Source organism: Larus michahellis, chromosome 3 (genome assembly GCF_964199755.1).
Source record: "Larus michahellis chromosome 3, bLarMic1.1, whole genome shotgun sequence".
Taxonomy (NCBI): Eukaryota; Metazoa; Chordata; class Aves; order Charadriiformes; family Laridae; genus Larus; species Larus michahellis.
The window spans coordinates 80,412,225-80,556,403 of record NC_133898.1 but is presented as its reverse complement, the minus strand read 5'-3'; the positions used below and the strand labels follow the sequence as shown (position 1 = coordinate 80,556,403).

At 39.1% G+C, this 144,179-nt stretch overlaps 3 protein-coding genes across 8 annotated transcripts; all 3 read left to right on the top strand.

Annotated features, from left to right (window-relative positions):
* Window positions 1-19,011: 19,011 nt before the first annotated feature.
* GTF3C6 (general transcription factor IIIC subunit 6) lies at window positions 19,012-26,292 on the top strand. 6 transcript variants are annotated; one of them, XM_074580945.1, is made up of 6 exons: window positions 19,012-19,253; window positions 20,555-20,635; window positions 23,587-23,650; window positions 24,204-24,248; window positions 24,389-24,499; window positions 25,634-26,292. In XM_074580945.1, the coding sequence occupies exons 2-6, from the start codon at window positions 20,567-20,569 to the stop codon at window positions 25,927-25,929; spliced, it is 585 nt and encodes a 194-aa protein (XP_074437046.1). In that variant the 5' UTR covers window positions 19,012-19,253; window positions 20,555-20,566; the 3' UTR covers window positions 25,930-26,292. The 6 variants fall into 6 exon arrangements, with proteins under 6 accessions (XP_074437046.1, XP_074437042.1, XP_074437045.1 ...); XM_074580941.1 differs by having other exon boundaries at window positions 19,024-19,420; XM_074580944.1 differs by having other exon boundaries at window positions 19,162-19,253; window positions 24,386-24,499.
* A 2,533-nt stretch (window positions 26,293-28,825) lies between these two features.
* Window positions 28,826-42,982, top strand: RPF2 (ribosome production factor 2 homolog). The gene is made up of 10 exons (XM_074580939.1): window positions 28,826-29,016; window positions 30,239-30,371; window positions 31,214-31,251; window positions 32,367-32,406; window positions 33,877-33,958; window positions 34,053-34,129; window positions 35,837-35,936; window positions 40,336-40,438; window positions 41,421-41,565; window positions 41,920-42,982. The coding sequence occupies exons 1-10, from the start codon at window positions 28,994-28,996 to the stop codon at window positions 42,097-42,099; spliced, it is 921 nt and encodes a 306-aa protein (XP_074437040.1). The 5' UTR covers window positions 28,826-28,993; the 3' UTR covers window positions 42,100-42,982.
* Window positions 42,983-66,682: 23,700 nt separating this feature from the next.
* SLC16A10 (solute carrier family 16 member 10) lies at window positions 66,683-143,929 on the top strand. The gene is made up of 6 exons (XM_074580938.1): window positions 66,683-67,355; window positions 108,768-108,912; window positions 112,341-112,779; window positions 132,849-132,992; window positions 136,064-136,292; window positions 138,512-143,929. Exons 1-6 carry the CDS (start codon window positions 66,989-66,991, stop codon window positions 138,745-138,747), a joined length of 1,560 nt encoding a protein of 519 aa, XP_074437039.1. The 5' UTR covers window positions 66,683-66,988; the 3' UTR covers window positions 138,748-143,929.
* Window positions 143,930-144,179: the final 250 nt, after the last annotated feature.

The following is a 144,179-nucleotide window of genomic DNA, read 5'->3' as shown; positions in this document are numbered from 1 at the left end:
ACATTAAGCGAGTGCTGTGACTGACAGCCACTCATCTAGTAACTCATAGACTTCTACAGTTTTAAACGTAACCCAAGATACAAAAAGTGCAACTTTTTCTTCCTTTCCTCTTTCCCTGCTATCCACTGATTTTTATTTCGGTTGCTCTTAGAGTTGCAGAAACTTAGTTTAATTGCAATAAATAGGAGTCCGGGTACAACTATCAGATTATCTGCAACATGTAACCTAATACTGGCTGGCTTGCAATGATATTTAATTTTAATTTCTCTAGCACCATTTGAGGATTTATATACTTGGAAAACAAATCATTGATTTATGATATGCAAAGTATTTGACCTCAGAAAGCCTAAATTAGAAATCTGATTTTCAAAATATTCCTGCACTACCCCTTTTGCTTCATTAACTGTTACATGCAATTTAATGGACTCAAGCATCTCCTGTTATATGTATTTTGTGTAAATATGTAGTTGCTGGCGCATCAATTACTGTAATCTCATAAGCAGCAGCATGGGTTAGTTAAGATAATCTTTTTACTAGGGTAGTGAGAAAATTACTTGGAAAACCATGAGGTACACGTTGTGCCGGACAAACTGCACCCACAGGCATACACACATATCTGCTTTCTCATTTTCTGCACCCATTTGAGCAGAAAAAGGCTTGTTGAGCGGGCTGCTTGAGATGAGCTCTGTAGTGCTGCACCTTCTTTTGAAAGTCTCACTGGCCAAAAATGGGTCCTCTCTCAAAGGTGAGTTACGAAAGGGGCTGCCTCCTGTTTATAGCTTCTTCAATGGTTCACTCAAAGTAAAGCTTTCACTATGGATACAGTGTTTGACCTCTGTGATCTAGTTTATAATATTCTACTTAGACATTGACAGTTAAAAATTGCAAGCTACCTGAGCTGCTGGTAGCCTATTCATAAAAACGAGACACATCAGACTTCCAGAGACTCCAAAATAAATCCAGATTCCAGGAGCTGTGTGGAGAAAAGTATCCAAACATTGGGAAAATACTGCTGCTGTCAATTCACTGTTTCCTGCGCTCTTGAGAACAAGTATGTGGAGGCAGAAAACAACGTGATACTCCTTCCAAACCACTGTAATAGATTAAATAGATAGATTAAATAAATAATAATTTAAATAAGAAATAAATTTAAATATTATATTAATAATTTAAATAGATTAAATATTAGTTCATTCCACGGTCAGAATTTGCAGAAGACATCTATGTGTAAGCTTCATTAAGCAACCCCCCTTTCTCTCTTTTAAATAAATACACTACTGAATATTAAAACTGAAAAAAAAATTTAAGCAGGTACTTTGTAATAAAAGCCCTCTTTTAAATAGTTAATTTAGAGTCTTAAGTAGCTCAGAGTACTCTGAAATCATGCACTTGTTTAACTCACAGCTTACACCGCTATTGATGAAAGGAGAAGGGATGGGGCACTCAGTGGTCAACTGTATTGAATGTTTACTCTTGTAAATTCAGTCCCAGGGAACTCGATGGAATGACTTACGTGGGAGCATGTTCCACAATGCAATTGTAACTCGGTGCTACAGCCCTCAAGAACATCTTTTAAATTTCACATTGTCGTCAAAAATAATAGTGCAGTTTGAGTAAGAGGGTCCTTAGCAATCGTTATTCAGAAATGCGAGGAGACTTTAAAATGAACTTCCCTAAAAATAAACATAGCTTTTTGACTTTGAGAGTGAATAAACTGGTAGCATTATTGTTAAATCTGTTTGGCCACTTAAACGTCTATTGAGCCACCAGCACAAGTAAGTTACGGTTAGGCAGACTGCATAGCTGCCACACAGCTGCACATTATATCATCTTTTGGAGAACATTCTTTGTATTTGGTTATAATGTGATTTTGTTCTTATTTCACAATTAAAAGGAAATTATTGTGCAAATGGATCACTACAGGATCACTGCTTTATAACTGCAGATCTGTTGATACGAGCCTGTGCTCTAGAAAGGTGCAAATTTCTGGTTTGAGTTTGTAAAGTAGCCATAGAAGTGGAAGTTCTGACTCTACTGGTTCAATTTCCATCTGTTAAATTTCATTGTCTTACTTCATGGGCAAAAGTAAGGGTTTGGTACTTGTTGTACACTGTTAAAAATGCCGCATAAAAACAAAGCTATAAAGAGACAAGAGAAAACCACGGTAGGATTGAACAGTTGTTAGTTGCAGTTACAGGGCTCAATTCCATTCTCTCTTCTGTGTGCCATCCTCTCGTGGACAGGAGTTACACAGATGGAACAAGACAAGATGTTCCAAGTCCGTTTTTCTTGATCATAAACTGGGATCAATGTGGTGCCTCTTCATTACCTGCTTCTTCCAGAAGAGGCTCTGGCCTCTGTGCCTGTCAGAGCTCGTTCTTTACAACACGCCACCTGACAGCTCCATCAGCCACTTCCAGTCCCTAAATTTGGACTTGTTTCCTTGAAAGAGGAACTTACTGTGTGTCTGTCAGTTTCATTAGTCTCACCTTTAAGAGCACATAAGCTTAAAGGTTAGAAAATATTTAGCCAAATACAAGGTCAGATGTCCAATTACACAGTTAGAACCCAGGCTATAAAAAGGTAGATAAAACTAAACTACAAGATTCCTTCTTAGCTGCTCTGGCATGCTGCATGCAGAAGCCCTGACAGCCTGGGCAGCAGAAACATACGTTTTCCACATTATTTCAGGATGAAACATAAAAATAACCAGAGGGCCTAAGCCCTTGAGGGCTATTCTCTAATGGTAACCCCCTCCAAACTCAATGTCTTTCCTTTGTTAAAGATGTCTCTCTCCTGTATTTATTTTATTTCATGATGCTGTTCTACAGCAAAGACAGTGCTGCTGCATTACCTGAGAGGAGAGGGAACAATGTGGTTTTATTCAGTTATTAAAGCTTTTCCACTACTGTTACAATATCCTGCAGGGTACGTATCATGAGGAGTACTCATTGTATGTTCATTTAATTAGACTGAGATTTGTGTTCTTTATATGCTGCGTATTGCCTAAACCCACATCATTAGCTAGGGTATAGACAGGACGCTCTGTCCAAACCATCTCTCTCGTGGCCCAAATTTGCCAGTTTTAAGGATTCTTACAGACATGTATTTTACAGATACATTCAGATGGTACAGGTGTTGGGGTTTTTTTCTTATTTGAAGACCTAACATCCTATATTTTCTAATTCTCAAATTTTATTTAGATCGAAAACCTGATATAAACCAAAAAGTGTTGATAGACTTGCTGATTTAAAGAAAGACCTAATTTATTTGTTCCCCCAAACGGTTGTGAAATATACTACTATGGGAGGGAAACAACCAACCAACCAACCAACCAACCAAACCCAGAAAAGTAAGATAAAGAAAACGACTCATTCCCGTTACAGACGGTATATTTTACCTAGTGTGCTGTAGTGAAAGGCAGCGTATAGAAGAACAAGACAAAGCTACAAAGGCTTCAGAGTGTAATTGCTGAAGCTACAGGACCCACAACTGAAGGATACTGAGCGCGAGGCTCACGGGACGAGTGAAAACAGTAAAGCAAACAAACAGCCATCGTCGTATTTGTCTGTTCTCTTCTATGATTAATATTGATTTTAATGTTAGTATTTAATTTGTTCTGCTCGGCTTTCACTGTTTTTAGGCAGATAATCAACTGCAAATTCATAGTTTTTAATATTCTAGCTTTAAGCTTTGTGAAAAGTTTATTTGCAGCTGTACTCTGTTGTTAAGTGCCGTGACATGGAAAAGCCGAACAATTTATATTTCTGCCTTTCAACTCCTACATTTAGTGTGCTGCTACATAACAGGAAGATATGTTTTCTGATTACCTGCTCTCTTAACATTGTAATCTCTTAAATACTTCATTCCTGAAATATTTGAACTATGCAGACCACCCAGAAGGGCTGAGCGGGCAAGAAGTTACAAACCAGTGATTTTCTCTTCAACTCCCCACGTTACTATGTCAAACAGTAGGTAAGAAATGAAGCAGCTACTGGGAAAAGCTATCCTTTTTTATTTTTCATAAAGAAAATGCTACAGAGACAGACAGAAATCACATATTTAAACCAGCTTTCATAAAACTGTCCTAACTCTTTTTTAAAGAACTGTAATCCTAGTTATTCTTACTAGATTTGGACAACTGCCATCTCATTGAGCCACTTCACAGTTTCTTAGGGTAATAATGCTTGACTGTAGGATTTTAGTGCAAAAGCTGACCTATAGATTACATTTGTATCCTGATCTTCTAGATCTCAATTGAGCAAAGGCAGGAGAGCACTTCATCTTATATAACATAAATGTACTTCTTTATATGCTAGAGAAATATGCTAGTACTATTTTTAAGCAACCGTTGCTTGCCCAGTCCGGGAGTTTGCAAAATATGTCATTGTCTGAAATAAACACGCATATATCAATCTGTTCAGAAATCAGAAGGATGTAAGTGGAGGGTACTGCTTGGTATGAGTCTGTATGTATTTACGTGCACATCAGTCTGTTAAGAGAAAAGAGCTAACACAGGAATATATACCGAGCCAGTCGCAGTCACAGGAGGGCTAAGAATATGTCTCTTAAAAGAAAAGCATATTGATAAAACTCTTAGGTCGAGCACTAATTGAAAAAGAGTGGAAGCTCTGAGCAAGGTACGTCTCTGCTGGATTCCTTCTGTGTGCAGGACTCTGCATGCTGGCTTTTGCAGTATTGTATACAAATCCCTGGGCAATTCAAAAGATTTGGGAAAAAAGAGAATTAAATCACAAAAAATAGATGGTTACAGAAACAGATGCTCAGTCCATAGTGAATCTCTCAAAATATTCTACTTTTTCAGTTTATGTGATGGTGTCTCAAGAAATTAACATAATCTCTGTATTCCACATGTAATATGTATTTTTGATACAAAATAAATATACATGTGTATATATTTATATATAAATATGCAAATTATAAACAAACACACAAAATATACACAATTCTAGAATACCATTTTTGTAACAGTTCCTTGAGGTTTTTTTTTTATTTTGGACTCCTTAATTTTCAAGATTGTTCAAAACTCTGAAAGCACTTTAAATTATTTTGATCACTCTATCTGCAAATCTAACCAAATTGCCCTCTGGCAATAGAGCCCGTGCTCTGAGACAGTGTGATGTGAAGTTTCTGCTATTCCAGGAACCGTACGTCCCGTACAATTTCTTAATGGATTGCTATACTTCCACAGAAAGATATGTTTTTATGCATCCCAGGATGGAACAGGAGATTTGAAGTTAGGCCTTTTTGCAGATGCTGGCTCATTCCTTCCACCACCACAGGGACCCTGCAGGGACTCGAGGAACAGTTGCTTGTACGCTGATGGGAATATAAATATGATATGATTTTCCTTCTTAAAGAATATACCGAGTGCAGCCAGACTGCGGAACAACACAGTACGAAGCATAAGCACAAGTTGCCATACAATCCAAAAGAGACATGCCGGACTCTACTGTACTGATAAACATCCTGAAATACAATTAAATCTGACATCATCTGAAAACACCCAGGAAAACAGACAACTGTGTGTTTAAACTCTTTAGGGACCAAATGGGAATGAGACGTGACCTACAGGTCTTCATCTTGAAACTTGGATTTCTAGTGAGTTGGTAGGACCGCCTGCAGGAATGCAAGGCCTTACTCTTTCCACGATCTTATAAACCAGTTATACAGTATGGACATAAGGATATTCTACTTCACTTACAAGAAGCACTGGTGGTAGAATGTTAGAAAAGGCAGCAACATGCAGAGGCTGAAGGAAACGATCCTTCATTAGTAATTACCCTGACTCTCCAATATAATGAGGATTCTTTTGACAAGACAGTCTTAAGGATACATAAAAAACCCATACGTATCTTAAATTAGGTCAAGATCTGAACTACTCACCCTCTTCTGAGTAACCAAAATGACATTGATTAAAGTCACCAGCCTAAAGATGTAAAGGTTGAATCTTTTTTGAGGTTTTATTGCTGTCTCCAGCAGGGAGACAGCTCATCATGGTATCTCTTGTTTCAGTGCTGTACTAGGATTAGTTTTATAGTTTCTAAAATTCTTGAGAACACTTCCTGAAAAAAAAGGATGCAGTTGGGGAATTCCAGGGAAGCAGCAAAGCCAACTAAATGAATCATTTACTGCTGGTCACTGTGTGTATCTGCAGTACGGGAGGAAGAGCTGATTGGAACAGCACAGAAGAAGGCAAGAGAGAAAATTATTTGTTGCTTCTAGTCACAAATACAGGGCTGTTGCCTGCTAATTCTGAGCTGATTAGAGAAATGAAGTAAAAGAGATGCTGGCAGCGACCACTGTTCTTGCTAGCAATGCCAGAACTGGCCATTCTGTAGCTCTTGCCAAACACACAGTCCCTTGCCCAGACCAGTCCAAAGCTGGACTGGTATCAGCAGAATCTTTCCATCTGGATTCCTCCCAAAATGAAGATGACAGAAGGGTATTTGTAATGCTTGCAATGTTTTGCCTTGCCTTTTCTGGTTTCCAGAACAGCGATGGCTGAATGAGCTTAAAGAAACTGAGACGGTGCCAGTTACACATCATTATGTGTTTTAACACACTGAATATAAGGGAAAGTCCAAGGTGCTACCCTGTAGCTTCTACAGTGGGAAAAACTTTTCTGCTTCCAAGCGACTGGGCATGCTTTCATGCATGGTGGAAGTGTACTGTATTATAGAACTATTACTTAAAGACAAAAGTCTTGGAGTTTGACATAATACCTTTTAAAAAACTGTCCCCTTAAAAAATAAAGTATTTTGGTATCTTAAAATTGATACCGGACGGGGTTTTTTTGTCATAAGAACGTACGCATCTAAATGCCAACATAAACTTCTATTTGTTAAAACGGTAATCTCTTACTTCTTTGCAGGAGAACCCTGAGCCCACGATAGACAATAATGATGGACCTTATGGCTAAGATGTTCAAGTCTGACACTTGGAATGTCATGTTCAATCCTTTCGGGAGGATAAAGCAATAATATCGGATCAAAACACAGATATGACAGTTTAAACTTACTGGCATCTCCTCTCATCTCCTGTAATTCTGTTGCTCAATTACAGTGTGAAGGCCCTGGCAGATAAAGCAGTACTTAGTAGCAATCTTTTTTTTTTTAAAACTCGTGTAACACATGTTCAGATGAATGTACTTTAGCATTGGTCACCATTCAATGAAGGATATTTTATCCAGTATGAACTACTCAGAATGCAAGAACTGCAATAAAGTTACAAAATTAGTTACAAAAGAAGGTATTAGAAGCTCACCCACTGGTGACCTACTACAAATACAACACATGCCTGTAAGAACAGAAATAGGAAAAGAAAATCCTCAATTAATTATATGTAGAGGGTATAGTATATGTGTGTTGCTGCTGACTGTAAGAGATGATCTTGAGTGTAAACACCATGCCTTCAAAATCTCCAAGAGAGCAAATAAATAAAGCTAAAAAGGCCAAGGCCAACAGAAATCGATATCCTCCATTTTTATTATAGACCTGTATAGAGTGGCTCAAGTCCATCCGCCATTCAGAAAACCACAAGAGAAGGTATAAATTCATCTCTTCTCAGAGCAGATCTCTACAGCAAGAAAAAAATCAAATCAGCTGTTAAGTACTGCTGAGGCATTTTCAGGCAGCTAATAACTCCCTCCAGAGCTGCCTAGGTCCAATTTGGAATCTGCGCTGACAATGGCATTCCCCTCTTTCAATTGCTTGCTGGGAAAAAACAGCTATGCTTCCCTGCGGACCTAAGTAACGAGGGATGGTAGGTAAGGTCTTTAAGCCTTAAGGCTAAAAGTCCTTTGGTTTTTAAAAAGATTGTTCGTCTGCCTTTCGGGGCGGGGAGGGGAAATCTTTAAAATCACTCTTTTTAAAAAAGAATCTGCTCTGGTATAGTTTAGAAACCAAAAGTGCACATTCCTAAATATTGAAAATATCATGAGTTTACTGTAAACTAAATGAGGAAATTATCAGCATGGATTATTCTTTTTTTTAAATAAAGGCAAAAATCTCATTGACAGCAGCTATAGCAATATAAAGAAATTCTCTCAAGCTGCATCTCGTGACCTGCACTTCTGACTAGCTTATAAACAGACACGGTCACGTCTTTGCTCTCGTCGCGCTTTGAGCCAGCTGGACGTAAGACCAGCCTCTTTCCAGAAATCATGTGGCCACATTAGCACAGTTGTGAGCCCAAGCTAATATACCCTGCCTCGCAGCCAGACTTATTAAAACTCAGGCTCGGCAACACACGAATGGCAGCTACACAGCTGCTACGCTGGAGCCGGCTCCCAGCTGGCTGGTTCAGGGCACAGGCAGAGCGAACGTGTCACTCCCACACCCATCCATGCAGATACACCCTCAAACGACCCTAGGTGTTGTGTGCTGTCACAAAAGCTATTTTTAAGAGTTGGTTCCCCAAATAATTGCACTTTAATTACATAATGCAAACCGCACTGGCAGCGAAGCAACAAAACCTTACAGGATACGGTAGTGTGAGTTTGTGTCAACATGGCCACAGGTGTAGCACCTGTGCATGTCTATGAAACAACTTCAAAAAAATTAACAGACCCATTAACTTGCTTTATTTTCAATGTTTTCATTATTATTGAAAATACATACAAAAATTTACACCTTGTCCTGTAGCAGGAAATTGATACTCTATAGAATGCTTCTACATTGCCATCTAATATTTGTGACCATGTCATTTCCACTGTCGCATCTAAAGCATTACTCTCCTCTTAAAACAGCAATACATGTAAAACATTTAAAAAGATCCAGCTGTCATGGGAAAGCTTATCGCGCTGCAGTGGTTGCCTTGCTTTCCAAACACAGTATCTATTGAACTATGAGGTGAATCAGGAAGGTAAGAACTACTGAAAGAATGTGGTCAGCCATGACAATTTCCTCCTTTTTGCTTTTTGCTTGGCGTTTCTGAACAGTATTCCTCAAGCAGTGGAAACGGTAAGCGTGCTTTGCGTCCTAGATTTAGGTCCTTCTTCCCCATCTATTACCCTCCCTTCCTCTTGGAAACAGAGGCAAGCCACGCTGCCAGTGGGTGAGTGCACTGGCTCTGCATCAGATCAAGCCAACACAACTTCTCAAAATTACTTTTCCAGTAGCTCTAAAGGCTTTAAATTCATTCACAACAGTACTTTTCACAGTCTTCCTACACAGAATTACTAAAGAGCTCAATAACAGCATTTTTTGAGGTACTGATGCCTTCACAAGTAAAAGCAGTAATTGTAAGCATACCAAATGTCACGGTATGTTAACTGACAATAGGATCTTGATGGGGATTTCCAGCTCTCATTCTATCATCTGCTGTGACTTATTTACTGTGTTATATTTCTCTGCTTCTGTAAAAGAGACAGTCGAGTTAAATAGCTGGAATGAAAAATGAAGATATTGAACAGAATTTAGGGGTCACACAAGGGTTCATCCTTTGGGTCTCGCTAGCTCAGCATGCTGTCTGCAGCAGTGGCCACCTAGTGAGGAACACAAGTACATACGCTGTATTCCCCACTTGGCAGCTCAGTTGATGGCCTCAGCCTGATATGATTTGCCCATTTTATTCTTCCCAGTGGATCCCTCCTTCAAGTACTTGTCTACTCTCCCATTGAGTTCATGTAAATTTTTGGCCTTTACGAACTTTGGAAAGGGATCTACCTGTTTGTTTTGTCATTCTGTGTTGAGGAATGGCTATATGAGAACGGGCACGGCGCCATGCAGGATTGTCAGAAGTAAGCTATGCCTGCCTGCATGGGAAATTCCGAGTTACGCTGATAAGGAAGATGCTGAAGGTTGTGCTAACTTTGCTTAAGTCAGATAAACAACTTTGAGAAAGTAGACTGTGAGAGAACAGGAACAAACCCGGACCCAAGAAACCGCATGTAGGAGGAGTATGAATAATGTAATCTTTAGTGCACAGCCAATAGCTGTAAGACAAATAGGCATATCTAAGTGTAAGAGTATAAAAGTCTGATGATGCTGCAATAAAGCTGAAGCTTGCTTTATCACTCATATTGAGTCGACTGCTTGTTTCCCTCGCTCGTCACAATTCTGAATCAAACTTAAGAGCCCAAAACAGCCACACACTGAGCTAGTACCTTTGACGCCTAAGTCAACCCGTAATGAACACCTGGAAAAAAGCAGAACAGGCAGGACTAGCATGCAAAGGTATTTCACATTGGAAATCTCCGTAGTCGTTAGCAATCTTTGGCTCAGGAGTTTCTTAGCCAGAGAACGGTTGCAATTCACCTGCCATTTTACCATCCAGTCATTCATGGGCTAATCTTCACAGCAGGCTTTCATTTTTGCAGCCCTTGAAAACACAGTATTATCATACAACTTCAGTACTTCACTTTCCACCACTTTTTTAAAAACAAATGAGGAATATGTTTAACACTACAAATTCCCATGGAAATCCACGATTTGATCTCCCTTCATTTTGAAAGCAGACGGTTTTCTCCTACTCTTTGTTTCCCACCTTTTAACCATCAATCAGTCCGCAAGAACAACCTCTTATTCCTTGGCAGCTTAGTTTCTTTTAAGAGCCACAGTCTGCAGCACTCTGTAATCCAAACAGATCTCAATTTTGGTGCAAGAGCATCAACTGCAAGTACATTAATATCACTATTGCAGAATGGCTCTTCCATAAAAACAGTTTGAAGCGGATCGTGCACAACGGTGATCAAGAATCATGCCCAGAGTTAGCTTTTTTCCTGTAGGTTCCTTCACTAGTCACTCCAAGAAGCCTAAAATCTATGGCACCGACAATTTTAGTTTCATGACTCCAATCAAGATGACATTTACCTAGAATACTCAAGAGCACTTAGACAATCTTTTCTTTTTTATTTTCTGCTTTTACAGGGTCTGATTTTCCTTATCAGGAAGTGATTGTCACCACCTAGACAGTCCTAACAAGATGCATTCCTATTTAGAATTCATATAAGTTGTATATTACTTGTTTTTAAAGACATATTTTAACTATGATTTGACTTAACATCTTTTAGCACTGCAGAAGGCTGTTTTCATCTTCCCTACATAATTTATAGCTGGTGTTTTCCTGTTATGCTGTTTATCCTCCTTCCCTCAAATGCCTAACATGCACGGTATCGCACTATCCCAGTTTAAACTAGCTATTCTTATTCTCCTATTCTGGACTTGGAATTTTTGGCATTTAGGGAGCAACAGATTTTTAGTACTTATAGAGATGCACACACAGATAACTGAGTTAGTGCTTGCTTCTTGTTGGTTGTACAACTGGGCTAATTTGTTTGACTGCTCTTCACTATTTCCTGCCTCGCTTTTGTCAGTTCTATCCTGCTCTTTGAAGATAAAGAATGCATTTATTTCACCCACATATAGTACGAACAAACACTGGAAAAGGAACATTCTAACACCTTGTAGTAATATCACAGTAAGAAAAACAAATTCATACGGCATTTACCCTCAGGCTTCAGCAATATGATTCTTTTTATATTGGGTGAGAACACTTTCCGTAGGTCAGTGGGCATACCCACAAAAGCACTAAACTAACAGGAATTCCAAATTGCTGCCAAGTTACACCTCAATAAAAGCCTACTGAATTAAGACTCTGATGTTTCTGATGCAGACTGACTAATAAGTATTTTTTATTTCCTGCACTGCAAACCACTTTGGCTGTTCTTGAGGTGTGTAAAAAAATGCTTTTAACAGCACTTCACTAATAAGCAAAGCGGTGTTCATCTACAAGGAAAACAAAACACAATTCAATAAAAATATTTCACTTTAATAAAAAGTAAGCCCTGGGAGCATTGATCAAAATCAGTAAATAAATATGAAACAGAAATAACCTTCTGCTTTTACATAATTGTATGCAAAAAAAAAAAAAAAAAATTGCACGTACCTTTTATATCAGTTTGTTTTAAACATATTTTAAACAAATACAGACAGGCCAGCTGAGATTAAATACGAGCTTGGCCCAGAAAAATAATGAGTATTTCCAGTGACCTTTGAAGTCAAGGGCATTCAACTACTTTCAGCCCAACAGGAGAAAGAATGTTACATCTCAGTATCTCAAATAACTGATGCCAAATAATCTGAGGTCATATAAAAGATTCCAAAAGATTCATAAATTAACAGCTCAGTTCTATAGATAGGCATAGCCTTCTGATCCAGCTGGAGAACAAGTAACATAATTTACTCCCTACTTGTTACCACCTGTTTCAGAAGATTGCCACCTGCCGAGTTTTACTGGGAGGGATCCCAGTTTTAGGACTCCACGCAGGAGCTCCGAGCCTGCTGTGTGCAGGAGGCAGCGTTCATTACTTTTAACAGCTAAGCTCTTTGCCCCTGAGAAAAAGATAAAAAGATAAAATGAACCTCTTCAGGGACTCTTCATGGAGACCCATGGGATAAGGCCCTGGAGGGAAGACAGGGCCAAGGAAACCCGATCACCTCCTCCAAGCTCAAGAGCTGTCCATCCCAACGAGTAGGACATCAGGCAAAAATGCCAGGAGGCCTGTGCGGATGAACAAGGAGCTCCTAGACAAACTCAAACACAAAAAGGAAGCAAAAAGAAAGAAAGCGGAATCAAGGACAGCTAACCTGCGGGGAACACAGAGGTGTTGTCCAAGCATGCAGGGATGAGGTCAGGAAAGCCAAAGCCCAGCTGGAACTGAAGCCAGTGAGCAATATCAAAGACAACAAGAAGTGCTGTCTGTAAGTACATAAGTGACAAAAGAAAGGCTAGGGAGAATGTGAGCCCACTGCTGCATGGGGCAGTGGCCCTGCTGACAGAGGACATGGAAAAGGCTGAGGTACTTAATGTCTTCTTTGCCTCAGTCTTTATTAGCAAGACCGGCCTTTGGGAATCCCAGGCCCCAGAGACCAGGAGGAAAGTTTGGAGCAAGGAAGACGCACCTTTGGTGGAAGACGATCAGGTCAGGGAATATTTAAGCAAACTAAAGTAAATATGTAAGTCCATGTGCCCTGATGGGATGCACCTGATGGGTGACTACTGAGGGAGCTGTCTGATGTCATTGCAAGGCCACTCTTTGGTAATTTTTGATCCATCATGATGATTGGGATAGAATCATAGAATCATTCAGGTTGGAAAAGACCCTTGGGATCATCAAGTCCAACCATCAACCCCACTCTACGAAGTTCTCCCCTACACCATATCCCCCAACACCACATCTCAATGAGTCTTAAACACATTCAGGGATGGTGACTCCACCACCTCCCTGGGCAGCCTATTCCAATAGGCTAAAGATTGGAGGAAAGCAAATGTCATTCCCACCTTGAAAAGGAAATTACAAGGTGGTCAGCCTCACCTCAGTTCCTGGGAATTAGAGCAGCTAATCCTGGAAACCAGGCATGTGAAGGACAAGGCATCAGGAGTAGTCAGCATGGCTTCACCAAGGGGAAGTCATGTTTGACCAACCTGGTAACCTTCGACGATGAAATGACTGACTTGGAGGGCAGTGGATATTGCCTACCATGACTTAAGTAAGGCTTTAGACAAGCTGTTGAAGTATGGGCTGGACGAGCAGACAGCACGGTGGATTGAAATCTGGCTGAATGACTAGGCCCAGAGCATGGTGATCAGTGGCACAAAGTCTAGTTGGAAGCCAGTAACTAGCGGTGTACCCCAGTGGTCAATACTGGGTACAATCCTGTTTAACATCTCCCTTAATGACCTGGGCGACAGGGCAGTGTGTGCCCTCAACAAATTTGCTGATGACACAAAACTGGGAGGAGTGGCTGGTACACCAATGGTCATGCTGCCATCCAGGGGGACCTCGACAGGCTGGAGAAATGGCTTGACCGGAACCTCATGCAGTTCAACAAGAGGAATTGCAAAGTTCTGCATCTGGAGTGGAATAACCCCAGGCATGAATATATGAAGGGAGCACCCAGCTGGAAAGCAGCCTTGCAGAAAAGGACCTTGGGGTCCTGGTGGACAGCAAGCTGACAATGAGCCAGCAATTAGCCCTCACAGCAAAGAGGGCCAATGGTAGCCTGGGCTGCATTGGGAGGAGTGTTGTCAGCAGGTCAAAGGACATAATCCTTCCCATCTACTCAGCGCTGGAGAGGTTACACTTGGAGTGCTGCCTCCAGTTCTGAGCTCCCCAGTATAACAGATATATGGACGTGCTGGAGAGAATCCAGCGAAGGGCCACAAAGATGATTAAGGGACTGCAGCATCCGACATATGAAGAAAGGCTGAGAGCTGGAACTGTTCAGCCTAGAGAAGAGAAGGCTCAAAAGGGATCTTATCCATGTATAGAAATGCCTGGAGGGAGGGTGCAGAGAGGACAGAGCCAGGATCTTTTCAGTGACACCCAGTAACAGGACCAGAGGCAATAACAACAAACTGAAACACAGGAGGTTCCCTTGGAACATCAGGAAACACTTTTTCACTGTGAGGGTGACCGAGCACTGGCACAGGTTGCCCAGAGACCTTGCGGAGTCTCCATCCTTGGAGATATTCAAAAAGCATTTGGTCATGGTCCTGGGAAATCATCTGTAGCTGGCCCTACTTGAGCAGGGGGTTTGGACCAGGTGACCTCCAGAGGTCCCTTCGAACCTCAACCATTCTGTAATCTCACAGGCTATTACTTAGCTTTAAAAAAAATCAAATGTATGATTTAAGATGAGCCTTAGGAGTGATATCTTCCTGTTGTTCATCAGTGGCAGTAGCTGGAGACAGTAGCACGTTCAGCAGAAAGAGCTGGGCCCAGAAGAGGATCCTTTCCAATTCTGAGCACACCGGCTTTAGCTCAAAGCCACCTACTCCAGTAAGACAAAGAACAGTTCAGTGAAATCCACTCTCTCAGCCGCTGAATGGATATATAGCATGGGTTTTCGAAAAAGTTTTTAAGGGGCTACTTAGCGATCAAGTTAATAATTTCTGTCCAGAGGCAGAACTTGGGAGGCTGATATGCGTGGTTTCTCAGTTATTTTTTAAAAAGAATAGGAAAAGAATTTCTCCTAAGTTTCTCCTGATCTTAACTCCTCTCATCTGCTACCTCAGGCCAGGAAGCAGGAGAGAACACTCCCCTGCGCTTCCTCTCCCACACAGGACAGCATGCTCTTGGGGAATAACAGAGGTGGCGCAGTTTGCGCTGTACACACATATAAGGCAGGCATAAGAGGGTTCTCAGTAAGAAGCTCCCACTCTTGCCTGCCTCTTGTTTACCTGCAACTCCCCAGCCCTTCCCAGCTCAATTCCCCTTTCACGGCTAAGATGCAATGGGTGGTAGGATGCTCTCACATGCTGCTTCTCAACTTTCCCTGCTCCTACCATGACAGACCTGGCTCTGAGCATCTGTAGAAATGAAATGGAAGAGAACGGGGAAGCAGAAGCCAGGTAACAAGCACCTGGGCAGACTAACTGCCTTGTGTAACTGCTGGGCCTATGACACCTAGGCTGGCATGAAGCCTCCAGACCCCTGAGCACAAAACTCAGGGAACATCTAACCCCTTCTTTAATCTACTACTATGCAGGAATCTGATTCCAGCTGCTAAAAGTAAAGCAGAAGCCCAGCAAACTACAGTAGGATCACCTGTGCCCAAGTCTCCCTCCCAGCCTGCCTTCTCCCTCCTCTTACTGTGCTCTGACTATGCTCATTCCAAGACAACTGGAGTGAGACCATCTAGATTAAGAACTGGTGGAACAGAAAAGTCTTCACTCAACTTTTTGCTTCTCTCCCTCCTAATTACTGCATCTCACTCCATAGTCTTAGACTCGACATAGTAAACAGAATAAGCACTGTGGAAACAAAGCACGCCTTATTTTACTCTACTGTTCTCTGACTGTGTTTTGTCTAATCAGGTTGCTAGGATTTCCTTACATGATCTTTAAGGAGCTTTTTGAAAAGACAAAGGCATGGATGCAAAGGAATCCAGCAAGTCTTTTTTTGTGACACCTATGAGCTTGTTTGGCTTGCAAATTCCTAATTGAAGAGGCTCAGCAATGTAGCTGCATGGAAATGGAAATAATCTTCTGTAATACTATCGTCAAATTACCTTTGTCCTGGGGCTGATTTACCTTTTGTAGCCCTGGCTAGAGCCAGAAATACACGCTATTATCTTACAAGCTTTATTCTGCATCTCTCTGCACTTTACAGCACTGCATTATTATGTTATACATGGCAACATTTTACTGAGGAGTCTCTTCTGATATTCACAGGCAACCACCTTATGTCACATCATCAATTTTAGTTACACTTCCAATGTAAAATGAGCCTAGAAACTACAAAACCCTTCTCCTGAGGCAGTCAATTCAGCAAGCAGTACAGATACATAGACTATATATTTATAGTGTATGTATACATCCACACATATGATCTATTACATTTTTTTAAATACTAAATTCTGTGGTTTTTTCACCACGTAATACAAAAGGTTTTCCACCAGAGGCACTCACAGTCTAAACAGACAAAACTCAGTATCTTAAACAAAGACTCTATCTTACCCTGTGTTTTTACAAAACATTTAACCTTTTTCTTAGACAGAGTAGTGCCCGGGTCTCACAAAGAAAGTAAGTGTTCTTACTTACAAGGCAAGCAAATGGAGAAAGGGCAATTGCCTTCTGCAAAAGGATTGTGAAAGAATTCCAAGCATGAAGATAAAAATCAAAAGAAAATGGAAAAATGAGACAAAGTAGAAAGCCAGAATTTATTCATTATGTGTGTTTCAGTGAACTTTCTCTGATTTCCTGTAATGTGCCTTATCTGCAATAATGTTTATTTGCTAAAGTAGGCAATCCAAGTCTCTAATCTATGAGCTTCCACAACTAAAATTTGCAAACCTCAGGGCCCAAAATAAAATACGCATTAACATGCTTAAATTGCAAGTGAACCCACCGAAACTAGTGCGTACGTATTATGTACATAGATCTCAAACACGATCACTTGTTTTGAATTTACCATTTAGTTGTCACTGACTCAAATTGACCTAAGTGCCACCTAGGTATTTGCCTCTGGCAGCATCCACAAATAAATCTGTCCAAGCACTGACAGGTTTGTTAGATGAAGCCTCAGAAACCCACAACCTGCATCCTCAAAACATGTATTTCCATATTTATCTCATCAAGCAGTTCAATCTCCCTGGCAGACTCTGAGGACAGTCTCTTTTAAGAGATAAGTTGTCGAAATACTCTTGCCAGGATACAACAGACCAAGGCAAACCACTAATGCCCATGGCAAGTTTAGCCTGACAATGAGGTAGTCTCTTTTAAAATACATTTGGCACTAATGCACAAAAAATTTCCCATCATCCAACTGCATGCCTGGACTCATGATAACTACGAGTCTGAGATGACCCCGGATACTAAATGACATTTAGGGTGGTATAAAAGCAATCAAAAGTACTGGCTCCTTCATCAGCAGTCTATGATTTACACAGGCTGATCTGGCACACATTTATGTTCTTGTAAGGGCTTTCTGTAGTTTCAGTTAAGTCACTTAACCTCCTCCCATCTATAAAAAGAGAACGACCGTATTAATGTAACATTACAGAAGCACCACCAGTTCTGACAATTAATTTTTAAATATATATTCAGAATACAGAGTTTATTCTACTTTATTCAGGCAGAACCTTTTTAAAACAACAAAAATTTTATCGAAAGACAGGAAAACCTGATGCAAAAATGTAATTGCCAAATCCAGTGATTTAATAAATAGAAACCAGTAGTTAAGAACTACTAAGACTGAGTTTACTACACATGTACTCATATTACATAGTGTAAGATCAACTACCTAGTTACCAACATTTACATACAGCTTTAAAAGTTAAAATGTCATTAAAAACATCTACCAGAAATGTTGAACAAGCTATCTAGGCATAATTTTATTTACCTATCTCCTTCTAGTGGCAGAACATGAAATCAAATACTCAAAACTTATTCTTGTTATTTTCTAAAGCCCACACTGAGCAAATGATACAAACTATTATTTTATAATGTCTGATAGTTAACACTTGTAACATACCAAACATCTGTTCCACAGCTATTATCCTCTGCAGTCAAAATTCAAGTTTTTGCAATTTGCCTGACTAAAACGTAAGATGCCCCAGCATCTTTTGCTGTATTTAGAACCAATCCAAATTTATAGGCTGTTCTTACCACAACAGTGTGCAATATTCTAAAACAAGCTCTAAGAAAAGAATAATTAAAAACATGAAGCTTAACAGAAAATTACATGAAGCCTAATGCTGGTTTCCTAAAGAAACATCCTGTCAAACTTACTTTATATGTTTAAAATCAGTGATTTTTCCAGGAGAAAGAGACACACATTAGATCATACATATCTGGACATTATTAAACACTTGATATGGTGCTACGTTGACATTTGTGTTTATCTTATATAAGGCAGAGGTTAAGTAGAGGCTGGAAGAAAATCTACAGTGAACTCTCTTGGGATCGAGTTTTATTTAACGTTTTAATTAATGACTTCGACACAATGAGCAGAAAGACACTTCTGGTGCAAAATCAGAAACACAGTATACAGAAGGAAAACAAGGGAGAACATCACAAAAAAACAGTATTAGACTTAAGGACTATGGAGTGCAATGTCCTGCACTTATACAGAAATAAATTCACATGTTATCTCAGAAATCTTTATCAAATGGAAATCAGACAGAACCTGACAAGATAACCGGAAAGCATCAGGCCCAGGCCGTGAAAATAGCAAATACGATTTAACCATGCACAAAGCAAAACATTTCCCTTTCTTCCACTGAAGAAGGACTTGGCAAGATTTAATCTGCCATGGCGCATATTAAGGCTAGCACACAAGGAGGGAGGCGAGTGGCACAGGTGCAGAGAGGGGCTACCGGGACGGGGAGAGAAATGGGGACTCGGCCCAGCCGGGAGGATGCCGCCGGTTCAACCTGGAAAACGAGGACTAAGAACGGCGTCGGTGGAAAACCCTCCTCCCCCGGGGCTGACGCTCCTCCTCTCCCCCCGCTCTCGCCGCTGCCTGCCCGTCCCTCCTCCTCCTCCCTCAGCCTCGGGTCTTACCGCGGCGCCGGGCTCCTCCCTCAGCCGGGCTTCACCCTCTATCCCCGGGCCCAAGGAGCCGAGCCGCCCCGCCCTCCCCGCGGCAGCACCACACTCCACACCCGTCCCCACCACCTGGGGAGGACTCCTCACGTCCCACCGCTCCATAGCCACCCCCTATTGGTAGCAGCGCCGTTGCCGCAGCCGTTGGGGCCGTTTCCAACCGCCGCCTCAGGCGGGAGGTGGGACCACTCGCCCTCTAAGATGGCGGCGCCGGGCCCACGCGGTGCGCGCTGAGGCGAAAGGAAAAGAGGCGGGGGGAAGTGGGGCGTTCCCTGGCGACATGGCGGCAGCAGAGAGCAGGGAGGAGGGCGAGAGGCAAGATGAAGCAGAGGAAGACGAGGTGGAGGTTGGTGGGTGGCGGCATCGGGACGCGTTCGCCGGGCGTTCCCCTGATGTGGAGCGGCGTTAGGGGAAGAAGGGACGCGGCCTGGCCCGGCCGGCCCCCCTCGGGGCGTGTCCCGCCTGTGGGCTCGGCTCGGCCCGACCCGGCCCCCGCGGGTGCTGAGGGGGCCGGGACCGGCTGCCTGTGAGGGGCCCTGCGCCTTCCCTGCTGTGGGCCGCCAGGGCTCAGCACCGGCCCTGGAGCCGCAGTGAGGGAGAGGGTGGATTTTCTTCTCTCACCGTGTCTCTACGGGGCTCCTCTCCCGGGAGGAGGGCCGGCGGGGCAGGCCGGAGGCGGGAGGAGAGGCGGGCGGGGGGCTGCTGTGGCGGTCGCCGGGCTGGCGGCGGGCACGGGGCATGTCGGGTTGCTGTGTCCCGAAAGCCGCGTCGTTATGGCTGTTTCACTGACGGTTTTCTGGAAAACAACGTTGTCAGAAAGCAATCTTCCAGTTTCAGTCGCTTCCTACCCCCGTAACATCCGAAAGTACAAACTACCGCTCATCTAATACCGTGTGTATTCGTGGGTATCTAGTGGATGATGATTCTTGAAAACACTTTTTGTCCTTGAATAAAAGTTTTTTTGAGGTGGCTGGCTTTTGGTTTGGTTTTGCTTTTTCCTTACCCAAAACTGTAAGGAATTATGAACAGGAATTGATTGCAAGGCAAAGCGTTACAAAGAATTAAAACTTAATCTCTCGCTGTGGTGTCATATTTCGGTAGGTACTAAACTTTTAGAAAATGCATTTTGGAATATGGAATTGGTCATATTGTTATAATTAATAAGTCACTTACATGTGTCAATTTCACCCTTGAAAAATGAGCTCCCTGTCCAGCTAGGAAGAAAATCCCAGGAAACTGGGTGTGAAACAGATGTGTGAAGGAGTAGTGGGTTGCTGCATTCCGCTGGGTATTGCATTATCTGTCTGCCATTTTTTCCAGAAAAAATGCAGAATTAGTCAGATCTGGGGTCTGCTTATTCTGGGTCTTTGTGTGCTAGTTTGGTTTTTATGGGGTTGATTGTTGTGGGGTTTTTTGTTTTGTTTTCCTCGTGAATTCAAATATATCAATTACAGATGCACGGTATAACCTTATTTTGTAGGAGCAACTGGTCATGGTGGAACTATCAGGAATTATTGATTCAGACTTCTTAGAAAAATGTGAAAACAAATGCAAGATTTTGGTGAGTGATTACAGCACAATAGGAAAGGGGTAAGTCAGTACGCATGTGAATAAGGGACAGGCTGTTTCTAAATTCCTTGAAGCTGATAACATTTACATCAAATCTTTGATAGAGCACTGCGTGTACTGGCTTGGCTGTATTTGGCTGCAGGTTGTGAGCTTCTCTGTGTCAGAAATGGCATGTGGTCTTTGAATATAGTGTGTAACTATAAGGAAGTATTTTCAGAAGTATTTATAAGCTAGGGCCATTATCCCCTCTGATTTCAAGCTCTTTGTTCAGTTTTTAAAATGATGTATTTAACATATTTAAAAAAATACTGTTAAGCACATTTCTTCAAATAATTTGAGCACAGCTGACAGGTAAAACCAAAATCTTTCTGAATTGCACTGTATTTACTTTTTTTTTGCAGATACTGCCTGGCAAGTTCAAGTGTTATAAATGTAAAGGATAATTGGGTCTTAAGCGTTTGGTAAACAGTTTTGGATATTATTTCCTTCACTTAGGTTATTGTAAGAATCTAGCCTACCTGTCCTTTTCCTTTTATTTTGAGTTGTTTAATCACTTTGTATGGGACAAACTTTATTTGCCTTTCAAAATCTACTTCGACTATGTGAGCCGTATAGTTAGATAGCACAAGTACTATTGTTATGCAGAGACTTTGTGAAACTAGACCTTTATTAAAGACTGCAAAGATGGAAGAGAACTTCTCAGAGTATGCCACTGATCAGAATATATGTGAGGTGGCAAAGTCAATTCTGAAAATCTCAAATGTAGAAATACAATCAAAATTCATAACTTATCCATCACTCGTTCAATATGCTTTTGCAAGCAGATTTGCTTCCTGGATCTGACCTAAGTCGCTTGAAATGTATCACATAGCTGTTTCAGTACTGGTGGCTGAATGGCTACATACTCCTCAATAGCGTTAATCTGATTCTTCTAAATTTTGTCCTTTGAGATGATCTTGTAATGTTGCTAGAAAAACTTTTAAGTACTGTATCCTGCTCGTATCCAAATCTACCTGTGCTCACTCCACAGAGTAAGGATTCCTTGAGATTTTTCATAATGGACAACTGTAGTTAAAACTCCAATAAAAGATTCAGCTTTGTATTATTCTGTTTAGCAAGTTTTCTGTGATGCTGGTCACATAAGGGGAAGACAATCTCCGTTTTTGCATAGTCCAAAATCAAATGCAATCAGCTAAAGAAATAAAGTTTTGAATATTGAAAACGTTAATGCTGCTGCCTAGTAACACTTATTAATTTTCTGTAGAAAAAAAACCCAACCATAAATATGTTCTATACGTTACCTTAATGCTATTCATGTTCTCAACTTGCGCGACAGAAAGAGACGCACAGAGTTTGAATCTTGCTGATCTTAGATACTTCTGTTTGTTAAAAGTACAAGACAATAATTGCAGAAATTCCTGTCAACCTGTGCGATATTCTGTATTTTACACAATTTACTACATAGTGGTAAATCTTCAAAACTTTTACCATGTGCTTATCTTCATGTCCCAAATAACGTTGATGTTCATAATGTACTATTAGAAGACATTTTGCCTTAATTAGGCACCATCCCTGGTGGTATTTAAAAGACGGGTAGACATAGTGCTTAGAGATATGGTTTAGTGATGGTTTTTGTCAGAGTTAGGTCGATAGTTGGACTAGATGATCTGAAAGGTCCCTTCCAACCTAGGCAATTCTATGATGCTATGATTCTGTTCAGGCATTGCTTTTTATCAAAATATTGTTTCTAGTTGTATCTTATGTTAAGAATATCAGGATCCTGGCCTGTGTATTTGGAAAAGCTCTGCTACAGAGGAAGGGAATGAGCGGATAGAACTGCTGCCTTACTCTCCCACTCCTTGTTTAAAAAAATAAAATTACATATCAGCAATTTCCAACTCCTTAACAATGTAGGTGCCCAGTAATCAGAGCAGCTTCTGTGACCCTGCAGTTGCGCTTCTCGTGCTGGTGTGATGCTTTATGCCAGACTTCTTTCCCTTGTGTCTTTTCCAAAGAATTTGAATGTGCTCCTGCTTTACAGAACTGGTATTAGTTGGAGCTTAGAAAATAACATAATTTTTTCCTGCAAATATGTATATTTTTATTTGCTTATTTAAAACTGAGCTTAAATTAATTTATTAGAGGAAATAACAGCATTTTAAAGTTATTTTCTGTAATCTAAATAGACAGTTGGCTGCAGTTTGCTTTAAATTTCTTTTGTCCTTTTTAACATACTAGAATATTTCCTATACCAATTCCGCATTGTTGGTTTTGTTATTACTCGAACAGTATTATCTGCTTTATTATTTTTATTTAATAAAGTAATGTGTAAGATGATGGACTGAAAAATGGTCATTATGTTTTCATTATTTTTTTTTTACAATGCACTGATTCTACAGTAACATTGGCTAAACCCTTTGTAACAGTTGTTACCACTGCTTAACTAAGCCTACTACAAAAACAGAAAGAAAACTCCTTCTCCCCCCACCCCTAATGTTTAACATTGTAGAAGACCTTGGGGTCACTTGTAATGATTAAAACTAATAAATATTGATTTAATTGCATGTCTTGCCATTCTTTCAGGATTCTGCTACTTTCTGTAAAATAATGGCCTCTCCTATGCTCTCTTACCCGCTTCCATAAGTTTTAAAGATGTTTTAAAGATGTGCTTTTCTTCATATGAAGTTGATAGTTTGAGAAAACTTTACAGTCTGGAATCCATTCCTTCAGTACCAAAATAAACTTTTTATTTCACATTTACAGTGTTATGGAACACTTATTTTACTAATATCCCGTTATGTTCGTTTTTTACACTATTTATCTTTTCAAGGAATTGATGTAATCTGGATTCTGCTACATCTGTCTTCTCTAGTCTCACAGTAAGAGATTTGCCTGGACTAATGGAAACATGACATCTGTGCAATTTTGTCCCTCTTTTTGTAGGGAATAGAGACAGAGAGGCCCATTTTACAAGTGGACAGATACGTATTTGCAGGAGAATATGAAGGTAGGAAAAATGATGTGGATACAATCTCTCTTTTTTTCCTGTGACCCAAAGAACTTTCTTAATGTCAGTCAATCGCACTGTGAATAGAGAACATGGGCCTGTGAGGTGCTGAAGTTCTGAGCAGCACCAGTCTGAGTTCATTGCTAAATTAGCCATGCACCCATTACTTACTGGAGAGTATGCCTGGAAGCTGACTGTGGGCTGCACCAGCTGGTATTTCTGCAGGGAAAAATGTGGGACATAAAATGCCTTAAAGTAAGTGCTTGTTGTCTCCTGTATAAGCAGGACTGATATGTTGTGCAATCTGTAGTTCTCCCATTTGCCTTATGGTTACAACATTTGTCTGGAAGAAAATGATCTGGAGTCCTCTCTTGTAGTGACTTTCAATGACCGTGATACTCCTGTCTTCTTTCTGAGGTGGCAGTGTGGGTTACCAGCGCTGGGCATTTGCAAGGGGCTGGAAGTCAGAACATTCAGAGAGCTGTGCCAGTGGGTACAGTATGTAAGCTCTCTAAAATTAGTCTCTAAGACTTTGTCACTTTGTTTTCCATAGATACCTTGGGAACCTGTGTGGTTTTTGAAGAAAACACAGAGCATGGTAATCATTGTGATTTTATGTCCTCTTCATTGTGGCAGCCTGGGAGGTTAAAAATAATATTTATCTTGCTTCAGTTGATAGTGGAATTCACTATAATGATTGGGGTTTGGGTATTGTGTTTTCGCCTCTCTTCATAGTAGATGCAGAAGGCAACCAAAAAGTACAGCTGAAATACAAGTGCCATACAATGAAGAAGCTGAACATGACACGGACGCTTTTGACAGAGAAGAAGGAAGGAGAAGAGAATGTTGGTTAGTGCCTCTGCTCTTATGCACAGGGATGTGGATGGATTATGCTTAGGAGTGTCAGCCTTGATTAAGTGTTTGATTCAAGAGCATGCAGGACGTTAGAGGAGCTGGTGACATCACTGAACCATACACACTGAGCCAGCAATGTGCCCTTGTGGCCAAAAAGGCCAATGGCATCCTGGGGTACATCAAGAAGAGTGTGGCCAGCAGGTCGAGGGAGGTCATCCTCCCCCTCTGCTCTGCTTTGGTGAGGCCGCACCTGGAGTACTGTGTCCAGTTCTGGGCTCCCCCGTTCAAGAGGGACAGGGAACTGCTGGAGAGGGTGCAGCAAAGGGCTACCAAGATGATTAGGGGACTGGAACACCTCTCTTATGAAGAAAGGCTGAGGGATTCGGGTCTCTTCAGCCTGGAAAAAAGACGGCTGAGGCGGGATCTTATCAACACTTATAAATACTTAAAGGGTGGGTGTCAGGAGGATGGGGCCAGGCTCTTTTCAGTGGTACCCAGGGACAGGACAAGAGGTAACAGGCACAAACTTGAGCATAGGCAGTTCCACCTAAACATGAGGAGGAACTTCTTTACTTTGAGGGTGGCAGAGCACTGGAACAGGCTGCCCAGAGAGGTGGTGGAGTCTCCGTCTCTGGAGACATTCCAAACCCGCCTGGACGCGTTCCTGTGCAACCTGCTCTGGGTGACCCTGCTCTGGCAGGGGGGTTGGACTAGATGATCTCCAGAGGTCCCTTCCAACCCTATGATTCTATGAATGCCTCCAGCATCTGGATAAAAACCTGTAGCTATATGTCTTGGTTAAGTTGGTTTAGCCTATGCATATTGTTGTTAATTTATCAACAGTTAAGTTTCTCTTCGTTTTAAGCTGGTCTTTATTTATCAAATGCCTTTCTGTTATTCATAGTCTTACTTTTCAAGGAAAATGAATGATTTAAGGCCAATGGTGAGACTCACCACAAAAATTAGTGTTGGTCGAAGTTCTTGAAAGACATCTTGCTATCTGAAGTGATTCTTTTACTTAAGCGTTGGTCAGGCTCAGCCTTCATACCAGTCAACTTAAACTAAGAAAAAACTACTGTTAACTCTAAATTTTTTGTCACTAATATCAATTTTTCTTCTTTGCATCAGGTGGAGTGGAGTGGTTACAGATCAAGGACAGAGATTTTTCCTACAGCAGGCCTAATATGATTTGCAGCTTTCTGCGTGAAAAAGAAGATTCTGAAGAGTCAGCTCAGGCCCAAGACAAATTGACTGAAGAGTCAGAGGGAGAGGTGAGTGGCGGAGGAAATTCTGACATGAATTGTGATCTGGAGAAGCAGCACAGCTTGGAAATAGATGCCTCCCTCCCTCTGCCCGACAGCCCTGCTTCTGGGGCAGAGGATTCTCCATCTGGAAGTATTGCCTTAGACGATGCCCCTCCATGATATCAGCTCTGATCTTTTCAGGATTTCTTCATGGAGTTAATGGGCCAACTTTTGAATGCCAACTTTTGTATAGGCCATGACATGATTTCCAGTTTTTCTGAGCAACTAACAGTGGAAAAATGGGCATTGTGTTCTTGTGCATTGCTTTTATGTTTGGATTATAGTGGTGAGGGTTTAAGTGTTTTTTAAAAATGCTGATTGGAAATGTGTGTGTATCTACCTCAAAACTGAAGAAGAGGAAATGGTTACATAATTAAAAAACCCCTACCTTAGAAAAATGTTGATGTATTGTACATTGTGGGACATTTTGTAAAAAGGAAAAAAAAAAAATCGCTTAAAATAAAGTTCTGAATTTTTCAAGTATAGCTTCACCTTGTGTGCCATATTCAGCTGCATGCTGTGTCTGTTCTTGTACCGCAGTTATGGAAAGAAAAATTCAACGAAGTGTGGCTTTTGTTACTTGTTTGATTACTCATCAGATTGCTTTGTTTGGATTTTCTCTAGCGTCCTTTGTCCCCCTGATGGACCTTAGAAATCCTTCAGGTGGGAAGGGAGGTCTCTCGCCCAGCTTCCTAGTTAAAATAGGGTCAGCACTGAATTCAGGCCAAGTTGCTGAGGGCTTTGTCCAGTCAAGTCTTGAAAACCTCTGAAACTGAAGTCTAGGATTAATGAGGCATCTGTCACTCCTTCACCCTTTTTGTATATGAGATAATGTATGTTATACAACAGGAAGTCTCCCCCGCTCCCTGTAACTTCTCGGCTCTGATCTTCTCTGGCATTTTTCTGAAGGTTTTTATGCCTAAGATGCTGTAACCGTGCATCAGTGGTTCCCAAACTGATCCATGTGACTGTATTGCGGCCCCTGGCTAGTCTGTGCGTTGATATTTCATATTGCTACATCACTGATATTGTCACGTAGTGTTTCATATAAAAGTTGAGTATGTGGTGCATTCATGATGTTTTCTAAAGCGCAGCATTTTTTTAAACATAAAACATTTTCTTCCTGGCCTTTCTCCTCCTACCTTTCTCTGCCTCCCTCAGAATAGATTAACTGCAACAATGCTATGAGGATGGGAACACCTAATTAATTCCTGCATAATTATGTAATACTTTAATTAGTAATGATCAGAGGAGAAGTTCACCCCCACTGTTGTTCACAGCACAGGATCAGTAAAGATAAGTCATCAAAACAGCGCAAGAGCTTCAAACTATCAATTCTGCTATTCTGTTGTTCCACGTAGAAACAACTGGAATTGTGGGGGAAGGGGAGGAAGGTGAGGAAGAAGAGGGAACACCTTCTATATGCCTCTGGCTTGGGTACGGAGCTTTCAGGTGGTTGTGTCTGCGCCTCAGGTTTCAGGGAGGCTGCTTAGCCTTCCCTCTGGATTTAATGCAGTCGTGGAAGTTTTAAAGCCTTGTTCAAAGTTGATTTGTGTGGTGCTGAGAGACAGAGGGTAATTACAACTGGAATAACGATCTTGGGACTGTTATGAACGGGTATAATGTACACGCTGGTCTGCAGCGGGGAGCGCTGGCGCTGCTGGGCTGCGCTTGCTGGCAGCCGAAGCTCCTGCCGGAGCGGCTGGGCAGGCTGAGGGCAGAAAGCACTCGCTGTCCTCTCCCAGAACAGAGAGGCGCTTCCCTCAGTCTATTCTCCATCAGCATGTGAATGTACCAACTCTCTTATGTTTTCTTAACTAATTGCTAAATCTGTCACTGTGTATGTGTAATTTTATTTTTTTTAATTATGTGCAAGGTATATTCTAGCAGAACTGGCTTCTGGCCTTTTTCAGCCTTTTCTTTCAGTAGTTCACTGAAGCTGTTTCTTTGTTCTAGTTTATCTGGGTATCAGGTGGGGTTTTTTTACCATTTTATGTATATCATAAATGATAATCACCTTCATAATGTTTTTTAGATTTTGAATGTTATGTACAGTGCTGAAACTTTTGTTTCTACTATTATTAGCCCTAATTTTTGCAACCATCCTCACTCTTTAGCTGTCTTTTCCTCCATCCTCCCAGAAAGCAGGTGCTAGAGTCCACTGCTGCTGATAGCAAATTCTGCATCTTTATTGATTTCGCCCCCCAAAAAAAAGCCCAACAAGGTTATTTCAAGTACAGTTCAAAATTGGTGGTGGGAAGGGCGTGGAGTGAAAAGGGCCCTGGGTAAGTGCGACAGCCGGAGCTAGGATTACCACCGTAACCAGCCATGCCCCGTTGCTGTACATGGCTCACATCCCTGTGCCGGGACACCAGACCCCCTGCCCCCGACTGCTATTAAGCACGTTTTCTGTGTGTGACAGCTACTGGTGTACTCGGTGTTCAGCCTACTGATAAAATCAGCATTCGTTTTCACTGTCAGCACTTAAAAGAAAAAAAAGATTAAAAAAAACCTCGCAACTACTTCAGAAAAGATTCAGCGACAAAGCAGGCTTCCACCAGGCGCGATTTCGCTGGGTATTTTGCCTTTCTCGTACCTTTGGTTTTCAAGTGGCAATCAAACGGCGAACTTAAGGTATAATGCAACAACTTGAGCAAGTTTAACTCCCACCACCCAACCGCAGGTTTTTCAATGAAGAACAGATGGTGATGTTAGAAGTGATGTTACCGCATCAGGCATTGTAGGCAAAAATAACATCTTTGGTATTTGGTTTCTATTGCGTGTATGGCCGCGTTCTCCAGTCACAGCAGTTCCATCGGTCTTCCCGAATAAGTAAATTTTGGGGGAAACGGGGCTTAAAAAGGGCCCGCTTTAGCTGCACCACGTTAATGTGGTCCCCGATGCACCGGGGTAAGCGAAAAGCTCAGAAAGGAGCTGACCGGCCGTCGCTGCCGTTACGTTCGGTTGCGTAACTGCATCAGTATTTATCATTAGCGGTATTAACTAATTTCCAGCCGCTGCGTAGCGGGCACTCGTCACTGAGGCCCGGGAAAGCGGCGTGGAAAAACGCCCAACCAGCGCCTGCCTCCCTCCCTCCCCGCCCCACGCGGCGGATGTGACGTACCGGATGATGTTTGCCTGACGCTGGCAACGTGAGGCGCGCGCGTGAGGCGGCCGGGCAGCCATGGACGCGCTGGACCGGGTGGTGTGAGTGCGGCGGGGCCAAGGCGGGCGGCGGGGCCGGTCGGGGCTTCCCCGGGCGCCGGGGAGCGTGAGCTGGGCCCGGGGCGGCGGCGGTTTGGGGAGGGTTTCCGGCGGGAAGGCCGGCAGGGAGAAAAGGCCCACGGAAAACGGGCGGGAAGGAGGATGAAAGGGGCGCCGGCGGCGTTTTATTGCTGGCGAGAGCGCCCTTACGCAGTCGGTGACTTGAAAGGGACCGGCTGGCGCTGGATTTTGCGTGGTTCTGTTCGAGAAAACCGTCTTCGGCTGTGGTTGGAAGTACCTGTGCGGGGCTGTTGTTTGTTTGTTGGTTTGTTTGTTTGTTTGTTAAAAAAGAAAATAAATACAGTGCTTCACGGAGAAGGCATTAAAAGCTTTATGTTCATCTAGTGGAGAAATATTGTTCTCCTCAGTGGTGCCTGGTGACAGGACAAGGGGCAACGGGCGCAAGCTGGAACACGGGAAATTCCGTCTCGACATGAAGAAAAACTTCTTTCCTTTGAGGGTGGCAGAGCACTGGCACAGGCTGCCCAGAGAGGTGGTGGAGTCTCCGTCTCTGGAGACATTCCAAACCCGCCTGGATGCGTTCCTGTGCAACCTGCTCTGGGTGACCCTGCTCTGGCAGGGGGGTTGGACTAGATGATCTCCAGGGGTCCCTTCCAACCTTTACTATTCTGGGATTCTTGAGCTGTGTGCTTATTAATTTATATAAGCTCCATGCCCCTGTAAGGCTGGTGTGTTTCACCTAAATAATGCAGGGTGCTGCTCTCTGGTTGGTGCCAACAGATGCACCGTACTCGAGCTTTCCTTTCAGATGCTATTGATGGAACTTTGTTTTCCTTCTCATATGCAAGTCTCCGACTTGGGGAAGGAGCTGGTGTGAGGGAAGCTTTCAGCCTGTCAGTAGTCTGTGGGAATTCTGGTGTGGCTTAAGCTCTAAATTAGCAGAAACTGAAAAGCCCAAGAGTGTAAAATCACCTTTGCTAGTGTGTGGGGGGACAGAGAGGAAGAGGAGTGGCAGTAAAACACATTCATCCAAGACTGGGCTTTTGGCATTGACTGCAATTCTGCAGGTTGGGATTAGTTTGAGTAACTGAGAAATGTTACTTGAACGCAACTTGTTCCAATTCTTGTTTTGTTTAAACTGTTTTCTGCGGTGTAGGGTGTTGTTACCAATTTTAAGTTTTTAACTGTTATTTTATTGTTACAGAAAGCCTAAAACTAAGAGAGCAAAAAGATTTCTTGAGAAGAGAGAACCCAAACTTAAAGAAAATACGAAAAATGCTATGCTCATAAAAGGAGGAAATGCAAACTTAACGGTGACTGAAGTGCTTAAAGACATTGTAAGTTGTTGGATGTAGTATGCAACCTTTAATTATATAACCTTTTGAGCCATGCCAAGAGTACCTTTCTTTCTCTTTTTCTTACAATTTGCATATTCTCTGCTGCAAAAGCAATGTTTTCATACTCCCCATTCCTTGACCGGAATTCCAAAGGTGTCATTATTTACCCATTGATGGAGATTATTCTCTTCCAATTTCTTCTTTGCCAGAAGTTTTAAGCTCATTCTCTTAATGAACTTTTTTTTTTCCCATGGTTGTCCAGTAGGTAAGGTGAAGTGTTTCAAGTCCATTTGAAAACAAGAGAATTAGGTACTGGATCACACAGCTGAAGTCATATCCCAGAATCCTTTAAACTGCTTATGTGTGTTGATATGGAGCTTTCAGCCTCTCCCAAGACTTAAACTTAACAATCTCGTATCCTAACTCCATACCTGAAAATATTACAGCTGTTCCTGCACTCTTTCCTTTCCTTGCTTTGTTGTTTTCTTGCCGTCTTATGCCGATGATAATCAGCTTGTTGTTCACTCCCTGTTTTTCCTCATGCCACTAAAAGCAGAGCAATTCCGTTACATGGCTTTGATTTCAGCTGTTTCTCAGTTACTTTGATATTTATCAGTGCCTAGAAATAAGTACTTCTGCAATTAATTTTGAACCAAGGTTAGTACTACTAACTTGAAGGGCATTATTGTGAGCAGACCTTTTGAAGGGACTTCTTTTCTAGGTTGACGTGCACAAACAATTACTGTATTTCATGTGATCATGTAAGTGGTTGGGTTCTAGAAAACAGTGCTGTGTACTTAAATGTGTTAGGGATAACACGTGTTTAACTCTGTCTTTTGCAGTATGCTGTGAAGAAGCCTTTTGCTGTACTGTATAAAAAGTAAGTGGTCTCGCTTTGATATCTTTTAAGGCTTCTGACAAGACAGTGTTTGGTAACAAAGTCTTATGAGGAGTGGCTGAGGGAGCTGGGGTTGTTTAGCCTGGAGAAGAGGAGGATGAGGGGAGACCTTATCGCCCTCTATGACTACCTGAAAGGAGGATGTAGAGTGGTGGGGATCGGTCTCTTTGCCAAAGGAACAGGCGACAGGACAAGAGGAAACGGCCTCAAGTTGCACCAGGGGAGGTTTAGACTGGATATTAGGAAAAGTTTTTACACTGAAAGGGTTATTAAGCATTGGAACAGGCTGCCCAGGGAAGTGGTTGAGTCAAAGATGGGTAGACATAGTGCTTAGAGATGTGATTTAGTGATGTTTTTTTGTCAGAGTTAGGTTGATGGTTGGACTAGATGATCTGAAATGTCCCTTCCAACCTAGGCAATTCTGATTCTGTGATTTTAAAGCATGACTAGAGATGCTGTCTGGCATGGGGGCTCAAACAATGGACAGGGTTGCAGGAGGTGTCTGAGATTCATCATAAATTTCAGTAGACTGGAAAAAAGCTACATGTGATCGATGTCGGTGTGAGCCCAGTTCTGTGCTGAGTGTTAAGGAGCGGGATTCAGCAGGCTTGAACAGTCGGCTTCTCTGACTGATCTGTGCAAACAGCTAGTGAGGTTCTGTGTCCGCTGGGTAGGCTGGAGTTCTTCTATCCAAATTCCTACAAATTTGAGTTACAGATAATGACGATAGGTACGTCTTGCTCAAAGTGGGAACCCAGTATCCTGTATGGATGTAGTGCAGAGACATTAATTGTAATAGCTACCTTTAACGTTGGATGAACAAGCAAAGGCAGTCATTTATGAAGTGTCACTGGTGGTGGTGTCTGGAAGTCAGGCCCCAGGAGACGGGAAACATGGAGGAAAGTACTTAAAATGGCAACGGTGGCACTAAGGAACTCCTGGCAGTATTGACGTGGCTTATGGTTTGAACTAAAACTGAACCTCTAATGCTGGAGTTTACAGTAGAATGCAGAATCTGAATGTTACCAGAGAACTAATTAGAAGTGCTTGTCTGGGCCTGTCTCTTTTTTAATCTTTTTTTTTTTCCTTCCCCTCAGGAAAAATATTACCAGGCCTTTTGAGGATCAAACATCATTGGTAAGTATAAACCACGTCTTCTCTTATGACGTTTTACAGCCTTGAAGTCATGAAGAACTTTATTGGAGAGTAATTTTCTATTACTCTGTGAGGAACTAGATGAGAAACAAAGTTTATAGGGAGTTTGGGTAAGTTGAAGGTAGGACTATGTCTAGACTTATGGTGTCAGTAGGCATTTTTTCCCTCTGGCTGCAAGACGGAATTGTCATGTTTTGAGGACTTTGTCTTTACCGTAAATGCATGTTTCTGTAAACTGACAGGTGAATTTAGGAGTCTCTACCACTGTTATAAGTCACAGTGATATGAAAGGAAAAATAAAGCATTTTATTTTGGTTTTCTAAAAGTCAGTTCTTTAAAGTGCCATAGCTTATGAACAACTTGTTTTCAATTTGGTGAATTCATAGGTTAAAATAATTAAATGGGGGGGCGGGTCATAGCTTTCTGGGACTCTTCCTTGTGTCTGAATAGAGGAAGAAAAGCCCAGCAGGGTACCACGTGCAAACATGCGCATCAGCTGTGCAGGCGTGAGATCGTTGCTGAGAGTTCTGTTCCAACATTGACTCAAGAACCATCAGAAAATTGCGCAATTTCAGTTAAATGTGGATTAAGGATCCTTTATTAAAAAGTGAAGGCAGCCAGTAGCAAGTGCTAGAGGAGTTGCTGTTTAGACAGTTGAGGTAAAGCATTTTTAATGTGTTAGGAACAAAAAAATCATTGTGTTTGCAGCATAAATACACCGATGTAGAATGTTACTTAGTCTGCATTAATACTGATGCTGAGGAGTTGTGTTCTGTGCCTCTCTTCTGTTCTTGGCACGAAGCGCAGTGACACAGCCAGCCCTAAAATACCTTGAATGGAATGGAAAACTTACTGTAGGCAGCGAGGAAAGATTTGTGACATTATTTGCTGAAACTAAACCTCTTGCAATCCCATAGCCGCATGACTTAATTTCACAGTCATATAGGAACGAGCTGATCGTCAGCTGACCACTGGTTTAAACTTCTGATAATTTCTGGGAAAACAAGGCACCTAAAATCATTCTGATATTTTAAAAGGGGGTCCTACATGGAATTTTAATTCTTGTAACCTCAAAACAATGGGGCTGGGTCATTGAGAACAGTGTCAACGAATAATCGGAGACTAGAAAGGTATGGAAGGAGAAGTAGTTGAACAAATAATGAGGAATAATGAAAATGGCAAGAGAAAATGGCAAGAAAAAATTGCCTGGCATGATCTTTAACACTGCATTGGGAAATAAAAAAAAGAAATGAATTATTATTTGAACCTTGAATCCAGCTGTCAATTTTAGCTTACATAGACCTGGACGTGCTCAAAACTATTCTGGTAAGTGCAGTTGCTCTTCTCATTAAGCATCTCCTAAACTCACGTGTTTGTGACATATACCTTTGCCAAATATTTTAAACACAACAAACTGGAACTCATGAGTTTTATTCTTTTCCTTGATTGTAGGAATTTTTTTCCAAGAAATCAGATTGTTCTTTGTTCCTATTTGGCTCTCATAACAAGAAGCGGCCTAACAACCTGATAATAGGTAGTATGTCTCATTTGGGTTTTTATTTGGATGAAACATATAGTTTTCAATTAATATTTAAATAGCTGGATTTTCTTTTTTGTCATTGTCACAGGCCGCATGTTTGACTATCATGTCCTAGACATGATTGAGCTAGGCGTTGAGAAATTTGTATCCCTAAAAGATGTGAAGGTAAGGAATTGCTGCTTCAGTATTTCAGTGACATCTACTGGTGGGTTTTTTTTGGTGCATTGGCTTTTTGTGTGCTTTGAAGTAAGGGCAGGAGTTGTTTGAAAAAGTGTTTAATGTGGTAAATGAGGATTGCTAATTTGTGTACCCCAGAATGTTATTTTCATGCTCTGCTTTTTATTTGCTTTTGGTTGTTTTGAGCAAACTTGCAACTTTCTTTGCAAATTCTTTTTTCAGTCTTGGTTTATTCCTAATATTTTCATTTTTAGAGTTACAAATTCCTTAGTTTCTGCTCATGGGAGGTTCCTATATAAACTGGCATAGGCTTTTGAAACTGAAATCCCTTTTCCCAAATTATAACCAAAGAGGGTCGCTTTGCGGACTGAGATGATTCTGAAACTTTCTTTAGCTTTCAGTAGCACATAAATGCCAGTTTTCAGGGAACTATACTTAATTCAGACAGGGAGCTAACATCTTGATTATTTAAACCTGGAGAAAATTCACCTTTTATGGCCCATTTTGGCAAGGCTAAAACATATTTCATATGTTTGTACTTTTGTATCAAGCAATTCGTACACTGAAAAAATAATGAATTTTTATGGTCCCCATTTTCATCACTGTGTAAATTGTCAGGAAAGTCTAGAAGGATAGAGAATCACAGAATGGTTTGGATTGGAGGGGACCTTAAAGATCATCTAGTTTCACCCCCTAATATTTTCCTAGTATCTAGTCTAAATCTCCCGTCTTTCAAGTTTAAAACCATTACCCCTCATGTTATCGCTACACTCCCTGATCGAGAGTCCCTCCCCAGCTTTCCTGTAGGCCCCCTTTAGGTACTGGAAGGCTGCTATAAGGTCTCCCTGGAGCCTTCTCTTCTCCAGGCTGAACAACCCCAACTCTCTCAGCCTGTCCTCATAGCAGAGGTGCTCCAGCCCACTCATCATCTTTGTGGCCCTCCTCTGGACTTGCTCCAACAGGTCAATGTCCTTCTTGTGCTGAGGGCTCCAGAGCTGGATGCAGTACTCCAGGTGGGGTTTCATGAGAGCGGAATAGAGGGGCAAAATCATCACCCTTGACTTGCTGGCCACACTTCCTTTGATGCAGCCCAGCATGCAGTTGGCTTTCTGGGCTGCAGACGCACATTGTCGGCTCATGTGGAGGTTCTCATCCACCAACACCCCCAAGTCCTTCTCCTCAGGGCTGTTCCAAATCCATTCTCTACCCAGCCTGTATCTGTGCTTGGGATTGCCCCGACCCAGATACAGGACCCTGCACTTGGCCTGGTTGAACTTCATGAGGTTTGCATGGCCCCACTTCTCAAGCCTGTCCAGGTCCCTCTAGATGGCATCCCTTCCCTCCAGCATGTTCACCACGCCACACAGCTTGGTGTCATCAGCAGACTTGCTGAGGGTGCACTCAATCCCGCTGTGTGCCTGCATTGAATAAACTACCTTTTATAAAGGTGTGTCTTTATAACACTCTTTATAGCAGGGAAACTGTAGTCAAGTATTGTATTTGGCCAAAAAACAAAGTCCTTCCATACGCATACAGTGGTGTTCATTGAAAGAAAGTGTCTATACTGTCCATATTGATCACAGGTCACAAGAATTTTTTCATTCAGTGTTGAATGGGTAACCACCTATTAAGTCCATAATACGTTCCCTGACACGGTCTGAATTTTTGTTCTCTTTTTGAATTCTTATTCCACAGAATAGTAAATGTCCTGAAGGAACAAAACCTATGCTGATATTTGCTGGTGACATGTTTGATGTAAATGAAGAATACAGAAGACTGAAGAGCCTTCTTATTGGTCAGTATTTTGATTATTTGAGCAGTAGGATTGCATAAATCTGTAGTAATACGATCTGTTGGGAAATGCGGGTTTGTCAATAAGTGTTTGCCTATGTTCAGCACAGAAAGAAAATGAGCACAGGCACTTGTAAATTTCATGTCACATGAAATTAAGGAATCATCATGACTTTTGGGGGGGGGGGAAAGACTAGCCTAAAAGACTATGAAGTTGAAATTTTGCGTTCACTAAAATTCATTATTTTGATTGTGGGAAAATTCTGACACTTTTTGAAAAGTCTTTACCTTGTAATTGTACTGCATCATCACTTTTATAATCAAATAATATTTTTGAAGTATCTAATTTGAAATCAGTGGATTAAGTTCAGAAAGTGGGATATTTTTGCTTAGAAAAAAGTTGAATCAGTATAATTGAGCTTGTGTTTTTATAATGAAAGCATTTTCTGTTGGAAATTTGACCAGTTCTAACAAAAGCGCCATTGATTAGAGTATTTGGAAAGAACATGTGCAGTAAAAATGAGCTGTAGATAATAGCCATGTCGTAACCTCAAGACAGGCTTGGAGCTTAGTAAACACACTGGCATAAAGTTTCTTACTATCTCAGGGTTGGAAGCTCTGGAAGATAAAGCACGTTGTAGTTTATTTTTTTTCTAGGGAATTACAAAAAAATGATTATACTTTTCTTAGGGTAGCTTTTTGGGATATAGAAGTCATATGGTATCGTGTCTCTTGACACTTAAAAAACGTGTATAGAACTAGATCCAGTAAGTAGGGTGGTGGTGTTTTTCTTTTTAGTAGGTTTCCTAAAAGTAGATCACTTTTCTTTTTTTCTTAAGCTCTGGTAAAATACTGAAACCAGCCCAGTAAGACCAGTCTTGTTCTTTCATTTCCATTCTTGGATTCATAATCTTACAGCTTTGCAAGATCTTCCTTTCATATAAAATAAATGTTGGTTGGGCTCTTTTTTCTAGGCACTGATAAATGATTGCTCTTTAGAAACGCACCTTAGAAATGAGGTGAGATTTTTCCTCGTAGTCTTATAATTCCTTAAAGCGAGATGCTTTATCTGGAATGAGACTGAAAAGGGGGCATGGGAGGAGAAAATTTGCATCCTCTCACTACAGCTGACTGGTTCTTGGGGATAGATGAAAGGCTAGTAACTGTGCCTATAAACGTTTGAAGGTGGGTGAATATTGAATACAAAGATAAGTGAGTTTTCATACCTCCTGTCTGCGTCACTGTTAATGAATATTTACACTGCGGGAAGAAGGTGCATTATTTTCTGAAGTGTATCGTGCTCAGGCATCTGCACGTTGTTGGTGATTGGCATCCAGATGTGCTCGTGCACCTCATGATCAAACAGCTTGATACCTTAAATGGAAGACATGCATCATTAGATAGTTGCCAAATAACTACCTAGTCTTTCCTGCCCTCTTTCTTTTGATGTTCATCTGTCCTTTCTCCTCTCTTATGTATTTGCCTTTAATGACTCTGCAGTCAAATGTACTCAAATTGACACCCAATCTTTCTTCTTGAATATAGTCCAAGAACTCCAGGTCTTAATGTTCTGATGGCTTCTATGAAATACCTAGATGCAAAACAATAGACAAAGGGGAAGGTTAAGGAGTGTAAAGGCTTGAAGGTATCACTAGCAAATTAAAATCATTGTGGTAATAGTTTGAGCTGCTTCAAAATTGCCCTTAACTGATAGGCAAGAGCTGATTCTTTCTGTTCCTGCAAAAGATAGTGCTTTTAAGCCACCACTCTATTGCTAAGAAAGATAGAAAAATGTCTTTATAACAACAAGAGCAAATATTTTGTTACTGTAGCAGTATTGTTGGGATCCCAGGGGGAATGTTAGATCGCTAACAGCTTCTTGTTGCCAAAGCAGTGTGATGCCAGCGATGCTGGTGAACAACCAACCCTCATTTGCCTTTGTGGTATCAAAAGGGTTTGTGCATGTTTGGAATATCATCTTACAGAAGTGTCTTAGTAAAATTAAAGGCAGGGGTGAGTTATTGTCTTCATGGTAACCAAACCCTGTAGCCTGCTTAAATTGTGAAGTGCAAGAAGTTATTTAGGAGAAATAAATGGCAGCTGCGTTTTTCTTCAGAGACCTGGAAGGCAAAGACATGCCATTCTCTTTTGGTTTGCGTTGCATACTGACGTGGTAGTGTAGGAATTGATTTATGATGTAAGTTCTTGGAATGCAGTTCATGAAATTCTAATAACTTCTTATGCTTGTATTTATAAAATGTTTCATCTCTTACAACACTCCCTGCTTGCTAGTTCTGTTATTGCACACCCGTTTCATCTTAAAAAATGGCTAGGTGCTACATGACTTGCTTATACGCTTTCTAAAATGTTGCTTTCCAGGAGACCTCCACAGTTTTAGATTGACCGTCAGCTTGTTCTTCATATTGCCTTCCTCACACAGATTTTTTTTGGAGAGTCTCAAAGATTTGTGGGTTCCTTCTGTGTGAGAAAGGGGATGGCTTGGAAGTGCCTGCGATGCAGTTTAAACTCTTCTAATGCTAACCAGAGCTACATAGGTTACAGTGTTACCAGCTTTTGGATATGAATTGATGCAAAAAGAAGTGCGTAGGCTCATGTTCCAAAATAATTTGGGAATTTAATCTGGAAATGGAAAGATCCTGTGAAGCTCTCTGCAGGAAAAAGTAAATCAGAAGTTCTCGAAATGTGTTGAGCACAAGGGGAGAAAGAACTAGAAATGGAAAGAAAGGAGAAGGCAAGTCTCTAGTCCAAGCAAAGCAAAAGTTGTAAATTAAGAGTACATTAAAAAAACTTTCAAGGTATACTGAAGCATAAGGCTTCTGCAGCTGTTCAGCATTGCCAGGAAACAGAAATTCCTGACCACCTGCGTTTGTTTGGAAGAGACCATCCTGTGGGTAAAAAGATGTATGATGCCACAGGAAAATACGAAAGGGAGATGTCGCCAATAAAACCACTGTAAACGTAAGCTTGTGTACCCACAGAGAACTAGTGGAAGAGAAAATATATGCCAGAAACAAAATATTTTATTTGCAACTTTTCCTCTAACTACAAGCTCAACCCGCAAGAGGAGGAGAGAGAATATTTAATTGACCAAGGACACTTTCTGGCTACGCTCCAGTTGGTATCTGCCAGCAAGACTTTGTTTTGGATGTCACTCCGGTGCTGATACTCTTGAAAAAGGTAGTGCAGGAAAAGACAACTAGCTGAGGGATCTGAAAATGGGACAGAACAGAAAAGACTGATGTGTTTTGCATGTGTTAGCAGTTCTCCTATGTTTCAGTGTTGCCCTGTCATGTTTATTAGCACACCTTGTTCCCTCCGTCAAGGTCACATTCTTTCTCCACCCTCTGCATATGTTGGACAGATTGCTCTGCTTACTGCAAGCTCTCTGATTGCACAGTATTTTTTTTCATAGCCTGATATAGGAACCTCGTTAGGGATGGCTCATTTTGTATTTAACCTGTATTTCAGTGTTCTCTTTGCAAACTAAGCAAGTGTTTAAGTGTCTTATTTTTGTAGTTATGCATTGCTTATTAAATAGAGAAAACATTAATTGTAATGACGAGTACTGGTTTACCTAAAGGACAGCAGTGGTTTGTTGTGGGGGAAGTGTGAAAGAAAAATATATTTAAATTTCTTCCCCAAGTCAGTGAGAGAAAATGTAGGTAAGAGTAGACGAGATACAGTTTCATTCCATTTTGTATGGGTTTCGATCCTTCTTTGCATTCATCCAAATCTGGCTCTGATTAAGAATCTTAAGTACCAGTTTGCGGAATGATGTCTTTAAACAGATATCAGAAGTAATGGCTTCTCTGTATTGATCTATGTTTAGCTGAGCATGAACTGGCCTAAACACAGAATAATATACATTTCATTTTTCTGACTATAGAGATGAATATCTATAAGAACAGGCAATGCAATTATCTCAAATAGCTTAATAAAACGAAATTACTGCTCTGAAAATACATTTGCTCTTCTCCAGGCACTTATTTTTAGGTAGTGTCTGTATTGCTACCATATTATCTCTGGGAAGTCACTGTGTTCCTGTCAGGATTTCTACACACATTTGGTTTCACCAGTGCAGGAGCTAACACGTGTCATGTTAAGTTTGACTCCCATGTTTTTGCAGGGCCACAGTTTTAGGTAGCGGCTATTTAATGAGATTCCCATAAACTTATGGATTTGGCTTTTCTAGAGCAATCCCATGTATAGCCTTGCTTAGTTAGATGCAATAAAAATATCTGTATGGGCAAGGAGTTCACTTCAGTGATGTGATGCCGGTCCATTATGAAATAAACCAATTTGTTATAGTCATCTGTTGGTTTGATTTATTTTTTTTTTCAGACAGGAAACTTGGCTTTTATTCTTTTTAAATATCATTTCAGATTTCTTCAGAGGTCCTAGTGTGCCCAGTATTCGTCTGGCTGGTTTAGAGTACGTTCTGCATTTCACGGCTCTAGATGGGAAAATTTACATGCGAAGCTATAAGTGAGTATGTGTTTTATCTATTTGTTTGCTTTTTGGTACACTTATCAACTTTTCCCCAAATGTAGCCTGTAGTTGCATAATTGAACTGGCTTGAGCAATAGTTTGCTCTGTTTAAAAACACGTAACACGTAGAGGCATTCCAGCATAACACAGAGTAACTTGTACAGCAGAAGGAAAACACATAAGTCCTAAACCTGCTTCTCCTCTCTTTGTTGAGCTCCCCCTTCTAGCGAGGAGGATTGCTCCTTCATATGCTTGGATTAATAAGGTGGCGCGAATTAACTTGGTGAATTCCAAGTACTGTCTTAGACTTCATAGATTTAGTCTGTTCTCACGCTGATTTCTAGGACTCTCTTCACTTAGGTATTTGTCAGAGCATGACAGGTGGAAGCTGCAGCCAGTGCTACACAAGGGAAAACAGGAAAAGGCAGGACGAGACAATCTTTCTTGCTGCATTGGTGTTCACCCTCACAGTTCACGGCCTTGCCTTAGCAGGCTGTGAGCGTTCATAGCTTGTGTTCCACGCAGTTTTGATTTCTCTTATAACAAAATCATTTTTATCAGTCTTGTTCTTCAAAACAAACAAACAAAAAACTTTCTCGGGTAGTGCCGAAAGTATTTTGCTGTAAACGGTAGTAAATATTTTTCACGTCTATTAATACCCAGGGCACTATTTTGAATCTGAGGAGTGATATGGCTTTCAGGGTACTAGGACTGAGTTTTAACTGATAATGCTAGTCTCATTAAAAAAAAAAAAGTGACCTTAGCCAGGTTATATTTTGGGTGTGTTCAAATTGTGATGGAAGAGATTTAGTATATTGTAAATTGTTATTGGCAGACATCTTTCTCAATAATAAAGTTAGCAGTAGCAATTGTTTCTAATAGTTTTCCAAACTACAGGATTGAGCCTGCCGTTTAGGAAGACGGATAGATCTTTATCATAGAGGACAATGTTGTTATTTTGGGCGCTTTTCCCTTCCAGGGTGCTTTTGAAGAAATCTGGCTGTAAAATACCAAGAATTGAACTGGAAGAGATGGGACCTTCATTAGATCTGGTTATGAGGAGAACACATTTAGCTTCAGATGACCTTTATAAGCTGTCTTTAAAACAACCAAAAGCCCTGAAGGTACGTACCTTGGAAAGTGTATTACTTCCAAATCTATCTGTGAAGAAGAGCAAAAGCTGAAGTATTAATTATTGTATATTCAACCAAAGTTTACTTTTATATAGGCCAACTGATATTCCTGTGGCCACAGCACTTTTGTGGTGATCAGCTGGCACACAAACTCTCCTCTGGTAGTGTATAAGAACAGAACGAATCTTAAGCTCTAAGCAATGTATGTGACCTTGCTTTTGGGCACTTGATTTGGTAGTTTAATTACTGGTGAAACGTGGTGATGGCAAGACCAGATACCTGGCTTCTTACCAGAGCTCATGCCGCTCTCTACTCAGAAATACTAATGTTTTTCTTCCCTTACAGCCGAAGAAGAAAAAGAATATCTCCCATGATGTGTTTGGTACAACGTATGGTCGAATCCACATGCAGAAGCAAGATCTCAGTAAACTGCAGACACGGAAAATGAAAGGGTTAAAAAAGAGGCCAGCAGAGAAGTCAGCTGAAGATGGTGGGGCTAGTCCCAAAAAGTCAAAATCAGGTTGATAGTCTGGAACAGCTTTGCAAACTCTTTGTACCTGCAAATTTAGTATATATATTGTAATATAAATATGTCAGACATAAAAGATTCAGCTGATGTTAGCTTTAGTTTTATATATAAAAAAAATCTTTTTAATGATTTGTCATTTTAAAGGAAACATGGGGGTATTGAGCTTTAACATGGAACTCGGTTATTTAAAATAAAAAATGGGATATAACTTTCTTAGTTTTCTGAAGCTGAGTATTTGTTCTCTTGGTGTTGGGAAACATATGCTAGTCAAGCAGGTGACTCGTTTCCCGAACAGTTTTATGGCTCCTATGTTGGGAACCCTTGATCAGTCAGCTCATCTTATAAATTCTATGCAGGACCAGAGTAGTGTATATGCATAATATACACAATGCAACTACTCTGTTAATTTATTGTTTATGTATTCCAGTTTTTGCACAGCTGCAGTACTCAATAAACTCTAAACCATTTTCTAAAGTGTGAACTCAACAATATGTGCCTGATGCCAGACTATGGTTTTAACTGTTGCACCAAGCCCTGCTTCGTTACACTTGCAGAATCCGGAGTGATTAAGGTGCTTTTACTGTATCCATCACCGTGGTAGCAAAGTACCTGATGTTTGCTTTAGGCATAAATGAAACCTTTACAGTTTGAATTTCAATCTTTGATGCTTGATTTGTGCCCAGAATGGAAGTATGTGAAGCAACCATGGAAGGTACCAGTCTTCTTACCCTGCTTTCCTCCTAAGTTTGTGCTCGTGAGTTAGTCAAGATTCAGTTAAAGACTTGGGTAAAGGGGATGAGAGTTTAAGAGCTTAGTGAGACTTTGGTGTGGTGGTCTATATTTTGGAACATATTTTAAAAAAACTTGCTTTTTTTTTTTTTATTCTGCTTGTCTCTTTGGAAGCTATTACTCTGCTCTTTAGCGTAATTGTGATAAAAGCATCCACACTATCAGGAACCCAGCAAGCTTGCTCATTCTAGTTATGTTTTTAGTACTTTATCTTTTCGTGATAGTTTTCTCAGTGTAATCAGCTGAGGTGTCACATTAGAAATAGGTGGTTTGTTATTTTTCCTTGTCTTCTGCGTCCCGGATGGAAGCAGTTGGGCAGCTTTGCTCTTCTTATGCAAGAGCTGAGCCCTAACTGCGCAAATGCCGCATGTAATGTTCTTCTTGTGCTGGTTTAATAAGACTTGCAGTGTGAAAATGAAAGGGCTTTAAAAGTTTGGGATATATTTGGGGGCACAAACATATCTATCTTCAATATATTACCTAAATATTATTTTTGTGTGTGTCGTTAACACAAAATAAATAGCATAGCTCTCTCTAAATCCTTTTCTCGGATCTATAACCATGTGTTTGAGAAACTGATAATTCCAAAAACTACTTCAGATTTGTATGTGCCGCCATGTCTTTCTGAAGTGCAAATCACTACGCTTGGTCATAGCTGTAGAAGAATTGTACTAACGAGCATGCTGTCTTTTACAAACTTAGTTGTAAAAGTAATCATAAAAGCCTATTCGTAAAAGACAGTGTGCCCTTAGTTGTAAAAGATGTAAATTGTGTTTTCCTAATTTGGAAGCTGATTTTTGTGCTTAATTTGGTGTTTAAAAAGTGAATTTCATAGCCGTAACGAAGACCATCTAACATCCTGTTAGTGTAAAAAGTGAGAGTTATTCAGCAGCAGCCCTCAGCGATGAGCTGTTGCATCCCGGCATTGGTTTTGTTTAATGCTGCTGCTGGTTTGATCCTTGTGTGAAGAGGAAGCTTGGACTGGTGAGGGCTACTGCACCTGCTGGCAACTGAGTCGTTAGCCCCTGTGGTTACTGCCCGGCTTCTGAGAGATGCAAAGTCCTCCACCGCAGGAAGTGGGTCAATGGGGAGAGCCCCCAGGTGCATTTATTCACCCTTTGCAGGGTCTTTCGCCTCTGCTGACTAAAGGTGGAACCTGAAGTGCCTGATGTCCCACACCTGTGGCTGTTTGTGTCCTTTTATTCTTAGATTTGGTACTGGTGAAATACAGTCATATGGTAGACAAAATGCATTACATATGTGGGGCAAGGAGAAATTCACCTGGATATAGCGTAAGGATATTTAGTCTATACTTTTTCATACTAATAATTTTTGAGGTGTGTTGTTAGTAAGGATTAAAGGTTGCTCCTTTTCTAATAAATACTTTGTACTACTCAGAGTGGTGCTGTTTTGGTGCAAACTCCGAGTGAGAAGCGGAAACGCTCCCGTTTTGTTCTCATTTGAGAAACAAACCACTCTGATCTCTGTATGATGAGATAGGACAAAGCCAAATTAGTAACTGAGTTCACCACATTTCTTTTGGGGAAGTTTCAACCTTGCTGTGAAACAATGGTTAAGCCACAAGGCTGGTGGTTAATGTGATTTCAGACCTGTGGCAGGTGCAACTGCTCCTCTGCGTGGTAGCCAATTGCTACATCTTGAGTATCTGATGTAACTCAAGGTGAATGGAGATAGGAGGGCTAAATATAACCTTTCTAGTGGCATGTTCTTATTTCCCAGAGTCTTTTTAAAGCGTGAGGAAATTTGTCAGGTGCTGTGGTGTAGCTGTGTGCATGGGGAACAGAACCGGCGGTGCTCAAAGGGGCCTGCCTTGCCCCAGTTGAGAGGGGCTCGCCTCTCCTCAATTGCCCCTTGCTTCCAGAGTTCACCGGGCTCTGAAAACACATAAGGTGGCCCCAGGGTCTGCCTGGCACAGGCAAGGCGTAACTGGCATGTTTGCTCCTTTCCTTTGGCTTTCATCTTCTTGCCTTCCAACGCACTGGAGATAGCTTTATTTACGGGTTGAGCACAGTAATAAATTCCGTTTCGAGAAAATCCCTGTGGGCACGGCGCGGCTCCCAAGGCTGTACCTGTGCGGTAAAACAGAGGCGGGGTTGCAAATGAGCAGTCAAGCCCAGGCTGTCTTCAGCCTAGCAGGGAGGGTACGATTTTTGCCTTCTGTGGACCCTCGGCTTGCATGCTGATGTTGGCCAGCTGTGCTGCTGGCATTTGCATTGCTACTGTTAATTAGGCTGCCATCATTATAGATAACTAATTATATACGTAGAATTTGTAGTCTGCCTGCACTAGAAGTTTACTTGGCTCTTTTTATGTGTGGTGTAATTTAAAAAAGTAGAAAGAAGGATAGATACTGTTGAGCAGTGCAATGTGCTAGGCTCTTGGGATTCCCACATTTTGGGGAATCAGCGTGTATAATCACAGCCTTAGCTCTGTGCTAGTGTAATGAGACAGACCGAGCACCGAGGGCAACTGAGTGGCGTGTGTGTGTTTGAAAAGAGCATACGAACTCCTTTCTGTTTCCTGGATTTTGTGGGTTTGAGTTTATCTTCATGGTTCCTTAGCAACCTTATTTGTTTTCACTAAGTGTTTTCTGGGTTTGACTGTGAGGGTTTCCCTCCCCCGCTGGTGTGGTTGCAGCTGGGGAGGGCTGAAGAGAGCGTGAAGGGAGGACAGTAAAACATGGCAGACGTACCAGAGTACCGCACTGACTGCTGCATCCCCCAGCCAGGGGAAAAAAGGCTGACCCTTGCTTATTCCATAGGCTATCAAATATAAGGGGTGTAAGGAGACTAGAGCAGAACTGTTGGAGACATTTTCATTATTAAAGGGAGGGAAGTGGAAAATGTTAGCTGTGCATAATATATATAACCTAGCCATACATAATACATATTAACATCTGTATTACACGTGGTGCAGATAGTTCTCCCCTGTCTCCAGTGCAATTTATCTCCTCCTCTTGGACTTTGCTAAAGTGCCTCTAAGCACTGCTGACACATCCCAGATACAATCCAAAGACGTAGCTGAGAAACAGGTCTGTTGTATCAGAAGTCAGGCTTCCTAAAAATATACAAGAGAAAGAGACACAAGGCTCCTGAATGTGAAGCCTGTGTAGGACTGCCGTTCTAATTGGAACAATGTTCAAAGTGTACTATATAGCTAACACTGTACAGGAAAAATAGCTTTGCTCTCATGCATTTATGCAGAGGATAGTGAGGAGGAGCTGGCAGAGACGTTTTGGGAGGACATAGGGTTTCTGAGGCATCTACCTGAGAAGGCTGGGAATTTATTATCTCAGGTACCATGATAGGGTGGAGGGATCTAAGTGCCATATGGGCTAAGAGGTGAAGATGGGCATTGGGAGAGAAAAAAATTATAGATACTCTGGGATTAAGCCCTATTCTAAATAACACAGGAATCAACTACTTGGAGCAATCGGTGAATGCAATAGATGTATGCTGATTGAGAAAGTTCTAAGGCATTTGTTCCTTTTTCTTTCTTATTTTCTTTGACATTTAGTCATATTCTGTCTACTTGATAATTTCCCCCCTGCCCCCATTTCTCTAAGATAAGCACAAAGTAGTTCGGGGGAAATAAAGTTTTGAACAGAACTTGACAGAAAGCAGGGTTGCTTAATGACTTCCCCCAAATTCTCATCATGTTCCCTCTTTCCCTGTTGATAGTCCCATGATCTTTTCTGTGATGCAACACGACACCTATAAAATCAGGATTTCTCACTCTTGCCATGATACCATGGAAAGTACGCTCATGTGGCCGTGACTGTCTTCTGCTTTGATTGCTGCAATTTTCTCCTTTTGACTTCCTTCATTCTCACATCATCCAGACCAAACCAGACACAGATGCAGTGACCTGTTTCCTACTGTTTGTCCAGATCATCTCTCTCTGCTGGCAAGAAGTCGGTTCTTGTCCATTATTGCCCATGGTGATTGTTAAATTAATCTCTTCTTTCTGCTCTACTAGTGGTCTTAATATTGGTCTCCTACCTCTTTCTCAGTTATCTTCTGTACCCTGCACTGACCATTATTTGCTTAATTCCCCGTTCAGTTGATCACTGTAACAAGGCACTTACTGAGAGTGTCTGGACAAACTTAAAAGATGAATTTAAAATCTATCTTTATCTCCCTCTTTCCTAACATTAACGTGTACTCCATGGAGAAGGCAGTGCTCAGCATGCATGCAGTGAAGGGGCCTTCACTTAGGACTGAGCCTTGTGTGATCAATTCTAAGGCTGCTTTAGGAGCTGATGTTATTTCTCCCCTTTTTAAATCTGCAAAATGAAACCATGAGTGCTGCTGCTGGCCTCTAAGCAGGAGAATTACTGACGCTGCTTTATGCTTGGGAATTATTGCTGCAACAGTGACTATCTACATTAGCCATAGATAGGCACGCTGAGACCCGATATCAGCTGTTGCCAAAAGATAGTTTAAAAGCCTCTTCCCTCCCTGCCTGTTTTTCAGATAAAGACGTATTCCTTATACAAAGTCAGGGTTTCTCTTTTCCTTATCCAAGAATGCCCACAAGTAGTTACGCCTTTTCAGTTTTTATTGCAAGTTGCTAAGGTTTTCTCCAGTGGAAATTGAGCTCCTTGGCTCAGAAGTTGCTCTCTCCTCTGGGGGAAAGTGAGGAAGGGAACACAGAAGTGGGGAGGAAGAAAAGATTCAGGCGAAATATCTCCTCTCTCTCCTGTTGTGTCATGCTCTTGCATGTGACAGAAATTAGTCCCAATGGAACAAAGAAATGTAAGGTATTTAGCAGTATAAATTCACACCAAACATCTCTAAACAAAGCTGAACTCTCCTGGTTCTCACGAGCAAAAAGCTATTTGGCACGTGTCACTGCCAGAAGACGGGCAGTCACATCTGCTGTATCCAGAAGTTTGTATTGGGATAGTTTACTACAAAAAGTGCCATGCAGATCTTGCATTCATCTCCCATCACAGCCATTTACTTTTTTAAATTGAAAACAGATTATTATGAAGAATTAATGAGACCCCTGAAGTACACATGCAGCGTGCCAATAAACAGTAATAAGCTTTTAATTCATAAGAGGTGATAGATTTCAGCTCCTGTTGGCTTACTTTACACATGGGAATAATTCCTTGCTTATTAGGGTTATTTGAATGAAATATTAGGCAGGCTTTATTTTTTATGTCATGAAAAGAAGTCTATAGGCGCTTTTTTTTCCCCTTCTTTCTTCTCTTTTCGTCTCTGAACATACTCGAGATACCTAGGGGCTTCTAGGATGTTGTAGCGCAGAAAGGCAAACAGCTGTTCAACTCAAATGCACTCTGTAGTTGATGAGTGAGGGGTTTCTGTTTGTGTCCCAGCTGCTCATCTCCTCAGGACTGAGCAGAAAGGCTCACTTGAAGATTCAAAGGCCTGGTAACTGCTGAGCATTTCCTTCTCGCTTTCCTTCCAGAGAGAGAGGGATACCCACCCTTCCTGCCATTAGCCTCCTCCAGTTTCTCAAAGGCAGTAGGTCATGCATAATAGTATTTCTTAAAAAAAAAAAACAAAAAACAACACAAACCCAACACTTTATAGATAACACCATGTGGGCAGTTCAGCAGCAATGCTGACATAAGGAGTTATGAAGGCGCAGCTGTTTGTGGGACTGGCAATCAGATTAGGGAATTAAACTGGCTTTAAAAGGTAGGTGGTGGTGGGAGAAAAAGGGGGGGCCCTTTGTTTTGAAGCTAGATCAGTTTCCCGATCTGGCTCACTGCACAGCTGGGTGATGCACTGCAGCACTGTGGAGGGAGCAAAAGGCTAGGAGCGGGATGGGAGATGTGAAGGAACTCCTGCCGCTTGTGTTGTTGCTTACAGTAGTATCTGTAAGGCAGTGCCCGCGTTTGAGAATTACTATGGTTCTGAGTCTGTTCTTAAAGAAACCACTGGGTTTTGAGACCTACATTTTCCAGTAAGCTTCATCACAATTTCCCCTGTGAAGATCACTTTTAACACCATTTTACAGATGTGACAGTGAAGGTTAACTGACTTTTTGAAAAGGGATTTGCCTTAGGAAAAAAGGTGAAATGTGAAAGTTGCAAGTTTCCTGTCTGTGTGGTCCCTGTTGGCGGCTTTCATGTACCTTCCTGTGGCCGGAGTCTGTGCTGCCCGTGCTGTGGTGGAGCTGGTGCAGCTGTCGACAGCACTTCACCAGAAAGAAGTTGACCTAAGTGGAATCACTCACAATTTGTGATTTTCTTTGCAAGAAAACCCCTCAGAAATGTCGAAGTTTATCAACAAAGATCAACACCACCCAGCCCTGATCAGCAGTAAGAGAGACACTAGTTCATCTGTGCGCCCTTTAGTAAAACATGAAGAAACCTGTTCAGATTGGTTTTAAGGCAACCTTCAAAATAATATTAAGGAAACTTCTCCTTTCCATCAGGAGTAACCTTCTGACAAAACTCCTTACATGGCTTCTGGTTTAGCTGGAAGGATTTTCTCCACTATGAAGATTTTTCAATGTACTCCTTTTCCCTCTGATGCTATGGAGCTATGGCAATGAACAAGACTTTTTGAGCTGCGTTAAACGCTTTTGTTTAATGAACTTGACTAAAAGATGAAGTTGTGCTTGTTCTAGTCTGAGCATGATCTGAAATACTGCATGGTGGTATGTTATGTTTGGAAAGCTATCACTGCATCTCAACGCAAGCATATAATCTTTTGAAGACAGATTTAATTATTTTCTTCAGTTATGAAAAATATTTTAAATTTCATTTATATTCCATTAGACCTTTATTGCTGTTTTCAGAAGGTAATAGCTGATTAGGTTCTCAGTTGCTTTTCTTTCAATTCCTGGAAGGAAATCTATTCTGTGGCTTACATGGTAAAGTGACTGAAGAGTTTAAGTGCATATAGACAAAGCTGTCCCTGTTAAGGAAAAAGTAAAGTTAAAGAAATATTATGAAAAAGTGAACGGTGAAATGCATTTTCAGCACATGGGCTGCATAAGACACGATAAATCTACCCTAAAGATGGTCTCATGCATGAGAATCTGTCAAGGGTAAATCTTGTTCCTTTAGAGGCTCATGCTTGTGGCAGGAGATTTATGCTACCTGACTGGTATGCCTGGAGGCAAAGATGTATTAAATGCTAGCAGAGAAGAAGGAAAAAACTTGTCGAAATCTGTGGTTTATTAAAATGGTGCCAGCATTTGGTCAGAGCCAGCTACACTAGCCTTGTAATGGATTCTGGGAGCTGAGTTTACAGGAAAGTTTTGTTGTTCTATTAAAAAATAGAACAGGATGAACTTTTCAACCTAGTAGGTAAAGAGCTAGTTTCCATGGGCCTAACTCTGTCAGCAAAACAAATGAGTCTTAAGAAAGAACAGGCAAACTATTAAGACATGGCATTAGCAGAGGTGTTTTCCCACAGCAAAAGCCAGATGACTGAAATCAGAAACTTTCTGGTCTTCTAAGTCCCCTCTCGGACATTGAATTAGACATCTGACTTGCAAAATAGGAAAAGTAGAGATAAGAACTTATATGATACTTATTCATATCTGCAGAAATAATTTTGAAACCTGTATGAAAAGTGGTTTTTGCAGGGGACAAAGCATCATCACCTATAAAATGAAAGTTGGAGCAAGATCTCTCTGACCTTTTCCCGTATGTCACACAGATAAATCTGTCCCCTCCACACACACACATAGCTGCACGGGACTCCATAAGTCCATTGCAGTATAAGGTGACATATCATTCCTACCTAGGAAGCATGAGTTGTGTTCCATTTGCAAAAGGTCTGAGGCCCTGTTGAGACTTATTTTAGAAAAAAAACAACAAACCAACCAACCACAACTTCCCAACTTTATATTTACTTGACACAGTCTGCTTTATAGCAGACTTGTTGGAGAGATTTGTCTTAAATATTATTCTGTTCTTCTCCAAATCACAGTCCAACCTTCAAGAAGAACAAGTTTTGAATGCTTACGGTTATTTATTTATTGTAGGACAGTAATACCCAGGTTCCTCCGAGAAGGATCCCAGAACCCTGTTGTGCTAGCCATAGGGAAAAACACAGTGTGAAGAAAAAGTCCTCCCCAAGATATTGAAGTGGTACATGGCTCTTCAGAGACTGAACATGGCTTTCCTGTATTGCTGTAGCTTCTCCTTAAAAAAAACAAAAACCAAAGTGCCTTAAGATCTTATCCTCTGAGGGCTCCTCTTTACTTGCGCTCACACATTGCAGAAGAGTATTAAACGTAGTATGCCCTGGAGAACCCTGTTTCTTATTGCTGCTGAGTAAAATTCAAGGGAAACCCTTAATGAGAACAAGCATTCCTGTTTCTTTGTTTGGAGAATCATTATTCCTCTTTTGTATTTTGTGCTTGCCAAGAAGTACTTGTGTGATTAAAGTGGTTTGTTGTTTTAGATCGATAGTTCGGGTGTGGGGTATGAGAATCGCTGGATCCAACTTCCATGGTCCAAAAAATCTAAGTGACCTCACTGCCACTCTGGCTTCCTGCTAAGGGAGAGATCTTAGTAGGATCACTAAGGATTAGCAGTTGTATGAATAAAGATATCTATGAGATGAATGCTTGTAAGTGACATGAACCTTCCCTTTCCAGACAAAACACACTGGTGTTTCATAGTCAGTCTGTGATGAGGAACAAGCTGTTAGGAAAATGGAATTTCTGGGAATTGTAACATTTGCAAACCTTGTGTTCTTCCAAATCAGAATTAAAAGCCAAAGCTTCCTGTTGAATGAAAGCTCTGGGCATAGGAGAAAATTGATTTGTGACCATGGAAACATTTCATACATTTATATTCAGTATAATGCGCTGATAATGCAAACATTGATGCTAATGTTTTGTAAGTTGAAAAAAAAAAGAAATTCAGTTAAGTGGAATCACAGCGCTTTACTTTGACATTTTTATTTCTACCCATTTCAGATTTCCACCCATGTCACAAGACCAAAGGAAAAACCACACTCAATTCACATCAAGAGTTCTTTTCATCTGAGGGAATATGATTTAGAGAGTGACTTTTCAAAGGTGAGACTCAATCCTTATGTGCTGGATGGGTTATCCCTGCGATTTCCCCACATATGAGAAAATAAACTGTGGTGTCTGTGGCAGCAGAGAACTCCATTTGTGCTTCGCCCTGGAAGTTTAAAATGAGTATGTATCCTGTTCCAGGTGCTTTGGAAAAGATCACAAGAACAGGGAGAAGATCAACAGAGCTTTATTTCAATACCTCTCCCATTGTTCCCAAGTATAAGGACACCTGCAGCATATAAAGATCTTGAGCTGGAGATAATCTCCAGTTTGTTGTATTTTGTTTTTACTGCATCTTTCTTTTATGGCTTTTCCTATTGGTTTATTAAGTGTATAATTTTGGCATCTGAAACACTTTGCACTGATTAGTTCCATAATTGAGTTTTGTTGAATAGTAATTATTGGGTTAAACTTGAGGCCCGATCATGTTCTTGGATCTCCCCTAGGCCTTTTATTTGAGAGTTAGCAGATAAACACTTCCCTTCACCTGTCTCATGCCAGTCATGATTTTACAGGCCTCAGTTTCCTCACTGATTTCTTTCCCAAGCTGAAGAGTCCTGATCAACTTAAAAGCTTTTCACACAGAAGCCGTATCATATTGCTAATTTGTCCTTTTTGTACTTTTTCTAGTTCTATTATATTCTTTCTGAGAACAGACCTGTATGCAGTATCGAAGTTATTGTTGCATGACTAATTCTGACATGTGCAACATTTTCTTTTTTATTTTCTCTTCTTAATAATGATTAATGTTCTATGCGCTTGTTAGACATTAGTGTTTAGGGAGCTATTGCTGCCAGAGAAGGAGCCAAAATAAGTCCAAGATCTCCCCTCTCTAATGAACTTTCTAATGATAGTAACATACTAGAGACCATTCTTTTATGTACCTAGAGAAGGGTTTTTTCACATTTATGTTTCTCACTATCAAATTTAACCTCCTATTTTGCTTCCCAGTTACTGACTATATTCAGAATCTTTCACAGCTTGCAGTTTGATAACATGACATGAAGAAGTTTAATGATGATGTTGGATGTAAGTTGGTGTTGTAAAGATGAGTGTCACCTGCAAAGATATCCAGAAGACTCTTCTGCAGGTGCCATTTTAATGCCACTCAAATTAAATTCAGGGTTGGTATGTAGAAATGATTAACAAACCTGACATCAACTTAAAAAAAAGTTGTGTTCTGAGCTAACCAGAGCTATTTGGGAATGACCTTGAGATTATATTAGAGAATGAAAAAGTCACTCTGATACTCACAGTCAAAAAAAGCAAATCAAACGTTAAGAATTAGAATGTGAGGAGGAAAAATAAATAGAGTACAAATGTTTGCCGTTGTATTAATTCGGTGTGCCCATACCCTGACTGCTGTGTGCAGTTCAGCTATCCATGTCCTCCACCTTAAAAAGAGCTATAACAAAACAAGATTTAGAGATTTGGATAGACATAAGGAAATCTGGGCAATTGCCAACCATATGACATTTAACAAAAGCAAGTACTGGATTCTCCACCTGGGATGGGGTAATCCTGGTTATATGTACAAACTGGGGGACGAGAGGCTGGAGAGCAGCCCCACAGAAAGAGATCTGGGGGTTGAGTTGATGGTAAGTTGGATATAAATCAGCAGTGTGCCCTGGCAGTCAAATGGGCCAGCTGTGTTCTGGGCTCCACCAAGCACAGCATTGCTAGCCCGTCAAGGGAGGCGATTGTCCCACTCTACACTGCGCTGTTGTGGCCCCACTGCGAGTACTGTGTGCAGTTTTGGGCGCCTCAACACAAGAAGGACATCACACCACTAGAGTGTGTCCAGAGGAGGGCAACCAAGATGGTGGAAGGTGTTGAGGGCAAGACTTAGAAGGAGCAGCTGCGGTCACTTGATTTGTTCAGCTTGGAGGAGGCTGGGGGGTCACCTCATGGCAGTCTACAGCTTCCTCAAGGCAGGCAGTGGAGGGGGGGGATGCTGATCTCCTCTCTCTGTTGATCGGCAATAGGACACGAGGAAATGGAGTGGAGCTGTGTCAGGAGAAGTTCAGACTGAACATTAGGAAAAGGTTCTTCACTGAGAGGGTGGTGGTTCACTGGAACAGGCTCCCCCAGGAAGCGGTCATGGCACCAAGCCTGTCGGAGTTCACGGAGTGTCTGGATGAAGGCCTTAGTCATATGGCTTAGTGTTACATAGTCCTGTGAGGAGCAGGGAGTTGGACTCAATGATCCTTATGGGTCCCTTCCAACTTGAGATCTTCTGTGATTCTGTGATTCTATGATTCTGTGATTCTATGATTCTATGATTCTACTTCAGAGGAGGGCAAGGGTGATTGAAAGATATGGAATGGCTTCTATAGGAAGAATGACTGAATCAGCTTGTCTGCCTGGGAAAGACATAACTGAAAGGGGACATAGCAAAGACATATGAATTAATGGATGATATGGACATGGTTAATAGAATAAGATTATTCTTGTATGGGAAGAGACAGTTAATTTGTGACTATCCAATAAAGCTTACAGGAAATAGCTGGCGCATAAAAGGATGCGCTTTTTTCACACATGCAGTTAAACTATGGAACTCCTGCCAGAAAATACTGAGTGACAGAACAAGTCCATTTATGATAATCACTAAGGTCAGGGAATACTAAGAGGAAGCTTAACGTCTTTACAAACCATCTGTGCAGTAGGATGGTCTATACCTTCCTCAAGCTCATGGATGACACTGAATTGGAGGGCAGGATGGATCACTCCTCCAGCTCAGCAAGTTCCTTCTGAATGGCCAACAAAAACATCATGGAGTTCAATAAAGGCAAATACAAAATGCTGCATCTGGGATGTCATAACCCCATGCACCTACACAGGCTGGGTATACACAGGATAAAAACCAGCTTTGCAGAAAGGTGCTGGTGAGCAACCAGATGAATAGGCATCTGCAGTTTCTCTTGAAGCAACGAGAGGTAGAGTTGTTCTGACCAGGCAGAGCAGGAGAAGGCAAACAGCTGGGGCAGACGTGAGGGCCTGCACTGAAGACTGGGGGCAAGAGGTGTGCCTTACAGGCAGGGGCTTCTTGGGGTAGGAAGGTTGGGGATGAGAAGGAGCGTGAGTAGGGGAAAAGGAGAAAGTCTTGGGAGGAAAAAGAATTTAGGGAAGGATGAGAAAGAATATGGAAAATAGCGGGGATTCTGGATTGAAATGATGAGGAGAAATGGTTTGACTCTGAGAGTTGGGGCGGGTTGTGAAACGAGTTTGGAGGCAGAAGGACTTAGGAGGTAAAAAGTCACAGCTGGGAAAACATAGACAAGAGGGGAGAGTCAGGGGATGAGCATGCTGTGCTACGCAGACTTTTGGGTGAGAATGGGCAGGGATTACTGTGGTGCCTCTGCTGCCTCTAACCAGCTCTGACCTGGAAACAGAAATTTGCAGAGACCTGGCCTTCCTCTTCCAGCAGCACAGGGTTTGCCTCCCCTACATCCACTTTTTGTCACTCAAAAGTATAAATTTCAAGTTTAATTTCCAAACAAGAAGATAACAATAATTGTGCTGGCTATCTATTTTTAAATCAACATCTCAGCAAATCATAATAATGACATGGATACCCCAAACCCATCTCCTCCTCCACTGTTTTTCTCCTCCTTTTCCAGTGTGAGACGGGGAAGGAGGCACAGGCTTCTGTCACAGTGTGCAGCCTCAGCTGATGGTTACAATCTCCTGCTCCCACGTTGCACTGTCTCCTTTGCTCAAATCCATTTCCAAATTTAGCCACATAGATGAAGAAATAAATTGTGGACAAAGACCATTCCCACCTTGGCCAGCAGATGGCAATTAACTACTCTCGAAGAGATCCTTAGGTGCTCTTTAAAATGTACAGAAACGGGAGTTTGCAGTAGATGAGTCTCTGTAATATTACATTGAGTGCAAAAAATCTGGAATTTGAAGTTCTGGAAATTGACTTCACCTTTTTTTTCATCTATTAACAGATCAGATATCGGAGCTTCTCAGTCTGTGAAATAAGTACTGTTATACATTAAGGAGAAAAGTACTTAATGTTGTTCTGAGTTACTCTCTCAGCAGTTAACTCTCTGTTATGCTGCCATAACATGCAGTACAGGAACTTTTGGTCCCTTTTTAGAAGTATTGTAAAATCTATGTCGTTTCTGGGATGCTTCCTGTCACATCTAAAGGTCCTGACATGGAGAGTTGAAATTAAAGAAAAATTTAATATATGTGTCTGTTTCCTATTGCTGTTACAGATCTAGGGGAAATGAGCTATTTAATTTCAGAAGGAGACAGAGCAGAGCAGGCAGGTACAGATAATATATGTAATAAATGACAAACTTCTGGAAGAGGTTAGCAGAGAAGGCTGCTGCAGGAAAATTATGTAAACTCGGGTTAGGTTCTTTGCTGAATAAGGAGAATGTTTCAGGGATGATGTAAAAAGCCAGCAAGGAAGCAATTCAAAGCTATGGTTAGTGGACAAATATACTGACATTTTCCTTTTCCTTGCCTGAATTTCTTTCATTTTCACAGTGAAATTGCTCTGTAGAGCTAACTACAATGTGGTATTTAGGGAATGCTGTGAGTTTTCACAGCTCAGGAGAGTAATTCCCAATGTGTGGAGGTGGAAGAGTTAAGAAGGAGGTTCAAACTGGCATTACAGTTTGGTTCCTGGCTATCATGCTGACTGGGCCAGAAAGGAGTACAGAAGTCCTGAGTAAGTGTGGGGGAAAACATTTCTTAAATCATTCTCTCGTGACCTTTTTACCTTGAGAAGCATAAATATGATATGAAGCAAGTTTTATCTAGCTTTGCGTGGCTCAAAGTTTAGTTGCCCTGACGGGAGACTGAGGGCTGAAGGGAGCAAAGAAGGAAAATCAGTGGTAAGAAGAACTCGGGATCCTGCCAAAAAGGCTGGTTTACTTTTAAACACTCAATATTTCAGACTGACTGAAACACTATGTTTTACTTTCCAGTCATACTGATGTGATCAAACTATAATGAGAGAAGGAACTCCTAAACTGAGAGCGTGATTAACAGTTTTTAACTCCAGGTCCTTCCACAAACTATTGCAGACAGACCAGAAACGTGCGGTGCCCGCACTTGGCATTTCTATCGTTAGTGGCCAGTGCTTTGTGAAACCCTGAGTTACAAGCCCTCTCATTATCAAAAAAGAAAGTTCTTCCTTGAGTAAGAGGGAGTCTGTACCACCAGAAACAAGCCAGTCAAAGCGGAAGTCTGGAGGGGCTGTCTGGCCTCGGGCTTCAAAGGAAGCCCAGGATTTGCTGGTGGTGAATAGTTTAAGCAGACCGCAGGGACTATGTTCAAAAGTTAGTTTAAAAACAAACAAACCTGTAACTCTTACATGTTCATGGGTAAGAAATTCCTGTACTAAGCTTGTGCTCCTTGCTTTAACACCAAAGTTTCTGAAAACTGTCGTTAGGAAACTGTGTTATTAGGAAACAGCATGGTAGACTCAGAAGGAATTTATCCAAGTAATCAGGAGGGTTGGTTTGGGGGTAAGAGACAGAAGAGACTCATGCTGGTGAGAATGGGGTTAAACATGGGATCAGCACCTGGCAATTTGCTTGAGAAATCCAGACTTAGGAACATTCGGTCTATCTGCGTCAGCGAGTCTTTGAAACGCAGGAGATTGAGGTTGGACACAATCACAACAAATCAATGTCTAACCAGAGAACAGAAATCAACCCACCAGTGACACTTAGTGCTTCCAGTTAATATCTCACATATATATTTCTCCCCAAAATGAGCTTGACATCCCATCTTTATAAGAAGCACACATCTTTGCTAGAAAAAATCAGAAGTCTAGCGCCTTCACATTGCTCCTGCATATCAGGAAAAGCAAAATGAGAAAAAACGGCACTCAAATCCACTTGTAGGTTACCCTGAAGTACCAGTGCTACTGTGAAAGCTGAAGTCAAACACAAGGTTGTGATTTTATGTTTGTGTCTGCAATTCCTGGCTACGATCAGATTCATTGCACAACCAGAAAACTGCTTTTTCCAACTGATAGCCTTGCAGAGTCATACTGGAAACAGAAAATAGTGTGTACTTTGGCTGAGATATTACCAGCCATAAAGATCTGGCAACTGCAGCTTGCTTAACAATTTTGCTAATTATATTTAAATTGGAGTGAATCAACTCTCCTAACACTGAATAAAGAACAACTTTATTTTTCCCAAGGAGAAAATCAGATAGGAGACTGGATGTACTCAGGTGAGCAGGTTTTTAACAAGTGTTTCCACACTAAGATTTAACACAACTTTAACTATACCCATTTGTTAGGCTGGTGCGAGCTATTACACTCGCGGTCTGAAGTTAAAGCTCTGTAGTTACTCGCCAATAATTCATGTGTGAACAGAAGTTAAAGCTCTGCAGTTATTCCACAACAATTCATATGCGAACAGTCTTATATCAGAATAATTTTTTTTCTTCTTGTTCAACTTTTTCCACATGCTCATGATATATTAAGCTAATTAATGAAAAAAATAAATCCTCTTCTATATATGGATATGCATCAGTATATGTAAGAAAGGGACAGTTGTCCTTTAGCTTCTGCTTTTCTACTGACTGGTGGCAGCACATCAGGTATCCTGCAGAAGTACTATTAGCGAAATGCCTTAACATCAAAGGAACTACAGAATTACAATGTCTGGGAACAAAGTGGGTCATAAAAGGTCAGAAAACATTCTTTCTGTAAAAACAAGGGGCCCGGGTTTTTTTTAAGATCACCTCTTTATGTCAACAGTGACTTTCTTAGCGAGAATACTAGGCATGTTTGGATAGCGATAGGTAAATCTGAGATGACTTAATGATTAATAATACTATTCCCCATAGCAAATTTACCCCAAATAGAAGAATTGTACATCGTTTAGTACACAGTTTTCATGCCCAGTCAGTAGCATTTTAGGTCTTGATAATTGTAAAATCCTATTAGTACGCAGTAGTATCCTGCAGTAAATTCCAGCAAAGTGAATTTTGGAACCATGATACTGCTGCTTGTGTATTGTTATAAATCAGATTCCTAAGTGTTTAGGAATCATTCATGTGGTTTAAGTGGCTTGGCTTTATATCATCTTATTTCTTATTTGGCCTAATTTGAGCACATGATCTTCTGTGAGAGGAGAGAAGACTCACTTTTTTCTTTAAATTGTTTGTAACTAAAATATGAGACACAGAGAGCCACCTAAACAGTTAAGACATTTTATATACTGAATAATTCTGCCTGAAAACTGATAGTGCATCTGTTGTGTCACATCTCTGTGATCACATGCTGCTGTAATGCAGAATCTTTTCATAATCTTTCTTTTAAGTAATTGGGAGGATCATTATGATGATAAAGCAAATTGATTATTAATGTTACCCATTTTAGGGAATGCAATCTAGGTTTCCCAGAGGGGAATCTTAGTCTATTTGCATCCTTTGAGTTACCAAAAATGCTATTACAGAAGCAGTGCAAACAGCACTTGTGAGCTACTGAATCTGGATGATCTACATCTGGCTTTCAAGTAAATGAATGACCAGCTATTTGGTAACCGGGTAGTCTTTGTAAGTGAGGCTAGCCAGGGGTAGCATGTTGGCTTTCTCAACCTAAGCAATATGGGAGGCAATAATAGTTAAATTTAGGATTCCTTTATGAAGGAATTCACTTATGTGAATATATGCTATACTATATATCCTTTTTTTCTGTATTAATTTATTTTACTTCTATATCTAAAGTAAGGGTTATCCCTTTAATCTGGTAGGGATGGATTTTTATCAGAATATAAATATAAAATGCTCGGACTATGTGTGTGCTTACTTTTGAACAAGTGTTATATTTTTACTTAGACACTAAGCAAATACATATTTAGAGGAAGGCCATTGATACAGGATTTATTTAACTTAAAAAAAAAAAGTCACTGTCAATTCAAGGATTAAGTTAGTTCTGCTTTGGAAAGAGAGGAGATATTTGATGGTACTAACAAGAATTGTTATGTTTATTTCACAGAATACAGTCATTGCAAACTCAATGAGGCATTTCCATATACCTTTTTTTGAAATCTGTTTTACCAATATTACTAAATATGGGATGAATTGTGGGTTAAATAATCGATCAATTGGAGAAAATTGAACCAGAAAGGCTATGTAAATTTTGTTCTGACCTGACCTGCAACAGACTGGATTTTTTGCTGTGGGATACCAAACTTTAAATTCAGGATTTCAGATAATAGTTGAGAAATAGATCCAGACCTAGCACAATCATTTAAAAAAAAAAAAAAAAAGAAAAAAGATTTCCTTTCTGTTACTCTTTCATACATTAAAGCAGCTCTTTGCGAGTAGAAAAGTAGAATGAAATGAAGTTCTTCTGTGCCAGCTGCAAGGTAATATGCTATATGAAGTGATTTATTGTATATTTAATATGTCCTATATAGTTTAAGTATTTAAATGCAAATATGTACAACCTGAAAATATTCCTTGATATATTTGGTATCCTTATACTACTCTTAAAATGTCAGCTTTTTTAATGTTTGTATTTCTTTACACAAATTGGTTCAATTTGCAAAGGCAGGTAGACTTTCTACATGGAAGACTTTGTTAGCAGTTTTTGTATGCCTTAATATTTGAACTGACTCACTCAGATACAGTTTTGCTTATCTAGTAAGTAAAATGCTGACAGTGTTGTAAATCATATCTTGAAATGGGGCCACTAACACCTGCTCACCCTTGCTATAGCCTTTAATACAGAAGCACTTTCAAAGTGACAAAAAGCAAATTATGATAAAAAAGTTAATTTAACTTGAATAGAAATTAGAATTCTTAAAAAGCAAGATTAGTGTCACTTCTATTCCTCGTGCTTTGTTATTTAGGTAGTGTTGGCAGAGGTAGTAGCTCTTTGCTTTCTGCATTTTTTGCAACCTGAAAAGTCAATTGAGTAGCAACTGAATAGACAACCAAAATCTGCTCCTAGACAACAACTGTATTGGGTTTATTTGATAAAACATTTGCTTCTCTGATGCTCCAAACTTTTGTTGAAAACAAAATTGAGTTCTAGAGATTGCAAATATGGTCTGGAAGATACTAAATCTATGTAAACAAAGGAAGGAACTTTGAGGTGCTTAGATCCTATGATAATGGATGCAATATGAAATACTTGACCTGGATAGTGGTATCAAACCAAGCCTGAAGACAGCCTAAAACAATGGCTTGAAGCAGTTCCTGCTCATTTGAAAGAGATGTTAACTTTGAAGCTGAATGAGAATGCTGCCAACAGTGTTAGTTATTTCACTGCCAAGAAAGAGGTGAATGATCATGCTAGGACAATGTATTCATGCTTCCTCATTTAGCAATGGGATCAAAACAAATTCCATGTTTGGGGTCTGAATAAAAATTATCTTAAGATGTTCTTCAACTTAATATCTGAGGGTGGGATTAATTTCAGCAAATTTTAGGTGCCTAGAGTTCTCACATCTACATCTAAGATAGTCTTCTGGGCTCCTTTAATATCACTTATCTCATCATAAATGTTACTGTTCAAAGTAATTTATCCCCTGGGATTCCCTATTCCTTCCTACCAATGCTATGTAGGTGACCAGCTCTGATCACGTGTCCACAGCAGAGACAGTGACAAGGTACGCTAGAGGAATCCTTCACTGAAAGACTGCAATTAAAAACTTAGCTTTGTGCAACTGGAGATTTGCAGGGGGCAGAGGGCTTTTACAGTTAATGACTATCACTTTCTTTCACTTGCCTACCTTTAATAATAGCAGATATATGTTAACTACGTCCCAGATAACAGCCTGTCAAGTCTCATCTACACTTCATTGAAGAAAAAAAAACAACTGAATTTAATTTGCAAGGGAGCCGGACCTGAGCCATAACCCATGCTCTAAGTGAACCTAAAAGAGGAAAATGTTAAGAGAAGTCTGGAACTGTTGTTTTAAATAAACATAGGAGTGGGAATCAGACCTGTTGCTTACCCTCAGCTTCACTAGTTAGACATTTAGGCTACACTGTTTCCCTCTCATTCTGCTCACTTTGTCGCTTTTGAAAGGACAAAAATGAAAATTCTCTAGCTATTTGTGAAGTAGGAGGGAACCAATATCTTGACAACTAATATTTTAGGAAACTTTTACTGTAGGTATTACTAGATGCTAAACCTAAGGTTAGACACTCCCAAAGTTCCCCACAGTAAACAAGTAAAATCTGTACTTTTTATCTTTGAAAATGTGACTCACTTGCTTCAGCAGTGAGATGCAGTCCTGTACTTCATACAACTCAGCTGGAGCCTGGTCTGAAACATCAGTAGAACATCCTGTCTGGCTGAGAGATGCATAAACACTGCTTACTGAATGGGATTTAATCTAATGTTGATCTTCACGCAGTTGGTGATACCATATGTTTTTGTGTTTTAATGGTTATCCTGTTTATCTCATCTTTCTGACTTAAGGCCAAATCCTTCTGTTGAATAGGTGCATTATTAATCCTAGCTGAAAATTAAACAAAAAAAAGGCTTAATCATTAGGAGCATGCATTAGTCTAAGTGGTCACATAATTTTGTGTTAGCCTTATGTCCTGACTGTATAGTGCCTAGCTTTCTTGGGTTTGCATCTATTGTACCGCCTGTTGCAAACTTATGACAAAGTTAGATACTTTACTAAAGAACTTTTTTTTTTTTTCTGGACAATGTAGGCATACCCTTTTTCATTGATTCCAGTACAAATTCTAATCAGATCAACAGAAAAAGGAAGAATTAAACTCTCTGAACATCTGCTCTTCAAGCTTGGCATCCTATCCACCTCATCTCTGCAGAATACTACATATTTTGAAATGGTCTACAAATAAAATGATTTATGGAAAAAGCTATCTTGGTGTGTCACTAACAGCATACTTCAACTATATAGGTAAACTTTTTTAAAGTAGTTGGCAATGAAAACATTCCTTATGGTCAAAGAAAATGCTGCATGCAGGGGCTACTGAAGTATTTGTCTATTTTCAATAGCTTGTGAGAAAGCCAGTGAATATTTAATAGGGAGCTGGTCAGAATTTCAGATAGGGTTGCAGAAGATGCCATTTCCTGGTCTGTGGCTTTTGAAAGCCCACAAATGTCAGGGCAAATTCCTCCTTTAGCACTGGCATTTTATATATTTTATATATAGGCATAACATAAGTACCACCATAGCAGATGTCTGTCGCAAGCATTATGTCTTTTGTATGCAAAATTGCTGTTCGTTTGTTTTATCATCTGTAGGGTATTAAATAAAACATGTAAAATAGGTAAATTACTATAAACAGGAACAAATCTTAGACAAAACCAAGGTGTTTCTCACATCACGTTTCTCAGCTTATCCATTCCCTGTTGATTTTTTCACTTTCCTCTCTGTTCTGGTGTTGATTTTTTTTTTTTTCCCTTGGTCATAACAACAATTTAGCTGAAATAGATACAGTTACCTGTATACAAGTCTGTAATCTCTTTATTTTCACTATTTTTATGGCAATTCTCTCATGTCTGTCTTCCTTCTTTTTCACTTTATTTTTTAACTATTTTTCTTGTGATCATCCAGGGCTCAAATAACAGAGCCACAAGGGTGGCTTTCCTTTTACATATCTTTCCAGGTTTAGTATTTTTTTATTGCAAATAGTTTTTTTTTAATTCTGCGATAGCAAGAATTTAAACGCCAGTGCTTTTATTGTGAATTATTTGGGTTACAAAAACTTCAGAAATCAAACTGAAGTTAAACCTGCCCGTATTCTGTTTGCAAAGTACGCTTTCTATGGAAGGTGGGGACTGAAAATTATCTGACTATGAAGAGTGAGCCTTTACTGTTCTTGCTCTTGGAAACTACCAGGAAAATAGCTGAGATCTCAAGAGACCTCTCTTGAAAGGGAAGAGACTTAGTTCTTGATAGAAGCAGAGTGTACCAAAGAGCAAGGAGGTACAAAGTTTCCTCAGATAGCTACTTAAGGCCTGTAAAGGAAGGCCCCTTGTGCCCTAATTTTTTGATAATATAAACCATTCTTTTTTTTTTTTTTTTAGTTTAGATAAATAGCAATAGGACAGTAAGGTACAGAATATTGAAGAAACATGCAGAATGGTTATAGCCATCAAATTTATAAAAATTGTATGTACTGAAGAATCAGATTTTGTGACTCTTCATTCCCAACAATGTGAGGAGAAAGGGAAAATAGTTGTTTCATTCTAATCAGGGGATAAGAAACACTTAACAACTGGAAAATAGAATCTATTTTAAAAAATGCCCAGAAGTAGAAGTTGCACACAATATGTTCACAATGTTTTTTTTCTAAAAAAACACATCCTTCATCTTAAAAAGCAGGGGGAGTCATTACAGCGTTTATGGGAAATAGGGAAATTAAACTGCGGTACCTAAATATTATATTGAAAAACATGCGGAGAAGGAATTAGTCTTGTGCTTAACTGAACACTGACCAAAACAGAAAAAAATATATGGTTCTTCCCTAAAGCTGATTTGACTATCTATCATAGAGTTCATAGCTCCCCATTCAGGAAGGTAGTTGAAGTAATCTGGGGAGTCTAACTGTTACAAACATATTTAAGTGCTTGCAGAACTGGGCCCATTCTGGTCAGTCATATTAAGATCCAATCTTGGATTTTGCCCTTGTTTATTCCTATGCAACCGAAAGTTTAATTAAGTTAATCATTGCTGGCAAAGGTAATGAAGATTGAATCTGGTTCCAAAAAAGGTTTGCTCTGTCACAACTGTTAAAAAATGTTATACTGTGGTGGGTGAAGCTTGATTTATTGTAAGAAATCTCAATAGATTTAGACAACAGCCTCTGGACAAAGACTTGCTGGAGAATGTGAAGTGTTAACTTTTGCGTGTTAAATTGCTTACTAAATATTCTGAGCATATTTAAGCTTATGATAGGCTTGGGATTTTTCATAAGCACTAAAACTTGTTCCTTGGGGGGAACAGATGTGTTTTTCAATGGTCGGCCAAAAGTTCTTGCTTTGACGATTATTATGTATTTCGTACAGCTATATTGTGTTTTGCTGTGGGCTTTTATTTTTTCCATATTCTACTGCTGTTGTATGCATATGTGCAGTATTTCTGTGTTTAACTTAGATGGGCATGGGTAACAATGGAGTATGCAGCAAGATTAGTGCATCTATAAAATGCACTTCATTATTATCATAAATGTATCTGTAAACTTTTTTAAAAAATTAATGTATTTTAAAACAAATTAGAGGACACTAAACATGCAAAATTAAAAATCCGAAGGTCAATTAATTCTAAAAGCCAGGCTGACACCCATTCAATGCGCATTATTACACAGGCTTTCATTACGTCATTATATGGTTTCCTTTCTTTAGCTACTACTTTTCATGTGGAGAATGACTGAGTCATTTGTGCTGGACAAGGCCTGGTCTTAAGAATCTGTGCTTTACTTTGGACTAAGTTTTGTTTTCCCATGTGGGCACTGGTAGGTAGGAGGGAGAAGGTGATTCAGGGTCAAAAAAGGAGGAAGAGGCTTTAACAGGCAGGCAAGGGAATGGGATGGCGCAACTGACACAGTAGTAGCAGCCTGGGTTCTGCGGGAAGGAATGGGGATAGCTTACTAATGCAAGAGCCCTTCAGGTCTCATGGGGAAGGACGCAGTATCCAGATTTCATCTGCTGATTTTCTTTCAAAGAAGCTCTTCTTCCTCATCAGGCCCAAACTGCTTAAAACATAAGTAGCTGCCAAACACAGGAACAGATGTGCAGTTGAGAGTTTGGAAGCAAGATCACCAGTCAGAAAGCTTGTCATTTAACACTCCTGACCTCAGTTTTCCCTATCCTCGCACTTTGCTGGCACTGGGGAGGAAAGGTCAAGAGTTGATGCCTCTGTGCAAGTGGGAAACATTTTATGAGGTGTGCAAGTGCAGTATTTTGTCTTCGTTAAAAAAAAAAAATAAAAAAATAAGACAACCGGGGAGAAACGGCTTCACCACGCTCACCCCTGGCAAAGCTCTAAGGGTGGCCCGAGGGGAGGTGGAGAGCTGTCCCGGAGAGCAGCTCCCTGAGGACGGCGGATGCCCCGAGGGCCCTGGAGCGGGGTGGCTCCGTACCGGCCCTGGCAGCCCAGACCCCGGGACCTCCCCTAGGGAGGGACAGTGGGCGATGAAGAGCTCCCGGAGGCCAGCGAGCGCCGGGCAGGGCCGTGCAACGGCCGTGAGGGGAGAGCAACGGCTGTCAACGGGCACAGGCGGGGCTGGGGGGGAGAGGAGGCCCGGAGCCGCGCCCCTCCCTTACCGTTTTGGGGTGTTTTTTCTTCACTTGGTGGTTGTTAGCGAACCGCTGGGGAGGGAGATTCAAGCCTTCTCCCTCCGTCCGCGGGCAGCCGCAGCAGGACACCGCCGGGTATGACTGCCCGGCCTCACGGGGAACCGCCGCGGCCCGGGAGCGGGGCCAGGGGGCTTGTTTACCGCTCTCCACCGTGCGCAGCGCGCGCTACCTGTGTGAGGAGACGCTCGCCTTCCCGCCCAGCGCGAGCGGCGGCCGTTAACTGTTGACTTCCAGCTGCGCGACGACAACCCCAACCCCCGGCCGTTCCCCTCCCCGGGGGGGTGGCGGCGGCGCGCGGGGCCGCGGCACGAGCGCTTATCATCGCCGCCGCTGACACGCCACCGCCCCGCCTCCACGGCTGAAGAGGCGGAGAAGGGGGGGGGGGGGGGAGCAGAGGAGCGTGGCTTCGCTCACCAGCTCCCCCCCCCCCCCGCCTTCCTCCCCTCAGCCAATCGGCGCGGAGGAAAGCCCTCGTGCCGCTGACGCCCCCACGGGAGCCCCCCTTTTAAAATAACGCGGCGGCGGCGGGTCACCCCTCGGCGCGCGGCGCGGTGGAAAGAGTGAAGGGGGGGGCAGGCGGGCGCGAGCGAGCGGCGGGGCGGCCTCGCGCGCGCAGACCGACAGACCGACCGACCGACCGACAGACCGACCGACCGACCGAGCGCGGCAGGATGCCTGCTGCTCCCCCGGTGAGGGGCTGAGGTGGGCGGGGGCCGAGAGGTCGCCGTGAGGAGGAGGAAGAAGGCAGGAGCGGCTCCGTGACGCGGCTGAGGATGGCGCCGGTGAGCGAGCAGCCGGCGCCGCAGGGCGCGGGGGACCCCCCCCACGCCACCGCCCCTCTGCCCGGCCCGCCGGTGGCGGAGCCGCGGCGGGAGAACGGCGGCGAGTGGTGCCCCGGCAGCGGTAGCCCGGCCGCGCCGAGCGGCGAGAGCGGGGCCCAGCCCCGGGAGGCGCCGGAGGCCCCCGGGAGTGCGGTGGCCGAGCCCCCCGAGGGCGGTTGGGGCTGGGTGGTGATGCTGGCCGCCATGTGGTGCAACGGCGCCGTCTTCGGCATCCAGAACTCGTGCGGGGTCCTCTTCGTCTCCATGCTCCAGCTCTTCGGCGGCGGGGAGGACGACAAGCAGCTGACGTTCAAAACAGGTGAGGGGTGGCGAGGGAAAGGGGGTCGCGGGTGGCTTGCAGCCCCGTCCTGCCTCGGGCCTTCCCCACCCGGCTGTCAGTGTCCGAGACCCCCCTTCGGGGCGCGGGGGAGGGCCGGGCCGGAGCCTCCCGCGCCGAGAACACGTGGGGCTGGGCTGAGGGACTGGGAAACTGTCCTTTCATTGAGGCGAAGAGACTTCTCTCTTCCCAGCGGGGGTCTGCGCTCGCAGCCGTGCCCCTGAGGCAGGGCTTGGGGTAGTAAGCTCCCGGGACATCGCGGGAGAAGCAGGTGTACTCTGACGCCTTCCACAGCAGTGTTTTTAGGCATCTGTCATCGTGCATTGTGGGGAAAAATGCATACTCCCTGTCACAGAAAGTTTTATTCCCCTGCCCTCGTTAGCCTAATGATTAGTCTAAATGATTAATTAACAGTGGGGTATAGTGGCTTTCAAAATATGTCAAGAATGGGCATAACAGTTCCCAAAACCAGCATTTTGATGTGCAGATTTACTGTCACAACCAATATCCCAAAACTCATCAGTAAAGTTAATGATGTTTACTAAACTGTAAAGACACAACAGTACTATCACAATCAAATCTTCACCCTGCCATTACTAATCTAAATCATTCTAGGCACACCAATATTAATGAATTCAAAGGTGAGCATATATTCTATTTTATTTATGTAAGTTCTCTTTGAAAAGTGTCTTGTGCTTTGACACAGTTGAGGAAGTGCAGTAATAACAATTTGTAATAACAATTTTTAATAACAGTAATGAATTAATAATTATAATAATTATAGTAAATAACAGTAAAGTTGGTTTATTTAAAATGTAGCTTACACATTAAAATGAAATATTAAAAAAACAAACATTGTCTTTTATGTTTTTTTTCCTCACGAAAAAGAGGTGTTCTAGCTACATAGCCCTGCAGAGGTGTAGGCATTCTAGGAAACTTTCTTAGTACAGAGTTGTGTTACAGACCTTTAAAAGAATTTCAACATTTATGTTTTCCTTAACATAGGGATAAGTGGGCCTAAAGTTGAGATGTAGGAGACAAGCTACTTTTCCTCCCCTCACTTAATAACAATATTTTTGTCTGAAGTAGAAACACCAGGGCAGGTGTTCAGACTGAAGAAAGAATGCTGGAAAGCTGTGGTGGAACATTAAGTGATGTGCTCTCGAGTGTTTGAACTGTTTGTGGTGGTGTACAATGTGTATTGCTCGGTGTTCTTGAGCTAGAAAGATGGGAAGCTATGTATGTCTACACATCAAGTGTGTCAGTGCCTGTTTCACAAAAGGGAAATGCACATCCAGAAGTAGGTGCCGAGGCTCCTTAGCCTGTGTGGGAGAAGAATGAGGTTGTTCAGAGGAGGTGCTGTGCACATTCGCATACTGATCTGGGAGCTGCTGGCTAGTCAGAAATGCAGAAACGCAAGCGTGGTTGATACTTTGTTCCTGGTACAGAGGTGTAATCGCTTTTTCAGGGATCTGGTTCTCTAGTAATGATATCTCAAAATAGTCTTTTTGTACTTAAAAAAAAAATATATATATAAATTGACTTTTAGGTAATAGTGCAGTAGTCAAAATAATCAACAAGAGGAGGATTGAAATTATTATCTCTTTCCTTCCAGAACAGCAATTGCACCACTGGTGTTTAAGCGAGGTGAGATTGCGGGTGTGCTCCACCCATGTTTTTGAAAGTTTGCCCAACTGCAGAAAGGAGTGGGGGAAAAAATGGAACCTGGCTTTAGAGCCTAGTTGTTTTGCATCCTGCTTAGAAGAGCAGGAAAAGTTCTGAGTCCTGGATGTGGATAGCACCTCCTGCATCACTTTTTTCTTTTTTCTTTTTCTTTTTTTTTAAAAAAAGAGCTACAGCTGCGTTTTGTTTTGCTGTCAGATGTGCTCTGGTTTGGATAATGCAGAAGGCACTCGTTTTACTTTTTTAAATCCACATGGGTTTAAGTTGGAGGAAATAGCATGAGACAGCTGCATTGACTTAGATGACTTGTGTGGATGTAAGGAGGAGGACTGCAAATACAAAAGTGCCTCCTGTAAATAGCAGAACGGCAGATAAAAAGGTGTCCTTGCTTTTAATACCTGAAAGTACCCTAATGAGTCTGGGCACCATAAGGGCTAAGCGGCAGCTGTCAAACAGGACTTTTTTTCTTAATGTTGAACTTCATCGCCTAGAAACTATTTCTGTGCTATTTTTTTATCTTGTTGAAGATAGGACCAAGAGTGAACTGAACTAAACAAATTTTGATACAATATTGCCATGAAGAGGAGCTACGATTAGAAATGGCAAATTGCACTTAGCATAGCTCTTATTGAATGCTGATGGATTAGCTGGCATGCCGTAGAAAGAAAAAGAATGACTAATGTGATAAAGTCAGTATGTTTTCAGCATTAGAGAAAACCCTAGCCTGGTCATTCCCATGGTATTGATTATAGTACTTAATCTAGGTAGTCTCTTGTGGTCAAACTGGTAGCACGTCAAAACTGACAATGGAAACTGAGTTTGAGTCATGTTTAGTGAATTTCAAAACTGGGATTTGTAATGAAAGTTTTCTTCCTGTGTGGTTTCGCCTTGGAACACAAAGTTAAATATTCTAGTCCTTCTGAAAAAATTATTTCTTTAAAATCTGAAATGTTGATTTTTGAGGCATGAATATTCTGGATAATCTCTCCTGGGACCCCAGGTGTCTGTGGAGTCTTGTAGTTGATCTGGAGTACCACAGAATTCAACAACTTTTAGTTACAAGATTATTTAGCTGTTGCCAGACACGTGTCTGTTGACAGAGGTTTTTGTGTGCCTGCTCTTTTGGGACCAGCCAGAAGTTGTCTCTTGCTTGGTGTTTTCCTCAAAAAGAGGAATTAAGTAGAGTATAGCATGTGCTATTTTTGTTATCTCTTAAAAACATTTTGTAATCTCTTAATAATGGATGCCTATGTAAGGCAAAATGTGAGGGAATTAAGTAATCATAGTATATGCTATTTTTGTTAGTAAATGGATGGGTATTTATCAGTATGAAAAGCAAAATGGGAGGAGGCAGAAGGGAGTCAAGAAGTGACTCTGTCTTGCAGATAAGGAGTGGAAGGAACCAAAAATACAGGCAAACTAGCAAGGCTGCCTCTGAAATGCAGCTTCAGCTCTGGATAAATAAGATGAATAACTATAATTAACATTCTTGGAGGATTTAGGAGCGTTAATGGAAAAACTTGTGCTGTGGGTTATAGAGGGTTCACAAATTTCTTCAAGGGGCATCTAATAATTCATATTTTGATGAAAAATCTTGAACAAAACTAGTATACAATATTTTGGTATTCATATTGGTAAAAAGCTTGTTTCTTTGCTTACGTGGAGCACTATATAAGCATTTCCGTTGTTTCTTTGTGTAGCTGTTGGTTTTTTTTTGTTGTTCAAAAGCTAATTGATGCACAACTACAGAAGAGGAAAAGCCCACAACTTAAGTATAAAACTTCTAGAAAGATGTGCCTGAAGTCTCAGGAAACTACCCTGTTCATTGTTTATAGCTCATTGTGTTTGAGGAACAAGTTGAGTGGAAAAAACACAATGGCAATGAAATATGGGAGGCTCTCAGTCCTTGAAAACAGGGCAGACCTTGTAGGCCTCTAGGGTTCAAAGGCAAGTGTAGTTTGATTGTCCTTGAAGGGAAAGGATTGGGCCCCGGGGCCAGTCCGGGTTCTGGCAGGAGGAGTGCTAGGTTCCTCTCCCTATTGGCATGGGCACAGAGGGAAGTGGAGCACTGAGCCAGCCCCTGTGTTATCTTGGTTAGAGATCTGATGTGTGAGCCCCATTCAGTTCTGTGTTGTGCTCTTGTGATGGATGCCTCTACTGTATAGGTTTTTGTGTGTGTATGTACACATACTTGTTTTCAAAAGGTGAATAAATACTAAGATATTAGTGTCAACAGAGGAAAAAAACCCCTGTGTTTTATTTTAAAAAGGTAGGTAAAAATACTAGTTCTACTAGCTCAATTACTCCTGTTTCTATGATTTCCAATGCTGGTTCTGTAACACCACTGGATTATTCTCTGTATGTTTGTTCATCATCACTTGTACAAATAGCCCTGCACAGTGAGTATATATTGTTATTACTGTCTGCATCCTCGTGTTTGTTTGGTGTTAGGAAGTGTTAATAGAAGACAGTGCATCAGCTGGCCTGAACTGGTTATCCGTGTGCTTGTATGTATCTACCTTGGTTTTACTTTGTAAGGTGCAGCCATTGGTGATGTATCTGGATATCAGAATGATTGGTAATTCATTGAGCTGGCTTAACACCATCAGCATCACTGGGACTCTCTGGGCTGGATTGCTGTGAGTCCGATAGGGCAGGGAAGAGAATTCTGCCTTTGCTGTCATATCCAGGTCATAGCTCAGATACTGTGAAAATGATGTTGGATGACTAGGGATCTACAATTGCTGAAAACAAGAGAACCACTACCCTATATGGTAACTTAATTTTGCTGAGCAGGGCTGGCTTTTTAATTTAACAGGACAGTTTGAAGTTGAAGGCTTTCCTTTACACTGTCCTTGAGTCTTTTGCTATCTTCCTGAGCTTTGCTTCAGAGATAAAACCACCATCAGCAGTTTTGTTATCATTCAAGACCTTGTTCTCTAACTGTCCTTCAGAACCACACTTTCATCTCTAATTCTATGTGATGTGGTTTCCAGTAAATTGTGAAGTTTGGCAAGCTGGAACTATGTCTCATGGCTTATGAGAGAGCAGTTGACTACTTTTTTTTGTTTTCCTCTCTCTTTTTTTAAGAAGAAATAAATCAAATTTGAAATATAGAAGTTATCAGAGCACACAACTGTACTTTGTGTGAGGTACACAGTAGCGTGCTTTCTTGTAACAGTTTTGTCGGTAAGGATTACATTGCAATGAATGATATAGTTCCATGAAAACTTGGACCAATGGATATTGGTGCTGCTGTAGTCGGCCTTCCTTGCCATGTTTGTGTGGCCATTGAAACCAGTGCAGGAAACCAGCAACAGGAGCAGATTGGCTGAAAACTAACCTGATGTAAAAGTAACGATTCATTTTATTTGGCTGCAGCCATATTTTGTGTTTAGACCTGTCTTTGTGAATATAAATATGTATGTAAATGAAGACTCTGGAGTAGTTGAAATTATGACTGGGTCAAACTGGAAAGTTGTTAGTTTCTTTAGTGTGCTGTCTCTCTTTAGGACAGAATAGTTAATAGCACTACTGTTTATGCATACCCACATGCACATATATCTTTATGCACCCAGCTCTGGAGCATTTCTCTTGTACTCTTGATAACTAGTTTGCAGATGATTAGCCTTGTGCTAGGTTGTTGTCTTGTGTTCTTTGTCTCGTTGGAATTCACATTGGTTAGATGTCTTCCTGTTCCAACTGCAGATTAACTTGCAACAAGTTGCTTAATTAGGGAGAATAATCTTCTTAATGTGTCTGAAAGCGAGTTACCAGTTTATTTTTGTGGGCTTCTTTAGAGGCAGTACTTTAATTTCACAGGGATGAAACAACCTTATAAAAATCTAAAGATGGCTGGCTATTGCCACCACTCTGCCTCAAATGCACGTATCTTGAGTTATGTGCTTTTGTGTGCTGCCTTTCAGACAAGACCAAATCCTCTAAAAATCTCCTTCAACCAAACCCAGCTAAAACCAGTTTTGCTGTACTTCATTCAAGAGGTAAGAAGTTGAATGAAAGCAAAATGTTACTGAATGTCCTACAGAGTAATTTGCTCATAGTGATGTGCTCTTGAGTAAATCATCAGTAAAGATGACATTCTCTTAAAGCTGTTACATTGTTACAACACTTAAAAGCTAAATGTAGTTTAGTGCCTGCCTGTAGCTATACTAATCTAGTTACATGCATCAAAGTAATGAGACTTCTTTAACATGATGCTAAAATAGTTTAAAATGTCTTTTAAAAAATTGAAAGTGTTAAAATGAAACTTTATTTTGGCTTATTTTTTATTCATAAGAGAAATGGCTTGTTTGATGGTTCTTAAGATAGTGTTAAAATTGACTGTTTTCCAGTCTCATTCTTAAATGACAATTTCTAAAGGGTGTCTGTAAAATCTTTGTATTGAGTGCTCTCATTTCCAATCCAAGTAAGCAGCACTGTCATGTGGTTAGACTGTTCTGCAGATGGACGTAGGCTCAAACTTAGTTTGATTTCCAAGTAGCAGAAGAAGTGCTTTTGCCATTCGTTTTGAAGATACTTTATCTAGATAGATTCCTGCTTGCAGAAAAAGTGGTCTGGGACTGGGGTGTGTGTGTACTCTCATGCATTTGTCTCCTTATGGCTTTTTCTTGGATAAATCTTTGCAGTCTTAACAGTTTTGTTCCATGTGGAACACTTCATATTCTCAGTTAATACTATTTCTTTGTCATTGTTTCTGCTTCTATAACCTTCTGTAATATGGAGAAGAAAGGTACTGTGTGTCATATTCCAAATGACACACTGCTGGTTTATGGCATGACATGATGTACTATGATGACATTCTACTATCTAGTTTGCATTATTTACATAACAATGTTTTTCTTGATGATTTTTATTAGTACCTGCATTCAGTGGAATTTAGTTGACTTCACAGTTTTCCAGTGTGCATTGCTCCTTACTTTTCCACTTTGTTTTGTTTCATTGGTCCTTGTAGTCTTCAATGTCGTCTTATTAATCCATTTTGGCTACCATTCCTTGAGGTTCCTCAAATCCCTTCCTGATTTTTGAGTTAGCCTAAATAACTGCTGTCTAAAGAGGAAGTTAGCAAAATGTATATATCTATTAATAGACCATCTTCTTAGACTTAGCAAGATATATTGGTGCTTAGTGCTGTTTGCCTATCCATAAAGATGATTTCATCTTTTAACTTAGTCTGCTTAACCGACAGAAGCTCAAAGTTTCCTGATAATATTGTGTCTCTCTTCTCATTATTTGATTTCTTTAGCCTCTTGAGAGGAGTGTTGTTAAGGGCCAACTGGAAGTTCAAATGTTATTGGTTTCTTCCTTTTATTCAGTTACTAGTTTTGCATGAAGAAATGTAGTAGACTGTTCTCAAACTATTATAGCATAATTTGTCTATTTATTCTTTTAGCCAGTTTGAGTTAATTCACTAATTACAGATAATAACAAAATGGCTAAGACTGTAGCCCCTCTGCTTGGAACAACTACAGCAGAGTTGTTCTAGAGCTCTACTAGAGCAGGCTGCTGAGGACCTTGCCCAGTTGGGTTTTGACCATCTCCAAGGATGGAGACTTTGCAGCCTCTGTGGGTGACCAGTGCCAGCGTTTGACCACCCTTACAATAAAAAAGATTTTTTTCTTGCATTAAATGGAATTTCCTGTATTTCACTTTGCGCCCATTGCTTCTTGTCCTTTCACTGAATACCACTGAGAAGTTTGGCTCAGCCCTTTTTTTTTTTTTTAAACTTCATCTCCTTGGGTACTTATGCACACTTACAAGATTTCCGCCCCCCCCCAGCCTTTTCTTCTTGAGCCTAACCAATGCCACTGCTTTCAGCCTCTCATCATAGTCAGATGGTCCAATGCCTTGATCGTCTTTGCAGCCCTTTGCTGGATTCACAGTAATAAGGAGACTACCTGCTCCTCCTTCACCATAGTTGAGGGTTCTGACTCTTGAAGCTTCAGGGTCTTGGAGAAGATCAAGTGAATCTGTTTCTTGCCATCTCCAATGCCATGCAGTGTGCTGCCCTCCTCCTACATTTCCTTCACTTGGTAGCACACACACTCTACCAGCACACACCTCCTGCAAGCAAGTAGTTTGGCTCCTACTGCCTCAGTGATGCATCTTCTCTCAGGAGCACTGTCTGGGTTGGAACCTATGGTGTGACAGGGACAGTTGCTCCACTGGGGTGGAGCTGGGGTCTGTGCCCTCTGGCACCACCACTGCTGAGCAAGTGTTTGCTCTTCTGATAAGAGCTGCTGGCCCTCTTTAATATGCTCTGCTGTTGGCTAGCTACTGTGCAAACTGCTGTTTCTGGCCATCTTGTCTGTGCTGTTGGAGCTGTGCTCTAGGCCATCCCCTTTCATAATGAAGAGTTCAACAGTCATGAAATTTAGTGTTTTCTAAATTTTTTATAGATATTATTCACTATTTGAAGAGCCACGTGCAGATAATCTTAACTGAGGAACTGAGTGTCAGTTCAAGTTTAGCTATAGAATTGTTATACTTTTGGAAACTAGTCTAATCTGTATTTAAATTTCTCATTTCTAGATTTATGGATTAATTTACTAATACTTATAAAACACTTGGAAATTGATATAAGTATTTGATCAGTCACATGAAAGCATCTTTAATTTGCTAAATATTAAGAAAATTTTGTAATTGGAACTCTTGATATTTTTTAGCCTTTTAAACAAAATATGTGTGTAAAACCAAAAAACCAACCAAACAAAAAACAACAAAGCAAACAATTCTTCAGTTTAGTTTTCAGAAATACCTATATAAATCTTAGTCTGTTTTTTTTTAAGACAATTTTTTTCCAAATGTTTATGTAATGTAACACCAACATAAGGAAGAGAAAGGTTTGTTGGTCTGAATTGTGACTAAAAACTTTTAATAGAATCCTACACCTCAAAGATCGTGCTTTGAAATGAGAGGAACATTCATAAAATTCTAAGTTACATTGCTATGTGTTGCTAAGGAAAACAAGGATTTTCAATAAACATTGATCTATAATGCTTAGCAATTAATTGCCCAATTTGAAATTGATTCTGCTCCATGAACTACAAGGAAGGAGATGTACTGATGACTTGCATCCAAGCTAATGTAGCACTGATAATATAACTGCTTTATTTTACAATACTTATTATGGCAGAAGGAATAATATAGGTTCTTTCATATATCTTCACAATTTTTTTAATCTTTTGCTTTGTGAACACACACAGTTAATGCAGCCTTAGTCTACTGCAGTTTAAACTTCAGCCAATATGTGCAGAAAGTATAATTCTATGAGAAAACATTCCCTTGTGATCTTACATTATCTGTTTTACTTCCAGAAATCTAATTTATTACAATAATAGCAGCTCTGTTTTATATCCTGCCGTTAATTTTCATGGGAACTGGATAGGAATGACTTTTTCTAATAGCTAAGTTAGAGTAGCAGCCCTTTAGCAAGGATGGGACCAATTTAAAAAACATCAGTGTTAGTTCCCACACACAGGAAGGGATTACTGGGATGTTGAGCCTAGCCTCGTGCTGTTATCAGCAGCATGTCTATAATCCCATGGAACATGATCTCCCTTAGGTGGTGGGGTTGTATTTGGACTGCAAGTTGTAAAGCAACTTTCTTGTTGCCTCTTTGCTCGAATAAACAGAAGTAGTGAATTCTTTGGCTGTCTTCTGCAGTGTGCTTTGTTCGGTAGAGCTGTACTTTATGTATATGTTCAAAGTACACCAGAATATTTTTTTCTCTTGCATTTTTTTAAGAACATATATGTGGGGAATAATAAGTGATTTAAAACGTGCTAGCTATTAATTTAATTCCCTTAATCTCTAACCTTGTCCTCGTGCAAATGACTTGTGAAATGGGCAATAAGTATTGTCTTCTGGCTCACAGTCTAGGTTTTAGCCATTTTTTCGAGATGCTTCAATAATAAAGTTCCAAATAGAAAATGCATTAGGTAGGTACCCCCAAAATCTTTCTAGTTCATTGTAAAAAAAGTATGTTGATACTGTAGTTGGCAGATTTCTTAAAATACGTAATAATTTTAACTCTATTTTATCAATGCTGTAACTCTGAGCAAAGATAAAACACTATGGTAGAATGTCCTAAATAAATTGTCATCTTCAAGCTTTCTGCTTCTGCAGTCTAGAAGGAATGAACAGTCCTTTGTTTTGGAATAAAACACAGCTATGATAGTTGCCAGTTCAGCAATAGTGTTCTTGTGTAGAAGGTCAGAAAGCTGCTCTTTTGCAAAAGAAAAAAAAATACCTTTACAACACCGAAAAGGGATTGCTCTAATTAGAGAAGTCCTAGTTTGGGCTCTTAGTGTATTGCATTGAATGCTTTAAGAACCAAAGAATTAAAAAAGAAAAGAGAATGTTAGTATTCATTAAAAAGTGACCCTTAGTGAATGTTGAGATGGGCCATATCTTTGGAGACTTTTGTCTGTGCTGTCTCTGATATTGGCGCTCCAGAGCCCCCTGTTGTCCTTGAACTGACCGTTATGACTCTGTCCTGTTTATTTTCTATATCCAGACATGTACTATACAGATGTCACTCCTCTTAAGGAGTGGCTTAATTTCCCCTAGACTAGAGTCTGGGTGGCAGCTAAGCAGTACACAGAAGCAATAGCTGAAGAACAAGGACATTGGTGTAAAACAGAAACCAATTTGGTTTGCCCAAGGAGGCCTATATCTCCTGTCGAAAGAATCAGAAGTACTGGGTGTTCTTGGGCCACACAGCCAGGGCTTACTTGGACAGTAAACCGATTCTGTGTTATAATTAAACATGCTGAAGAACATGCTGGAATTGGAATAATCTCAATGGGTTACGTAGGTGAGAGTGAAAGCCTACTTATTGTCAGTTTGCACCACGTTTAGTGCATACTATAGTAGTTTGAGTGGTTTGAACTGGTTGATATCAGCTGCTATATAATGCTGCTTACTTTTTTTTGAGAGAAAAGAAGGTGTGGTAATGGCCTTTTACCTAAAGATACTATTAACCTCAAAGCAAGTGGGATCGAAACTGAGAACCTGAACTATGGTGCATATTTTGGACCTGTGTCAGTGGATGTGTTATGGTTCAGAGTGACAGCCTTCTCAGAAAGTCAATGTAGTATTGCTAGATAATATTTTTTCAAATCTTGTGTACAATTTATATGATGACGTTTGGGTTCTCCTTCAATTCATTTGTGAAAATACTGCTTGTGGCCCCTTGAGTTCATTGTTTTAAGTTGTCATGTGTGTGACAAAACTAAAAGTATGTACTTTAAAGAAAGCCTTTATGGCTTTGTCATAGAAAAGTGAATTTGAAATTGCCCTTTGTTCCTCTATACCTTCGAGTCGTTTCCTAACTTTGAAATATTTATGTAGCTTAGGCTCTTCAAAACCCAACATTGCATTCCAAACTTGAAAGAAATTAGAACTCTCAGTTTATGATTTCTGACACTGCTAGGTGCAGGCAGTGATCTAGAAAATTAAATCAACAGTAGGAAGTTTTCTGGAAGCTTAAATAAAATGTGCAAGCTTGGGATGTATTTTCTAATCCTATCAGAGTAACCCCATTTTTTACAAATTGAAGCATGCAGCATTAACAGCTTTTTACACCTCTGTACATATCAAAGTCTTTTGTTCTTAATGCAGCAGTTTAATGAACATTTAGTTTCATGCAGTGAAATCACTGACCCCTGAAGGTGTCTGTGGGGGAATGGGGACAGAACTGGGTAGCTTAGTGGGAAGGCTGAAGTAGAACTGCACAAAATCGGTATGGACAACGTTACTCTCCGTACGCACAGTCAGAAGTTTGGTCAGCTCTGGTGTTCTAGGTTTTTATTGGTTTTTTTTTTCCTAATATTAGGCAAAGAAAATAGTATGTTGTGTGCAATTCATGCTACTTAAGAGTTGTACAACTGATTTGCCTATGTAAGTATTTTCAAGAAACATGACAAAATGCTTTTGTAAGCTCCTAATTTCAAATAGTGTTAATCCTGAAATGAACACTCTTCAGTGCATTTGTTTTTCAGACAGTATTAATCTCTTGTACATGTGTTATAATACATTTAATTTACTATTAATGTATGTTATATGATACAACTTCAGACTCTACATCAAGGTCTATGACAAAACAACTGTATACTGTACTTTTTTAACTGAACATGTGTTATTTCAGCAATTGGTCAAAATATTTTAAAATAATTTATCTGTGTTTACTAAGGATAATTGTGTTGGGAAAATACAGGTAGGGACAGGCATATACCCTGCAAACCACTCTGATGCTTGTTCTTTGGGATACAGTCATAGCTGCCTCTGAGCAACTGAGATTTCTTTCCTGTTTTGTGAGGTATCCCACCTACCAGTCTTCTAGGTGTGTATTTTCCTGATCAGGGTAGATAAGTGTGATGCTATAAACAGTAAATTTAAAAGCTAGATGAAAAATTGTATTGTGTCTTTAAGGCTGCCCATAAAAGCCCATAAACCCTCCAACTAGAGGAGGGGAAGAGGTTGCCCTGTAACAACCACAGTATCTTGTATACACCTTATCTGTTTCCTAACAAGCTATAGACCTCACTGCCTACTCCTTTTTTAGCAAAGGCAGTGCATCTGCTCTGTAATGCAGGGTCCTCCATTAGTTTATAAGCTCTACCTTTTCTTAACTTCAAATTTCCTGGTAGAAGAATCATAAGAGCCGTAAACTGTTTTTTTTCCACAGGCTCCCCGCGCTGTTGTCACCAGAACTAGCCCGTGTCTCTGTGCACAGCTCAGAGCTTGGGAGTGTGATCAATTAATTTTAATGTAGTCTTTCCACTAAGTGTGAAGCTGTGTAATTAATAAAATTCCTCGTTTTCTTGAATAAGTGCCTGTAGTGGCCAACCTTTTAGTGAAGTGTTGAGTGTAGCTTTGTATAATATAAAGACATTGAGGAATGGGATTAAGGGTTTGTGATCAGAGGAGCGTGTGGATGTTTGGTGGGAACCTAAGAGGAGGTTAGAGAATGGCTTAGCAGCATTTACACAAAGGCAGTTAAAATTAGGGGAATTTAGGACTAGTGCAAATGCAGCGGAAGGAGAGAAGGAGCATCCACGAGTTGTTAGGGCTGGTGAAGAAGAGATCAGAGGTAAAATCAATCTGCTCATTTTAAAGGTAGGACATGTCTTGTTAAGCCACCCTCTGAGAATGCTGCATCCACCCAGATCTATTTGCTTGATTATGTGAGCTCTGGTCTTCCAAATTGACTTGTACTGCTTCTGATTACAGTTATACTTTGCTGTTGGCATTGTCATTTTTTAATCTTTACTTTAGCTACTTTCTCCATTTTTTGTGAAGTAATTTCATAATTGTGACGCCTTTTTCTACAAGCAATTGGTTTAGCTTAGACAGGCACAAGTCCTTTGAAATTCTCTAAGTAATGAATTTCAGTTTAGTAAGACAAGGATATCACAAATATTTTGTGAAGGAAAACAGTACCATAGGATTTTAGAGCTAGTCTGTTCATATGCTTGTCTCCAATTTAAGGAATATCAGTTTGGAAGTATTATAGCTGCATTTTGCCCTCAGTAGTTATTTCTGGCATGTGCTAAAATCATAAATAGGTAAACTATATATAGTAGTTCCCCTCCTTGCCTTTCTTTTTCCTGTTTTTATCTGGGTCACTATGGGACTGTTGAAGTAAATGTGATGGTTGGAGGGGTTTGTGTTCTGAAAGGAATGATATATACTCAGGTGCAATGCAGCCTTCCTAAATGGCACCAGTGACAATCATTCAGTGATGTTTGGCATCACACTGGACCAATAGTGTGCATTTTGCTTTTATTGGTGTTTTTTAGAGTCATAGAATCGTAGAATGTGTTGGGTTGGAAGGGTCCTTTAAAGGTCACCTAGTCCAACCCCCCTGCAGTAAGCAGGGGCATCTTCAACTAGATCAGGTTGCTCAGAGCCTCATCAAGCCTGGCCATGAATGTCTCCAGGAATGGGGCCTCCACCACCTCTCTGGGCAGCCTGTTCCAGTGTCAAAAAGTGTTTTCATTTGCCTTTCTTTGCTTGTCTGTTTTGCTGTACTGGAGTGTTGGGTGACATGGGTGCTTTCAGCCAGTGATGCAAAATATACAAGAGTGATGTCACATCAGGAGAGAACTGGAAAGGTATAGGATTTAACTTGTAGATTAGAGTGGATAGAGATACAGTCCATAGTTTCAGTGGAATCTGGAGAGTTACTCAGCTGGCCAGATGCAGGCTTCAACTTCAGGGTGGGCTGAAACTGCAGTTTAACCTGGCTGTGCTGACTAGATCTCCACTGACTCTAGTAGCAGCTTTGACTGCTCACACTGACATCTACACTTGGGTGCTTTAATGTGGAAGTTGAATGCAACTCCAGGTGTCTTGTATTGACCCTGGGTGTTTCGTTTTTCTTTTTTGTAGGCACAACAAAAAATAGTAATACACTTGCGAGTACATGCTACATCTGTGCTGTCCTTGCTCTGACTAACAGTATCCATGCTCCGCCCTGCACACCAGTGCCTGCTAGTTAGAGATCACATTTACAAACGCAAATCTTTAGTGGTTTTATTGTCAAAGTTATCTTCCCTTTTAAAGGTTTATGAGAGCCTGATAAAGATCAGTACAGAAAACAATGCCCCATAGAAGTGTTTGATGCTCTGGTGCTTTATGTAGTTACTAATTTAGCTGTATTTGCTGAACTGTCTTCATGTGATGTTCTATGAGCTTCAATTTCTATTTGCTCTAGAACTTAGTTCATGTGCACATGGAAAACAGGCTGATGCCAAGTTTGTGGCTAATGCTTTTGTATGATTCTGTTCCTCAGAAGGAAAGGCAAATTCATCCTGTTGTGGAATGCTTAAATTAATTTATATAGCTCTCAACAGTTAGACTGTAATGTAGGTGCTGCATTATTTTCACCTATTTCCAAATATGAGGCAACTTCTCCAGGCATGATTGTGGCCAGTGGTTTGTTGATGTACAAAGTTAAGCTACATGGAAGAGGAAAAAATAATCAATGTGAATACATCAAGAAAGATGTAGTAGTTTACCAGTCAACATTGGTAGGCTTCTAAAGAGTGTTCTCAGAGGCATGATATAGTGATTGATTTTTTTTTTTAATTTTTGGGGGGTTTTGGTTTGTTTTTTTTTTTTGCCTCTCTGTTTCCAGTTTTGATCTTGGCAGGATTACAGTGCCCCTGGCATATACAGAGGCCAGACAGTGCCAATCAGTTATGTCCTGCCTCTGGGAGACGGAATTCATGCTGAGCCCCACATTTGGTAGGAGCTGGAAACTGAAAATTGCTTTCTCTCTGAAGCAGTGTGTTGCTTCTCTGAAAGTTGTCATGGCAGGATGTAATGCTTTGCCAAAGTATCCGGGAGATGCCAGTTGGTACCTGCCAGTCAGCTATTTTTTTTTTTTTTAATTTTAAAGTGTTGGCTGGGCTAATGTGCTATTTGAGACTTTTGATCATGTGTTAATTATATCTCATGAAGATGACCAACTACTTGTAGAAAAAGTTTGGAGGCTTTTTTAGGAGGAAACTGTCTAATTGGCTGATTAGGATTTAGCTGGATATAGGCAAATATAAGTAGAAGCATCTGGTAATGTTTTCTTATTCTAAGGAGAACACTTAAAACATTGTAGCAAATATAACTTGAAAGTATTTAGCTATAATATGGAACTTGTAGATACTTTTGGGTTATGCTGGTATTACAGGTTAGATAAAACAACAACTGAAAAAACAAATCTGAAAGCCTAGACATTATATATGCCGATCTCTTGATGTAAAAAGTCCTGATTATGTTCACACTGGCACTCACTTTTACATACTCTGAATATACTATATTAATATGTTTGTATTTTATTTTTATCAATTATTTAACTTGAGCATTCTACTTTTTTTGTTCTGTAATGCTTTCAGTTTCTCTGAAAATAGACCAGTTGCTATGAAAATAGGCTGTTGGAATAGCATGCTGCCTGGTTTTGGCTTAAACAGGTGTAGGCAACCAGTGGCATTCCCGAAGTTCTGCATGCAAATCAAGGGCTGCTTCTTTTTTTAACACTTATTTTCTGTGTATGGGCAGCATTTGGAAAGGTCAGTGCTGTCCTATTAGAAAATGGCTTGAGAAGCATTTAATTTTTTTTTCTGAAACTGTTCCTCCTTCCCCTTAAGTAAGAATGTTGTCTAGACAATTCATCTCAAGATTTTGTTTTGTTGTTGTTGATCTTCAGCAGCAAGCTGTAAGGTCTCTGACTTCCTATATGTATCAGCTCTCAATACTTTACTGATGCAAACTGCCAATATGAAGTACTGGTTTCTACGGTTTCTGTAGCTGAGTTGTTTGCAACTGTTTGCTTTTCCGAGCTCTCAAACAAGAGAAGAAATGCAGGAAAATGGAATTACTCTTTTGTTGTTTTACTAGTTTTGCTATTATTACATTTACTTGTACATTCCTCATATTAAATGAGGTAGAATGGTCTCCATTTTCAATTGGAAAGAGGGAAAGGTAAAAGTAATACTTAATCCAATTAATGTATTTTCCTGCTCTGATTCATTGTGATGACTTTGAGCATCTGGTAGTAACTAAGCATGAGCTGCTTAAAGTCACAGAAACCCAATCCCTATTATTTCTGCTCATTGAAGGGAATAAATGAATTACTGGACACTAATCTTTGGATAATTGCTTGCTGAGCAGGAGATTTTAGCTCTTAAAGAAATTAGTTTTGTAAGTTTATAGAACTGTCAGAACTAGTGAACTATTTAAAAAGGTTAACCATAACTGAACAGAAGCTGAATTTCCAGGTTTTTATTCATAACTATTGCAGTCGAACCTTGCAGTATATGTAGTATGTGGAGATAGATATTGTCTTTCCCCTTAATGAGTTTTAGTATAATTTATCAACCAAAGTTTAAACTGAAGACTAAAATTTGTGTCAATGTTTCTGGCAGTACAGAGACAAGTACAGGAACAAGATTAAATATGTATTGCTGTTTTGAATGACCAAACCATTTTGGGTTTGGAGTAACTCTTATTTTGGGTTGTTTTTCTAATTTGGACATAGCGGAAGGCATATGCTTTTTAGCTTTAGACAGTCTACCCTGTGACGCTATGTCATGCCTGATTCTCCTTTATTTGACATAATTTCGGCAGGTTAGCTTTCAAAATCCTTTTTGTTCTTGATAACTGTGTGGACTTGTGATTTATGTCTTTAGGGTATTTGTACTTGGAAGTCATGCTCCTTGTCACTGGTGGTCATCACTCCTTTGCCTTTGGAGAGCAGCCTGAAAGAGGGTGTTAGGAGTCATTATTCATACTCCTACTCAGTAGCCTTAGGCCACCCTTACTGCTTTGACCTCATTGGAGTCTTTTACTTTGTGTAGGAGCAGACTTCCTCCCACACACACATCTGGAAACATTCAGAGCCCCAAAATAATTAGATAGGCAAGCCTCAAATCCACCTAAGAATTGTATTCTGGTAGAGTAAATGCCTGTTAATTTATTTTAAACGTCTTATAATTGCAGGACAACTAAGGGGTAATTTAAATTGTTCCTGAGTCTTTCTGACCTGATAGGTACTTTCTGTCTCTGTAGATCGTTGGTATGTGTTTTTTGAGGCTATATCTGTATTTGCCTCTGTCAAATTTCTATTCTGCACCTGGTCTTTGCAAATTACAGGATATATTTCTTCTGATTCTTTTACATTGTATATTACGATGTTTATTACATTACATTTTTTTATCAAAATTCCACAGGGATTCTGGCAAAGGGATAACAATAGCCTGGTTAACTCAGAAGAAATACTCTGATTGAAAGTAGTTGTTCCTTGCAGTACGATTCTGCCTGTCAATGAGAACTGGACTTCTTTCCTGTAGACAGTCTTTTCATTGTGGAATCTCTGCTTGAAACTTCCTCAATTTAAAGTAGGCTTTATTTAATCTCCTTCCATTTATTTTAATTACTGTCAAAATATCAGGATATAGCAGACTTGCCATATAAGGACACCATTATTCATATTCTGTAAGGACAAAGTGATTTCAGTAAGTTATGCTTGACTTCTATTTAGAGTTGTCACAGAATTTCATGTTAATACTGCCGTAAATTTGTCTTCAGAATGCCATTTTAAATAATAGTGGGGAAAAAACATTGAATCTTCAGACCGCCTGGTTAAATTTTGTTTGTGCATCAAGAGGTCAAATGCTTCTGTACCCTTAAGAACTAAGGTGATATCCTGCACAATCTTAAATACATTCTAGTTAGAGATATACCATTAGTTTTGGAGGTAGGTATGGCTATGCTTTTGAAACCACTTTTCCTTAGACCTAGCCATGGTCAGAGAGCCTCAGTTAAGTGGTTTTGTTCTACAGCACACTAAGAAAGAGGAGGTGTGTATATGTGTATTTTCCTCTCCAGGGATGTATTATAGCAAGCACTTGTACTACCTACCCCGGGAGGAAAGAGTGCTAAAAGCTCCACATAACTCCCAAACGCTATTGGGAATACTCACAGTGAGCAGGGGGAGCAGGAGGAGAGTGGGCAGGGAGGTTTCAGGGCGCTGCCAACAGTCAACATTCAGACACCCATGGGTTGGTAACAGTACCGACTACATGTATGTAGTGTCACAGATACTTGCTGCAAATACATAATGTTTTGTTCTTAACACACAAACAGAAAACAGCATTTCCTTTTGCACACAGGAACTTCTGTTTCTGAACGCACGCACATAAAAATTTTTAGGAAAGTATAAAAGCAGAATCAAACACAGCCTGCTGTTTTCAGATTTTTCTGCCATGACACAGCTCCAGCGTTTGGATTGTAAAACCTGTATACAGTGGAAATATGTTAATGAAGGGGAAAAGGTCAGTAGTATTATATGTGTTTGTCATTACAGATCTGAATTTTTATATTAATATTTATTAGAGTAATAAAAATTAAATTTATTCAAAACTTATTTGAATAGGCTGATATAAAATGCAGTGGTATGTGATTTCAGATTTATGGGTCTTCTGTACCATGCATATGCAGTTGTTGTGCAAACCAGAAAATGGCTTATTCTTGGCATTTTTCAGTAGTTGGGGGTGTTGCACTGTGCATAGCTTATCATAAGCAGTGCAAATGGAGCATGTTACTTTTTTCCCAATGTTGTCCTTGAGTTTGTAAGTACTTTAGTGTTTGCTTTCCTGGGACTACTGCTAATAGAAACCTACTTGATTTGATATTTTCTAATGTCTTTTTATTGCTATTTTGAAGTTAATTAGAATTGCTTTATACCTTTCTTCAACACTTGAAATTTTGCTCTAAACCCAGATAGCTCAACTTCTGAATTTTACAAAAAAGTTAGTGTATGCAAAAGAATCTATACGTATATATATAGAATTTAAGCATTAGGCATGTTTTAGTTTAATAAAAAGAAATGCTTATGTGGTAGACTAGAGCATTTGTTCAGCACCATAGTGTAAATGTAGATGTAGGTCTTGAAACTGCAAATGTTGATACAAACCAACTACTTAAATTATCAGATTGCACAACAGTTTCCAAATGAGACTGTAAACATGACGTGCAGTATAAATGACCATTATTCCTGCTGATGCTTGGCTTCACTTTCCAAGTTCTTTTTCAAGCTAGTAAGGTAAAGTTTTATGGGGTCCATATACTCCTTGAACAGTTTATTTTGATTCATCTTTACCATGATTCTCTTAACTTTCCAGTGATGTAGCTGATGGATGTTTTGTCTTGACTGTTAACAGGTTCTACATTTTTTCTGCGTGACTTTAGGGATAAGGAAATCTATTAAATTTAAAAATCAAAACTTCTTATACATTCTTATTAACTTCTTATAGCTGTTAATGTTACTAATAAACCAATGCTAATTCTGTTAACTGTTTTGGATTACTACGTGAGACAGAAGTTGGATTCCTTAGAACATCCATTCACGTGCTCTCAGGCTTCCAAGTCCCTAGGTGTTAAAATGCTTGACACAGTTTGTTCTCATCCAGACTTGAACTTTTGAATGCAAACTGAGAACATGGCATCATAAGCAGCAGTGGTAGCTTTTATTTTGTACACAAATGGTTGCATACATGCCTGACCATGTGATTTACTGCTTTTTTTTAATGGGATTTGAATTGTTGTGACTAATGAGTGGTTAAATTGTGTCAGTGTGCTCAGTGGCATGACTATGGTTGAGAAAACAAACAATCTTTTTGTTAAACCTGATCATAAAGCTTTTTGAACAATTGTGTTCAACTTTTTGTCTTTTTAAAGCAGGATCTTCAGTGGCATGATAACCCTTCCAAAGGGAATCAGGAGCTGCTGACAGAAATACGTAAACTGTGTAATTTTCTGGCAGAAATTTGATAATTAAAATTGATGTTTTATTTACAGTTATCATTTTGAGCCACTGGGAACAAACCTCTAGGGTAAACTAATAAATGTTTCACTTAACAATAACCATATTTTTTGGTTGTATCTTCTTATTTGTATTTGGTAGCTATGGAGAAGAGAATCTCATTGCATAAAAACATTCCAAAACCTCAATTTATAATGCTGTGCTTGCATGGACCCTCCTATTAATTCCAAGAAAGATCTATGACCTTTCTTTAAAAGTGTCCTGGCAGTAGATTTTGGAGGAAATAGCTCTGCTTGCAAAACTCTTCTAGCTGTGGTATCTGTATTCATAGCATCATAGAATAATTAAGGCTGGATAGGATCTCTGGAGACCCTCTCGTTCAATCCCCTTTTTCAGAGCAAGTTCAGACAGATCAAATTACTCAGGTCTAGTCGAGTTTGGATAGAGTCTACTATTGCTCTGGGTAATGCATTCCAATGTTTGACCACCCTCATGGTGAAAAATCCCATGCTCCATCTTGTCTTCAGCTTCTTGTGCTATAGCTGTGCACCTTTGAGCAGTGTGATTTTGTTTTCTCTGTCTTTTAGGTAGTTTTACACAGCAATAAGACCTGCACTGCTCCTGCCCCCAACCCTTTTCTTAAGGATGAACAAACCCAGTTCTCCCAGTCTTTCCTTCTATATTCAGTGTCCCAGCCCTCAATCATCTTGGTGGCCTTCTCCTGCACTTGCTCCAATATGTCAGTGTCTGTGTCCTGTTCTGGGGAGCAGAAAACAGTGCAGCTCCCAATACAGCCTTATGAAAGTGGAATGCTAATATCCCTCGGCCTGCTGGCAACGCTCCTATGAATGCAACCTGGAACACAGTTTTTGTTGCTGGAGGGCACACTGATTCAGTTTTAGCTTGTGTCCATGAAGTCCCCCATGTCCCGTTCTGCAAATCTACTTTTTAAGCAATCGACCTGCAGCCTGTACTGGTTCCTATTGTTTTTCATCGCAGGTACAGAACTTTACATCTGCCTTTGAATTCCTTCTTGTTCTTGTTCACCCATTTCTCAGCATGTTGAGCTACCTACACATAGCAGCCCTGTCCTTCAGCATCTCAGTCACTCCCTCCAATGTGGTATTGTCCAGACTTGGTGCATGTGAAGTCTGCTTAATGAAAGATACTTTATGTATTATTGCATGACTGTGTATCAAACAGAATTACATAAAAAGAATTGGTCATGCTTCAAATTGATCTAAGCTAGTGTTCTGTATCCAATACTAGTAATTGATGCTTTAAAAGTAGTCCTTTCTGCTATATACCTTCTTCCCTTTGGCCAGTCAGTGATTTTTGGACTTTGAGAGACAGAGAAGCCCACCCTATATCAATTGCTTTTTTCAAAGTCAGTTAATACCTGTGGACTTCATAATGCTGACTTGTAGAGGGTGCACAGTTGAATTTATTTTCTTAACGTAATTCCCACTTGTGTTCTAAAGGTTCTTTCTGATAACTTTGAGAGTCCCACCCCACTTTTGTTTTATGAGAAATCAAAAAAACCCACCAGCCTTTCCCTCTTATCATCCATATATATTCTCTCTAAAAACAAACAAAACACACACAAAAAAACCCCCCCAATCCCAAACCAAACCCACCCTCAAAAAACCAACCAAACAAAACCCTGAGTTCAGCTCTAAGAGCAGTTTTGTCACTTCAGCCCTTCTCCCTTTTCCAGGTTAATATTACCAAAGAACGAGGGCACTCAACATAGATTCTTTCTGGATGTTGCTGGTAATTGCTCCTGTATGTTAGTCTGACCCCTTCTTGTTTCTTTTAGGCAGTTTATTCAAACCTCCGAGGGCTTTTTCCTCTTGTCCAATGGAAACTTTGTTTTTCTAAGAATCTTTTGTTATGGATGAACCTTTTGTTGAAAGCTGTAAGAAGTTCTAGGCAATTAACATTAGACTTATTTAGAATGGCATGTTTACTTTAGCATTATCCAGATAATTCTCAATAAGCGATTTTATCTAAACACTGTTTTTTTAAAACCTTTTTATTCAAAAGATGTTTAATCACATGATTCATGATTGCTTGATGAATGATAAGTATTTAAAGCTGCTTTTAGGTATGCAAAAGGTCATGATATTCAGCTACTTTGAAGAAGAGGCCTTGTATCAGAGGAGGTGACTGCTTCATTATGGTGAAGAAATACTTCACTTTTTAGTGCTTTCTAGAATAAAATTTAGATGCGGTGCGGGGGGGGAAGAACCCTGGAAAAAAAAGAAAAAAGAAAAAAAACCTTGTAAAAGAGTAAGATAACGCTCGCTTTTTCTTTTAAGCTTTATTCTAGTTCCTTAAAATGCAGAAAACATACTTAAAAATACTATTTCTCAAATTTACTGAAGTGCCTTTGTTCATCTAGAGGATTAGTTTTTAAAACAATTCCTAGTTGTATCTCTGGTGTGCAGAAATGCTGTGGTTTTTTTCTCAAACAAGAATAAAAAGTTTTTTCCTATCCCCCTCTTTTTTTTTTTTTTGAAATAATGCTTTTATCGTATCTGTCTATATTAAAACTATGAAAAAGTAAGTGTTCTTCATGAAGCTCTTACCAGCCTGCAGCTAGAAGGACATTTAGTTCTGATTTTCAGGAAACATTTTATTTATGGTCACCAATATTGAAGCATTATAGCATCATCTGTTTGCTTTGGCAGGATTGTGTGAAGATATTCTTTGTCTGGGGGTGAAGGGTAAGGGAGAAAGATACTCTCATGTTGTCTTCCTTGCAGGATTTTTAAGAGCAGGAATGACCCTGTTTGACAGTAGCCATCTTGAGTATGAGAAACTTGACTGAATTTGACTTCTGTCTTTCAAGGGGCTGTCACTAGCTGCATTTACCAAAGGGAGATAAATGCTCATAAACGTTGCTGGTTTGAGTCTTTATTTTCAAGCTTCTGTAACTTCCCATATGAAGTCTGTAATATTATTAAGAGTAAACTGGTTGTAGAACTACCAGAATCCTTTGTTTTCATTAGTGGATATGTTAGTAAGGGTTTTTTTAAATTGAGTCACATCAGAGCTCCTGAAAGTAAAAGCATTGCCTCAAGCTAAGCATGGTTTTGGCAGGAGCTATGCAAACTTCTTTGTGTAGTTTTTGCCAAAGAACCTCATTCTTGACCTGAAATATCCCTGCTGTTTCCAGCTGTGAGCTTCATGAACAAACACTATGAATTTTGACAAGCTGATCATTATTCACGCAGAATAATTTATTAGATCAAATTCTTGTCCTAATTAGTTTCCCTTTGTTTTTTTAACAAGCTTTACTTTGTTTTTGTTTTCACTTGTTTTCTAACAAGTCTTACTTTTTGCCAGTTTCATTGGGTTGAGTAGGTAATTTTAAGAAATGACTGAAGGATGCAAGTGACATGTGATGTTACATTGTCCAGCTTAAAAGGAAAGCACCACATGTAAGATACTGTCTAGGAAAATACTACCGATGCATGGGGCCACAACAACCCCATGTATCGCTACAGGCTTGGGGAAGTGTGGCTGGAGAGCTGCCTGGCAGAAAAGGATCTGGGGGTTCTAATTGACAAGCGGCTGAACATGAGCCAGCAGTGTGCCCAGGTGGCCAAGAAAGCCAATGGCATCCTGGCTTGTATTAGAAATAGTGAGACCAGCAGAAGCAGGGAGGTGATTGTCCCCCTGTACTCAACACTGGTGAGGCCACACCTTGAGTATTGTGTCCAGCTCTGGGCACCTCAATAGGAGAGAGATAGAGGTGCTGGAGCTAGTGCAGAGGAGGGCAACGAAGCTGGTGAAGGGCCTGGAGAATAAATCTTACGAGGAGCGATTGAAGGAGCTGGGACTGTTTAGTTTGAGGAAGAGGAGGAGGCTGAGAGGAGACCTCATCACTCTCTACAACTACTTGAAAGGACGTTGTAGAGAGGCTGGTGCTGGTCTCTTCCCCCAGGTAATAAGTGATAGAACAAGAGGGAATGGGTTCAAGCCGCAGCAGGGTAGGTTTAGACTGGACATTAGGAAAAAATTCTTCACAGAAAGAGTGGTCAGACACTGGAATAGGCTGCCCAGGGAGGTGGTGGAGTCACCATCCCTGAATGTGTTTGAGACTCGTTTAGATGTGGTGTTAAGGGATATGGTGTAGGGGAGAACTTTGTAGAGTGGAGTTGATGGTTGGACTTGATGATCCCAAGGGTCTTTTCCAACCTAAATGGTTCTATGATTCTAAAATGCAGCATGATTGTATTAGTATATGGAATTGTCTGAATTGGTCTTTAAATTATGAGGTTCATAAGCTAGGAATACCCAGGGAGGGAATTAATTGAATTGGAGCTATAGAAGAATGCTGAATTGGGAGTGTTTTGACATTTAAACTTCTGTATATTTTTTTTCCCCAATAAATTAGTGTTACCTGCTGTTTAGGAAAGCAGGAATTTCACCTGCAACCAAATCTTCCCCCCAGTCAAATAGTGGGAGATGTTGACTCAGACATAAAATGGTCCGCACTAAGGCAGTATGATTCCTTAATGTCTGGATTATATTTAGATGGATGTTGTAGTCTGTTCCCTTGGTTGCTATAGTTTCATTTTTTTCCCCTCTTACCCGTCCCATTTGTCCCCCTCTATTTGCATGATGAATAATGTTGTACCAAAGCTCATTGTGAGGGACATGATTTTTAATTAAAAAAACCCCAACCCAAAAACCCACACCAAAAACCAACCAAACAGCCCCCCAATGCACACACTTCTATTCACTCATGAGCATTGAGACATACGTATCCAAGTAGTCTGTCAAGTAACCAGACCGCACAGATGAGTGTGTCAAAGTGGCCTTGCTAGAAATCCTCCCAATGAAATGAGGGATGACAGATTCCTGCTATCATATCCTCACATCTTCTGGGTTCTTCTTAGGTCAGAAGCTGTGTGCTGAAATTGGATGTGACTTTTGTGCCTTGTAGGAGCTGACAGTGATGAGGATCTCTTCATCCTGTTCCACCTCTGAGTCATTAGGATTTGCTCAGTCTTTTGTCTCCCTATTTTAGCTGTCTTACAACTTAAGTTCTGTTATTTATCTTCCCACCACTATCTCTTAACGACTGAAGTCTATAGTTTGCCCCTTGTTTTAGTGTAAATCTAGTCCTTGTTTTACTGACTTGGGTATTTTGAGAAGCTGGTGTGTATTTGTACTGTGATCTTTGATCTGCTTATCTAGGTGTCATCAACACATGCTGTTCTTAAGGCCTTTCTTCTGCTCTGCCATTTTCTGGTGTTTCCACACCCAGTCATTCCCATTCATTGCCCAATCATAACAGTCTTAATGTTTCTTTTACAGTGTCTCTATGCTTGTACAGAAAATGAACACCTGTCTCTATTTCATGCTTGCAGTTCCTAATCTGTTAACTACCTCTTAAACCACCAAAATATGTTTATTAGACCTATTGTCTGAATTGCTGAGAATACCCATTCTTTGTTTATTAACAAAACTTTTGCTTATATGGGGCTCTAGCTTGTTTGTTACAATCTTTTTTTGTTCCTGTCCTGTCATCCAAGAAATCTTTCTAGACTTCCTTCTTCCCCTTTTCTTGCTTTTCTACCTTGCTGGTGCCAGAGGAAACACAGGACTGTTGTCACACCAGCCTTAGCTGTTGGAGTTTATCAATCAGCTTAATCCTTCTCTTGTTCTTGGTATTCCAGGCTCCGGTCTTGTTCATACATGCAGACTTCCCCATCCCCAAATCCTGTCAATCTGCTCAATACTTTGCAGTTTGTCTGTGCCTTAGGCTCCTGATCTGTTTCCTCTTGTGGTTTGAGTATGCATTCCTTGCACAGTAAACCTTCTATTGTTTGCCTCAAAGAAAATCTGAAGAGCCAGCTACCTTCTGGATGTACAGTCCTAGAGGACTGGTGGGGAGGTCTGAACTGCCAAGGGCTCCTCACATTACTACTTATTTCTTCCTCCTTTGGCACCTAGTGCTTTTCATTAAATAAAGCACAAGCAACAGAGTTTTCTGCATTCCAGTCTACAGGGTGAATTGAAAGCAAGCAGGCCTTGTTGATTCATTCTTTGGGCTGGCTAGGAGATGCTGACTGTAAAAACAGATTTTCTTTGAAGCACTTCAGCTAAAATAAAACTTGAAGTATGTTTTCATTCTTAATAATTTCAGAATAATTGAAAAATAGATTCTTTTGCTGTCCACACTCCCAATAGTTAATTAATTGTGTACTCTGTTGGGTTGAAATTTTTATTTTCAGTCTTACTTGAATGTTCTTCCAAACTGTATTCATGGGCAGGCATACTATTAATTCATGTTTTTTGATTTTGCTTTTTGATTGCACCTGCTGATATCTTTTTTTGAGATAATTGTTTCACTAACTTTTATGTAATGCTGGATGTTATGCCATCAAGATTAAGTTATGTGTACCAAATTCCCATTTCTGATTAGGGATCAGTGCGTGGAAGTTTGTTATTTTTTCCATGAAGATTATTTGGACTTTGCTATCCTTTGGATGCTTTGGCTGGTGTATCTTAGAACAGCTGCTGCGTTCCCTAACTTGTATTCCAATTGCTGCAAGGAGTGTTCTGTCCTAGCAACTCCTTTTACATTGTGAGAGTCCTTGGCAGGAAGCACAGAACTTCCCAGAGGTTTACTTCATGGTAGAGTAATACCAGTGAGTACTCCCTTTATCAGTATGAAAGCTACTTGTGAATTTAACTGACAGGGAGACCTCTGGGGGGAAAGGCATTATTTCAGTGCATCTGAGGTGCCCTCTTCTCCACCCAATATGATTTGGCACTTCTGGTGCCATGTAAGTTAGCTCTGTAGTAGCTGGAAGTGCTACAGTAGCTCTTCAGGAGGATAAGCTTGTTTCTGAAGGGGCACTATACATGAAAACTCCTTTGTTAAGATGGTAGAATTAAAACTGAACTTTCAAAGTTGGAACTGTCTTGTCTAGAGAGCTTTACTAAGCTTTACCGTGTCACTGGGTTGTTTTTTTTTTTTTTTTTTTGCATTGGCTGTTTCATCAGACCTGGTGGAAGAAAGAACTAATTGTTCTAGTACAGCAAGTGCAACTTCTTGAAAATCCAAGCTTGGACCAGAAGTGAAGGACTAGTGTATTTTAAATAGGACTGTAGCTTTTTTCTTTTCGTTCTGAGTGTTTGGGAAAATATCAGGCCAGACCCAACAGCACAAGACAAATGAAGATGTTGCAGCTTTGTCCCTGGACTAGCCAGTAGTGGGACTGAAAATGCATTTCTGGTAGGCACACTCACACAGAGTGCTTGCATATAGCACATATACACATGTATACATGGCTGGCTACACAGGTGAACTGACACATACAAATAACACTCACATGAACACAGCACTAGTGGCCTCATCTTGCTCACCTCTAGCTGAACAGAATGGAGGTCTACTAGTGAGAATATATGTGTGTATAATACGTATCTGTATCTATCTATAATTATATGTATACATATTTGCAATGTGAATCCTTCCAGGTGCGGGGCTCAGACACACAGATACGCACGCAGATGGAGAGTCCCTTGCCCAGGAAAAGGTTAGAAAGGAATTTAGCAAGAAGACAGGACAGGCTGTGCTATAATGTGACTGTTTTCTGTGAAGTGTGGATGTGTATTATATGCATGTTGCTATTATTATTAATTCTAATATCACTATTATTCACACATCTACTTTATGTAATAACATTTTTGTGAAGTTTAATGTTATTTTTAGTTTTTCCTCTTTCTTGCCATTAAAATTAAAAACAGGGAATAATAGTTCACTTATTAATTTGGAGTTAAAATCTGCCTGTGAAGATGGCAAACTGTTGGTATAATTCCTTAAATGATCTAGTGGAGTTACTGTTCTGAGAATAGCGTTAAAGTAAACATGGTTGTAGAAATGCTAGTAGCTAAGCTACTAGGTGCTTAGATTGCAAGCTGATAAAACAAAAACCCCCCACATTTAAAACGCTCAGACTCTGCTAAGAGTCTAGAGCACAATGTAAATGGATCAAGATTGATCCTTTAGCAGAAAAACTTGAGTGCTTTTCTTTTTTAATAGCAACTGCTATACTATTCTATAATGTGCTATTACACAATATAACTGGAAAAAAAAAATCTCTGTACTGATTACATACCACTGACACAACAAAAATGGCTGAGTCACTGTCAGAAAGAGTGTTTCAGATTTGTGCAGTTTAAGCCGGACTATTGTGATCGCTAGGCAGTGGTGGATTTAGCCTTCTCTTCCACAAATATAAAGATTCTCTAGTAAACGATTAAGGAGTAAGGCATTGAAACTCCCTAAGGTCTTCCAACCCTCATCAGATATTTGACGGAGCTGACTGATTCCAGCAGTTTTCTTGACTAAATTTTACAGTTTCTCTTAAAAGAAAAAAAAAGGACTTTTATACCTTAAGGAAGTAATAAACAATGTTTTAATCCAGGATTTCAGAGAAAAAAAAAAAATACCAGACAACATGTGCCTGTGTCTGTTTGCTCATGGTGGGTACAAAGAGTCTTTTTAATACAGCCACCCAGAAGCTTGAAGAGCTAAAGGCATTGGTGAAAAATAGGGGAGGAAATGAACCCGCAGTATGATTGGCTCAGAGTTTTTTGCTGTTGTACCTACTTATTTTATAAATAAGAGCTTTGGACTTCTGATATTTCTCAGAATACAGCAAAATATTCAGGAAAGCCATTGGTTTTGTTTTTAAGACAGTGGGGTCTTCATTGAGCAAAACTATTCTTTCTTTAAAAGAATCTTCAGAAAGGTGTATCTGCTAACTGAACTCTGGGTTTTTTGGGAGCAGGTATCATAGTTTTGGTAAAGGATCACTAATAGGTGGATCCAAAGTAAAATAATTAATGTAGTAGGAATATTATTAGAATAGAAAGATGTGTTTCTTGAGTTAAACAACAAATTTATGACAGATATCGTAGTTTATATTATGCTTATATGCTTTTTACTTTCTATATATGATATATATGCTCTACTACTCTGTTATTTTTTGGCTAGATTTTACCCATATAAAACTTAAACCTTAAAAAAATGTTTTCTGTAGAAGTATACTCAGTATTTTGAGAACTTGATTATGTCTTAAGCATTTATGTCTAGTAAAAAATCCTGCTGGTATTATGGATAAATAAAGATGTGTAACTTCTTGCTTTTGATTTTTTGCAAACTGGATATTAGACTAGATGGGACAGATGTGAACTCCAAATCTGCTAAGTACTTCAGCAAGCTGTAGTTCACATGTCCTTTATCTGTCAGACTGATTTACCTCAGTTGCGTGTGTGAAATATTATATATACAGCAAGTCACATTTGTGAGGGCTTCAGCTGGGTATCTAAGATAAAATTACTTTGTGTGTGCAAAGTAGCAATTTGTTTGCATTTTGTAGATCTGTGGCAACCTGGGTATTTGGATTGCTGGAAGTCAGATACATAACTGCCTGAGTAGCTGGGCACTAAATTAATGAGAAATAGTTTGTCTCTGATATTGGCAGACTTGAAAATTTTGGATGGAGATGAGGCAGAACAAGGTCAAGAGTTACAGTGGCTGGTTCACTTGGTTACAGGAGTTAGAGAGTGCACAAGCTCAGTCACGTGTGCATGTAACTGATATAAAGGGCACATGCTGACATAGAGAATTACCCCTCATATATGCTGCTGCTTGTATTTGCTCTTATCAAGCTTTTCGTGCAAATGATTCCCACTTCCTACTAATCCGTTGGAAGGGACAATGCTTTAAGGCATATGTTTGCCCTGTAAACACAGTACCCCTGTTATTTTACCAAGCTTTCACTATTTGAAGGGAAGAGAATGGGAGATACAGGTGAAAGAAAACGTGATACATGTAAATGGCCTTTTTTCCTCAGCCTGTGAAAAAAAACACTTAGTTTTTAGTGTCACTTAAAAATAGTCCGGTTTTGGACTTGTGTTTCTATTTGGCAGTGTATTTGTGATGGGACTGATAAATTTACATGTAAATCTTGGGGGGGGGGGGGGAGCACAAGCTTTCTTTATGAAAGATAGGCAAGCTGAACTTATTTATCACCTCACTTTACCTTAAGATTGCTTCTTTTAAAGTCAAATGTAGCTTTCCACATAACTTATAGCACAAAATAATGTTACAATTAGAAAGACAGAATATTGCTGTATAGTTCAATTTTTGTACTTGTACACTAAATGCAGGCACATGTCTCTGATCACTTGTCTGTGTTTTGGATTGAAATGTCTGTTTTTTGGATTGAAATGTTTCAAAATAGACACTTTTGTTTCTATATAAATGCAGATTCTTCCCCTCTGAAGCAGATGTTAGTTCAACTATCAGATCTTACCTTGAAAAACACTTACCTGTTACAGTATCTAAATGATTTATCCTAAAATCACTTGTTCTTCTGATTTATTTGCTCTGTGTAATAGTATATTGGGTTTGGGTAGTGTACGTTTTTCTTTATGGTAAATAGTCTGTCCCTTGCTGAAAATGGGGAATTTTTTGCCTATAAAGCCCTAAATGTGACACACTTTATTATTTTGGGGTGAATAGTGGGGAGCGATGGTTTACAACATCAGGAAATCTTTTAGGTAACAGTTTGAGTCTTGAAGATATGGATTTAAGACCTAAATTAAGTTTGATTATTCTGTAGGGACCTACAGAACATAAGGGTGACTTATGTTGATGTAATCAGAGAATAAATGCTGTTATAATCTGTCCTGAGGATGTTCACCAAGTTACTGAGATGTGATGGGGTCTGTTAACCAATTCTGATAGGTTCAGAAGGATCTTTGCATGTGAAAAGTTAAGGTTAGTTTGTGAGCTGCTTGATAGCAAACTACTCTCCTGAACTTCAAATAGTGTACCAAACTTACTTGTGAAGTCAGATTTCTTTACCTCGTCTGTTTTTATCTTCATCATGGTCTCACAAGGAGTTCTGATGCTGTAGGAGTGAAATGTATGCTTGTGCCTTGTAAAAGGGCAGGTCTCACCCCAGTGCAAGCAAGTTGGAGGAAAGGAAGATGACGAGTAGCTCCATTAAGTACTTAAGAATTTGGGTCTTGAAGTCTGACTTATGCTATAGCTCTAAAACATGAGACCATTGCATTACATGCTTGGTTCCAGATATGTTTGGAATATGTGTGTAACTGTTAATTGTGAGAGCAGTTAGGATTAAACCTTTCTGGCAATTTAAAGTTGATAGCTAATACTTTCTTATGCAGAATGTTACTCATCCTAAATCAAAACAGAATGTGATCCTTGGTGTTCAACTGTTTGGTATTTAAAAACTGAATAAAGAAATCAGTGCTAATTTGGAGGGAAGGAAAGATAAAAATGTGCCTGGAAATCAGTTTTGGAATTCAAATTTTTTTAGGCTATTAGTTAAAAATGTGATTACGTTGTGCTTTGAAAACTGTCTTAGCAGAAAATATTCTTGTACGACTTCTAAAAGGAAAAACAAGTGGTCACAGCCATTTCTTATTGATTTGTTCCTTGTTTATTCTTCCTACCACAGCATTTTCAGACTTTATTAAGTGTCAAAGGTTAAGCTCAGTTTGCCATGAAATCCAAATGTGTTTTCCTGTTAATGATTGACTTCAGCCTTCCTTTAAAGGTTCCTGAAGGCTTAATACTTATCTCTACCAGCAATATTTTGCCTAACAGTGCACTTTTTACTTTTGTTTTAGCTTTTACTAACTTAAGCATTTGTTTATCTTCCTCTAACCTTTTAAACTAAATAGACGATCTGCAGTCTGCCTATAAGAATACTTTTTCTTTAACTGTTTCAGGTTCCTATTTTGTGCTATGTGGTTTGCAGAAAATGTCATTATCAGTTTCTGTGATACATGCTTCGAATTCACCATTGCTATCTGTTTTGTTGCTTTGTTAAAGGGGAAACCAACAAGCAAAAACCCCCAAAAATCTGCCTAAGCTTGCGTTATTTTAGCAAATGTAAATTAGATGATAGTTGAGTAATCAGCTAGTTGCAGTGTTTCAGTATGTTTTGCCAGTGCACAAATACCCATTTTTCTGACTTTTCTGTTTTCCTGCTGCTTACGCTCACAAGGACTTGATCTCAGTAGAAATTCTGATCTTGTGTTGTCATGCTTATGAAGGCAGAGGGTGAAACTGGTCTAGTCCTATTTTTGTAAATGGAAAGCTTGGGGAGGGCCACTGTGTTAAGGATATACGTGAATCTCTTCTGGCACTTGGCCTTTTTCATCTTTCACACGTGTCAGAGAACATCTATGATGTATAAAGCCTTGGAAGAAATCAGTGTATGTTCTGACTTGATATAATGCTTGGGTTTTTTTTCTTACTGCTACTATACAAGCTTATTTTGCTAACTTTACAACATATGGGTAAGTTTATGCTTCTTTCTACCTTCTTGCATCAAGATCAAGATGGCACATACAAACCTGAAGTAGCATTTTGGACTTTGACAAGGCGTGTATACTGAAGAGATGCTATGCATAAGCAAAGGAAAGCTTACAGTTATTTGTAAGATCTGTGAGTTCAGTCTTTTCATTCAGGATAAACTAATTGAGACTGGTGACTTAATGTCTGCTGAAAACACTGGTTATGCTTTCATGCTTGTGATAGCAAACAGTTTGATTCTGGAAACAGGGTGTCTGTTCAAAGATCTCTTTATTGGGATCTAGTGGGTCATATTTTGGTTTCTGACTCATAACTACTACTGCCTTTCAGTAATAAGGTTATTCAATAAAAGACTTGTTCCTCAGGGACAAGAAAAAAAGAAAGAGTAGGGAAAAAACAATGTCTTGTATTCCTGTCAGATACTTCCACTAGAAGTATCCACTGGTTCATAAATCTTTGTATATTGGCCATGATGTCTTTGAATGTGTTGTGGAAATCTGATTAGATCCTTTATAGGTAATTCTGATTCTTAAAGCCTGTGCAAGATAGCTTTGGTGTCCAAAAGAGGTGGTATTTCCTTGTGTTAAATTCCCTTTGCCGAAAATATTTTAGAATTTTCATTTAAATTGGGATTTAACTTTTTGGGGTTTTTTTTTGATAGTATTGCTTTAAGGGAGAGCCTAGTTCAGACATCTGCAAACTATACTCCTGAAAGTAAGCAAACTGAAAGCTGTAGTCATGTAACCTGAGTTCAGAATATAGGATGCTTCCTGTGGCAGCATTATGTCATAAATTTATTCTTAGTCCTTAAACACATGCTTTCTCTAATGGGATCAGCAGATCTCTTTTGAATAGAACAAGCAGTGCACTCTTTTGACAGTAGGAATTCTAAATGTTTCAATACATGCATTTCAACATCCGCTTTCCTTTTCTGCTGACTTACTGTTCTGTGACCTGTGGTTTGCTTAGTAATGGAAACAACTGTGTGGAAAGTCAGTTATTCTCCCATTTGTGCCCACAACTAAAGAAATTGCTCAGAACTCATGAGAAGCTACTGAGCAATCTCTGAAACAATTTTCACAGGTGTGTGTAAGCAAGGCATGTGTAGCACAAGGCATTTGACGTCTCCTTAGAGTAGCGATAGGTTGGATAAAAATAGGGCTGGCAATTTCCAGGAGGCTGACCTACGTGGGAGGGTATTCTGATACTTGCTGGGTGTAATGATTCTGTTGGTTACTTAACATGTGTTGAACAAGTCCATCTTTTGGAAGTGACTAGCTTTTCCCTGGAGAAAGAAAAATAGTGGATAAAAGAAGATGTATCTCGAGTGCCTTAGGCAAAGGGTAACCCTGTGCTTCTGGGCACAGGCAACAAGAATAAAACAATATTGATTAAAAAAGTGCATCAGTAGGAGGGAGATAGAGTAGTTCTAAGCAATGAAGCTTGCGTCTGTAATGCCAACAGGTTTCATGAGATCTACTTGTCAAGTTCTATTTGAATTGAATTCAAGGATATCTTCAACTCCTTCCCTTTTCCTAAGGGGGGGAAAAAGGGTTTTTAATCTTATGTTTCTATTCTTTTTTTTTTTTTCCACCTGAAGGAGTTCTTACATCAAAGATTCACAAACAAGGTATTGGTGGTCAGGCTAATATTGCCTTTTTTTTTTTCCCTGAAGAACTGCTAACACTGTAACATGATCTTCAGAATCTCGTTTTTCAAGAATCTAGTTTAGAACAGTATTCTTCCATAAATTAGTGTCTTAGAATAACTTGAGTTGGAAGAGACTCTGATTATCTGGTCCGACACCTCTCGCTCAATGCAGAGACAAGTTAAAAAATACATTGAGCTTCTGAGTTTGATCAGGTTGTTCACGGTGTTGTCCAGTCAAGTTTCCATTATAACTAAGGATGGAAATTACACAGCTTTTCTGGTCCACACATTCTGGTGTTCGACTACTTTCATGGTGAAAAATTGTTTTATAACATTTGATTGGAATATCCTTTATTGCAGCCTCAGTTGTTTTTTGTCCTGTCACTGTGCCCCACTGGAAAAGACTATCTCTGTATTCTGCAATAATCACCTGTTAGACATGTGGAGGCACTAATTTAGATTCCTTTTGAGCCGCTGGTCTTCTTACCTGCAGCCTGTCCTCATACATGAGCATGTTGGTGGCTGACTGTTAGACTTGCTGAGTTCTTGTGTTAGTGCCAAGTGATTAAAACGGCAGATTAAATTCAGTGTATGTATGTGTCTCCTGGGGAGAAATATAATCCAAACACATGCTGGAAAAAAATGGCCTCTCCATCAGTCATTACCATTAGCAGGAAAACAAGGTCATGGCTAGTTTTCTAAACATCTTTACTCTGAAATAGTTGCAGTACTTTAAAAAAAAAAAAAAAAGAAAAAAGAAAAAAAGAAAAAAGATAAGGGGGGGGGGGAGTCACGTTAGCACAGGAACTTATTGTTTGTCCCATATTAAATACTGTCTGCAGTTCTGACTACCCTGTCTCAGAAACAATATGATACAATTAGACTAACGTAAAGGGGGAAGAGGGAAAAGTTTGTTCTACACAAAGACAGAGTAAGTCAAAAAGATACTTCATTTTGGAGAAGAAATGAGTATGAACAGATCTGATAAAGGCATATAAAATCATAGGTTGCAAGAGGAAGTTTAGCAGGGATGATCAATTCATATTTAGTACAGGAGTATTAATGTATGAGCAGGTTCAACGGGAATTTATTTTTTATGTGTTGCTGGTGCCTGAGCAGTACTGTAAGTGATTACAGTAAACTGTAGTGAAGGCAAAGTAATATTGATGTAACTAAATGTTCTTGAAGAATGGCTTTCTGCTTAGGAAGTTTCTAAGCTGCTTATTGCTGGATGTTGGGAGGACATAGCCAGGGGAAAAAGTATTGCAGGATGCTAGCCCTGTTTCAAATGTTCTTTGTCTAAGTATTTTGTGGTGGTCAGAAACAGGATAGTGGGCTGAATAAGTCTTTGATCTACACAGTATTGCAATTCTTTTGTTCTTAAAAATAAATGCCATGTAAATGGGATTATCTAGGCAAAGAATTATTAATACTAGCTGGAGAAAAGCAAATTATCTCCAGAAATAACTTTGAACAACCACTTCTGTCTTCTCCAAAACAGGATCTCTCAAATTCCCAAGCTACGCTCATAAATGATCTTACGGAAGCCAATCTTCTGCTTTGCTGAAGAGAATATCTTTGTATGTAAATAACCATGATAGAAGTGGAAGTCCTTCACGTGGCCCATAGTTGAGTTAGTTTGCTGTAAAATGTTGTAGATGATGAAAATGTATGTGTTTCGGGAGAGGATGGAAGTTCATGGAGGAGAAGTTGCAAGAATATTGATAAATACACTGAAAGTGACGTCCAAATTTGTTTAGTAGGAAAACACAAAAAAACCACCTGGCTTAGGAAGACCCTCAGCTGTTGGTGGTTTGAGGCTATGAGAGTACATACGGACTTCCTTATTCGTGCATAAATCATAACTAATAACTTAATGGAAGCATGAAGATTTTTATATTGTAAATATTGTCCTTCCCTTTTCTCCAAGTATTTTTATAAAATATGAGGAAAACCTTCCTAAATGTTGTTAAAGTTGAGCTTTCAGAAGTTACTAAGTGCCACTGTTTAAGCAGTTACATTAACTCTGCATTATGATTTTATTGTAATAGGCTACTTCTGCACAAACTTTTTCAGTGTGAGACAATGAAACATGTTGAAACATCTGCCATTCATATAACTTGTCCTATGTTGTTTATTTTACACAATTATTTTAAAATAATTTATCTTTTAGAAATCTGCTTTGTAGAGTACTTTCCACAAAACAAGAACTTCACACACTTTCAGGATAAGAAGTATTATTTCCATCTCGAAAATCAAGAGACTGACTGTGAAGCAGTTTGTCTCTGACTTTTGTACTTTCTGCTTATTATGAGTTAACGCAAGAATTTCTCATTATGCAGCATCATTATAGTTTGTATGTAAAAGTATTATCAGTGTAGCGTGGCCTGAACTGTTGTACTGGTTACATAATGCGATAGTGGGAGAACTGATTTTTAGGAGGGACGTCTGACAGTGAGCAGAGGGACTAGTTTAGGGGATGGTTGGCCAGTCTATTCTGCAAGTGCTTAAAAACAATAGCTATAGGTCTTTGCACATGAGGATCTGTTATATTAAATGTAGAAAGCTTGCTCTCACTTTCCAGTCTGTGCTTTTGCCTTAGTATATGTAGTGCCAAACAGATTATTCTGCAAGGTATGCAGTGAACTGTAATTATACTGTTGTCTTGGTTTACTCCATGAGCTGCACAACACACATCTGATTTTTTTTTTTTAATGTGGGGAAACAAAATATTTTTGAGTTGATTTTGAATCCTCGGTTCAAATAATCTTCTCTTCACTTGCCTCATATCATTTGTCTTCCAGACAGTAGCTTTTTGTTCACTGTCTCAACCAGAAAATTCTCAGGGGAAGATACTTAAAAAATCCTTGAAGTTCATTAAAGAATGAAGGGTGTTATTACTGTGTTAAGCCAACCACTTGAAAGACACTTGTGAGGATAAAACTGATAAGATTCTTGTTGTAATGCATTGAAAAATTGTGATTGTAAAGAGGAATGCTATGGACGAGTAGCCTTTATTTAAATTTATGCATGATAAAGCATTCCAATGTGATGTGGTATTAATGCTTTCTTTTCTGTTGTCTTGTAAGTTGCAGTGCTTGAGTGTAAAGAATGAACTAAAACATTTAACAACTTGATTCATACTTTGCTAGATAAATAAGGATTATGTAATCCATCTGGGACGATGGGAATGATTTTGTAAACACTCAGATATTAGATACCGTATTTATTGCTGAAGACAAAAGACACTATTTAAAATATGACTGACTTTAAAAACTCATGGGTAAATGGCAGCATATTTATGGAGTAGGTGCTATAGTTTCATAGTTCAGCAGAGGTAATTAAAGAAATATGAGAGCATGTACTCAGACTATAGCTGAAATACATACATTTGTAGTGAACTGATAAGAAAAGAACATGTAGCTGTGACTTTTCATTTTGGAATAATTTTAGTTATTATAAAGGTGGTTTTTGTAATCTCTGTATTCAATGGCATAGAAACAGAATTTTCAGTATAGATGTTACCAGTAGGATCTCTGGTCTGGTATTTTTATATTAAGAATAACCTCTGTTACATCTTCTAGGGAAGCTTGGGAATTTGGTTATTCTGCAATTACATGTTTTGAGGATCAAATTCTTAACTTCCAGTGCCTTAAGGAAGGCTTAAGTCCTTAAGCAGAAATGGCTTTTCTTCTATGGCAATCAAAATGTTTTGTGTATGAATATGAATGCGGTTATATGTAGCAATTACGTGCTGTATTAGTATCTGAATCAGCAGCTCTGGAATATAGCCAACTTGTGGCCAGGAAAGCAGCCAATAGCCTAGAGGAGAAATGTTTTAATTAATATGTAATAACTGCTCTAGAGAGCTCTCATTATCCTGGCAAGCCGCATTTGTAACTTTTCATTTTACTTATTTGGGACAGTTGTTGTAATTTCTATTTAAAAAAACGTGGAAGACAATTCGCTGTACCTTTTTCATACTGAGTGAAAAAGTGTAAGAATGCTTGAAGACTTGGGAGAAGCAAAAGGTTGCTTGGATCTATTGACTATATTTTATATCCATCAATTTCTTCATAGGTTCAACATATCGTAGCAAGAATTACTTGCCTTCAGGAAACTAATGATATAAAGAAACTAATGATATAAACATGCTGTTCTGTTCATATCAATTCTTTTTGGTACTATATTTCTTCAGAGGATGAATACAGTGCATTTTCTTGAACTATGCATATGTGTGAAGCTAAACTTCAAGAATATTCTTTTCATTAAGTAATAAAGCTGTTCACGAAACATGCCAACAACACCTCTTTAAGTTACATTTCTATAGGACCCAAGAGCCTTCTATATTAACTTCAATATATAATATATAGTTAAAAGGGCTCCAGTTTCCATTAGGTAGATAAGTGATACAGCATGGGCTCCCACTTCTGCAGTTTAATTGCAGTGCCCTCCTGAAATGCTTCAGGTAAGGCCATTGTCCTTTTAACAGTCTGTTGTGTTGAATATCAGTGGGAACCTTTCTTCTCTTTTAGGATTTCCATATCATTGCTGTAACAAAAAGAGAGAAAGGTATTGCTTCTTTCATTAGCATCTGGAAGCTTGAAGAGACAGCATCTTGTTAACTGAATGTAATTTGAGCTGAATGTTTTCACTTCAGGCTTTTATATTCCAATTATTTTATTAGTTGTATAAGCCACTAAAAAGGTACTGTAAACTATTTGATTTCACTAAGAAGAATACTAATACTAATCACAGCCTGTGCTAACTGGAAACTGGGACTGCTGGACTTGTATCTGTGGCTCTGAAGTAACTTAGTCTGTGACTTTATGCAAGCTACTTAAACTTTCAGTTGCTCAGTTTCTTTACCTGCTTGTTCCCATGAATGGGTTGCGTGTACCTGCCCCTGTGAGATTGGATTCTCATAACCAGTAATCTCTGGTGGTCTTGTCTAGTGTCACAGTTGCCTTTGTGCCTTCTTGTACCTAGGCCGGAAAGCTGGCAGGAGGTTCAACCATTCCTTAGTACCTCCATACCACCATGAATCTAGTGAAATGAGTCTTGTAATACCCACTTCTCAATATTTGGCTGCCTTTTCTCTTGGCCTTGCAGATACCCAAGGTGTTGCAGGTAGTCTGTGATTCTTAATGCTGCTCTGCAAGTCATGCAGAGATGCTGGGGGACTGTTCATGGTTATGGAGCTACCGTTTATTTGAGGGGGTGACAGGAAGCCATGGACACTCTACGTCCTAGCGTTTGCAGGCTCTCTGGCCAGTAGAACTGCAGGCTCTATATGGTTAATTACAGGGAAAATAAGTAAAAAGATGAGGAGTCTTGTAGAAGTTGAATATCTTAGAAGCTTCGCAACTGGCCGGTCTCCAGACTGTGTGAGAGCATTTACTCTCTCTGACTTCGGCCTACAAATTGTAGTAGGTATAATGTTGTTTTGCAGCATCAGGAGCCATCTGAGCTGTAAAATGGGACAGATCTCTAAGTCATCCCTTGCATTTGAGCCTTCCTTGACTTTAGAGGAAGAGAAAGGACAGACCCTTCATAAATTTGGTCTCTGCCTTTCAGTCAGTATCACAGGGGCCTTGTTCTTCCTAGTCTTTTATGTTCTGCCTTCATACAGCTCATGTTTCTGCTGCAGAGGTGCGAGGCTGGCAGGGCTATCTTGTCTGGGATAGTCATACCCTGGAAATGCAGGAAAACCCCATAAAAGTACCTCACTCTTCAGACTTTGCCCTGAAACTCCATTGTATTTACCACATGCTCAAAAACCCCCAATAACACCCCCCTACCCCAAAGAGTTCAGTCATGGCTCATTGAGGTCATTGTTTGCCCTAAAATAAAGGTTTTATTTCTTGTACTCTCATTTCTGTTTTTCTCCAGCCATCTGTTCTCTTGTCTTTCTTTACATTGTAAAGTCTTGGAACAAACAATTTGTTTTGTTTGCTTGTTTGTTTTGCTCTATTTTCTTTAGTGCCTTGCACAATGGGGTCTTCATCAGTGTGTACGGCTCACTGGTGCTTTAACCACCACTACTTCTAAGTCTTGGTATTGATAGATATACTTGCAAATATTCTTTGTTAAGTGTCTTGGTTATGTTTTTTTCCAGATAATTTTATTTGCCCTTATCACTAGATCACAATTGTTTATCTAACTGTCTTTAGGAAAGATTATCTAAACAAAATTGCAGTTACAGATATAAATGCATTCCGGGTTGAAAGAGTTCTTTCCATCTTCTGTACAATTCAAAAAGAAGTTAAAATATTTTTTACCATGCATCTTGCATCAGCAGCTTTTTCCGTTACCCATTTAGACGATTTTTTTTCTCCAACTAAATGGGGACACGTTCCCACCTGAATATATTCGTTGTAACTGTTGTGCTGCAGCAGCTTGATTTATCTTTATGCCCTGGGAGAACTGTTGGGTATAACACCAGTAATGCATGTTTGAAAGAACGATTAGATGATAGCAGGTAAATGATGTGATTCTGAACCCCTGTATGAAGTGAAGCAGAAAGTTGACTTTTAATTTAAAATTAATCAAAATCTCTTCTACCTAAGTGGTTCAAAGATATTTTTGGTACACTTGGAATAAAAACCACGCTTGCGGCTGAAACTGTAGTATACTCACCTGAACTGAATCTTAATGATCTAAAGACTCATTTATAAACAAAATACAGTTTTAACAATGTCTATAAAGCAGAACAGTATCAGATGTAGTGACACTTTCCCATTATATATGGAAGTGGTTGTACTAGCTCAAGCACTTTTAGTTTAAAGTAAAACTATATTCCTAATGTGTATATTACAGCATAAAAGCCTGTTGTTGTTCGTTTACACATTATTAATATTCAGTATGATCTAGATCTATGTAATTAAGTTAAAAATCTGTTAATTTTTCTCAGCAAACCTAGCTATTTAAAGTTGTTGAAGTCTAGAATTAAATCAAGTGAAAGTGCTAGTTGATGTCAGAATGGATGTGGAGTCTCAAAGGTATCTTTAATGGACTAGTCATCAGTTTGAATACTAGATTAGTTACTGGAGGAATAATTGTGCGTGGTTTGTGGGTTTTTTTTTTGTTTTTTTTTCCAAAGTAAAAGTAGTAAATTCTGTAGCTAATTGCATTCCTTGAGCTGATAAAGTCTAGATTAGTTGATTATGTAAACTGGTCAAAGTTTTTTTTTTTACCATGTTTAAAAATGTATTTAATATTTTTAGAATAGTTTCCAGCTTTTATCTAAGATTCTATGTTGTTGAATGAAACCAAATACTAGCTGAAAGCTTAAATCACTTGGTCTTCTAAAATGCTGTTGTCTTCTATTTTGCAGCATGGGTGGGCTCCCTTTCTATGGGGATGGTCTTCTTCTGTTCTCCAATAGTCAGCGTATTCACAGACCTGTTTGGTTGTCGAAAAGTAGCTGTTATTGGAGCTGCAGTGGGATTTGCTGGACTCCTCTCAAGTTCTTTTGTAAGGTAAAATTTTTTTCTTTACATTTGAAGTATTTTATCAGTTTTACGGTGTAGAGGTAATGCTGATCCTAGCAACAGAATATGAAGGAGTAAGCAGTGCTACTTTCTCTTCTAGAGTAGAAATCTTGTTTTATTTGTTTTTGTCTTTGTATTTCTAACTATGACTTGTGAAAACTCCAAGTGGTACTCTCAACTTCAAAAGTAATTTTAAAAATATAATATAACTTCATAATGGCACTCCCTATTTAACAGGAACTGCTATGTAGAAATGTATCAACAGTAAGACTAACGCTATAATATCAATAGTCTTGTCCTGGATAAACTCGTATGTTTGCTTGACGTATTCTGTGTTTTATCAGGTACATAAACATTGTTTCTGTCTTCCCCCCCGACCCCATCCCCTCAATTTGCTTTTAAAACACTGTTTTGATGTTGATAAATACGCACTAGGACCTCCAGGCAGGTCCTAATGTTCTAGTAAAATTTGATGTTTTCTATTCTTACTGGTCAAATTGCCAAACACAGGATCGTGAAAACCTTGGCATAATGACATACACAGGGCTTATTTGCTTTGCTAAGAAAATCTCCATTCTTCCTTGTGTTATTGAAAAAACTTGGACAGTAATTCTCTCCAGATTACACTTCATTTTGTACGTTTCTATAACTTTTGCAGAATAAATGCTAAGAAGTTCAAGAGCGGCTGATTTGTTGGATGTGCCCAGTAAAACATGAGGAAACAGGAACTGTACTCACTTATCTAGTCATCAGCAGAAATTGGTTAGTGAAGATAGGGTAAGAAGTAGCAGGAAAATAAGCCACAATTACCCTAGTTCTCAGTCTGCTTTTTTTCCCCACCCTTAGCAGAATAAGTACAGGAACAATCAAAAGCAAAATTCAGAAGTTCTCTGCATAGATGAAAATATATCTTTACAGACAGGCTTGTGAAAATGTGCTTTCTGTCTGTATTGTCTGAACCAGATAGATGTGAGCGGGCTGTGATCTGTATAGATGAATATCCTCGCTGTGTGGCACTATGCCTGTGCTAGTGTCTAGTTTGGGCATACGTCCCCTAATGTGAAAACATCCACAAATTTACTGGATGAGAAGAAAAATAGTTCTGTTTTAGGTTCTTGAGACTGCTGTTTATATTTATTCTTGGAATGGCTATGGGAGAAAGAAAGCTTTGTTTTCTTGTAACTTGAGCAAGTTTCTGATTTTGGTTTTATTTTTTTTGTTTAATCCAAGTACAAATATTTTACTTAATTAGTTTATTAAACTGACCAAAGAAAAACCCACCTCGTGATACGTTTTAAGAGGCTTATTACCACAGGTGAGGTAGAAACTATAAGAATGCATCTTGGAAAGGTCTGTCTTCATTCTTGCTTCTCAGTAGTGTGTTAAGAGATGAATATGAAAACAGTCTCATTATTTTAAATTAAACCTCTTGATAAAGGAAAGTCGTTTTCTTCTGTTGAACAAAATGCTATCATCCATGTGTTTCCCTGGTATCCAATGGAACAAGGGCACAGAAGAGGCATGCAAAAGGAAGTTATTTTGCAAAGGTTTTAAAGATATTTTAGCTTATTTGAATTTTGTTTTAGAATTTGAGGAGCACTTTGAGAGGAGAGGTGAATTCTTGTTAGAGTACATGCCATGTTAATGTGCGTTCTTGGGTGTTTCATTATGTTGCTTACAGTAGAATGATTTATGCCTATGATGTTATCGGTTAATTGAGGGAGTATAGTTCAGATATGGAAGTCAATGTTCTAAAAGTAAAATATTGTATAGTAGATAAATGTGAATATGATTTAGTGCTTTTATTGCATATTGATGTCTTAATATAAATTTTATCTCTTAGGAACCTGAGATGTAAGAGTATTTGTAATACAGGAAAATATTTTACTATGTATGTCATGCTGCAAACTCTTTGAATGAATCTACAGATGGAAGCAGAAGTTCTCTGTCCTTACTGTATTGTGTTCCTCCTTTCATTTTATAGCTTCTGTTTTTATTTTTCCTGGTTATTTTCCATTGATAAAGGTAATCAGTCTTTTCCCCCTTATGTTGTTTCTGCTGGCTTAAGTTGTGTATCATCAGTTTTAGAAGTTGATAGTTTAATGTAGAAAGCAACAATATTATGTTATGCAAATATTCTTTTTCACAATAATATACAAAACCAGAGTTCCTGGTGTTAGACCTTTGTTAGTCAAATAGTATTTTCTAGGAATTTCTGTAATTGCATGGGAAGTTTGTGGAGTCTGTTTTGGTAACATGGCTGGCAGGTAACATCCTATGATGAAAAGCACTACATAAAGCATTCATACTCCTTAAAAAAAAAAAAGTTAATATATTGGCTAACAGGTTAAATGTTTTTCTATAACTGCTTTAAAAGCAGGTGGTAGCTGATAGAAAAAAGTCCATGGTTCATTGAAAACATAGTATTTAAAAAAAATAATTAAATGAATCATGACGTGCCACCTCAGAAATCTTGTATAAAAACATTTCTCACACATTGCTTCCTTCATCTAAATGAAAAAAATGTTTCCTTTGGCTTATTAATACTGTAATATTAATTTAATTATACTAACACTTCATACCGTTAAGGTTTCGTGCACAAGCACCTTTTAACGTCATGTCTGCCTGTGATCTAATACAATGGCTCTGCTTCTTCTCAGTTGTATAGTAGATGGTAATGGTGGAGAACCTTGTGATGATGATCCTCCTTAATATGAGCTGAAACATTTCATTCTTTAATGGTTTTTTTTTCCTGTTTCTTTCTTAGCATATCCAATATCTGGATCAAAACACTGTATTTAGTATATTTAATAAAAAAGGATTATTTGTCTAAAAAAATTAATACCTAAAAAGTCTATAATTTGCCAATAATGTATATTACTCAAACTTGACAGTATTTTTGTTTTATTTTTCATTGTTAAGGATTACTACTTTTGCTATTGTGTTTTCATAATAAACTATGTAAATAGTTGATTTTTCTGGGCTCACGATGCGTGTTCAGTCTTTTGTTTGAACTTGCTAGCACAGTGAAGAAATGTGTAAATCAACACTATATAATTCTCTTTGGAAATGGAAAAACCAAAATCCTGGCAATGTTTGAACTTATATTTGGCTAATTCACCCAGACAATAACTTTAAAACTTTCTTTTAGTCAGACTGTGTAGAATTATTTTGCTTAAGTATATTTTTGCCTTTTTACCTGTTCACTGAATTCTATGAAATTTTCAGTGGAAGAAAATAGAATAACTGCTGAATTAAGCTGACAGTTTATTTCAACTATAAGTACATAAAAACTCTTAACTCACTTCTGTAAATAAGTCAGTTCATTGAAAAACTGTCTTGCATATGGTAGGTGAATGTGAGCATGCAGTGGTGTACAAAACACTAATGATTTTTTCTTTTTTCTTTTGATATAGCACCATTGAACCTCTATATTTCACTTACGGAATCTTATTTGCCTGTGGGTGCTCATTTGCGTACCAGCCATCCTTGGTCATTCTCGGGCAGTATTTCAAGCAACGCCTTGGACTGGTGAATGGCATTGTCACTGCAGGCAGCAGCTTGTTCACCGTGTCACTGCCCTTCCTCTTGAGAGTTTTGATCGATTCTGTTGGCCTATACAACACCTTGCGGGTCCTGTGCATCCTTATGTTTATTTTGTTCCTGGCTGGCTTTACGTATAAACCCCTTATTTCCAATGCCAAAGACAAGGAGGGAGGAAAGAAGGGAAAGTTCAGATTTCCTCCTGAAAAAAAGATTTGCAATTTCTCCGTTTTCAAAGTTCTCAGTTACCGAATCTGGGCTTTTGGGATCCCAGCTGCACTTTTTGGATACTTTGTGCCTTATGTTCATTTGGTAAGTGCATGTTTCTTCCTACATACGATGTATTTAAAACTACAGCTATTTCCCTTTGTGTTATGGACTAAGAAAATGATAGGTGATAGGAAGCAATATTTAAAGCGCAATTTGTGTTGGGGAGGAACTTGAAATCATTATTTGTGATCATAAGAGATTCCTGGGCTCTAATCAGAACTATTAGTTGAGTCACTTAAAATTTTAGTTCCTTGTTCTCAAAGGTTTAAAATACTTTAACCATGAAAGGAGACATTTGAAAAGTATTCTGTACTATTCTGAAGAGAATTCTTTATTTTGGTACTCGGCTGCGTACATTGCCAATGATACTTGCGCATTTCAGAGCAATAATGGAAGGAGTAAATGACAGAAAACACATAAACCATATAATTTTTGTTCCTTTAAATTGAGGTATGTTTGTTAAAATGCGTGTTTTTACAGTATATTTTATTGACCATTTTCCAGATTTATTAAAAGCAAAATACTTGGAATTTCCTGTTATCTGGTGCTTCTAGTTGCCAGTTCAGCTGGTTTTTATTGCTGTCTGTAGTAACTGATAGAGCTTCAGCTTCTGATGATGGGGAAGCTGCAAATCAGCCAATTTTTATACATGTACTAAAGTTAATTTTTCCCTACAGAATATTTTTTTTTCCATAGTACGCTGTTAATCTAAGAAATTCTGATGCAACTGGGAGATGCATTACATAAAATGTTATCTGGCTGGCACTCATTGCACTGCTTAAATGGTGAATTGTTTTTGAATGGCTTCCTGGTGGTGCTGTCTAAACTGAAGTGGTGCAAACCAAAACGCTTAAAAGAGAAAGGGGGGAAAAAAGTCCAGAACCTGCAATGGAGTCCTCTATTTAGACCATTACACATCCTCATATTCAAGAGTATTTGACAAAAGGCATGGACTAGTAGAACTAGTACCTAGTATAAATATTAACATGATCCTTCTGTTTTCATTATTAACCCATGAAAGAACAGTAAGATTAATGATAATAAATGTCCGGAATTCTGTCAAAAATCTTCAACTCCTTAAAAGCCCATGGATTTGTATGCAATATAGCAAGTGGTGTCACTGCTTTCTGGTAATACACTGGTTAGACTACTGACTCAGCGTCAGAAATTTATTTTAAAAATTACCTAAGGTGGGGGCTGGTTTGTTTTTGAGCAGCTGTAAACTGACTTTTATTCATGGCTAGCTCTTGTTACTTAGTTTTTAATCATGTAGATCTTATTCTATAACACTCAGAATTAGACTATTTCAAAGGACAATATAATTGGATGAGTAGGCTATTGTGACATCTTATGCTGTTTCCCCGTAAGTTTTGTAAAGATGTTTTGAAATAGAAGTGTTCAGAGTGCAGGGGAAGTGTTTTAGAGAAATCTATTGGATAGATTGTAAATAATCATTAATACTTGCAAAAAACTGAAGATCAAGGCTATATACTCAGTCACACAGAACCTCTAAAATACATTTATTTAACAAAAAGCTTGTAATTTTTTTACCAAAGTGCTTGTATGAATGCTTCTTATAAAGCTCCTGGTCAACTTGTAGAGGACAAAACCCTTTGTACCTTTTTTAGTATTATATATTTTTGTAGTGTGCTTCCCCCCCCCCCCCCCCCCCCCCCAAATATCAGATTGGCACAAATTCTTATTGTGAAATACAGCTCCAGTACATGAAGACAACTTGATCAAGGCTGTTTCTAATATAATGTTTGATAACACTATAAAACCATTCCAAAGTACAGTTAGAATGTAATATTTTAAAGATTACTTCAAAATCGTAGTAAGAGATTTAAATTCCAGCTTTCTTTCTTGCTCAGAGATTCAGAGGAACCATGAAGCTTAACTATTTGTAACATAATATCTTCAATGGTAGTCAGTTTGCTTTGTATGCCGCTTTTGAGAGGGGGAAGCTTTACCAGCTCTTAGGAGCTCTTCACTGAGAAGGCTTATTATCAAAACCCCTTCCTGAAACCCACAAGCTTTTGTTTTAATTTACTTGTCTCTAAATACTCAATTTTACTGTGTAATTCTCTGGTCCTCCTGTAAACCAGAGAGGAAAATCTTAAACAATGTATAGTAAGTTCCCACCAGTTTTAAATAAAACCATTCTAAACAAGAAACAGCTTTCATTCTTAGCTTTGCAGTTAGCATTATTAAATGGAAAATAGCTTGATATTTTTTCTTTAATTTTTTAAAATATCTGGTTATTATTCAGATTTCTATCCAAAACTTAATTTAGGTACCTTTCAATATACACAAAGAATCCATGGAGGATCAGGGTACTACTTAACTTGTGTTACATACTCAGGAATCTTGACCATACTCTGAAATTCTTAAAGCCTAAACCAAATTTTGATCAGTGAGTGTGATAGGGATGGTAAGAAACAGCATGAATTGGAATAAAATTTCATGTGTTTATTTAGACTGATAAGAAACTATGTGGGTACCATTAAGGTCAGATTTCTGTTTGCTTATATGTATGGCCCATTAAGTACTATGTAAATGCTCACTAATCTTTCAGAAAGCTTGACATACAAATAGTTTAATAAAATAATCCCTAGCTTTACTGATGTTGAAATGGAAAATTAAAACTTGAATTTCATAAATAGCAGTATTTCCCCTTCCAGAACATGTAAGATTTTTCTAACCTTCAGTCTTGGATAAGTGATCAGGATGAAAAGAGTTTAATACCTGCAAATAATATATTTAAGATTATTTTATAATTCTTTTGTATGTGATTACCAAGGATGGATATATACTCAGTAGCAGAAATCTTTGACAGAAAGCTGGAGTTCAAATCACTGGGTTGGAGGATGAAGTCGTAGGACTAACAATAAACTTGCTGCTTGGAGCTTAAAGAATGAAGTGTTCTTGCAGCTAAATGCACCACTTATGTAATTAATTTTACATAAACCTAAACTCATTCAAGGATTTAGGTTTACTTTTAGAACGAAGCAAACGCTCATCCCTCTAACTCAAATGTAATAATTTCAAAAAGAAGGGAAAATATTTTCAACTGAAAAGTATTTCTTTTTAGAAAATATGAATAAGTGAAGAACCATAGCATTAATTGCTGGTGGGCAATGATGTATGCTGGGGGGATTATTTAAAACCTTAGAAAGGTCTCTGTAGATCTGTATTTGAGGAAGTGCATAGATCAGTGTTCATGAAAGAACAGCATGGATTCTGCCCTTCAACACAGATACTTTAACTCCAGTAGATAGCTCTGGACTCTCTTATCCTAGTTTTGTCTGCTTTGATAAAAAAACCCCACATTTTCACATACTTCTGGAAGTACATAAAAATATGCAATTCCAGATAAGTCAAAGGCTATAAGAAAAAAAAAACCAAAACTTTTTGCTGATACATCTACCAAACCAGGGATCACTTTCCTCAGCTTTTGCAAATGAAAATTACTATTGTTCCATTATTTATTGCATTTTCAAAATTGTAGCAATACTGGAAAAGGGATATGATACTTGGACTAATAGCCAGACTGCTAGAATGGGATGCTGGTTGCAAGTGCCCTAAGAAAAAAAACCACTTATACATGGAGCCTTATGCCCACAACTCTTAGCCCTTGGATCTGGTTCCTGTACTTATCAAGTCCCATTTTTCCTACCTGGAAATGCAGCTTCTGCCAGAGTGGTGGGTGCTCTTGACCATATGATGAAACACAGATATGACAGGCCCTACTGTTTAGGGTTGTTGTGTGTCACCACTTGGGTCCATGGTAACTGGAGGTTGCAGACTTGGTGTGCTCCAGTCACTGCACACCAACTGCTGTCTGCCAGCTTGGCACAGTGGAGGAGCTCCTAAGGTCCCAGGCAGGGTCTCTGAGTGCTCCTGAGGCCATTCTCTTTGTGTCTCTTGTGTTTTCTGAAGTGTATTGAAAGCGAAGATGCATATTGTGAAACTTGGAGTAGGAAATAAAAGCTCATTTTGGGCTTTGGAATAATAGAACCAGCCAGGTCTTTGGAATTTTAACCAGCTGCACTGTATTTGCTAGATAAGAGTAAAAGCTTGATAAACCACAGAAAATAACCTGCTTGTGAACTAGACTCTAGCTGATATTAAACAAATCAACAAATTAATTATATGGCATGCCTAGATAGGATTCATATCAAGGAGCTGGCAAGAATTACCAGTCCCTGACTGGTAGATATCAGCTGCATGTGAAATAGGCATCATATTCCTTTTGGCTCTTGCAAGGGAGGACCAAAAAGGGAGAGCTTTTCTTATCCCAGTTTAATTGGTCTCAAATTCCATTAGTAGGTGTTCCATTCCATGTGATTTGGGGGAATTGCGTTGGGAGAAATACTATAAATAGGTTTTGACTTAATTGTATTATATACTTTTTAAATTCAGATTGTTGAAGAGCAAACTGATAATTCATAGGATTACTAAATCAAACATTCATTTTTCCTCTCAATTTTCAAACCAGTCTAAACTGCAGTGATTGAGAGTTTTTTCTTTTGATGTCTCTCTGAAATATGCAAATGGCCAAATAAAAATTCAGGTTTGAATTGTGAGTTCACAACAGAAATCTGTCAGATATATGCAAAACAGTCTTTTCAAGTTGTTTTTAATAAGTACTATCTCACAAGGAAATGTGTAAGTGTATTTGAAAGAAAGTATACCTTGTCTCTGTGCGACTTGTCCGGCGCTTGTTCTTCTAATAAACAGAGAACTTCTGTTTTTCAGGAATCGGTATAATGTTAAGCATTTAGTGCTGGTCTCTTATCCTTTAAAAAAGTATGTACTTAATCAGAATCATAAATCCTTAATTCTTATGAGCTTGTTAGGTCAATTAGATCAACACAATAAAAATGTGTGTTGATAAAGTTTACCTTTCTAAGTCTAAATCTTCTTTTTTAAAGAAAACACATACTCTTAAAGAATGGCTAGATCTATTTGAAAATTAAGCTTATCGTTTAAATATGGTTGTATACAAACTACCCATTAATTGATAAGCAATGTGAAAGTTACCATAACACTGACTGTACTCTTAAAACTTCAGAATAGTTCAGAAAAAAATAGATTTCAATATTTCTCACCCTGCTTTGCTGCCTATTTCTTAATTTACTGTGTAAATCTGACTTCTTTTGATGTTTATCCATGTTCATATTCCATGATGGGTACATAGTTGCATATGTAGAGATTTTTGGTTTAGCAGTAGCTATGTGGAGTGCATGTGTTCTGTGTCTGTGTGCTTCATCCTTAAGATATGAAAAAATGGGGTGTGCCTGGCCACTTTTTCCAACAACTTCCTTGGGAGAATCTGTCTTGGGAGACAGATTTAAATACTGGATTTATTCTCCTCCATAAATAGATACTGAAGATTCAGTGTCTCATTGCTTCTCTGAATCTGCACATGCCAGGAATAGGTTCAGCTGGACCTCTAAGGAACAGGGAAGTGAGACTGCAGACTTAACGTTTGGAAAAAATAGGTAGATGGTGCCTCAGATTCTAGAAACTGGCACTGAGAAACAAAGCATCACCTGGGACTCTGCTCGAAGATTTTCATCAACTGTATTGGAAAAGAAAATGCATCTCACAATGAAAAGTAAAAGTGGCTCTGCTGGCATCTTATTTGAGAATACCAGATTTGCTGGCTCTGGTAAATTGCCTTTTCAGATTCTTGGGGAAATTTTGTAACAATGAAGTGGAGGTTTAGCCTCTAAATAAGCCTGTCTGCCAGCAGTGGACACTGTGTAGCAGTTTTTCACTGGGGAAATAAACATGTAAGGTGGTGTATATGTCCTCTGTGATGCTGTGCTTTGTGGTATGAAAACCAGGAATACATTGTGTTTGGAAGAATTCAGAGGAGATTCTTTGCTCCCCATGGTATTGTATGTTGCATGAAGGTAATCAGTTTAGCTGCCTTCTCTTTTTATAGACCTTAGGAATGGCTGGGAAGAAGTGCCAGTGATGACAAAGCATTCTTACCAGGCCAGTAATCCCCTGCTCTGCTCAGTTCACAAACAGCTGTGACAGATCGAGTACCTTACTGTGTTTCCTTTTGGAGACTACTTGGCCTGTTTTGATGTCATTACCCAACATCTTGGGTAGTCATCTTGGGCTCTCTTTCATCTGGATGATCCTTCCAGTTCAGTTAACTTCCTATTCATTACCTCCCGTGGTCTTTCAGCTGTCCTTCCAATGGTATCTTTTACAATAGGAAGTTTCCTGGGAAACAGGAAATTACTCACTTTCATTTCCAAAAAATAATAGGTTTGGAGAAACCTGTTCATCGGCAAACTGAAGTTAAAAGTAACTGAAAGATTGGTTCTTCTGTCTTAATTTTCGGAATTCAACATTTCCATTGTATTACCACATGTGTGAAGTTCCTTAGTTTGTGTTAGGTCAAAACAATTAACAATACCAGGGCCTTTGTCATTTGAATTATTGACAGCTTTGAGGATTTTAACCGAGGTCTTTGAGGTAGCTGACAAATACAGACAGATCTTTTCTACAGAAAATATTTAGTGGTGAAATATTTAAAGACCTGATCAAAGAGCTCAGTAGGGTTTTTTTTAAACCCTTGGAAGTCAAACCTTGCATAATGAAGGTTATGGTGGCCTCTTTGGTTTCCACATTTGCAAGGGCGTATGTCTCGTGCAGTAAGTTCTAGAGCCTGTTCAGGCTTGCAGATCAAAACACAACTGTGAAAATGTACATTGTGCCACATGTCAGGCTACATCTGTGATCACATATGGGCTGCTGAAGGTTGGCCTGTTCTCCACGGGCAGGTATTTTTTTATATATATATATATATATATATATATATATGCTTCTGCCTTCTTTAAATTCTAGAAAAGTTTAGTAGGTGTCTGGGGTGGATCACCTTCTGACATCCAGGGCAACTAATTCATTGGGCGAAGCTCACTGGTTTTAGTGACAGATACAGTGCCCTCAAATTGTAAGCTGTCTTTCAGAACTCATGAATCTGTTCTCCAGACAATCTCTGGACTTAAAGATAGCTATAGTCAATACTGCAATTGTATCTTCTGTTATCAGACAGAAGGTTGTGGTCCTTCTGCTGTATAGGGAAGCTTTAAAGTAATGTGTTTTGGATATATCTCATCAGAACAGATGATGGGCACTTAAAGGCTAAATCATTTAGGGAGTCTGCTTCTCAGATGGAAGCTAAACTGCGTTCAAAATGTTCAGCATCCTAACAAGACACACTTTTATTCCTGGGAGGGACATGGAGATGGTTGGAATCTCTGTTCTTATTAGTCATACAAACTTTTTGATGCATATAAACAAACTTATCTTTATAGGATGCATCACCAAATCAGAAAGCTCAGAAAAATATTAGTCTGTCCTCTGCATGGCTTAGTCTGGCTCCAGATATTCTCTGTTTATTACTTTGATGTTGCTGGGTCTAGAGCTGTGCCCACATAGTCTGTCCTTGGGCAAAAAGTGCTGTCTGCTGGTCTATACTTCCTATGTTTTGCTGGAACATCCATATCGTTCCTGTTCTTTGGCTAAGAAAAGTCTTTTTTTCACTTTAGAAACAACATAATGAACAGAAGGACCTGCTGATATGGATTATAGATGATGCAGGTTTTTGTTGCCAGATTTGATTACCCCCCTGTTTCCCTGCTTGTGGTGTAGGATCCTTGCCTTCATGTAATTTAACTGTTTTATCACCTTGGACTGCCTTAAATTGAACCAGGATGATTTGTCCTTCAGCTCTGTTCTTTACCAGCCAGCTATTTTGACTTGTCTCTACCCATTTTTCACTCTGTATCAGTGATGTGCTTTGTTTTTGTTAATAAGAGATCAGATTCTGCTGTGCAAATTCAGTATTTGAACTTTTGCCCCCTAGAACATGTGCCAACAAAAACTGTGTTCCTGTGCAATTAACTTGGAGAAATAAAGAGCCAAGCTCTCATCAGATCCTCAGTATCCACAGTTTTTCTAGGAACTTATGTGAAATTCTTGCTATGTACTTTAAAAACTGTGTTCACTTCCATACACTCAGTTTCTGAAAGGTCTGATTTATTCAGGACAAAACAGTCTCTCTATTCTGCCCATTGAGAAAAATAGCCATGTTCTACTTGTAAACTGTACCCTCCCCAAGCAAAAGCTTTGGGTCATTAAGAAGAATTATACTGGAAAATATGAAGGGTATAGAAACCACCCAAGATTCTCTAAGCAGATATGAGCTGGTGTATTGGGAGAAGCTATAGGATAGTCAGGATGAATCTCATTGCTGTAGTTGATGTGCTGCCCAACAAGACCCTAGTCATCATCCATAACACGGCTTACAAATATTTTTATATGTTTTCAAGCCTCACCTACTGATGTTGTGTTCCTTAAATATTGTCAGGTGTGGTGTCTCTAGACTAGACTCCTCATTTGAGAAACCGATGTTGCTGTCCTTGCAAGAGTGGTTATTCTCATAGACAGTGGTAGTTGCTTTGCATTCTCTGTGGATGCACATGCATCTGCTGAAGGAGCTATAGTAGAAAGGAATTACATACCTTGCAATACGTGAAGCTCTTCAGGTTGTGCGTTCTGCGTGTATAGTCCTAATCTTGCACCTCTCCTGCCTTCAAATCCTATGCCCTGCATTCCACAGTGGAGACAAACAGAAACACAGATATAATTGCTGTCCTTTATGTCTGAGTGCAAAGCATGATGAAAGGTATGATGTGTACTGTATGGACTCTCATAACCCAAAACCTCTAAACTTAAACATATATAACACATGCATATCCACAGTAAAGTGCATACACATAGCACATCTTGAAAAAAATGCAGTTCTTGTAAGGTAAGTACTGTCTCTCTTTTGTGAACCACTTGTATCATCATAAATATGCTACTTTTAAAATGTGTAAAATAATATTTAATATTAATGGTATGTCTGGATTTTTTTTACTCGAACTGAAAAAAAATCAGCCTCCACCACTACATTCACCTGCTTTTATGGGTTGCTGTTTAAGAAACGTGTTCATTTCTTCATATCTCCTACATCAGTCATTTGTCTGAAGCCTACTACGTCTTTATTTCCCAGAATCTGCTGTTAGTCCATTTTGTAATGATAGGATAGTATCTTTTAAATTATGTCCAGTACTAACAGATAACTGTGTGTCAAACCGATATTTTTCTACACTGTAGATAATCTAAAAAAGTTAAAACTGCAGGTATAGCTGTCAATTTTAGCACTATTACCTTTCTCATCCACTTAATCTACCATGTTTCTGTCTCCAATGGGAGACTAACAAGGCACTGGTTTTGTAAAGGTCTGATGTAATTAAACAGATATCTCTGAGACCCCAACTCTTCAGTGGCTTCCCATGCTTTACTTGCTTTTCTAATCTTTGCATTTATCTCCCTTCAGATCTCAACATCTGCTGCAGTTTGACTGCCCAGGTTAGTGAAATTTCCCCCTTTATCCACTTCTGTAGTTATCCTGTGCACCGACTTCTTTCCCAGTATTCATCTGGCAGTATTTATTCTTAGCTAGATTATCCACTTTTGACATTGAGTGGGGTGGTGGGAAAAGAAATAAATTATTTCCTACTTTATACTTGTAATTGTTATGAAACTATTTAAACTATATTTAAACTATATTTTCCAAATAAGTACTGGATAAGAATAAAAATCATAAGTACAGAAAGAATAGAAACTGAAAAAAATAAAACAAATATTTTTTTTTAGAAGTAAAAGTGAATGAAAGATTACAAAAAATATTTTAGGTAGTAGGTATACTCAGGTATAAGCAATAAGATGATGTTGAAGGATAAAGAGCAAAGCAGTCTTCCTCAGGTCTGTGCCGCAGTAGCAGATTGAAAGGTCTGAGTTACAATATGATTTCCTTTGTGTTAGTCTCTAACAACACACTAGTTAATGTACTCTTGCATAATACAAACTCTTCTAATAGCAAACAGTGCATATAGTTCAAAGTCAGATTAAATTATAAAGTGTAAAAGTGTATTCTCTCTCTTTTTTTTTTCTTTTGTTTTTGAGAATGGTATGTTAATGATAAAGTCAGCATCCTCTTTTTGGATGCTTGAAGCATCTTGACCTAAACTAAACTCTTGAAGCTCCACGAGTGCCCAGAAGCCTGAGATCACAGTTGATGTTTTTTCCTGCTATCCTCATACAGAGTAAAGAAAACTAATCACCAAAATTATGTGAAGAACCTTCCTTCATTCATACACAGAGCAGCTTTTGTGTACAGTTTCTGCTCCAAGAAGAGCTGCATAGAAACCCTCTTTGCTCTTTAAATCCTGTTTGGAGTTGTAAATTATTTTCCATGTGTTCTGAATTTTCAAGCTGTGAGCTATTTCTCAGGTTCTTTTCTGATGATTCAGTTAAAGTTTGTCATTACTATGGAGTGGAATATTTCCTAGGAAAAGGGAGAGGTGGTTTTGGATTGCTCCAGGCAGGAAAGAAAACTGAACGTAAATGTCTGTATCCTGAGTAAGGGCTATATATATCTGTATGAGGAGGGGAGATCATCATCATCATCATCTTTTTGTTGTGTTTTAAATGAAATATGACTACGTGATTCAATTTCTCTGGGCCCTGATCTGGTAGAGATTTGCCAGTGTACTTGGGACTTCCATCTAGAATTAAGACTCTTTCAAGAGCTTTCTTCTGTGTTTCCCAGTGGAATGAGACAGGCACTTCACCCAGCTCTGTGAAAGATGAGGTGATTATGACCATGTCCACAAGTAGATGTCTAATACTGAAATGTTATGGATGCCCTCAGAATTATGTGGCAGCTGAATAAAGGTTTGAGAATCTGTGTTTTGATTTTACTCGCCTAAGTCCTATGGTTTGAAGGAGTCTTGATCTATCTATCACAAGATAGAGACTTGTAACATAAGTAACACAAATTCTCTTGTGGAGTAAGGAAGCAACCGCTCTTAGAAGATGACAGTAGCATTGTAACATGTAGGTAGATGAGTCCATCCCTATTTTACTAACCAATTAATTCCCAGTTAGTTGCTTATTGTGTTGTTCTTCAAGATAGGTAAGAAACACAATCTTTATGTTTGTAAATTTTAGAAGGGGCTATTGTAATGAGCTGCTTTTAACACAAATGAGTTGTACAATCTTGTCTGGTAATCTACCAGATTCTACTAGTGAGTTGAAAAATCTTACTTGAGGTAACAGCATTATTTTGTAAAATGGAAATCCATCCTTTTGTAAAAGATTTTTGTTCCTGGCTAATTACTTTCACTGATATAAATAAACACTTATTCTCATTCTGATCTTAGTCCAGCTCCCAATGTTTCTCTTTGCCTTTGTCATCTTCCTGTTTGAGTAGTTACAGAACATGAAGTCTCTTCTGATAAGTTTTTCGGCATGGCAGATTTCAGAGACCTTGAATCAGTGTTGTAGCTGTCTTTTAAAAACATTTTTCAAGCTGAGGAGCACTCACCTCACTTGACTTGAAGACCTTTAATTTGACTGACTAGTCCTTACAGTCCAAAGAATAAGTAAGAAGCTTCTCCAGAGAGCAGTTTGGAGCACCAGGGTCAGGCTTCTGAATTGCCTCTCAAAGGATCTATTTTTCTTGGTATCTGTTAGGAAGACTAGCTGGCTAAGGCAGACATCTTAAGTTCAGCAGTGAGAAGACATCCTTTTCTGACATGTAAATGCTGTAGCTAACATAATATTCTAATAACTATCTTGCTTGTTGTGTTGTAATGGTGTTAGAACTTCCCTTTTCCCGCTTACTACTTAATTTCATTGGTTAATACATAGTTAGTCCCACTTATTCTCCTGTATAGTCCATTGTTAAGGTTACCTTCAGCTTTGAAGTGAATTGTCAGAAGCTAAATATATGCTTTCTATAAAATTTGTGTAATTAAGCAGAAATAAGGAAGGAAATTAGGTATTTAACTGAAGTAACTTAACTACTAACAGTTCTGAGTTTAAAAAAAAAAATCACTTTTGTTAGCATATCTTTGCACTTATTTCTGGACAAATAGCATATGCTGTTATATTTCTCTTCTCAGTATTCTTTTATTATTTTTATTTTTAAGCTAGGGTAATGAAGCTTGAACTTATTTGTTTGGAAGTCAAGGCCAAGGCATTATCATCACTAGGCAGAACAGTACAATAGATGTATTTTTCATTTTTTAAAGTTGAGGAAGACTAAATGGGTTGTGTAGCAGCAGAGTTGTATTAAAATTTTACTTTAGTATGCTAAATAAAAATCCATACTGTAATATTTTAATGTAATATTGTAGAGAGTATGAACTTGCTATGTTAGGTTTTATTTACTTCACTTCTATTAGCTGCTTTGAGAATCCATCTTAAATTGTGTTTATAGCAATTAGTCAAAGTGCTTGGTTTTTTTTTTTTTAATAAGTCCAGTGCATTCAATGTTAATCGTCAGTGAAGTATTTTCTTGTTACTTTGCGTATTTGTAGAGGATATCTTAATCCATTGTTTTGATATTTCACAATTTCTTAATCATAGTATATCATGTAATATGGTCAGTTTTAATTACATAAGTTATAACCTGATAACACTTTATCGTATTAATAAATGCCACACTGATTTGAAAAAGAATTATTTATGTTACATTTTTAAAATTTAAGTGGTGATGTCAGAAAATTCCTTCCTTCAATCATAAGGTTACTTCTAATCAAATGTGCAGCAGAGTTTTACCAAGCTAAAGCTAAAATAAAAAAGTTTTCAGGTTATAAGACTCAATAAGTATGTAGTTGACTATACTAAGATATCCATGAAACACTTAATGAATCATAGAAAATAAGACTGGAGGTATCCCAGTACATTATCCAATTTACACAGTTTTTTGAGTACAGACTTTCTTTGGTAAAGGACCTTTTTAATTATTTCTCTTTTAAAATCTTTTTTTGTAAGTCATGCTTATAAAATTTCTGCTTATTGCCAGATCTTTCTTTTGGATTCTGTACACATGATCTATGCCTTTAACAATGAGTAATGACCAAAATAGGATATAATAATACAGCTGAGGCCTTACTTGTATGGAGCAGTATGTGAAGGTCGCATTGTGTCATGAATTGATATATTCTATTACTTTTGCAATATGATGACGTTACTAGAATATGCTGAAGTTTAATCTACTAAACTCTCAGTTTTCTTTCTAAAGAGCTGTTGCCAGATCATTCTTCCATCTTTTATTCATACATCTGATTTTTACCTCATGTAGTGTTTTTTGATTATTATTTGTCTCATAATGTTTTTATGGAAACTAATCATATTTATTTCACACTATTGACCGAGACGCCAGGTTGCCAAAATAATTTTTGAATTCCAGTCTCTTTCTTTACAGTGCCTGCAACGCTCATCATTTGATGTAATTTGCAAATTTAAGTATATTGTCTATTTCACTGTCCATATCATTAATGAAAATGTCAAATAGCAGTAGATTTGGACAGGCTTTTATGGAGCTTTCTTTGGCATATTCAATTTTGCAATGAATTAAAATAGTTAATTTAAATTTAAATAGCTAATAGCTAAAAAAAAGCTAATTAAAAATAGCTTTTCCAAACATTTGAGCATCCATCTTTACAGTTGTTCCATTTAAGTCGTGTGTTCCAAACTGGCTCATAGGAATTGTTTTATCTGAGAGAAATTCAAAATGCTGGCCAAGGTCAATATTTGTTACATCTGCCTTTCCCTCTGTTGTCGAGGCTTGCTATCTACCATGTCATAGAGAGAAATTTGGGTTGTTTGTTTATTTCACAAATCTGTGTTGATCCTTAGCTTATGATGTTACTGTAACTTTCTAGGACTTGCTGATAGTAGCTAATTTTAGACATAGTGGACACTGAGAGTAAGATAGGCCTGGGAAACACTGCTTTAGGGCCACAAGGAATGGAGAGAACTAAAACTGTAAGTTGTGGATTGTAGTCACAAATGAGAATCAACTTCAGAAAGCTAAAAAAGGGTAAGTTATTTGACAATTCGACTCTCAGCCCTCACGTAACACTTCAATTTTTACATATCCCTGGCTTTATTCCTCATCCTTGTTCTCAGTCATTGTGAGCTTCCCTAGATATGTGTGTGCCTTACCCAAGCCATAACAATCCACCAGTATCCTTGTGCCCGTTTCTTTACACTGTCTCTTGTGGCTCCAATGGGATCCAGTCTCTGTTGGCACCTCCAGGAGCTACTAGTGGAGCATAGGACCTGAAAATATCCTGAGACATGAAGTGGAGTGGAAGAGGGAAAGAGCAGAAGTCATGGACTGTCTTGTGCTGCAGTGTAGGGGTTTTCCCCTATGCTTCAGGCTTTTCTCAGTCCCCAGTGTGTGAATGCAAGAAATTACACTATTCCCCTGAATATCTTTCAGGCCTATCAATTGGCATTCAGTCTCTCAAGAACTGAGAACTGGTTTAATTGCCTTAAAAACGATTAATCCTTTGTGACATTGAGTGTAAAAACTGTTTATTGGGTTAACAACCACTGTCTTGGTTTCTCCAATTTAAGTTTTATGCTATCATTTGCCTATTTCGATCTCTGAGATCATACTCATCCTTCATATGCTCTTGAAGATAACACTTAACGGCTCTGGGATTTTTTTATTATTATTTTGGGCAGATCTCTTCAGGACTAGCTATTTTGTGGGAAAACAAAACAAAAAAAACCCCACAACAAACCAAAAAAAACTAACCCAACAAAAAAACCTCCAAACAATTTTAACTATGTAATTGTCAACCTGAGTTTTTCTTAATCTAATCTGAATTCTTAACCTCTTTTGTTAAATAGGCTTAACAGGTAACCTGTTAACTGTCATGTTCAGTTTTACCTAAGAAATTCAGATTATACTTGTTCTGAATCTTCATGATGTATGGATTATTCTCGTTAATCTACTTAGTGAAATAATAGAAAATTTCACAATGGCCATGTAATAATCACCTTGTTTCTTTAATTCTCTCCTTGTTCGTTATGTAGATGAAATTGACCAGAGACAGAAGTATTATCAGTGTTGTGGCAAGTATGTAAACAGGAATTATCTTGACTATGTATATATGCATATTTTTGTCATGTGAAGAAACTTAATTTCTAAAAAATGCTACTTTAGCCATCTCAAGATGCTGGCACTTCCTTAAAAATGGATCTGCATTAGGTATTAGTAATGTTATTTCATGTCTCTTAACATGAAGTACATCATTTCAGTAGATATTCAGGTTGGTGCTGGTTTGTTTGCTAGTTTTGGGCTCATCAGTAAAAGTTTCTTTAGTGGAGTCTGGACCAGAAATGTATTTGCATTAAATGGTCTTCCCTGTGCCTAGTATCATACAGTTCTCTGGCAAGTTTCTTTCTCTGATTCCCACCCCCCATTTTTCTGGTGAGTCCTTATGTTAGAGGATAAACATTCACTTGTACAGAGTTACTTTATGTTCTGTTTTTCAGCACCTCCTGAGAATTTCAGTCTTCTAGTGACAGTTCACTGCGAAGTTCTTGATATATCTTTATCAAGCACTATTTAGCATTTTTCTATAGGCCGTTGAAGGAATCTGCTTGTTCGGGAAGGTAGTTGACTTGTTCATTGAAGGAAGGCTGCCGTGTGACGCCACTAACAGTACAGTAAGATCTGTATGTTGTCTGTGAGGCTGTTCTCAGAAGATGTGTGAAATAAACAGCTTTTAGTTTTCTGATATTTTGAGGATCTAATCGTAGTCTTGAAGATGAGCACCAATATAATTCTTAACACCCAGTCCGGTTGTGTTCTGTCAGTTGCTAATACCCTTACTTAGACATGCACTTAATTTATTTTTGTCTTTTGTCTCTTTTTGCACTTACAGCTTGGGGGAAAAAGATTCTTTACTAATGGAATGACAAGGCTGTCTTGTCTTCTAATAATACTGAATAGGTTTTTTTGAAGGCCATGGTAATAATAAGCAAACCAATAAATCATGGAGGTATTGCCATGCCTGGATTGATGGTTAAGTCTCATACATTATACAAGTCTAGAATTATTTTGTGTGTTTGGATTTAAAATTGTTGCATGGCTAAGAGGGACAATTAGTACTGAAAAAACAATATTATTAAAAACGGTTCTGGATATTACAAGTGCTTACACCTCAGGGCAAATTCCATGCCATGAGCACTATGATAGATTCATTCTCTGATCATACTTTTTTCATGTAAGGTTATGTTTTAGACTCAACTGACACCTTATGCAAAGCTTCATCTTTGTTACTTACAGACATGGTTTACCACTTTGCATTCCAAGGAAGTGCAGTTTTGCCTGGATTTCTATAGAAGTTGTACATTTCTGAAAAGCATTAAGAATGAAAAGTTTGTGTAGGCCATCCTTTTTCTTTTCCTGTATGAGAAAGAAAAGTCAAAACCAAAAGAAACCCTCTTAGCTCTTTCAGGAAACTGTTAATTTGGAGCAGTTAGGAATAGTATCTCCAATTTATGAATGGTACCAGCAGTACTCTGCAAATACTTCCTTTTATCCTTACACTGCTTCTGAATGAGCGTGTCAAACATCAGGACTTGAAGAAAATGCTAGTTTTTATGTGCTGAAACTTTTCTAGGTTATATATTGCTGTTGGCCATATCTTTCGGTGTGAAAGAGATTGCATTGTATTTAGCCTACTAAAGCTTTACTTGACTGGGAATTCCCAAAATGGAATATACACAGGAGGAAAGCAGTTGACAGAAAGAACTATTTCTTACTAGTTCAGTACCACTTCGTTCAGATTCAGGTTCTTTGTGTTTGGAAAAAGGAATTGGAGCTATACTCAGACTGCTCTCTCTATCTTTGATTCAGTGCATGAATACAGCTGAAATGTGTGTGTGTGTTGAATGGAAGATCATGGGAGAATCTGGGTCTTGGTTGGATGGAGAGAGGTTAGCCAAGACTTTGTATCTGAAAGCATTCCAGCCACTACTAAGTGTCTAATCTTTACTCTAGTCTTATCCTAATAGTAATGAGACTTTGGACAATAAGATCTGTGTTTGTATGCATTACCCTGAAAATAGAGTGCAAGGATATAAGTTAAAATTCTGGTGCCAGGGATGCATTCAGTTATATTGTCTACTGTCTATGTCTTGATTTAGAAAATGGGATTGTACAAAGATAACTTACTTTAAAATAATAAAGAAGCCATGCTAGTCTGGAAAATCTTGTTCTGGTTGGCTTAGGCAAAATTACAGGCCTTTTCTACATTTGGGACCTGCAATTCAGCATGCACACAGCTCTAATGAGAGTGAAGAGCTAACTACGTTACTGAAAAGGGGCAAAGCCCATAGGGAAATGCTTTGGCCTTTGTTTGGTGTGGGCCTGGGTCCCCATTTGACTGCTGTAGATAATGCCTAAGGAGTCATATAATTACAGCCTCTGTAGCTCTTCAATGACAAGAGTGTTAATGCAAGATAATGCTGCCTGAGAAGGTTCACAAGTAATTGCCCATCATGGGATTTTTGAGTTGTTCTATCAGTTAAATATCTTTGGGAATCTGAATCTCGTTTAAGCTACTTCATAGTGAATACATATATTTACCCTATAGTTACAAGAGATGTTGTTAAGTCCATAATGAGTTAGCATTTACAGTACTGAATTAGTCCTGAATCACTGTGTTTTCAGGTATTCAATTAATAATCCTGCTGTTACTTACAGCTTATTTAGTGACTGTTTCACTGAAGATTGAATATGCTGCTAAGGATCAGAGGGTCAGTTCTGAGATCAGACCAGGTTGCTCAGGGCTCTGTGCTCTTGGGTCTGGAAAACCTCTAAGGAAAGAGACTGAACAAGCTCTCTGGGCAGCCTGTGCCACTTCGTACTGCCCTCCTGGGGAAAAAAAGTTTTTCCTTACATCTCGTTGGAAACTCTCTATAATGTTATGTTGTGCTTAAGAGAAATATAAGCTGAAAAAATAAATGCTAGTTTAGATATTTGAAGATTGAGATGAGTAGTGGTTATTTTTCTACTTAAGGAGTTGATTGAATCCAATATTTTCTCCCATTGATCTAAGAGGACAGCATTTCACCCTCAAAGCTGCTTTGAGAAATTCAGCTACTCAGTTGCAGGTGCAGGGTTAATAGTTATCTAGACTTAGGGCTTTATCTTACCTCTTGAAAAGCCTCTGGGGAGTGGATGAATCAGGTCTCCTAATTGAACAAGCTAGAGGCTGCAGAAACATGGAAGTGGAACAGGTGACAAGAATGGCAGAAAATACTTTGGCTTCTCTTGCTGGCTGGGCTAGCAGGTGTTGACAGGCACATAAAGGTAGGGGTGGGAAAACTGTCAGCTTTTCCTATTCTCACCTTTGACAGAACGGGAATAAATAGAACAACTTATCTTTTATGTTCAAATATAATTCCAGAAGAAACATTTCATCAGATTCTATTCCCAAGTGTGTCTTAAATACCAAAGAAAAAAAAAAATAACCTCAAAAATAGAAAGAGCAAGCATCTGTCTTTAACTGGAGTTAGAAGTTACTCTTCAAAAACAAAACAAAACCACTAACCCTTATTTTTTATTTCCTTTCTGACAAAATAAATTGGACAAATTAATATTAGCTTTAATAGACTTTCTGTGACATGTAAGCAAAATTGAACTGATTTTATACTTAAGAAAATCACCATCACTCAGCAAATCCTGTTTATGTTAGGGGAGGGAAAAAAGACTCTGCTTGTGTATTCACACTCTGGCCAGGAAAGAATCTTGACTCTTTTGCTTTTGAAGTATTTAGTAAAACTGGACCCTTTCATTTTATAGTTAAGAGATTAAGGGTTCTCTAGTTTGAAGTGATACCACATAATCAGAATTAATAACAGAAATTGGTGTTCTGAATAGCAGCTTTTCCTATCCAGGTCTGTCGGCCTGTGGTCACCTTTTCTCTCAAATGCTTTTACTACATCTTTACTCTAAATCAGTTTCTTCTATTTGTTTCTTTACACTTCAGAGTCTTCACAGTTTGTTGTTCAGAACTAGTTATGAGCACAGAGATTGCAGGACTATGCAAATGATTTCTACATCTTCTAATGCTCACTTTGGCATATTTGGTATTGCCAAGCGTGTTTCAAAAAGTGATTGTGCAAAACTTTCTTATGGGAAATTTCTGGTCTTCATGGTTGATTAAAAAAAAAAAGAAACCAAACAAAACCAAACAATAAACAAACCCAAAACAACACAAACAAACCAACCCATGGAACCAGAGAGTATAAGAAATCCAAAACCATCAATCCAGTCTTATGTTGTGGTTTTTTTTTTTTTTTTAAAAACATGATTGGAAGGGTTAGAATTACTGATGCTGGTAGTTCACAATACTGTGATTGATGGTCTGGTGTCAGGACCAGTAAAGCAGGTGTCTGCTTTACTACTTTAGGTTGAAATGGCTGATAAATTATTCTTCCATTTCAAGCCATTCTTTGCTGTAGCTGCACCCTCTCCTGGAAGTCCTTGCTGTTGTGTTTGATGTTTGACACTGCAGGTGGTTCCTGCTCCTCTTCCTCCTTGCCCCTGGATGTCATGGTGATCATGCATGTCAGGATGAGCCAGTCTGGAGGGGCCCCTCCTACTTGTGCTGTCTGGCCTCCAGCTCTCTGCCCCTGTGCTTCTTGTTCCTGCCCTGAGCTATCTTCTAAGTTTGGTAGCCTGTATCTCTGTCTTAATGCACGGAACAATACTGTGGTGATACTCATTAATCGTTCAGTACCTTCAGACCTGAGAGCATGCCCCAGCCAGTGAAGCAACCAGTTCTAGACATCCTTTGTGGATTCTGCATTATATTAAATCTATGACTAGTAAATTAAATGTGGCTGGGGAGAATGCTTCTGGATTCTCTGCAGTACTCGGTACTAGACACAGCCTTGTTGTTTTCCTGAATTGAGTTCCTTAATTGTGAATAAAGTAACAACTTGTTTTCCAATAGTTTTAATTGTATTGCGCTTAATATTGATAAGCCAGTGCAAAACTTATTCTAAAACCTGTAAAAGCAGAGCTAGTTGGCCATTTGTAGTCATATTTGTAGGTCTGAGATTGACCGATTACTTCTATTTAACTCAAGTTTTCTAAGGTTTATCTTCCTTTTATTTCTAAAGTCAGTTTACTTTCTTAACCCTCTCTTTAACAGATGAACCATGTAAAAGACAGATTTGGTGACAGTGTGCCAGAAGAAGTACTTCTGCTATGTCTGGGCATTACTTCAGGAGTTGGCAGATTGATCTTTGGCAGAGTTGCAGATTATATTCCTGGTGCAAAAAAAGTTTATTTACAGGTATGTCTTTACGCTGTTCTGAAGGAATTTACAAACAATATTCTGAAGGCTTTGGTTGCAGGTACTATTAAGTAAGCAGAATTAACTGATTGGATATTCAAATTCAAGAAGTTTCAAAACTCTAGGAAACTCAATGTATGTTTTTTGATACTAGGAGCCTTTGGTGTCTGATTTTTATTTTTTTTTCTTAATGCTAAGGAAACATGTCTACTACCTTGTCATGGTTTAACACCAGCTGGTAACTAGGACCACGCAGCTGTTCACTCACTCCCCCTTCCTCCCCAGGGAGAAAAGGGTGGGGATGGGACAAAACAAAACAAAAAAACCCCAAACAAACAACAACAAAACCAACAAAAAACACCAAAAACAAATTTAATAGACTAGTAGTGAAAGCGGAAAAAGAAATGCTAATGATGATAATAGTGAAAGAATATACAAAATGAAGTGATGCAACAAAAATTGTTCTCACCACCTGAGGATTGGTTGCCCGGCCTGTCCTGAGCAGTGGTTGCAGATTCATCCCCACCCTGGCCAACCCCCATTTATATACTGAGCATGACATCTATGGTATTGAATATTCCTTGAAAACCAGGACATACCTGCTGGCTGTTTTCAGCTGGGAATGAGCGAAATTACTAATCATTAGCATGTGAGTGAGAAAACCTTTGGGGATTCTTTTGTTTCTGCTTTCCCTGTTTTATCCCATGATTTCATAACGGTTGCAGAAAGATTAATTTTTTTATATGTTCTTCTGTTAAGGATTTTGGATCTCTTTCTTGATCTTTGATAGGTGATAATTTGGTGTCAAGTATGTTCAGTGCATAATGCACACTGGTAAAGCCATGGGAATGTCAGAGGTGCTTAGCTGAGAAGATTTTGCTGAATGGAGGGGGTTACTTGCAGAAAGAGTCACAGCTTACGGAAATGCTGAAGCTTGGGAATGAAGGAGTATATACACTTTTTTCCCTCCACACTTAGAAATGCTATTTTCTTGAGAAAATAGTGTTCGTGTAGATTTTTGGAAAAGCTTTAGTTAATAAGTTGCATGTTATCAACCACTGGGTGTTACTGTTTTGTTGTTTTAAAATGAATAGCAAGGGAGACATCTAATGGCTGTTGTCTGTACTACATTATTAAAAACAATTTTTAAGGAAGAACCACTTATCTTCTGAAGATAGTGTTTATTGCCACAGTTACATAAATTTCGATTCCCTGATGATGGAGACTGGGACTGTATCTTATTCATTTACGTTGATTTAATACCTATTGTTACACTTCCAGATAATGTCATTATTAAAACAAAAAGTGAAAAGGCAGCATTGAGATGCTACACATGATTTACAAAGCATAAATACTAAACTTGCAGTAAAACCTACAAGCTTTTTTTCTTTTCCTTGAATAGCTAAAACTGAAAACCATGGACTAGGATGCTTCTGAGTACTGTTAGTTTCACCTAGTTTTAAGCAGGAAAAACACATTAATTTTTGCCGAGCCATGCCCCAGCATCTTCAGCTCTCCTGTTTCAAATCAGCGTTTTTGAGAGAAAGTGAATATTCACCTCAGGTATTATTCTGGATTGTCCAACAGTTCATACTATCATCCTATCTCATGCAAAAGTTATTTCAGAATTAATTTTGACGAATACAAATAAAAACTCTTTCCTCTTAGAACTTCACTGTCTCATAATTGAACAACTTAGAGTTCTCCCCAGCAAGTTCAACCTTCATCTTTCTGTTTCTGCATTCTTTCTTAGGGACCTGTTTTGCTGGATTTTGCTTTACAAATTCTACCTTTAGTAACATGATTATAGATCCTATCTTTGGTAGAATGATGCATTATGTCTCTTGTGGATACAAAGTTTAGTAATTTTGGTTTTAGTGCTGCTTTTACCATTATATGATAATACAAAGAATCTGGTCAACAATATCTTAAAGAGTTTGTCTACAGATAACCACATTACTACTTAGATATAAACTAATCTCAAATAATATTTGTATTTTTGTCTATCAGAATACACAGAACTGAGAATTTTTTCACCTCTATCCTTAAGTTCCTATAAGAAGATAAATGTTTCAGTTTCTGCTTCTATACCATACTTTAGATGCTTCACAACAGGTTTTTTTTTAATATGCTAAATAAAGCATGTTACCTAAAAGAACTTTTATGCTGTCCTGAAAGTAAATTTTCATCTAGCTGTATGCTTAAAGACTTTTCCTAATGAAGTAATTTATTTGATGTCACTTACCCATCAAAAAATTGTGATGTCTGGTAGTTAAGTGACTTTGTTTCTTTAATAGTCTACAAGTGACCAATGCATAATGCATGTATCTTATTTGGAAAATGTGCTTGTGCAGTTAGGTGGAACATTGGTTTCGTATGCTGACACATGGATGGTGCACAAGCAAAACTCTTACCTCTTTTTATTTTCTCTTTAATTCTGCTTAAATTTGCTCAAAGACAGAGTTTTATTCCTTTAATTTACAACAAACAAATAATCTAAGATGATAATATGAAATTTTTGCAAGTATGCATGGCTACAGGAATGCAGCAAGATACCTTTATGTGGAAAAAGTGAAATGAGACTTTCAAATACCACCCTGTTGAATATAAGCACCCTGAAGCAATCACTCATAATACTGATATCTTTACTTAAACTACAATGGTGAGGAATCTAGTTATAGTGTTTTAGCTGTATTAAACTCATGATATTTTTATGGCTTTCACTTGTGAAAAGAGCAGAGAGTAATTTTTCAAAAAGTTGATGGCACAAGCAATGACCTTATATCATCACTGCAGGCTATTTGGTTACAAATGCATTTTGAAAACTTGTGAAATGGGTAGGGGAATTCCTTTGTTTGCATGTCATGACAGTAATATGCGTGTGTTTGTGTTTTATCTTGGTATGTAGCTTCTGATGCTGGTGATCCATGGAGACTGCTTATATTAATTTTAAAGCGAATACAGGCAGACAATTTAATTCACTGCAAATACAAGAAAGACCATCTGTTCCCTTTATCTTTACTGATTTGATGCAACATGTTTTTTGTATTTTTTTCCTTGGTTGTGTTTAGGTGGCCTCATTCTTCTTTATTGGCCTGATGTCTATGATGATTCCACTGTGCCACGTCTTTGGAGGTCTCATTGCTGTCTGTCTCTTTATGGGCCTGTTTGATGGCTGCTTTATTTGCATTATGGCTCCTATTGCCTTTGAGCTTGTTGGGGCTCAAGATGTCTCCCAGGCCATAGGATTTCTACTGGGATTTATGTCAATACCTATGACAGTTGGTCCACCCATTGCAGGTAAGTACAGATATGGTCTGTAGTTGTAAATGTGTTTCTATGGTTGCATGACTTTGGCCATATTTTCTGTTCCCACATCATCTGCAGTGCACCTACGTTGGAGTTTTTCTTGGTATGTGCTCCAGAATATGTGGTGAATTTAACTGCTGCTCATGGCTTATTAATTTACTGTACTCTTTAAAGTTTGCTTCAGTAATCTTTATTGTTATGCAGATGTAAAACATTCTTCAAAAGAAAGATAGGTTTCCTGTTGGATTGAGGACCTGACACTTTCTGGACTGTTGAGGTGACAGCCTATATGTTGACTGTGTTACAGAAGGACTTCAAATTATAATCTGAAAATTAATTGGACTCGAAAAATTGGCTCATGTAAAAACAATTGTGAGGGTAAAAGCTCCAGTCACTTTAATTGCTTCTTATAAGTAGGAACACTGACTTTTTTCATTCTTTGATGGGAGACTGTTTGACAAAGTACAGGTTTTGAAGATGAAAACTAAATTCTTTGGGAGGTGGCAACAGCTTAAACTATAATCCTTACCACTGCTGATTTTCAATCATAATTTATCTGAATGTCTTCTGAGTGCTCTGAAAGATCCTTAGTAAGTCGTAACTGAACTATACTGATGACACCAAGCTGAGTGGTGCAGTTGACACGCCTGAGGGACAGGATGCCACCTAGAGGGACCTGGACAAGCTTGAGAAGTGGGTCCATGTGAACCTTGTGAGATTCAACGGGGCCAAGTGCAGGGTCCTGCACCTGGGTCGGGGAAACCCCTGGTATCAATATAGGCTCAGGGTTGAAGTGATTGAGAGGAGCCCTGATGAGAAGGACTTGGGGGGGTACTGGTGGACAAAAACCTGGATATGAGCTGACAATGCGTGCTTGCAGCCCAGAGAGCAAATAGCAAGCTGCATTGAAAGAAGCGCGGCTAGCAGGTCAAGGGAAGTGATTTTTCCCCTCTGCTCCACTCTGGTGAGACCCCACCTGGAGTACTGCAGCCAGCTCTGGAGTCCTCAGCACAGGAAGGACATAGGCCTGTTGGTGCAGATCCAGAGGAGGGCCAGGAAAATGATCAGAGGGCTGGAACACCTCTCCTATGAAGACAGGCTGAGGGAGTTGGGGTTATTCAGCCTGGGGAAGAGAAGGCTCCAGGGAGACCTTGCTATGGTCTTTCAATACTTAAAGGGGGCTCATAAGAAAGATGGGGACAAGATTTTTAGTAGGGCCTGTTGCAATAGGACAAGGGGTAATGATTTTAAACTAAAAGAGGGTAGATTTAGACTAGATATAAGGGAGAATATGGTGGTGAGACACTGGAACAGGTTGCCCAGAGAGATGGTAGATGCCCCATCCCTGGAAACATTCAAGGTCAGGTTGGATGGAGCTCTGAGCAATCTGATCTAGTTGAAGATGTCCCTGCTCATTGCAGGGAGTTTGGATTAGATGACCTTTAAAGGTCCCTTCCAACCCAAATGATTCTATGATTCATTATGAAGAATCATAGAATGGTTTGGGTTGGAAGGGACCTTAAAAGTTATCTAGTTCCAAGCCCCCTGCCATGGGCAGGGACACTTCCCACTAGACCAGGTTGCTCAAAGCCCCATCCAGCCTGGCCTTGAACACTTCCAGGGATGGGGCATCCACAACCAGCCTGGGCAACCTGTTCCAGTGTAAATAAAATTTTAGAGCTAGAACAGCATAGACTAGGCAACTCCTGATCTTGAACAGAGTTTGGTTGATGGGAGGAGTTTTGAGACAGCAATTAGAGTGAATTGTTAGAAAACATGCTTTTTAATAAAAGGCTACCAGGAATGCAATATACGCAGTATATCTAGAATAAGATTAAGAGGCATGTTGATCAAAAGCAACTGTTACCAAAAGAGGGAGAATTTCTCCAAGTCATTGCAAGATTCAAGTGTTGGAGAAGCTGAAATGAGCAACTTTCAAATAGGAAATATGGTACGTGTTTTTAATGATGGGTGGTAATTAAGCAGTTGGGCAGTGACATACTGAGTTCTTTGTTACTTGGCGTCTTTAAATCAACTCTGGAATACCTTTCTACCTACATATACACACCTATATTTGGCCATCAGGTAGTCAGATTAGTGTTTATAATAATCTGTGTCAGCTCTCAAGTTTCTGATTCCAAAGAAACTGTGTGGTTTTTGTAGATTCAGAGGCCCCATTATTTATCAGTTGTAACTTTCTGTCTTGCCAGGCTTGCTGCGTGATCACCTCGGCACCTACGATGTAGCATTTTACCTGGCAGGAGTCCCTCCCCTTATTGGCGGAGCTATATTATGCGTCATCCCCTGGGTCCATGAACGGCAGAAGTTAAAAGAAAGAGCAAAACCTGGTGATGGAGAAACTACTGAGAAAATGCTGGAAAACGAAAACACTCTGGTGTTGGATGGTACAGAAAAGCCAGTCAAAGAGATGGAATCTGGTGTTTGATGCTTTCTTTCCCTGTACCAGCCCGACCTTCTTCTACTGAACCTGGATTTGTACTTTTTGACTGAAGATACTAAATGATGCTGAAGACTTTTTGAACTATTACTCAATTTGCAAAACTGCTAGAAGAATCTTTTATACCATTGAACTTTTTTTGATGAGTTGTTGAGTTTGATTTCAAGCCACATTTTCAAGGTATTTGAAGTTTTGTAGCATTAGTGTGTACATATGTAGTGATTCTGTGTGTGAAGAGAATATTTTTCTAATTCATCAGAGCCTATTTCTGGAAGTGTGAAAGCTGGTTTCGGTTCACTGACCCAGGATCTTCAATAACTTTTATAGTCCATCCAATGCAGGCACACCCGTGGGTGTTTATACTGGGAAATATAGTAGCTCTTACGACTGATTTGGTTTTTTTTTTGAAGTTTCTCATGTTGTTTTATAGTCTTTTACAATTCTATATAATGAACACAGATATGCATCTTCATGATTCCCTTAAATCTTGCTGAAATCATTGGAAAACTACATTATTAAACATCTATTTTATTTTCTCTAAATACCCCAGCCTGCTCAGTTTGCTAAACAATTACCTGTTTTTGCATTGATTCACCTCTTCACAGTAGCCCGAACAAAGAACATTAAGGATGAAATTTTTGATGGGCACAATTTTTGAATATGCACAGACTAAGCTCCATGTGCAAATTCAGACATAAAGCTGCTGAATGATAGATTTTTTTTTTATTTTTGTGAAGGCAATACTATTAACATATATGTGTATATTTTTTTCCTAGCTAAACCTCAGAATAGCTGATACTTTTGAAATTGTACTGACAGTAATACTTAGGAGCAGTATTGTGAATTAGACTAAATTTCAAATTATTCTGTTGTACTTGTTAGTTTCTTTTTTTTATTCTCAAAACCAAGACAGCTTTAAAGAATACATTCTAAGTGCAATAATAAGTTGTTCTTAAAGTGGAAATATACAAGAGCTATTAAAATAACATACAACAATTAAAGATTTTTGCACTAAGTGAACATGCAGGTTTATTACAGGTCTTTATAGCTGTGTTCAATTGCATGTAGGTATAGCTCCATATTTTATTCAAATCTAAAGAAGTGTCTTTTCATGTCCTATTTCTTGCTTAACAAGCTACAGATGGCCCTATTATTTATGTATTCTTAGGTATTATGCACTGTTTGTCAAGCAGGTATTTCTGAAAGCCTTTCTCTGAAAAATATTTAAAAGCATAATACTTTGAGATGAAAACACTGCTTTTCAGTTTATCATAAAACACTTCCAAGGACATTGTTTATTTGCGGATATGGATCAGCAATGCAGTGGAATACTTAAATGTTCTTTATTTCAGGTCCATTCAATACCGATCACTTTTCTTGTCTCGTTTAGATGTGTCATAGCAAAAATTAAACTAAATGTGATCTGAAGACAAAATGCACATTGAAGTGCATTTTCTTAATTAGTAACAATACCTGTTCTTTACATAAACCACAGAGACATACTGTTTTAAAATTATAACCCTTATTGTCTTTTCTATTTCTATTATTTTTTTCTCCAGCTGTAGGAAATTATACAGAAAGCCCATGCACATTTGTGATATAGAACATTGTTAGCAATAGTATTGCTTAGAACGTTTACATCTATCAACTTATAAAAGTCGTTTAAATATAATCATGCAAAGCATCCTAATTATTGGAGACCAAAGCTCATACCTTATTTTATATTGCAGAATTTCGATCTCTGCTTTATGGGAGTGAGGCTTAAAAGAATTTAATATTAAAATGTTAGAGGTGTATGGGAGGGACTTGGAGGAGGAAAAAAAGAAATAAAAAAAATCTGTAAAACAGAGGTTCCTTTAAGTTCACTGGGACTTGTGCTTCTGCACCTCATAAATGCTTCTAAAGATGTCATTAAAATATTCATGGTATTATTAATTAAAATTACTACAAAATGCTGCCTTCATTACAAAAGCTCATGCTGTTCTTGCATTTCTGTAGAACGTGTTATTCAGTATTATCTTCTCTTTAGGCAACACAAAAGGTGTTGAGTAAGTGTGGTAAAAGCCTCTTGTTTCCTATTGCTTTGTTGTGAAAGATTAGTATTCATCACATATCTTACATTTCTGGTGGTTTAGCTTTGAGTTTTTAACCAAAAAACAAGACAGCTTTTTAGCACTGATGTAATTTGAAATCATTGTGACCAGACGTCTTGATGTAACTGTGGCATCTTCCTGACTTGCTGCTCTGTATCTATTTTATATTCTCTCCCAGATAATTTATATAATTGTTGTTAAGTTTTAGAAATCATACAGAAATAGTGTAACAATAGTATGAATTAATTATTGCCATACCCTTTAAAAATGTATTTGTACATAAAAATCCCCACTCTTATATTTGAGTAACTAAAAATGTAAATTATGCTTACAAATATGAAGGGCAGCATTTAAAAAAACCAAACCCCAGAGACTCTGGGAAGAGGGTGCAATGAGTGAATAATTGTTTAGGAGCGATAACTATGTTAAAACCAGCTACTGAATGGGATGTCAGACAAGAGGTAAACAGAGTTAGGGGTAGGAAGCTATGCTGTGTGATGATGATGTGATAACGAACCTATTTCTGGTGCCAGTGCTTGTTTTATAACAATGTTAAAATTGAGAAGGCTGCAGGAAAAAATGAAATTTTGGAAAAGGTAAAAAAAAAAAGTAAATTAATTTACTTGCATGAGAATTGTTAGTATCTTTACTGTTAGCTTGTATCTATGGGGGGAAATGTTGAATAGAAAATATTCTGTATTGGACATAAGCATAAGAAGATTGTGTCCTAAAGATGGATAAGATGCAGTTGAAACACAAGTAAAGTTCAAATTGTTAGCGGTGAGGCTAACCATTGAGAAACTTATTTAGATACCAATTTCTATATGCCCTGAGTTTTAAAAATGAGGTTAGCTGCCTCTCTTTAAAAAAAAAAAAAAAAAAAAAAAACCAAAACAAAAACAAACAAACAAAAAAACCAACCCAAAACACAGAAAACCCAACACAAATTAGGAATTGTTTAGTATGTGTATGAAAAAATGATTGAATAATGTAGAAATGGTTGCTATTCTGAAAACTAGGAGACAAAAGCCCTGAACACTCAATTTTATTTTGACTGAGTAAATGTAAATAAACTTTTGTAACAAAATTTAATTTTAGGTGTGACAACCTGTTCATGGGAAACCTGCTGAACTCTTATTTAGATGAAATAATTCATGCCAGATTTAATCTTGTTGGGGTAGATTCTAAAATTAAAATACTGGCTTAGTTCAAGAAAACCCTTAACTCTTTCAGATGTAGAACGCTTTCACTCTCCCTCTCTTGAGAACAGTTCATAGGGTACTTTTCACAGACATTGCTCTCCCATCCTGGAAACAGAGTAATCGTCTTTTTTCCATTAAGTGTTCTCAGGGTCAGCTTCAGAAGAAATTGGGTAGAAAGAGGTTCACTTAAAATGGCATTGTGAAATTTCCAGTCCTACTTGATGCTGTAATTTCATACAGCGGATGTTGAAACTGAGCCTAATTTTGAGCAAGGGGTTGGCTTTATGTATGGCTGACACTTAGGTTTTTTCAGTAGGTATGAGATCCTTGTAGATCTTAATATATCTGTTCAGCAAAGAGTCTGAAATAAGGAAAACTCTTCAGGTTCTTATTTACATCTAAGCTATGCAACAACATACAATGTATAATTAATAAAAAAATATTGTTGGATTTATTCTGACTACATGTTAAAGGACCTGTACAAGTCTCAAGCCAAGACTTCAAATTAACATACTCTTAGAATTTCTTTCATTCAGATCTGTTCAGCATTAACACTTAAATTTTTTGTCTAAGTTTACTTTCAGCAACTGTTTATGGACCTTCCTAAACAGCTCACTCAAGTCAAAGATGACATAGCCATACCCTGAAGGGCCATCCTTCAGGGTATACTCAGTATCATATGAGGTAGACAACTGACATTTTTCTCCTTTGGCTCTTCATGTTTGATGTCTGGGCATGTACATTCCCCCCTTCCCTTTGGAGACACTGGATTGTCAAAGCTGATGCACACCATATTATATTTTTTCAGCCTTCCTTTCTCAAACTTCTTCCCTGCATTAAACCTTTGAATAGCCATAGCCTGATAGACTAGGCAAGTTTTTATGAAGTGGGAGACGTGAGGCTGAATCAATTCACAGGAGTGGCTGAAGGCAGTTCTCATGCTAGGTGAATGCTTCGATCACACGCTTCATGATGTAAAAAATGGACACTACCTTCTTAAAGCAAGAATGCTCATTTGCGTCAGGTAAGACATGCCAAAGGGACAGGAGATGCTTCCTTGCAGCCCCAAAAGGCATATCTAAGGATGGGAATCAATACTACTATCCTTACTATCGTCCTTACGGGTTAGCTTAAGTGGGTGGGCTCTCACTGTGCTGGCACGGGGCAGCTCCCTGCTTTGCCCCTTGCTGGTGGGGAGCCCAGGCGGAGGGGCTCGGCTGTCCTCCCCCAGCAGGGAACAGAGGTGCTGCCTAGTTTGGGGCCCGGTTCACCTCCAGGGAGCTGGAAGTCTTATGGATGCTCACTTTCAGGCATCTTAACTCTTCTGTTGGAACCGACCCTCTGATATTAAGAGTGTGTGTGTACGTATTTATAAATACAATGTATTTCGACCAGGGCCTTTAACTACGGGAGCTATAGCACTGGCATGTGGGAGACAGCTGAGGAAGAAGTCATTATTTTCATTTGTGTGTTTCACTGTTGACAAGCGCAGCAGCATTACAGTTCCAGGCAGCCAGTGAGTTTCTAGTCATGTAAACTTTGGCATACTTTCAATATGCCTTTTAGTCTTATATATATTGTGTCAACATTTTTAATGTTTTGGAACAGCGTATGCTAAGATTAGAGTGATTTTATACTAAAATGTCTGCTACTATTGACAACACTGACATGTTTGAGTATCTTTATAGACCTCATATTTTGTATGTTGTTTTTGATATTAAAAGATATACATTTTGCTAGCCTTAACTCCATTCTTTAAAGTTCTGCTTTGTTAGAAGGGTAAGAAATGAATGTCCAATGTTTTCCATGGTGCTAAAGTAACTGTGATCAGTCTCAAATTACTCAGAATAAAGATGGTAGTTCTCAAGTGCCCTATTTGTTACTGCATGCATCATTTTTAGGCTTGTTCTCCTGTAAAACTTGTCATTTCTTAAAAGTAATTTTGTGTTATATTCTGATAACTAGTGAATCACATGCACGTACTTTTGTATGAAAGTCTTTAGAGCTTTTATTATCACTGTGCTCTGATTGGATTGTCCCCATCACATTTGCTCCTAAATTAATATACGATGCAACCCATTTCATTCTGATTGCACCGACGATCCATTTTAAGACCAATGGTTTA

Coding starts and splice junctions, on each gene's coding strand:
- SLC16A10 (XM_074580938.1), top strand. CDS start 66,989: ATGGCGCCGGTGAGCGAGCAGCCGGCGCCGCAGGGCGCGGGGGACCCC. Junction 108,913..112,340: donor CTCTCAAGTTCTTTTGTAAG/GTAAAATTTTTT, acceptor CTTTTGATATAG/CACCATTGAACCTCTATATT. Junction 112,780..132,848: donor TTGTGCCTTATGTTCATTTG/GTAAGTGCATGT, acceptor TCTCTTTAACAG/ATGAACCATGTAAAAGACAG.
- GTF3C6 (XM_074580946.1), top strand. CDS start 19,355: ATGGCGGCAGCAGAGAGCAGGGAGGAGGGCGAGAGGCAAGATGAAGCA. Junction 23,651..24,203: donor ATTTGCAGGAGAATATGAAG/GTAGGAAAAATG, acceptor TGTTTTCCATAG/ATACCTTGGGAACCTGTGTG. Junction 24,500..25,633: donor GGAAGGAGAAGAGAATGTTG/GTTAGTGCCTCT, acceptor TCTTTGCATCAG/GTGGAGTGGAGTGGTTACAG.
- RPF2 (XM_074580939.1), top strand. CDS start 28,994: ATGGACGCGCTGGACCGGGTGGT. Junction 30,372..31,213: donor CTGAAGTGCTTAAAGACATT/GTAAGTTGTTGG, acceptor TGTCTTTTGCAG/TATGCTGTGAAGAAGCCTTT. Junction 32,407..33,876: donor TTGAGGATCAAACATCATTG/GTAAGTATAAAC, acceptor CCTTGATTGTAG/GAATTTTTTTCCAAGAAATC.